This window comes from Onychomys torridus, chromosome 10, assembly GCF_903995425.1.
Source record: "Onychomys torridus chromosome 10, mOncTor1.1, whole genome shotgun sequence".
NCBI lineage: Eukaryota > Metazoa > Chordata > Mammalia > Rodentia > Cricetidae > Onychomys > Onychomys torridus.
In genome coordinates this window covers 80,943,941-81,065,836 of record NC_050452.1, presented here as the reverse complement: position 1 = coordinate 81,065,836, position 121,896 = coordinate 80,943,941, and the positions used below count along the sequence as shown (strand labels likewise).

Genomic DNA, 121,896 nt, shown 5'->3' with positions numbered 1-121,896 from the left:
GCTACAGTCTAGATGCCTTCCTTTTGCCAAAAACCATGGTGCTGCCATTAAAAAAAAAAAAATGAAAGCAATAGATTATACATGTGAGCTACAGAATTTTCCATATATGGCCACTTACAATTTCTCAATGATCTTAAGGCAAATTATACTCTTAGATTAATCACTATAAAAATATCCTACATAATCTATGTTCTTGATCCCAAGAACAAAGACTCTACAATCATGAGGGAAGATATTTGTAACACAATACATATTCTTCATCTAGCCTTGTATAATGGTGAAATTATTTAGGCCACTCCACGTAGTTAAAAGGGAAGTTTATTTTGTGGGGTAACTTACAATGAAGGGGTAGGTTTCAGGGTCTGGCAAAGGTGTAGTGCAGTCCGGCGGTGTTCTCTGGAGAACTCTGCTTGGTCTCCATCCAGCGTCCAGGGTCCCTGAACCAAGCGCGGCGCTCTCCTCTCCATCCTCCGTCTTCCGTTTCCTTCTCCACCCTGCCTTGTGGGCGTGACCATTACCGAAGCCTCAATGGGGGTTGGAACTTCCCGGCCAATGCTGGGATGGCTATCCACTACATCTCCCCCTTTTGTCTAAATAAGAAAGTTCTAACCTAATACAAGACTATACACAAAGAGATGGTTATCAAATATTGTCCAGGAGTAATGAGGGATAATGACTTAGATAAGTTGGAATTACAATAAGTGCAAACAATATCAAGCAAAAAACACATAGTAAAATCCAGGGAAGTCTAGAGCGTGGGTAGGTGGCATGTTACAAAGATCATTCCAAAAGGTTTCCTATCCTAAAGAACCTGAGTCTAATACATAATATATTCTATCTAAGATATTATATATGTATATATACTAAGTTGTAACTATAACTGCTAATCTCCAACCTCATCAAAGACCTGAGAAGGAATATAATAATACCTGAGAAATGGGAGAAGGATGCAAGCAACTTTCGGGAGTCTTGCAAGAGTAGAACAGAGACAGCTAGCAGCCTGGACAGTCACCTAATGTTTCTCAGCATCCTTGGTGCATTCAAATTGGCTACAGGCCTAGAGTATCTGACAGACCATTTTCAGAAGCAGGAATTCTGAAAGACCATCTTACCCTGTCTTGGCAAAGTGGTTGCTTTCCTTGTGTCCCGCTTGTCTCAAAGGAATAAAATACAGAGCTATAGAGGAAGATGTCCAATATCCTCCTCTGGGCTCGGCATGCACACCCATGGACAATGCACATATATCTACACATGAGAGAGGGGGGGGGAGAGGGACAGAGAGGGGGGAAGAGAGGGAGAGAGGGAGAGGGAGAGAATGGTCAGAAACAACAAAATACAATGCTCACAAGTTAAGCACAGCAGCCATTAGGAACTGAAAGAAAGTAAAGGAATCCTTCTTTCCTCAGAGGCTCCATAGGAGCCAGGCCTCCTAGCTAGATTTATTTCTTTGTGCTTCTGACCTCCCAGACTCACGCTAGGTATGTGTTTGAGCCAGTAAATATTTAGTAATTCACTACAGCAGCAAGAAAATTAATACAAAGACCACAAAACTAAAAATCAAGATATTACTACTACAAAAGACAATTTGATAATTTATTAAAAGGTAAACATACAATTGCTATATAATCAAGCAATTGCATGCCTAGGTACATTGCAAGAGAAAGAAAACATGGTGTTTACACAAAAGCAGTCACAGCACACAGCTGCTTACTCAGAATAACTCAGAACTAGTAACTATGTGAATTAATGGATTAAAGAAAAAACTAAAATTACAATATATGCATATGGTGGAATACTACAACATAGCAAAAAATTAAATTACTGATAAAATAACAAAGGATGGATCTCATTCTGCTGATGGGAGTTTGGACGAAAGTTTGCCTTCTGTATTACTTCATTTATATACATTAACAAGGCAGAGTTAATTCACTCTGATAGAAGTCAGATCAATGGTTGCATAGGAATGTAGAAATGTTGGTATAAAGAAACATAAGCTCTGATGGAAGAAATATTTCACATTTTGATTATGGTGGTAGATACTCAGGTGTGCAAGCATAAAAACAAAAATAGTTTATGAAATTGTCCTAGCTAGCTGAATGATGATTAGTGTAATATAGACCTTAAAATTGGTAATGATGCTAATATACACGAGACTATTAAATTCATGTGGATTTCAAATGCTCCCTCATCTGAAAAACAGTACTGAGAAACTGAATGCACACAATTTATTTGGAGCATTGCAAAACTTTAGAGATTGTTAAAAATAGATAAAACATGAAAATTGCTATTTTTGAGTATTTTGTTGAGGGAGATGGTGTTTCTTTAGGAAAGCCATATGTTTTAGACTACACCAGAAATAATCTATAAAGGTTAAAAAAATCAACAGTTTTCATAATTTGACTAGTGCCAATCAATTTTTCAACTAACTCCATTTAGCTGCCAAGTATTAAAGTATAAAAGATCCACTATTTTCTTACAGTTCAAAAAAACTTAAGTCCTGGGTGAACATACTTTTCCAATGAACATTTTAAAAATTGGGGTAGAATGTGGTTATTATTTTATTCTGTCAATTAAATTTCAAAGATAGTATATACTTTGAAAAGTATTTTTGCATACAAAATGCTGCCGGTTTCAAACACCCTGCATATATTTACATCCCAAATCAGTGTCGCTTTCATCATATGTTACCACAGTAGAATGTTTCTTCTGTAATGAATTCTAAAAAAGAGCAAAAGCAGGGAATTCTCGAGCAAGCAGGCTCTGACCAGCTGCTCAGCTCAGCCTAAGCTCATGGTTTTGATTGATTCAGGTACCTATAATTATCTAAAAAGCAATCGAGATAGAACCAATTTCAATCCAATTCCGGTCACCCCTCAAGGCTTCGTGCCTGTAGAGACTGGTTAAAATGAGGGCTCTGGAATGCTTAGCAACAGCTCCCCTCAGCACAGGGTTGAAGTACTAAAGAAAAACTGAGAAAAAAATCCAATTAAAAGGTCCAACCATGGACCTGCTTTACTTAGTTTCACTTCATAACAGAACTGCAGTTGACTGGAAGAGGAAGGAGCTCTGGGAACCTGTAACACATTTCCATACCACTTTCTTCCTCATTGCATTAAAATCAGAGTTCTGGAATGCTTTAGATTTGGGTGGAGGGCTGGTGGGGAGGTGCACATCTAATGGATAGACATCCAGATTCAGAAAATAGAGCATGTTCTATAAAAGAAGAATAGAGTGGTTTTTGTTTGTTGTTGTTTTCTTTAGATGGGAGGTTTGGGACCAGGAGAAGTGTTTAATAAATTCTTCTTTTTATTATGGAATAATACCTAAATTGCTATAAAAAAAAAAAAGCAACAGCACATGGTATTGCCACCAACTGTGTACCTTCTGCCCTGGGTATTTAGGAAGATGGAAAACAGCCTTTCTTGTTTTGAATGTGTAAATAAATATATGAGAACATCATTACTGTGCCGCACTTAACTTGTTTCTGACCAGATGCTCTTCCTTTGGGGGCCATCAAGAACATCCCATAGAATTTACAAACTTATTCTCTTTAATGGCAATAAGCCCCTTTCTCTTTCATACCCTCCCCCATTCCACTTGTTCTCCAGATCTAACTGTCCCTTTTCCAGCAAGTCCAAGATTAATTTAAAATCCATTAAAATTGCAAATTAACAAAGGATACAATTCATAAGTGTGGCTTTATAGTCTTGCTGGCTATAGCCAAGTCCATATATAATCGAGCAACTGAAAATAGCCATGCTTGAGGGTAGGGAAGACATGTTTTAAATATCTCCTTTGGGCAATGATAAAAAGAAAACATCTTGTTTGTTTCTCCTTAGATCATCCTGTTGTAACCCTCCGTACATCCTGACTGGGAACACAGTACCTAGGATGCTAATATAACTTGAAGCAGAAGAAAAAGAAGGACATTATGTCTCTTGAGTTTTCTTTAACTGTGCTTTTTCCTTTTCTTCTCATTTGTCTGACTCTGAGGCAGAGAATACTGATTATAAAAGATGCATTGGTGCACCCAACTTCAGTCCGTTTTATCCATCTGGGGAGAAAAAGTTTGACAGGCGTGCGTGGGTGTGGGTGTGTGTAGTGAGGATGTATAAGCAGGGATGCGGGCTTGAGAGAGTGAGAGCGAGAAAATGGACTGTGAAAATTTAAGTCCACCCCAAATCCTTATTAACAAGTCTGTTATTTATCTTAACTCATTTTGTAATCAGGGCACACAGGCACCATTTTCTTCCAGCCTTCTCGGATTAGAAAGGCAGAAGCAATAGATCTGAGAGCTATTGTCCAAACTGTTTCGCTAGACCTTGTCTTGGAATGTCTACCAGTAAAATCAATTTTATAGGTGTAATATCCAAAGCAAAGTATAGGAGCTCAAAATGAAGTTTGACAACAGGGGCAGCTATACCAAGCAAGCAAGTTTCATATTCAGTGCATTGCCTTTGGCCCAGATAACTTCATTAACTTTACCCTACTGGTTTTCCCCTAAATCCCCACTATTGGTTATATTTGGGGTTTCCTTGACTTATCTTTCATCTTTTAATTCTTTATTTTCTCTAACTCATCACTTCTTCCTTCTTCCATACCTGTTATCATATGTATATCAGCTACTGAAATTTCTCTCCTTTTTTTCCTTTTACATATATTGGGACTTATTTTCCACTATAAATGTGCACTTCTTCAATCCTTGTGATTGAGGAGTAATTTCTTTTCTTTTCTTTTTTTTTCACTTTTTTTTTTTTTTGAGACAGGGTTTCACTTTGTAGCCCTGGCTGTCCTGAAACTCACTTTGTAGACCAGGTTGGCCTTGAACTCACAGAGATCTGCTTGCCTCTGCCTCCCAAGGGCTGGGATTAAAGGCATGCACCACCACCACCTGGCTTAAGAAATTTAATTTCTTGCTTGAAGTAGCTAGTACCACCCGATCCTTTTCGTATTAATTTACTTCTCATATAGGGAAGGTACACAGAGCTAGCCCTTGAGGATGTTCATAGGCAAGGAAGCAGCAAGGTCAACCAATGACCCAAAGTAGTGATCTCCATAACCAGTATCCACAGATGATTTTTGTAAGGCTACTGGCACCCACACGATTTAGTTCTCACATATAATCATGATCGTAGATCTGCTCTCTGAAGAAAGAACTGAGACTAGGAGAAGGCTAGCCCAAACTAAGCTCATAGTCACACCATTGGTGAATGTAAAAATTAGGACAGAAACTGAGGTCCTCTAAGAGCTGTCAATTTTATTGATGTTTTTAACATTCGACTCTGGACACAGAGTGGGCCTTAAGTAAAAGCTCACCATACACATGGCTTGAACCAGAGACAATTTCCAACTAAGCAGACTTCATGTATGCATGGCTGCCACAGTAATCATTTTCAGATCACTGTTGAATAACAACACCAAGTGCTAGCCAGTTACTTTTTAGTTGAGTAACTCTACCTTGGAGTTCTCTTTTTCAGTTACTTAAAATAAACAGTATTGAAACAGTTAATAAACTGCAGTCTAGTCACTTCAAGGGAATGAGCTCAAATGGTAAATTTCTCAGTTTCCAGGTTGTTTTCAGCTGATATTGGCTAGTCTCCTCTAGACAAGAATTAAGTGATTTGCTTAAGAAAGAAAAATATTGAGAAATGTTTCCATGTTTTACAGAGCTTAAATCTGTTGGATGTTCACTGTCTTGTCTCAATAGTAACTAAACAGTGTGATGTGACAGATGTTGGAGAAACTTGGGTACTAATTATACATCTCCATTTTTTTTAACTTCTTCAACTAATGAATCTGCTGGTCTTAAAGAACTGGTTATTTTTCTTATTTTCCATGGAGGTATAAGGATAAGGAAGAATGCATATAGATGTATTTGTGTACCCCAGAGCTCAAGTGTTGGAAATTTAATTGAGTGTGTTGGGAGGAGAGACCAGGTGAAAGGTGAAAGGTCAAAGATCTGAAAACCTCTCCTGAGCTGAGAAACTCCAGACAGGGAGGTTAACTTGATTAATAACACAAGCAGGTTGTTAGAATCCAGGGAGCTTCTTATGAGACAATCAATGTGCCAATGCTGCTGGTATTCACCACTTTGGGATTACAGGAGAACTGAGTTACAGGTGCAATTGTCCATCCCAAAAGTCACTTCTTCTGCCCTATAAAAGCCCAGTCCCCCTGTGCCATACATGTCAGCAGAGAGACTGGAATCCTTAAGTTCTTCTGATTAAAAACAGTTCTGCTCATGTAGACGTAGGTCTCCACTTTCTTTTATTTCTATGTTACGTCTATCAATCCCAATCTAACAAAGGCAATCCAGTCTCTGCCCTATAAAGAGATTCATGCCATTATCCCAAGAGTGGGTTGGTAATCGTGAAATTGAGCCTGGTATGAAAGCAAGTTCATCCCCTATTGCTCATCTGCTTCCTTATTATTGAGCCTTCCATCATAGAATGACACAATAAAAAGGATCTCACCTGTTTCGAACACAAAGGTCCTTGAGCTCACAGATAAGAGCTAGGGAAGTTTGGGTAAAACACTCAGGGATGTGTGTTTGAGGTTGTCTCCTCAAAGGAAGAGATGGATAACGTGTTCTGTGCCCAAAAGGTTGGGAATGGAGTTGGCTAATAGCCTAAGTGACCCTTGTGCTATCTGTAGGGCCAGGCCATATCTGGCTCCCCCAGGCTCTCACAAGCAAGACCAGAGATGACTAATAGTCTAGGTGACCTCTGTGCTATATGTATGACTGACACCACACCAGATCCTCCCCTAGACCCTTAAGATAACAAAGGTAGCCTATCTATAGAGCCCATCTGCATGGAAGAAGTGGCATGTACTTTGAGAGGAGTTTCAGTGTAATTATGCCTCATTGTGCACACAGGAGTGTGTAATATCAGGAAACATTTTCCCAATTTGTACTGTACTTAAATATGCCTAAAATAAACCACCTGATGTCAGACTCTTAGCTTGAGCCAACACCTGCTACCGACTTGTGTTGAACTGAACATCCTTCTTGTCTCATGTTACTTGTTATTCTGATGGCCCTCATGTTTTCAGAGACACTCCCCACTCTGACTGACACACACACACACACACACACACACACACACACACACACATGTGCACACTCTCACTCACCAAATGCCAAAGCCTGGGTATTACACTTCCAGCCTCCAGAGCTATGGGTAATAAGATACTCATAGAAGTTTCTCAGTCTGTGGTATTGTTACAGCAACACACACGGCACAAAGATAACTGATACCAAGCCGAGGAGGTTAAAAATGAATCCACACTATCATTTTCCTTTGAGTAACCATTTTAGTGTATACTGTAAGGTTTATTCTATGGGGGGGGGGGATTCTGTGTTTATCAAATATTGTTTCTCCAGTAAATGAGTTTCATAAATCCAGTCTGTGCAGAACCTATTAACTTAGAATTGCTTTATTTGGCCTTGTCTTGCCTCTTCCTTCCTATGAAAGGCTTGAGCTCTGTTTCACCATGACATATTGGAGTTTGAATCTTCCCAGTCCACCCTTCCATGGCAGCATTACCACTCTTCCTGCATCTTTCATTTTTTTCCAGATTTCTTATTCTTTAAAATCATCTTTTTCCATTATTTTCTTAAATGCAACTATCAGAACATAAAATAATAGGTATGTCTGAACCATGATTTTCCACATGAGGATTTTGTGTTGAACTTTGCTTCATTCCGTTCCTCATGGTTACTAGAATTCCACCTGCCTCCTGTGGACTCATCACTGTCCTCAGAGAGGAGTCTATAGTTTCTGAACTGCAATTAATAGATCTCAGCCTATATGTTAAAGGTATATCTTGGATTATTTTCTTTGCAAATGCATAGGAGCATTATTTTATCTCTAAGGATCACTTTCAATTCTGTCCACTAATAAATCCATAAATTCATGATGTTTCCCACAGTTTACCCATATAGGCTCAGAACGTCTTTTTCCAGAAGAGCTTAGGATCAGTGGGAAACTTGGGAATTCCACTGTGAACACTTCCTGTTCCACAGAGTTTGTGAAGACAATAGTAAGACAAGTCTATGAGCTGAACTGATACTGAATTATTGAATACTTTATTAAAATGCAACAATTCACAGAAGAGAATTAAATATTGCATTGTTCTTTAAATTAACACATAAAAGTTCTGAATTGATATGATGTGAAAAATGAGTGAATTAAATCAACTCTGGAGAAGATACAGCAACTTGTAGGGATCCTTAGCCATTCACAGTGAGACCCCATAGGAAACTTCCCCTTCTTAACAAAGATGAAGAGTAAACAGTTTCCTCAGTGTGAATCAAAAATCCCTTTCAAATCTGTTCTTCCTCCAAAGCTACCAGGTTAAACTGTCTGGGTGCCATTGTCCCTTAATATTTACAACCAATTGGAAGCACAAAATCTTTTACTTACAATCAATGAGCATGGTAGAGAAAAGATAAGAACATATGGTTGATATATTGTGCATCCCAATAAACTTTTCTGGGGGTCAGAGACCAGAACAGCCACTATATTAAACATAGAGGTCAGGCAGTGGTAACATGTGCCATTAATACTAGCATTCAGGAGGCAGAGATCCACTTGGATCTCTGTGAGTTCAAGGCCATACTGGGAACAGATCCAGACACGGTGGTGCACACTTTTGATCCCAGCACTTGAGATCTCATGTCTTTGCTTGGGAAAGACACATTCCTTTAATCCCAGGCAGTAATATGGCAGGACACAGAAAGGTATATAAGGCGTGAGTATACAGGAAGTAGCCCTCTCTTTGGCTGAGGATTTCTAGCAGTAAGAACATGGCTGGCTTTTGTCTGCTTCCCTGATCTCTCAGTTTTTACCCCAATAGCTGGCTCTGTGGGGTTTATTTTTTATTAATAAGACCATTTAGTAATTTGTCTTACGAGAACATTTCAAAAGTTTTACTTGGTATGTTAAGAAAATATTAACAGAAAGAAATGTAGCTCTACAGAATGTGACCTATAAATGATTTTATGTTTTTAGAGCTTACATTACCTATTTCATCCAAATAGGTTCTTGTCAGCTTCTATCAGTTATTAGCATAAGATTTCTTACTTAGTTTTCTCCCTGGGACACCCTCAGGGTCAGTGCATTATAAAGTATATCTTGATTTGATCAGTGGAAGAAGAGTAGACATAAATACAGATAAATGCAAAGACATAGATAGTTCTGAAAGCTCAGGGATTTAAAAGGACTCCAACCAATTTAACTTTGCTTTGTTATAAAGTGCATAATTGTGTATTCATACCAGATCAGCTTGACACCTAGGAGGCAGGCTCCCAGGTACACCCGTAAGTGAATTACTGGATTAAGTAAGGTTAGTCTCTGAGACTATCAGTTAGGTGCTGTATCGATTAAGATAAATTAATGTGAGAAGATACATTTTAATTGTGGATGGAGCCACTTCCTGATGGAGATCCTGGACTATAAAAAACAGAGATGGCAAGGCGAGCACTGTCATGCATGAATTAATTCTTTGCTCTCTGCTCTTGGTTAGGGACAGAATGTGACCAGTTCTCTGAATCCCCCTCTGCTCTCACTTCTCTGCCAAAATGGACTGGAGCTCAAGTTCTGAGCCAATCAAACCCTTTCATCCCTAAGTTGCTTTCTTCAAAGAAACTAAGACATAAGATCAATAGTTATGACACTTATTGGTAGCATGGATGTATATAGCCAATGGCTGTCTATTGTAGACATTTCTTGGTTCATACTTGAGGCAGATGTTTGTTGAACCCTGTGGCCCATCCTCTCACTTCCCCATGGGACTTCACAGCAGCAGATGTTGTGAAAGCTGCAAGCCTCTTCACCCACTCAAGCCCCAAGTCTCCTCAAGCAAGCACTCCACAAGCTAAAGGCATCAGCAGCAAATGGCATGGAGTCCCAGAGTCTTGGTCCTTTGGAAAGGTGTTCCCAAGGTCATTCTGCAATCATCCCTCAGAGGATCCACACTAGGACTGAGTTTCATAACTCAACACCATCTCACTCCATACACCTTCCCTCCTTTCTCACCTCATCTTCCTCATTTTAGCCAAAGCACCATTTCTCATCACCACAAACAATACAAATAAAATAAAACAACCCACAGGCTTTGTGTCAGGTTCTGTCTTAAAGGGACCCAAGCTAGCACACTACCTGCTCTTCACATTCACCAGCACGCTTACTGAACAGTCCATTTCACTTCCATTTAAAAAGTGGCAAATTAAGGCAATAGCATTTAACAATGATAAGCATGACTGCTAATACCAAACAAAAACAACAAAAACAACAACAACTTTTGCTCGTTAAGAACAGCCTGGTGAAGAAGAGAGTGACAAACACGATATCAAGCTGTCACCAAAGCTGTGGGAATACAGACCTGGTGTGGTAGAATGGACAGATCTGAAGAAGAGGGACTTCATGTATGACAAGAAGTTACACACCATTAAGCTGGTCTTCACTTATAAGTAACTATATTCAAAAACGAAAAGTTTGTGAGTAAATTTAACACATGGTTCTCATGGCTTAAAGGCAGAGCAAGGTCATGGTAGGTATAACACCATCCTGCCTCCATGACTTTATTTTGGACTGATTAAGAAGAAAGCAGAGGAATTAAAGAAACACTTACTAAGGTATTGCCTTTATGGCTTAGACTGGCTTACAGGCCAGGGGATGTCCTTCTGTGGACTCATTCTGTCCTAACTGACGATGAACCCACCCCAGCACCCTGAGTGCGACACCTACCCTGGGATGCTGGTGGTGGTGGTGTGTGTGTGTGTGTGTGTGTGTGTGTGTGTGTGTGTGTTCTCCATACAGAGTTGGGGAAAGCAAGCTGTATACTCCCACCATGTTGGACAGCAATTGCTAAGCTCTGATGCAGTCTGAGTCAGCACAGCCTCCCCCAACTCCTGTTGTTTCTGCTTCTCTTGCCTGTGAGGACGTCAAGAACTTTCAGTCAGTGTGGCTTTTACTGTGACATGACGGTGTAGGACACTATTATGTACCTAATGGCACCCAAGAAAATCTTACTCTGGGTTCTCTTATTTGAATTAGACACTGTCTCACAAACAGGGAGTCCCAGAAGCGTGAGTCTCAAGGGCAATTCATAACCACTGAAAAAGAATCGAGATAAAACCCATGGTTCCCTGTCTGTTCGAGAAGAAGAGGGCATTCCACGCTGTTCTGCAGATCTCTAGTGAGTGAGTTTCAGTCACCCTTGGTAGTAGCCAGTGAGAGAACACACCCAATACAAGAAATTCATCCTCTATTTCTGGTTAGTAGTTAATGATGTCTATTTTCAATAGTAGTTAATATTATCTATTTTTGATAGTAGTTAATGTTATCTATTTTTCAATAGTAGTTAATATTATCTACTTTCTTTTTTCTTTTTTCTTTTTTTTTTTTTTTCCAACTTGAGGAACCAATGAGTTTATTTGGCTTACAGAGCATGGATGGGAGGTTACTTACAGGAATGTGGGTGACCCCAGAGCAGTCACACCATGAAAACATCTCATGCCAGCACGGATGATGATGTCCCCCATATCTGCAAAGATGGAACCCTCTCCTGCTTCAGTTAATCTTCTGCAGGCTACATATTCTACCATCTCCTGAGACCATGAGGCCATGTGCAATTAGGACAGTTACAATGGCCGAGAGGTGCAAAAGGGAAGAGCTGGAATCAGGGGGGCCAAGCGACCCTCCCCACCTCCTCCTTTCTTGACTGAATGTCACAGGCAACAGACTCGATCTTGAGGGTCTCTTACAGGTCGTCACAGCGTCTTTGATGATGGCCATGACGCTTGGACGACAGCACACTACTCAAGGCTATTCTCACCACTCAGAGGCCGGAGCTGGGCAAGGAGCCTGTAGTCTCCCCTGGAGCCTGTAGTCTCCCCCGGAGCCTGGCTTACTTCCTGCTGAGCTCTTTAGCCGGGCTGGTAGCCGCTTCCACCGCACTCCTGGTAGCTGCTCGAAGGCCGCCCTGCTCTAGGGCGTGAAGACCATGGATGGTGGTTCCAGCTGGTGTGAGCACATCTGTCCGAAGCTGGGCTGGGTGCTTTCCTTCCTGCTGCAGCACTTTGGCTGTCCCCAGCAGGGTCTGGGCAGCAATGCGGTGGGCGAGGCTACTGGGCATGCCCATCTTGATGGCACCTTCAGCTAGGGCCTCCAAGAATGTGCACACAAAGGCCACACCACTGCCACTGAGGCCAGTATGGATATCTACGTAGGACTCAGAAACCTCTATGCACTGCCCACAGGCCTCCAGCAAGTTCTGCAGGAGCTTAGCGTCGTCATTCCCAGCATTGTGGCCCCGTGCCATCACCATGACCCCCTCCTGGACTATGTAGGGTAGATTGGGAGAGACTCGCAATACTTGTGTGTTCGGGGACAGCAGCTCCTCCAGAGAGCTCAGAGAGATGCCAGCAACCACAGATACCACGATGTGCTCAGTGGTGACTACAGGGGCCACCTCTCCCAGAACCTCTGGCAGGACTTGAGGCTTGGTAGCAAAGATGTTAAGTGAACAGTTCTGCAGTACTTCCTGGTTGGAGTGAGTAGTCTGGCAACCCAGAGCCCTGAAGTAGCAGAGATTCTCATCTGTTGGTGCACTGGCCAGCACTTGCTTAGCTTCCACTTTGCCTGCTTGTATGAGGCCTTGGGTGATGGCCTCCGCCATGCGGCCTGCGCCCATGAAGCCCACACGCAGAGGTTCAGACCCTGCCGCCGGTATCGTGCTCCCGGCTGGCCTTCTCCAATATTATCTATTTTCAATAGTAGTTAATATTATCTATTTTTAATAGTAGTTAATATTATCTATTTTTAATAGTAGTTAATATCATCTATTTTCAATAGTAGTTAATATTATCTATTTTCAATCACTATTAAAAGATAAGTTGGTCCCCCTACTCCTCTCCCACTTCTCTTTTTCTGTTTGAATAACTGTGTGTTATGATAAATATAACTTTGATCATAGTAATAAGTAAACTACATAAGGCCTACATATCATATATTTATTTATCATTATGTTGTATACATTGAATATATATGTTTTTATTTGTCAGTGGAGCTATACTTCATTTTTAAAGTTAATTTAGAAATTGTTTTAGAATCTACATTACTATTGGGAAACCACTATCAATGTGATTAGAAAGCCAGGCATGATAGTAAACACTTATAGTCCTAGTACTCAAGAAACTGAGGCAGGAAGATACTAAGTCCCAGGCTAGCCTGGACTCTATAGGGACACTGTCTCTAAATCATACCAGAACAAAACCAAGTATGGTGTTGTCTGCCTGTAGTTTCAGTTACTCTGGAAGCTGATTCCTGGGATGGCCAGCAAGACAAGCTTGCTTTGTGACCTCTAGGCCAGTGAGAGACTCTGTCTCACAAAAACAAGGTAGATAGTTCCAGAAAAATGAAACCAGAGATATTCTCTGGCCTCCATGTACACACACACACACACACACACAAATTAGAAGTCAGTCTCTTTTTATGATGGGAAAAGATGCTTGGACAGTTCCCAGGCAGTTAAAGCCATGCATCTTTCTCAGAGTAAATATTCAGTGCTGATAGATCCTATTGTCCAAGGAGTTTTCATAAATCAAGAACAAAATCCCTAATGTTCAATCTATTTACCTAATGAAACTATTAAATATGCAAAAGACCTTTAGGCACTAAAAATTAACATTACTGTAACCATCCAGACTTACATAGTAAATCAACATTTCCCTAAACATTTGAAAATTGACTACGAATGTATTTAAATTATCTTAAAATTCAGTTTAAGTTTATAAAGTATTACATTATAATTTTCTAATGTGTTTGTGTCTAAATGCCTTAAATGGCTTACCAGTTAAAAATACTTGCTGCAGCCAGGCTGTGGTAGCTCATACTTTTAATCCCAGCACTTGAGGAGAAGCAGGTGGATCTCTGTGAGTTTGAGGCCAGCCTGATCTACAGAGTGAGTTGCATGACAGCCAGGGCTACACACATAAACCCTGTCTCAGAAAAATACATGTAAAAACATTTGCTGCTGTTGCAGGGAACTAAATCCAGTTGTTAGCACTCATTTCAAGTGGCCTGTAACTTCAGCTCCAATGGGATCCAATGTTTTCTTCTGGCCTCTTCAGGCATTCCCCCATACACACACAAATAAAAAGAAAATAAATCTAAAAGGAAAATTATTCTAAGTATATGAACAAAATAACAATTTATATTTATTATTGCAATTATAGAAAAATAAATTAACATTTCTGCATTTGTTATCCACAAGTGTATCTTTTTCCTCTGTCCTCTCTATTTTTACCCTGTTACATATTTTGTTTGTAAATATGAGTTACAGTGAGCCTAGCCTTCGTACCTTCCTGCCAGCAGCCTTAATAGGAGAAAATGAAATGTTCAGTGGAGAATTCTGAGTTGTCTGCCTTAAGAGTTCTGATTGGACTGCAGGACAAAGATACACTCAACTTCCTCTCCCTGGCATCAGTGATGTGCTGTCACTGCTGTGAACTGACCTGGAAGCTAGGTATGGTGATATTTTAATTGTACTGAAATGTGATTTTATTTGTATGTTAATAAATAAATAAAGTTGCCTGGGGGTCAGAGCTAATAGCAAGCCATAGCAGAAGCCAGGAGGTGGTGGCGCACACCTTTAATCCAGATCACATGACAGACAGATCTCTGTGTGTTCAAGGATACCGCCAGCATGGAGACACACGCCTTTAATCTCAATATCAACCATAGAGACCTGGAGGTCTGTACAGACAAGCAGTGATGAGGAGGTCATGTGGTTGGATTTACAACCAATGAGAAGGCAGAACAGAAAGCCAATAAAAAGACAGACACACAGGAAGTAGGTCTCTGGCGGAGGGGAAGGACAACAGCAGCAGCGGGAAGAGTAAAATGGCAGGTTTAAGTCTCAGCTCTTAGCTACTGCTCTGACCTCTGGGGCTTTTAACTCTGCACCTGGCTCTGTGTTTCTTATTTAATATGACTATTACATCTACAGCTAGGGACTTTAAATAAAATGATTCATTGTCTCACAATTTATGTGTGTTGAGAATCAGGGCGGAGCTTAGCTGCATTTGCAGTTTGCGTCCATTCTACACCAAGGTACCATTCACACAGGCGGTCAGCACAAGCAGGCCTAGGTGAGCTCGCAGGCTTGTTTTCAGTACAGACAGAACTGAGTTCCTCTGGACTACAGGTCTCTGTTCCTCAGCCAGGAACCAGCCTTGTCTCTCTGCCACAGGGCTTCTACAGGGGTGCTCACAGTAGGAGCCATGACAGCAAAGAAGCCAATGAACTCAGAGAGGTGCAGTGGAGCATGGAACCCACGACCTCTCCATCCCAAACTCTAGGGAAGTATGCCACTGTTCCCCACAGTCTTCACTGGGTGTTAAAGACTGGGTCCAGCCCTCAGTCAAGGGGAGGGAACACATGAGAATGGGGTACTCGGAAAGGAAGATTAGCCTACAGCAGTGGGAAATGTATTGACATCGTCTCGTCTCCATGCCTCATTATAATTAGTAGATCTAGAAGTCCCATCTCCTTAGAGATAAAGGATGAATTATATGGAATCAATAAGATGTAAAAAGGGGACAAATTGGAAGGGTGACATAGAGGGGGGTATTGGTCTGGAGAAGTTAGAAGGGGAAGATGGGAGTGCATTGTGTTAATTCATTCTCTATTCAATCTCATCAATTTGTCTCAATCAAACTTTCAAAGAGTGGATCTAAAAATACTGTTTAAAATATATTTGGCTAATCTGCCTCAGTATCCCCAGTTGGAATCTCTGTCTACTCCATTACCGTGTGTGACAACAGGTGCCTTCTAGAGGTGATCATCATTACTGGCTGCTGCTTTCCATACATGGCTACATTTTCAGAAACCATTTGTTTTATTCACTCTTATTTATACTATATATCTGCTCTACCAGAGAGAAATTAATATAGCTATAATTTATAAACAATATATGCTTACTAGGAACCACAAAACTTTTTTTGATTCTTAACCTCTTTAAAAGTATCACTATTTTTTTAATTAGCCCTGACATTGGGAAAATCAGTATGAAAGTTTCTCAAGAAACTAGAAATAGAATTGTCATATGCCTTTGCTATCCCACTATTGATATACTCCTGAATGAGTCAAAGTCAGCACATAAGGGGGATTCCTTCATAGCCATGCTTATTGCAGCAGTATCCACAATATCCAAATGCTGATATCAACCTAGATGCCCATCAATAGAAAATGATGAAATAGATGTGTGTGTGTGTTTGTGTGTGTGTGTGTGTGTGTGTGTGTGTGTGTGTGTTTTATTCAGCCATAAAGGAGAAAATATCACTGAAAAGTAAGTGGTTCATCATATTACACTAAATAAGCCAGATGTAGAAAGATAAATATTTTATCTTTCTCCCATTTTTCTCTCATATATTTTTCTCTCATACATGAAGGCTAGAGATAATTTGTAAAAAGATATGACAGGGACTAAAATTCTTGCTGGAGAGATGGCTCAGAGGTTGAGATATGACAGGGACTGAAGAGGTGGCTTAGTGTTTAAGAGGGAGGGGGCAGGGGGGAGGAGGAGGGGGAGGAGGGAGATGGGGAGGAGGGGGGGGAGGAGGAGGGGGAGGGGGGAGGGGGAGGGGGGAGGAGGAGGGGGGAAGGGAGATGGGGAGGAGGGGAAGGAGGGAGATAGGGAGGAGGAGGGGGAGGGGGAGCAGGGGGAGGAGGGGGAGGAGGGAGGGAAGAGGAGGGAAAAGAAGAGGAGGGGAGGAGGACAAAGAGGAGGAGGGGGAAGGGAGAAAAGGAGGAGGGGGTAGGAGGAGGAAGTCTGGCCTTCAGGGATGAAATACTGGTCTTGTTGTAGGAGAGAATACTAATAACTCCTAAATCCTCAAAGTTTGAGAATGGTATGGGATGACTTTTGTTTTTAGGGTCAACTTTCAAGCTAACATTTTAATCTAGTATTAACATTTGACATGACATTTTATCTTACTTTTTAAATGATGTTTTGCAATCCACAAACCACGCCTACCACATGAAATGCAGTCCAGCAAGTGAGCCTAACTGTTCCGAGTTCTCTAACGAGGAAACGAAAAGCTTCTCGACTTAAGTCTCAGTGACCCTGCTAACAAAATTGTAAAACTCACATCAGGTCAATGAACATTGTCAAACAATCTTTATGAGAACCTCTTGTTTCTCATAAAACTGCAAACTCCTGTTATTTTCTCTGTGTGAGCATCAGCTTCTTGGAGTCTAGTTATGCAGACACTCTGTCCCCTATGTCCTTGCCTACTTAGAACCATTTTGTTGTTGCTGTGTGCTTGCTTTGGGGTTTTGTTTATTTTTTTTTATTTTGCTTCCATATATCTTTAATTAGCTTTCAACTACATTCAAAGTAGTGGGTTTAACCATGGTATTGTCATACATGGTTTGTCCCTTCCCCTGGTCCTCTGTGACCTCAATGACCTCCCACCGGTCCCCTGAAACACACATTAGACTCCCTTCTGCTTCCATGCTGCACACATCCTGTTATCCCTTTTCCCCAACCCACTTTAAAATGGTCTGTTTTCATGGCCTATATCATGCATATGTGTAAATCTAGGACCTGCATTCTAGAGACTTTACAGATACAGACTTTATCGTTCTGTATCTCTCTCATCTTGCTTAGCATCATTTTCCTGCAAATCTTATCATTTCCTTTTTCTTTACAGCTGAAGAAAATTCCACTGTGTGTGTGCCACATTTCTTTTATTTATTTACTTAATTATTTGTTTGTTTGTTTGTTTATTGGTTTTTCGAGACAGGGTTTCTCTGTGTAGCTTTGCGAACTCACAGAGATCCATCTCCCTCTGCCTCCTGAGTGCTAGGATTAAAGGTGTGTGCTACCACCACCCAGCAATGCCACATTTCTTTATCCATTCATCTGTTGGTGGACATATAAGTTGATCCCACATCTTAGCTATTGTGAATAATGCAGCAATGGTGTGGATGCACTAGTATCCCTGTGGCAGCGCTTAAAGACCCTTGGATGTATGCCTAGGAGTGGTGTAGCTTCATCACGGAAGCTCTATTTTTAGTTTTTTGAGAAACATCCATAATGACAGCTGTACCATTTTACAGGTCGTTCCACTAACAGTGAACAAGACTGTTTAGAGAAAATGTCTTACTAAGTGTCCTGGCTGGCCTTGGACTCTATGGCAAACATTGTTGTATGATCACCCAATACTCACCTCTATTCTTGCTTCTTCATGTTAAGTTCTATATCAAATGAACTACAAAACCAGTGGTCCTCTAGGCAATGAGGTAGAAGTTGCTTAATCCACTTACAATTGAATTCTGATGTTAGAATGTTCTTCTAGAGCAGTGGTTCTCAACCTTTGTAATGCTGTCACCCTCTAATATAGTTCCTCATGTTGTGATGACTCCTGACCATAAAATGATTTTTATTGTTACATTGTAACTGTAATTTTGATATTGTTATGAATCATAATATAAGTACTTTTGGAAACAGAATTTTGTCAAAGGTGTTATGATCCACTGGTTGAGAAACACTGTCTTAGAATATTCTTCTAGAGGAATTCAAACCAAGACAATAACAGGAAGGTAGATTCTTGTAGCACTATATGAAGAAAGTCTTTCCTATGGTGAATTGGTACAAATGCAAGAGGAAGAGAGTACAGATTGTATCATCACTTAGATGGTTGGAGAGGCAAGGGGACAATGGTACCGACAATGGTATCTGATTGCTTTGCCACTGACACGAAAACAGAATAAAATCATGAAGTCAGCTCCAGGAAATTTTCAACTCAAAACTCAGTGTCATTGGTCTGTTATACCTGTGTTTAAAGACCCCCTCACCTTCCACAGCCAGAGGACAGCCAGCCAGCCTAAGTTAGTCAGGCTACAGATCATATTGTGAATGTAACAGTTGAAAAGGCTGAATATATAATATTGGGAATTCCCTATGCCAACATTGTGGTCCTGGTAGGGAAAGGAGTACACCTAGAATCTAGAATAAGAGTGACTAGGTGTGCTCACATAAAATCTTGAACTAATAATCTCCTGAAACTCCTTACCTAGCAGAACCAGCTCTGTCCTCCATGGTAGAAGATCATAACCTGGACCATGAAAAAGTCGCTCCATCCTCCATAGTAGAAGATTATGACCTGGACTATGAAAAAAATCACATCTGAAACAATTTGCTTACAAGATAACATCTGACCACTTCAACATCTGCACTCCACCCTGGCTCATGCCTTCTCTACAGGTGGTTTTAAAACTTTACCATGCATCTGTATCCCCTAAAGGATTTATCACATCACAGATAGACAGGTCCACACTCTGAGATCCTCTTCTAACAAGTCCCAGATGGTTGCACTGGTCCAAGGACAACACTTTCAGAACTCCAATGTAGAAAAGTGGTCAGGACAACTCTCAACCCAGCTCAGACTAAGGCAAATGTCACAGAACTTAAATAGCCATGATCAAGAATGGATCTGAGGTACAGATTAGTTAGGAGAGAGGCAGATGTTAAGTGGCTTGTTAATCTGTTGACCTGCAAACTTCAAACATTCTCCCATGCCTCACAACCCACATAGATGGGTCAGTCTCACCTGGCTGCTACAGCAGTTCTAGAAGCAGGGAGGTTATGGTGGGGGGTGGGGTTGCTATGTGAAGCAGAAATGCCTAAAAATGGTCATGGTAGAAAGAAAATTGATGATGGACTCAGAGGCTTCTGTTAAAATAGATTTGGAAGACATTACCAGAAAACCCACCAATTATGCCCCTCAGGAAATATCCAGATAAACTCCTTTTATTAAGGAAGGAGCCAGATTGGTGTGTGCAGGTATCTTCCCTTTATAAGTCAAAGACTACAACAGAAATATTCCTATAAGAGTCTGGATCCTTAGTGTCAGTAGAAAAGATGGGATTCAAAAATAAGAAATAGCTAGTCATAGCATTGGAAACACTTGGGAAGCACTTGGGCATGGGTAACAGCTGGAGCACCAAGCAGCCTTCACTCTTGGAAGTACATAGCCACTGCTGATCTAGAAGCTCCAAGAGGCAAACTAGGTGGGGAAGACCTATGGGTACCATACCACACACATAACCAGAAAAGACCAAAAATAAGTAGAAGGTTGATATCAGACGGCATGGCAAAAAGTCATGATTCTTCATCTGGGCTCCCTATCTGAGTCCATTCACATTGCTCAAAAGTGACATGGGGTGGGTCCGCAGGAAGCATCGTAAGTTTTCCAATAAAATGAAGCTGCAGCTGCTCTCTAACTGTATCGGCCAAAAGTGATGCTGCTGCCTTTGGATCATCATCAGTTGTACTTGCCGACTTACGTGCTTTCAGAGAAGTACCTGGAGCAGGTGTGCCTCGGATAACCACAGATGGAAAAAAGCCTGGAAATCGCAGAAGCTTCCGCTAGACAAAAACCACAGTAAATGAGGACTCAAAAAACTTTTAGGGAAGGTTTGAGAGACACAAGAGAGTAGGTAACCTAGGCCAGCAGAGGTGCTAGCTGTGGGTACAGAGCAATTAGGATGCATAGACGTAGTGGATAGCCATCCCAGCATTGGCCGGGAAGTTCCAACCCCCATTGAGGCTTCGGTAATGGTCACGCCCACAAGGCTGGGCAGAGGAGGAAGCTGAAGACTCAGGATCGGGAGGAGGTCTTGCTCTTGGTTCTGGGATGCTGGACGCAGGAGGTAGACGGAGCAGAGTTCTCCAGAGAACACCGGCAGACTGCGCCATACCTTTGCCAGACCCTACAACCTATTCCTTCATTTGTAAGTTACCCCACTAAATAAACCTCCCTTTTAACTACGTGGAGTAGCCTTAATAATTTCACCAATACATAACAGTGGGAAAAATGACCAGTTTCACTCACAAAAGCAACACTAGCTATAAGAACGGGGTCCATCCTTTGGACCATTCTACTAACTCACTCACATTAAATGGTTGGGGTTGGGTTTTTTTTTGTTTTGTTTTGTTTCTTGTGGGGGTAGTTAGTATTTTGTTTATCCAGCACTGTAACCAGAGCCACAAATTCCAAGAATACATAACAGAAAAGAGTAAACTCATCACAGGTCAAAAATGCATCTTAGTGGTGCCAAGAAGGGACTGTGGCAGATTGCCAATACTACAACCATAGCTTCTCAGCCTCAACCATCTGTTTGTGAGAGCCTGGCTTCCAATTGCAGAACCTTCTACTCTTTGCCTGATGATGTTCTCTGTCTACCAACCCTTCTCTGCTTCCATCTAGAGCAGATGAAGGAAGGAGCCCTTGAAAACAAATGCCTACAAGGTCAGTCCTCAACCAAAGACAAGTGGGTAGGAGATTATATATATATATATATATATATATATATATATATATATATATATATATATATATATATATATATATACATCTCCCTCTTCCTTGGGTGGGAGAATCCTGGTGATTAAGTTCCATTTCTTTTCATACCATAGAGAGCATGATAAAATATATTTGCCCCTTTTCATCCTTCCCTGTTTCCCTTCCTCCTCTCCCAAATACAAAAGGTAAACAGTTTTGTGTTTTCTACAAAGAAATGAATGTTAAGATATACACGTAAGAGAAGGGAGAATTAAACGTTTTCTTTGGACTCTGGCATAGTCCACCACCAACGATGGGCATCTGATGGAGATTAGAGCATGTTATGTGCCAGACAGGCACCAAGAATGGGTATAGGGTGACAGTCTCTAAGTCCTTCTCTCTCACATGAGATTTAAGAATTATCATGTAAAATCAGTGAGGGGTCAAGAGCCCTGCCGAAAGTAAGAGGCAATGTCACTGTTGGGTCTGCTGGGGGCTGACAATGATGTCAAGACTCAAGATGGGATCAGCTGTCTATGTGGAAGCTCATGGTAACCTGCCCATGCCAGGAGACTTGACCACACATTCCATCAGATGTAACTTCTGTAGGCTATTCTAGAAGGCTGGCTTGCAATTGAGGGTCAGAGAACATTGCCCAGATGTTCAGGAGAACTCCAAACCCCATGAAGATCAATTTCCACTTATCTCACCACTGTGGGAAGTCCCCCAGACAAGCCCCACGGTTGAATCCAGATGTCACTGTTTAAGTGAAAGAGAAGAAAAGTCATCCTCGTAGAAAGGAAACTGTAACTTGATGGCTGTATGAAATGGCATCGCTTTAAGTTCAAGCAGAAAAAGACCATTTTACCTGATAAGTATACTTTCTGGCACTGTGGAGTCCACACCATCCAGGAAAGGGACTTGGTGTGAATATCACTGTGCAGAAATTGAATATTTTCAAGAATAACTGAATTTACCCTTCTCTCACTTGTTAAGGGGAAATCACTTTTCGTGGTGTGGCTTGACCTCACCCACATGAGTAAGTACATGTTTACATTTACACTTTGCAGAGATATGAAGAAAGTGAAAGGCGAGTGGATTGGTTTGGCTTCACACAGGAAAGCTCTTTGGATGCTGTTGGTCCCACAGACCCAGGACTAGGACAGAAGCAGGCAGAACGTGGCTACAGGACTCCAGACTTCAAGAACAAAATAATGACCTTCCTTATCCCTTCTCTTCTCCAGGAAAATGTTTTCTCTGTTCCTAACTGCTCTTATATATGTGCTATGCCTTTAGACAATTCAGCTACTCAGAACCAAATCCTATTAGACGAAAGAATCTCACAGAAAGGAAAACCCCAGCTACTGTTAAGAAGTGTGTTCAGAAGTATTTAGTGTATTAAAATTATTGTTAAATTATGGAATGGGTCTCAACACAGAAATGGGAAAAAGGAATGCAACCTCAAGGTTACTAATTCACAGAATATGAGTTCCAAATCGATGTCACTATTAAACAAAACACTTCAAAGCATGGCTCTGTAGGGTATTCAGCAAAGTACTGTCTAGAGAAAGGTAATACCACATTCAAAATTTCCTTACAGGCTGTGGTGGTTTAAAAAAAATGGCACCCAAAGGCAGTGGCACTCTTCAGAGGTATGGCTTTTTTGAGTAGGTATGGCCTTGTTGAAGGCAGTGTGTCACTGTGGAGGTGGGCTTCAAGTCTCATATATGCTCAAGATATCGCCTGGTGACATAGACCACTTTCTGTTGCCTGTGCAAGATGTAGGACTCTCAGCTACTTTCCAGCACCATGTCTGCCTGCATGCTGTCGTGTCTCACCATGATGATAAGACATTGAACCTCTGAACTGTAAGTGAGCCAGCACAATTAAATGTTCTCCTTTATAAGAGTTGTAGGGGCTGAAGAGATGGCTCAGGGGTTAGGAGCACTGACTGCTCTTCCAAAGGACCTAGGTTCAATTCCCAGTACCTACATGGCAGCTCACAACTGTCAGTAACCCCTGTTCCAGAAGATCTGACACCTTCACACCAATGCACATAAAATAAAAATTAAATAAATTTAAAAAAAAATGAGTTGTCATGGTCACATTATCTCTTCACAGTAATAGAAACCATAACTAAGACAGAAGTTGGTACCAAGAACTAGGTTATTGCTGTGATAGGCCTGACTATGTTTTTGTTTGAAGAATATGAACCTTGGGATTGTAGGTTAGAAAAGCAGTTGAATGTTTTAAGTGCTGCTTAGCGGATCATCCTAGTAGGAGCATGGAAGACAATGGTGCTAAGAGTTATTTTAACTGTGGAGGGCTCACTCAAGAGGTTTCAGAGGAGAACTTTAGTATGTTGCTTAGAGATCATTCTTGTGAAATTTTGGCTACCTTTTGTGCTTGGATAAAGAGTCTTCCTGGGGGCTAAAGTGAAGAATTTTGGATTAATTCTCTTGGCAGAGGAAATCTCAAACAGCCTAGTATAGACTCCATTGTGTGGTTACTAGTGTTAACTCTAATGAAGATTATAATGAGGAGGGGCAAGCTGAGCAGAGTAAATTACAATATGTAAGTTTTGAGGAGAAAAGGAGCACCAGCAAGTGGAATGGAGCTAAGTCCTGAGTTCAAGGAGATAAACAGATTAAGAAATGGAATAAAGGCAGTGGTGACCTCAGGGCAAGATCCCACCCAGCTAAGTTTCAAAGGGAATTAAAGAAAAGCTTAGAGCCAGGTGTGGTGGTGCAGGCCTTTAATCCCAACACTAGGAAAGTAGAGGCTGGCAGATCTCTGCCTCTGAGGCCAGCCTGGTCTACAAAGCAAATTCCAGAACAGCCAAGCTTAGGCAGTGGAGGAAACATAGGAAACAGAAAGCTGGTAAAGACATAACAAATGAGGGGGGGGGGCATGGTCCAGTCTCAGAAAGCTGCAGAACTTAGCAGCTTCAGCCATGTGGTACTGGCTTTAGTATCAAGTATAGAAGAAAAAAAAAAACTAATGCAATTTGCCTCTGCATCTAATGAAAGCCACTGAAGCCAGACATGTGTCAGGAGTGTTCCTGGATGGAGGCTAGAGAAGCCATTGCATGAAGCTGTGAAGCTGAAGCCTGAATTGCCTTGGAGACCCCCAAGATGCTGGGGATGCCAGAGTCATGGGATACCTGTTGAGGAAAGTTGCTAACAGGTAAAATATAACCAGCCCAATAGAAAGAAGTGTGTTACAGTCAACACTGAAAGGAGTTGGAGACTAAAGAGCGTTTTGACATCACACGTGGAGATGCCGAGTCTGGAGTTTGCCCAGCTGGTTTTTGGTTTTGCTTTGATCCAGGATTTCCTCACTATGCTCCCTTCCCTATGTTTTGGAATGGTAATGTATATCCTATGCCATTATATGTTAGAAGTATGTGTTTTATTTTTCATTTTTGATTTTATAGGGTATTACAGTTAAGAGATTGCATGAATATCAGAAGAGACTTTGAACCTTGTACTTTTAAACATGGTTGAGACTGTAATAGATTATGGGGACTTTCGAAGTTGGACTGAATGCATTTCTGCATTATGATATAGCTACAAGCCTTTGGGGGTCAGGGAGTGGAATGTGGTGGTTTGAAAAAAAATGCCTCCCAAAGGCAGAGGCACTATTAGGAGGTTTGGCTTTGCTGTAGTAGGCATGGTTTTGTTGGAGGAAGTGTATCACTGTGAAGATGAGCTTGAGGTCTCGTACATGTTCAAGATACTGCCCAATGATATAGACCACTTTCTGTTGCCTGTGCAAGATTCAGGACTCTCAGCTGCTTCTCCAGTACCATGTCTGCCTGCATGCTGCCATGTCCCACCCTGATGATAATGGACTGAACCTCTGAACTGTAAGTGAGCCAACACAATAAAATGTTTTTCCTTTATAAGAGTTGCTGCGATCATGGTATCTCTTCACAGCAACAGAAATCCTAAGACACAGACTCAATTTGATCATTTGCATGGGAAAAGGCAAGGATAAAGATTAGACTTTCCATAGACTGGAAGTAGAGTAAATGCTGGGAGCAAAGGATCCGCAGCCTCACCAAACCTACTCACAGGAAGGAAGCAAACTAAAGGAATTAAAGCCAGCTTTGCTACCAGGTGGGTGTAGGTTTTAATCCTGGCTCTGCCATCTGCCACCTGTGTGGTCTTGAGAAAGTTATGCAACATTCTAAGAATTAGCTAAGTATTGCACAATGCAGCTGAGGCCATAAAGTTAGAGGAATACGAAGAAGCCCAATAAGCAGGGTGGTGGTGGTGTATACTGCCTGCACTTCAATCCCTATACTCCGGAGGCAAAAGCAGGAAGATCTCTGTGGGTTCAAGGTCATCCTGGTCTACAAAGCTAGTTCCAGAACAGCCAAGGCTACACAGAGAAACCCTGTCTCGAAGGGGAAAAAAAGAAAGAAAGAAAAGAAGCCCAATAATAATTCATGCTTTCACCTCATTCAAGTCACTGCGTACAGCGAGAGGTACAATCTTGGGTAAAGAGGAACACACACACACACACACACACACACACACACACACACACACACAGAGAGAGAGAGAGAGAGAGAGAGAGAGAGACAGAGAGAGAGAGACAGAGAGAGACAGAGAGAGACAGAGACAGAGACAGAGAGACAGAGAGAGAGAGAGAGAGAGAGAGAGAGAGAGAGAGAGAGAGAGTGAGAGAGAGAGAGAGAGAGAGACATAGCACAGGAGCAAGAATGAAACCAAATATTTCCCAGGAGACCTCTGCATTCAACCACACATATTCTAATGAATCAAGGTGAATGTTTACATGGTAAATCTGGTCAGAGCAGTCACATGTTCACATCACTATGATACCCACCAAGCCAACTCTGAGCTCCTTCAGGATCCTCTGGGGCTCACCTGAGATCACTTCCAGAGACTCCACCCACCCAACTGATAAGTCCAGACCCTTGGCCAGAGATTATAATTTAAGACAGTCTACTTCCTGTACACTAAAGAGGTTATTTTGGAGATAACTGAATTTTCTTCTGTTTCTCATCCTCATTATTAAATTTTCTTGTTTCTCTTCTCTTGCTCAATCAGAAAAAACAAAACAAAACAACAACAAAAAAAAACAACTAAAAATGATCAATTTTCAATAGACCTTGCGTTTCTACAGAGCTGACTGCTTTAAAACAGCAAGGAAAGCTTATTTTTAATATGTAAAACCGATGTTTATACTATAAACACCAGATCTGAGGAAGGGCCAGATAATCTTCTCTTCTCTACCTTCCTTCAAGCCCCCCAAATAAAAGTTACACAAAGGGCAGGGAAGAGAATAAAGCTGCATGCTGTGTGTTAGCATCCCACCACCGGAACCAAGTTGGTGAGGTTAAGAATGTCCAAGGAAGAGAGGTGGATTTGGGCTCCTGGTTCCAGATATTTTGGTCCAAAGTACTTGAACCCATCACTCTGGGCCTATGTTGGGTCAAGTACAAGACCAGAGGTGTTCTGGGACAGAGCTGCTCACATCACGGCAGCCAGGAAGCAAAGGTTAGAGGAGAGGCTAAAGTCTAGATGTAACCTCCCAGGGCGTGACCACAGACACCACCTCCTCTAAGTCCATTCCGCCTCTTGAGATTTCCAGCATCTCACGTGAGCACCACTGGCTGGGAACCAAGTCTTCAACATTTCTTGACTACAGCAACTCTTATAAAGGAAAACCTTTAATTGTGCTGGCCCACTTACAGTTCAGAGGTTCAGTCCCTTATAGTCATGGTAGGACATGGCAGCAGGCAGACAGACAGGAAGCTAAAGAAGTAGCTGAGAGTCCTACATCTTGCAGACAACAGGAAGTGGTCTGAGTGTTACACTTAACAAAGCTTGAGCAAGCCCACCCCCACAGAGACAAACTTGCTCCAACTAGGCAACACCTACTACAACAAAGCCACACCTCCTATAGCGCCTCTGCTTTGGGGGACCATTTTCTTTTAAAACATTACATTCCAGCTCCTAGATCCCAAAGGCTCATAGCCATTTTATAATGCAAAAATGCATTCAGTCTAACTTCAAAATTCTCCAAACTTTATCACAGTCTCAACAATGTTTAAAAGTACAAGGTTCAAAGTCTCTTCTGATATTCATGCAATTTCTTAACCGTAATCCCCTATAAAATCAAAATTAAAAAATATAAATCACATGCTTCTAACATATAATGGCACAGGATATACATTACCATTCCAAAACACAGGGAAGTATAGTTAGGAAATCCTGGACCAAAGCAAGACTAAAAACCATCTGGGCAAACTGCAAACCCTGCATCTACATGTCTAATCTCAAAATGCTCTTCAGATACCAACCCCTTTCAGCTTTATGAATTGCAACACCCTTCTTTCTCTTGGGTTCCACTCCCTGTTAGCAGCTTTCCTTGGCAGGTATCCCACAATGCTGGCATTTCCAACATCCTGGGGTCTCCAGGGCAATTCAACTTCACAGCTTCATTCAATGGTCTCTCTAGGCCTCCATTCAGGGACACCCCTGACACATGCCTGGCCTCAGCAGCTTTCCTTAGACACAGGGGAAATTTCCATAGCCCCTTTTTTCTCTCCTTAAGTCCAAAACGATGTGGTGGCTGAAGCTGCAGAGTTCTGCTGCTTTCTGGAACTGGAACATGGCCCTCTTACTCATTTACATCTTCACCACCTTTTTGTCTTTCACTGCCCAAGCTTGGGTGCCCTGAAAGCTGCTCTGTAGACCAGGCTGGCCTCAGAGTCAGAGATCTGTCAGCCTCTGCTTTCCCAGTGCTGGGATTAAAGGCATGCATCACCACACCTGGCTCTAATCTTTTCTTTAATTTCCTTTCACAAGTTGGAAACTTAGCTGGGTGGGATGTTGCCCTGAGGTCACCACTGCCTTTATTCCATTTCTTAATCTGTTTATCTCCTTGAATACAGGACTTAGCTCCATTCCACTTCCTGGTGCTCTTTTTCTCCTCAAAACTTATATTTTTGTAATTTACCCTGCTCAGCTTTCTCCTCTTCATTATAAATCTTCATTAGAGTTAATACTAGCAACCACACAACAGTCTACACTAGGCTGTTTGAGATTTCCTCTGCCAAGGGGATTAATCTGAAACCTTCACTTTAGCCTCAGGCAGACTCTTGGGACAAGGGCAAAAGGCAGCCACATTCTTCACCAAAATATCACATACTAAATCAACATACTAAAATTCTTCTCTGAAACCTCTTGAGTGAGCCCTCCACAGTTAAAATAACTCTCAGCACCACTGTCTTCCATGCTCCTACTAGGATGACCCATTAAACAGTGCTTAAAGCATTCCCCTGCTTTTCTAACCCAAAGTACCGAAGTCCATATTACTCCAAATAAAAACATGTTCAGGCCTATCACAGAAATACCCCAGCCCTTTCTACCAACTTTTGTATTAGTTAGGGTTTTCATTGCTGTGAAAAGACAACATGACCATGGCAACTCTTATATAGGAAAATACTAAATGTGCTGGTTCATTTACAGTTCAGAGGTTCAGTCCATTATCATCATGGTTGGAAAGGGCAGTGTGAAGGCAGACACGGTGCCGGAGAAGTAGCTACAGTCCTATATCTTGTAGGCAACAGAAAATGGTCTGTCTCACTGGGCAGTATCTTGAGCATACATGAGACCTGAAGCCCACCTTCATAGTGACACATTTCCTCCAACAAGGCCATACTTACTTCAACAAAGCCACACCTCCTGATAGTGCCTTTGGGGTCCATTTTCTTTCAACCACCACATACATACATACATACATACATACATACATACATACATACATACATACAACAAACATACATACATACATATTTGTGAAAATAATATATTATAAATACAATTGATTATTATTCTACCTCTTTCCACTCAAAGCCTCCATCCTTCCCTGGAACATCCATGGTTGGTATAACCATTGGCCTTTTTGGAATCTGGCATTTTCTGAATGGGGATAGATTCAGTTTGGCTTTGCTGAGATACATTTATGCTCCTAGTACAGTCATGTTCAATTTAGGCTTCATATATGCAAGGGTGCCTTCTCACAGCATCATATCTCAATATGCTGACATACTTGAGGCTGTGATCTGAAAACACAGTGCTGGAGTTTATAGTAGGAAATGAGCCTGTCCCTGTGGGATTTCATACTGTAGATCAGAGAACAGAGAAGAAAAAATAAAATATAAAATTGGTCAAGAAGCTAGTCTATGAGAAACTCTACAAAATCTCAGATACAAGGGAGAAAAATATAGCCAAACCTGCAAACAGGTGTCAATTATTCTCAGTAAGTAAATCTCTGTCAATGGAGTGTTCTACTTCCTCTATTAGAAATGATTCTTGGGTCAGTAAGATAGCTCCCAGGCAAAGGCAAGTAATTATGAAAGCCTAGTAATCTGAGTTCAGTAACTGGGCCCCACATAAAAAATCCAGATGCAGTGGCATGCAGCATCTGTAACCCCAGTCCTCCTACAGTGAGACTGGAGCAGAGGTGGAAGAACTGCCTAGCTAGATAGCCTGGGATGTGTAGTGTATCCCAGTGTAGCTATATAGCAAAAGCAAGGAAGACCCTTTCCAAGCCTCAAGAGAAGGCTAAGTGGTTAAGAGCATTGGCTGCTCTTCCAAAGGACTTGGCTTTGATTCCCAGCACCCATTTCGCAATTCACAGCCATTTCTAACTCCAGCACCAGCTGGATTTAATGTCCCCTTCTGGTCTCTGAAGGCACTTCGAGCACATGGTGCACGGACATACATGCAGGCAAAACATCCATACACATAAAATGAAGTACATTTTTAAAAAAATTAAAGACTCTGCCTCAATAAGGTGTTTGGCAAATAATGACTCTAAAAAGTTGACCTCAGATCACTACATAGTTACAGACACAAATAATAAATAAATAAAATGACCTTACATAATTCATAGGGTAATGAGGAAATGAAACCAAATGTTATGAGAAAATAAAAGGAATAAAAAAAATCAAGAAACCAAGCACTGGTTTTAAAACTAGGTTATTCATTTTCTAGATTTCATGATGTTTGTGATATCTTATGGTGATATTTTATTTGTGTTGAAATTATTTTATTGGTATGTTAATAAAGTTGCCTGGGGATCAGAGCTAAGAGCAAGCCATTAAGCAGAAGTCTGATAGTGGTAGCACACGCCCTTAATCCAGCAGGCAGAGTCTCTGTGTGTTCAAGGACACAGCCAAGCGTTGACCGGAACCTTTAATCTCAGCACCAACCATAGAGACCTGGAGGTCTGTACAGACAAGCAGTGATGAAGAAGTCATATAGTTGGGTTTAGAACCAGTGAGAAGGCAGAACAGAAAGGCAATAAAAAGACAGGACACAGGAAGAAAAAGGTCTCCCTCTCAGGGGAAGGACAACAGCAAGTGGTAAGATAAGGTGGTCTTAGCTCTTGGCTACTGTTCGATCTCTTAGCTTTTAACTCTTTATTTGGCTCTGTGTTTCTTATTTAATAAGACCACTTAGAATTTCATCTACACTATCTGTCAACTTTTTAAATCTTATATTTTTAATATCATTTTCCTAATAGAAATGCATTATTGTTTCTAATTTTTTATTCACTTCAAGTACTGTCCCAAAAAATATGTCCAAAACTCCAGGTGCCTCTCAAAAACTGGCTTCTCCCCAACCACAAATCTGAGATCTACTTAAATAATGTCTTGTGTGCCACTGAATTGTGAAGTACATTAGTAGATAATTAAATTTATTAATGCTGCAGTATTCTTCATACTTCCTTCCCACAATAGTTCTGAATTATCAATGAGACCATTGATGGGAAACACTTAGAAAAGAAATAAGTGCCATATCAGTGCAGACTGCCACCTTTATACCCTTTGAAATGCAGGCATTGGGAGTTCTGCATATTTGATATAGCTTTCTAGCAATATTTCACTAAGTGCATGGGCTTCCTGGGACTGTGTGGGTATAAAGATAATTTATATCCAAACTTGTCTTCAGGAAGCTCATTGTCTACATCATGAGAGTATTGTACTGAACATAAAGTAAGAGATCAATTCTACATTAGTAAGCTTCTATTTTTTATTACAATCCACATTTTAAAGTGAACTCACAATCACCCATATGCATACATATGTGCCTACAAGACACAGACTTAATAAAAGATAATTATTTCTACCTGGCATGTCCTCTTATAGTTCCCCTTTCTAGTCAATTTCACAAAATACTGGCCATACCATCTAACTCAAATTCTTAACTTCCCAATGGGTCAAGCCTATCATTTGAAAAGTACTGTTCTATACTTACCTGGCAGGGCAGATACCATGATCATGAAGGTGGTTTTCCCAGGGCGAGCCTTATCCATTGCACTCTGGATGTGCTGACCCCTGTGATTTCCCCAAATTCGGGAAACTCGACTGCATAATTTGTGGTAGTGCGGGACTGCGTTTGCACTCTCCCCTGTTTAAAAAAAAAGAAAGAAAGGAAGAAAGAAAAGTACTGCTCTATGGGAAGTTGGCTTACTGGGTGCGGATATTAAAAATCCATGAATATAGCCCGAAAGAAAATCTTCATTACCTACAGTAAAAATTTTAAACTCTACTGAGTGAAAGAACGTCCTTGAGATTCCATCAGGCTTCTGGTCCCAATTCTTCATACGCACTTTGTGGGAGAAAGTGTCAGCGGTTCTCTTATATGCACATGCACAGACGTGAGAACAGATACTTGCACTCATGTGCCTTCTCTCTCGGCGTCTATATGTTACATTAGATTGTTTTTGCACAGCAAACCGACTGCAGCGAAAGCTCCCTGCAGGGAGTCACAGGAGTCTGAGTGAAGGGGTCACTTCACTGGCTCTTCACCATCTCAAAATTGCATTGAGCCTCAAGAGCTTTCTGACAGGACTTGGCAAGCTTCATGCTATTGCCAAGATTGCTTATTCTGTTGGCAAAATTTTGATAAAAGAATTTGTCTCTTTATTCTAAAGTATTTATGTGTATAACCATATATATTTAATTTTTTATTCTTTAAGATCATAATAAAATTACATCGTTTCCCCTTTCTCTTTCCTCCTCACAAATCCTCCCATATATCCCTTCCTTGCCCCCTTTCAAATTCATGGCCCTTTTATCATGAATTGTTGTTACATACATATATGTATGTGTGTGTAGATGTGGCATGAATTCTAACTGGCCTTAATAATAAAAACCTGGAGTCAAATATCAGGATGAAAGCTGAAAGATCATAGAAGCCAGCCTCTAGAAAGACTTGTTACCTCTAGCAATCCTCAGACTGCAGAAGCTGAGCTCCTGTCTCTACCCTGCTTTATCACTTCCTTTCTCCACCCAGCCTTATCACTTCCTGTCTCCTCCTCCCAAGTGATAGGATTAAAGGTGTGTGCCACCACTGCCCGGTCTCTAGTAGCTAGCTCTGCACTCTGATCTTCAGGCAAGCTTTATTTGTGACAGCACAAACAAAATATCACCACATGTATATATTCCTAAATACATAAATTCAACCTACTCTGTTTGTATGATGTCACCTATATGTATTATGTTCTCAGGGCTGATCATCTGGTGTTGGATAACCAATTGGTGTGATCTTCCCTGGGGAAGACTCTCCCACTCTCAGCATTCCTTGGTTGTTTGTAGTTCTTTGTGTGGGGCTGAGGCTTCAGGAGGGATTTCCCTTTCCATAGCTACATGTCTATTGGTGTCATCCTTATTCAGGTCATGTTTAGGCCGCCATGGTGGTAAGACTTCATGAGTATAGTTTCTCTGACATTTCTAGGCAATATAATCTCATAAAAAACTGCCTGATCCTCTGGCTCCTACAAGCTTTCTACCCTCTCTTCCAGGGTGATTCCTAGGTCTCAGGTGAAGGGGTATGCTGTTGATGTATCCGTTGGGCTCCACATCTCTATATTTTGATTGGTTATAGTTTTCTGTAATGGTCTGTGTCTGTTTCAAAGAGAAGTTTCCTTGATAAGAGATGAGAATTACAACTATCAGTGGGTATAAGGACAAATAGTTGAGTGTAGTTAGTGATTAGGCTGGTTTAGTGAAGTGGTAGTTCTTAGTGTTCCTCTAAGATCCATGAGTTCCTAGCCCTGTGCATTTGGCTAGAATTCCTTTACTAGACACATATATTTAATTCTATAAAAGATATACACATGAATGTGTTTATATACTTCCCTAAACATTTTTTACAGTATTTATGCTTTAGTTGCTAAATGATAATAAGTAATTTTCTTAGAAATATGCCATATTGATGGAATGGTTCTACAAGCCTTCCTCCTCACCACAGAACTCAACTATATTTAAGATGCACATTGGGTCTGTATGCCTCAGAAAAAACGTGTTCCACAAGAATAGCAACAGTGAATGTGGGAAAGAATGCATTTTAAAATGCAGAAGTATTAATGTTCTATTCTAGGAGATGACCAAAAGGTTTATTCAATCCATTTCTCTTTACATCTGAAGGTGAAACACAATTGCCCATCATTGCTGCCTGGGGGGGGGGGGGCAGCTTCCAGCAGCACAGGGCTCAAAGAGAATCCACAGAGTTGGCAGGTACTAGGATTTTTTTATCTGAGGGGTTTAGGAAAAAAGACACATACTCTATATGATGGTTTCATTCTTTATTCTTCTGTGTTCTTCTGTATTCTTTTCCTACTGTATACTTTTTTTTTCTACAGCTTATATATTCCAACAAAGTTTTTCAAGCAATATAGGAATTACAATGTGGTTACATTCTATTTTTCAAGTGAATGATTATAATGAATATAGGTAAAAATATGTTTTTCATCTCCTGCTGTGGGATAATGCTTTTGTACACTTGCTTAATAAAACACTGATTGGCCAGTAGCCAGGCAGGAAGCATAGGCAGGGCGAGCAGACAAAGAGATGTCCTCTGGGAAGAGGAAGGGCAGAGGAGGAGTCAACAGCCAGACACAGAAGAAACAAGATGACAAGGCAGAACTGAGAAAAGATAACAAGCCACATAGCTAAACATAGATAAGAATTATGGGCTAATTTAAGTGTAAGAGCTTGTCAGTAATAAGCCTGAGCTAGTGGCCATGCAGTTATAATTAATATATGCTTCTGAGTGATTATTTTATAAGTGGCTGCAGGACCTCAGTGCCTGGTGAGACAGGAGAAAACATGCAACTACAATCTTCCTCACATGATTAAACATTTTACATGTTATATGCAAAAAACAAATTATCCCAAGAACCCATGTGCATTCATACCCAAGCAACTTGTTACAGATTAACTGTGTAGGCAATCATGATATTCTTTTTAGTAAGGACTTTTACTGGCAGGATGTATTTTACATTTACAAAGAAAGTGCCAATTTCTTTATTACTTATCTTGAAAGGTAATCTTATAAGGAATCTTAAAGGAATCATAAACCTAAAGTTTTATATATACAAAAGAATCAGTCAGCTCTACTTTAAACCTTTAGGATGCATACCCACTCATCAATAGTTTTTATACCAGGATATTGAGGGTAGAAATGGGTATAAGGAATTAATCATCACCTTTGCTTATCAACCAATCCTAGCAAGAAGGATATGTCAGCCAATGATATTGTTCTTCATTCTTGTTCCTGACCTTAACAAGTTCCTCATTCAACTATGTACCTTTCTAATAGTTTAGATTATCTTCCAGGGTTTTTTACCTCAAAGCTATTATCAAAACATCTGATCTAAACTGAAGTTATTATAAATCTTTCTTTCAGCTAATGATTTACTCCAAACCCTGTGAACCCATCTCTCAATATTAAGGTTAAAAGAATTTAAGCTAGCTGGGCTACTGAGACGCAATTATTTCTCTTAATCATTAACCAAAGCCACAGTCTATACAGCTGCTCAATAGAAACTCATGTGTTCTAGCTGTGTCACATTTCCTTGTTTTATTTTTAATCAAAACTCTATTTAAACTAACATTACTATCATCATTTAGACAGTACAGCTTAGGAAGAAATCATCATCATAATAGTCCACCTATGAAAATGCCCAGTAGAACGGGATGTTTCCATGAGATAAACACACTACATTACAGGCAGTGGGGATCTCCCCATACCCAAACACACCATGCCAGATACCAGAGAAAGATGGCAGCAGCAAACATGTGAAGACACAGCAGAAGCCAAAGACTTTCTGAGGTTTGGGGTCTTGGGTCCTTCCCTATCTGAGATTCACCCATCAGGGAGTTCCCTTGTGGTGGGCTAAAGCCTTGAACATCAATTGCCAACTGCTACTCCTCTGACATGACCACTGGCAGCTCATCTTCATATTTTACTCTGATCATATTTTGTCAGCAAATTTACTTCCTTTGGTCAGTTCAAAAATGAGATAAATCAGGCTGAAGTGAGTTCATGGCCCTGAAACTTTGGGATCCAAAAAATACCTCTAGTGTCAACCCCCTGGAGTCATTCATAGGGCACTGTGGTGAAGTTACTTGCTCTTAAATCCCTGACCCATCTATGCCACACTGGCATGCAACAAGCTATGAAGACATTTGGTGAGGCAGGCACTGCAGGGTGAATGCAAAAAGAAATGAGGCAAATTCAGATTTTAGACATCCGTGAACCAGATGTATGTGTCATTGGAAAGTTCCCGATGTTTTCTTTTAAATTAAATTATACTCTACATCTATTAGTTGGTTCAGCACAAGAATCCAAATATCCATGATTTCCTTGCTCTTCATATTAGATATAAAATTCAGTAATTGCAATTCTCAGTTCCAAAAATCTGTTTCTAAATCATCTGTAAGGATCATCTTTGCTTTGACCCATTCTTAGATCCCAATTTTTTATGCTCCATTCTTGCCAGTGTGATATTTTTGTGATATTTACATATGCCTAATGCTGTTTCCCCTAATAATGTCTTTACTTATTTTTCAAAGGAGAAACTCAAGATTGAACTTAGATGAATCTCATGTGAAATATTGTGGACAAGTGAAGTGAATCCCTTGCCCTCACACCATGAATGAGCCTTGCACAGCATTTTAATTTTTCTTTTACCTCCTTCATTAATCTGGAAGTTCTTGAATTCTGAAACTGTGTGATATTTACATTTTTGTCTTCAATGCCTCTTATAGTAATTGGTTCAGGGTTTTAATAGATTATTCAATTCATTGATCTCATCAATCAATATGACTGCCTTGATGTCTCTATTGTTCTTAGACCCCTATTTTATCCAAAGGTACTTTTCTCTTCCCTGTCTGACTTTCTCAAACTGTGTTCAACAGTCATTCATGAGGTTACATTGCACTTCTTCTGAAGTCTGTATTCTTTCCCTGAGAAATAGGCACAGTGACCCAGTCTGCCTCTGCCTTGCAGAGTGCATTAATGGTGGATGAGGCCATTCATCCTGAATGGGAATATGAGAATTACATTGGCTCATGTGAGTTGCCTTGGCTCCTTCTGACATCGGAGGTAAACTACTTAGAAAGCTTTTGTCACTGCTCTCAATTTTCTTTCTGATTGGCAGACTTCTCTAGTAGATCGTCTAACTACATCCAGATTGAAGGTAAAATCACGACAGCAACTTTCTGCCCTATCCAGTAGCCCAGTGACACATCAGTGTGTACTGGGGGCCTTATGGAGAGCCTGCTCCAAGGCCACCTCCAGGGTAATGCAAGATCCACAAAGGCAGTGAAGGCTGGACTTTTTCTATCTGAGAGTACTTAGAAATAAGTTTCTATCTACTGACTGGTAAAGAAGAAAACATACATGTTTTCTGATGTTAACTTTCTCTTTTATTTCATCTTAAGAATGGTCTCTGATACTTTCTATCTCTCCACATGGCTATGTTCTTTTTTTGTTTTGTTTTGTTTTTTGTTTTGTTTTGTTTTGTTTTTCAAGACAGGGTTTCTCTGTGTGCCTTTTCTGGAACTCACTTGGTAGCCTAGGCTGGCCTTGAACTCACAGAGATCTGCCTGGCTCTGGCTCCCGAGTGCTGGGATTAAAGGCGTGCGCCACTACCACCCAGCCATTGGTATGTTCTATACACACAGCTACATGTCTTTCTTTATATACATACAGCAATACATCTCTGTACACAGTTACATCTGTTTTCACATGTGTACACATCTGTCTCTTACATACATTTCTCTTCTGCATGTCTTTTCTATCCAGCTTTGTCTTCCTTGCCTCCACACGGTTACAAATCTCCACACAGCCACAGCTAAACATCTCATTTACACTGCTCTCTCACCATACAGCGCTTTACACAGTTCCTAGGCACAGCTCCTCTACATAGCAGGAGCTCTTACACACAGCTCTCTCTCACACTCATTCACTCACATACTTCTACATTATTCACTCACACTTTACACACTCATTCTTTCACCCACTCACTCCCTCCATTTCCTTCATGCTTCTTCATCTCGCACTCAGCACACACACACACACACACACACACACACACACACACACACATACACACACACACACACACACTTCACTCACATTCTGCAGCAGCTCTCACATACCTCTACATAGACATCTCTCTCCACACTGCTGCTGCTGCTGCTGCCTCACAGCCAAGCTCTGGACAATATTAAGTTACATTTTCAGGGCCCTATCAATTCTCGAAGCACAGGATAAGTCACATAGTTCCTCTTAGGCTAATAATGTCACATTGACCCATGCATGCAAGTTGTTGAGGGGTTCCAGACAGTAAACAATTGGCTGAACCTTGAGCGGCCAGGGTTTGTGCAGAAAGGGAGCTACTTATAAGAACCGTCTCGCTGTAAACAGCCGGGCCTTGATTTAGCAATAAACGATGCCTGGGAATTAGTCTTTGTGTGTTTTCTGCAGAGGCAGTTTAGTCTGTATTGAATTTTTTCTAAGTTCTTTCCAAAATGTGTAAAAGGCTGCCTTTGAGACTGAGAATACTGGTACTTGCCTGTGTCAGTAAAGAAGAATATTCTGGTATTATGTCTATCCATCAGAATTATACAGCTTAGACATAACCTGACCATCCACAACTGTAAGTATGACCGAAGATGTAAAACACATCACCAAGGGGCTGTGGAAAGCACCCCACAGCTGTTCTTATTAGGGTGTCACAGCAGTGGCACCTGAGAAAGTTAAAGATAGAAAACAATCAGTTGCCACAGCCAGTGACCCCACAGCTTTGCCAGTGGGGCGCCCCACCAGGGAGTTACACGTCTGATGGGTTGACTTGTCAAATATTATTTGTCACCTGCTGTATACTCCCATGGCCCTCGGCAAGTGAGAATCTGTCTAGAGGTTTAAAGTGTTAGTGGTCCCTAACTTAGCATTATTTCTCAGTTACTGGAGCCCACTGTAGGGGATTTCTCCCTCTTTGATAATGTCCGTACAGACGTCATTTTTCCAGGAAGTATCAGCCACTATCTTACTTGTTGTGACACTCATCCACAACTTCCTTTTGTCTTACTTGACATTCAAAGACAAACCCTGTTTAATATGTGGATCGAAACATATCAAAATATTAATGGCGAAATTAGATTCCTGAACAAAATGAGATTCCAAGAGAGATTTTTAATTTATTTATTTTATTTTTTAGTTCAGTGACAGAACATTACAGAAAAGAGCTCAGCAACCTTGGGCTATCTTGCTTAAGAAAAACAGAATTTATCAGTATTGTCTGTAGCCATGAAAGGAAAAATTAGTATTACCTAACAGAGTTCCAAAGACCATAGAGCCCAGGTGAGAACTTTTCCATAGAGTCACCCACAGCAATTCCATCTGCATTTGCTACAATCAGTCAGACCCCTCACTGGGCACAGTGGTACATACATGTTTTGTACCCATGCATGATACTGAAGCACCATCATTGAGAGCTTCTGACCAGCCTGGACTTTGTAGTGAAATCGTGTCTCACAAAAATCCTAAGGCTGAAAAAGCTTGATCCAAGTCCCAAAGCATCCCAAAGAATCAATCCTTCCAGGCAATTTTTTCCTACATTTAAGAAAAGACTAGCACTCAGGAGGTAGAGAATGGCAGACCTCTGTGAATTTGGGGACAGTGTGGTCTAAACAGCGAGTTCCAGACAGGAAGGCTAGACAGAGAAATCCTGTCTCGAAAACACAAAAAGAAAAGTAAAAAGAAAAGACTGATCCCCCAACTCCAGCAACTGGCAATGAGGTTCTATACAGCTGGGAAACTTAAAGAGCATTTCTAATGGAAGTTACTCTATACTAGAGCACTCTAGTTTTTTCCCAACCTTATCTTCCCTTTGGATTAGCTCTCAGACTTTTTCTTAAGCATGATGGCTCTTCTCAAACCCCAGCACTGGAAGGTGTATAACCACCCAGGAGATAAACCTCAGGGGGTGCTATGAAGCATTTCCAGGAAGATTTAACTGAGATAAGAAGGCTCACCCTGGATGTAGATGACACTATTTCAATGATTGTGGCCCCAAGCTGAATAGAAAGGAAGGAGAGTGGAGTACCAGCCCTTACCTCTCTTTCCCACTGGCTCAATTAGAACTTCAGCTGCCATAGCTGAAGTTGTCCAGTGTGCCACGCCATCCCCCCATGGCACTAGGCTGCACCTCCTAATTATAAAATAAATACGCCCCTGTGTTGTTCTAGCTAGCAATGAGAAAAGTGGCTAGTATACTACATATTGTTTGTCCGGAATTTTTTGATACCTTGGATCTCCTGTGAATGCTGGAGATACCTTCCCTGCAGACCGGATTCTCACACCCCCACCCCTTTCAGCAGCCCTCAAATGATCCCTGCTCCAGCCACAGAATATCAGGTGGTAAATAGTTCAATAGCCCTAACACTAAATACATATCTGAGAAGTTCATATTTGACAAATATTTCCAGATAGTAATCAAAATAAAATTTAATCATTGCGGTTAATTTTTAAAAAAGGAAGATGATAGGCAGAAATGGAAATAGACTGGGGTTCTAGCTCTTCATTAACTGCTGTGAATTGAAAGGAGGGGGAGGGAGAGAGGGAGAGAGGGAGGGAGGGAGGGAGGGAGGAAGGAAGGAAAAGTGACCTTTCAAAACAGCTAAGGAAAGTCAAATGGATTCCCTTACATTGGGTAATTGTAGAGTTGTAAAAATGGCACTTTCCTTTAGACCCATCTCCTCACTGACAGCCTCACCAGCGCTTCACGATTTCCAATGTTCCTCGGAGGTTTTTGTGTGTAGAGAAAAGCACTCAGGGATAAATACCACAAGCCTCCTTAGGTCTCTAGACTACCAGAAAGTCTACAGATGCCTTCTTTTTAATAATAATAATGCCAGATAAGTGCACTTTCACAACGATTATAGCATATTATCCTCACAGTAATATCCCCAGGGAAGATATTATCCTCATCACACATATGGAAACAGGCTCAAAGAGGTTAAACAGCTTGTGGGATGACAAGAGGAAAATAATGACCTCTGAGTACCCCTGCTGTCCCTTCCCCTCTGTGTCTGTCTGCAACACAGAAGCCGGAGCTGAGGTCTACCCTCCCTCAGCCATGTCCAAAGCAGCAGAGAAAATGAGGCAAAACAAGGCTAGCTTCGACTCCCCAAACTGTAATTAGCTCTACATCGTGATTTTTATACATTGGCTCAAATGCTCATGGTAGCATGAAAGCTGTTAAAATTATCATTATTTCCCATTTCAAAGCAATAATATGCAGAGACCCACACCCTCAGACACCATACCCTACAGAACTTCAATACTAGGGAGACCCCAGTCTCACAGCAAAGAAACCTTGTCTCCTTTTGCTCAGATTAATATGTCCTAGTGGGATCTGTGTGTGCCTTTAGACTGTGTGTTGTCTAGAGAACATGCCCAGTGCATTCTCTTTGTTTCACAGAAGAGGCCTCCAGAATAGCATGGATTTTAATTTGAAAACTAAATAAGCGCCCTTGAGAAAGGAGAGTGGTATGTTACCATAGCCTCCCTCATCAGCACAAACTTCATGAAACACAGAGTTCAGCGGTGGGGCTCAAGGTCAAAGACAGCGGAGCACACAAACTTGGTTAAGCCTTTTAAAAATTAAGAAGGAAAATGCGGTTTCTAAGTTGAACTAGTTGCAGAATGAACAGCATATTGTATGTGCTATGCTAGAGGTATGTTATGAATAACAAAAGCCCTGGAGCATTTACATATTTGTTTGCAGCCATCCCGGCAGTTGGATTTCACCATTCTACGCCTCTTTGCCAGAATCACTAAACACTGGTACATATGGCATCTGAAGTACCATATGCCATGGAAAATGTTAGCTGATGCCTATACTTCTATATTATATTTTTATTTCAGATTTTTGCAGTTTGAACAAAGAATAGTCGGAAAAAACAAAATATTGGACAAGCAGTAAACACTAAAGTAGAAAAAATGTCTTCAGAGAAAGCAAATAAAGGAAATGAATCTATCATGAGTTAACATGACTATATGGTAATGAGTCAGATATGAGAAGTAATTGTTTTGCATGAACAAATTTACATAGCCTTTCATTCCATTGTTTTGGGAGCTAGGAGCTACAGCGGGAAGATTGAAGGGTAGCATATTTTTCCTACCTTATTCTGTCTGACATTTCTTGCTAAAAATCAAATCTCCATTTGATTGAAGTTAATTAGCAAGAGGGCTACAGTTGGTACGTCTAAATTCAGGTTAAAACAGAAAATTTTAAATATCAGGAAATACTTTTCCAATATTTATTCAGGCATTTAACAGAGATTTTAGTACAACGTAGGTGGGTTCTTTTGGTTTTTTGTTGTTTTTGTTTTTGTTTTTGTTTTTTGTCTTTCTGTTTTTCAATACAGGAAGGTTCAAAAACAAAATCAGCATGGCTGAATAGTTTGCTTTATCAAAACAAGAAAACAAAAAACCCAGGCCAAACTTTTACCAATAAGAAAAATATCAAAATATCGGGATAGGGGTGGTATGTTACAGGAATATTTTAATCTCTGAAGGGAAAAAAAAACCTACATATTCACAACATTCCAAATGTAGTTTACTCCCTTTAATATTGCCAAAATTCAAACACAAACTGCCCAGCCTGTATGTGCATGATGACCTGGAATAATCATGTAACTCAAAATTGTGGAAGCTGACAAGGCATTAGAATAGTTGACTCAGTAATTGAATGCATGAATCTGATGGACTAGAAAACAATGGAGTGAGAAAAATACATTTACTTAAAGCATATGCTGCAACATTTCAGCGTTAAATAATTTAACAAAAGCAGTCGCTTTAAGCTACCTTGATATTATAATACTTTACATCCTTAGAAAACTTATTCATGCCAGGCACTGATGCCTTTAATTTCAGCACTAGGAAGGCAGAGGCAGGCAGATCTCTGAGTTTGAGGCCAGCCTGGCCTATGTAATGAGTTCCAAGACAGCCAGAGCTACACAGAGAAACCCTGTCTCAGGGGGGAAAAAAAATCATTCATATATTCATATTCTGTCTCATGGAAACAACTACACAAACAAGGTATTAGCGCTTTCCCATTTTACAGATAAGGAAGTCAGTTCAGAAAGGCTGTTCTCTTCTCCTTATGGCCTGGCCAGATACTTTAATTATGCTGCACTGTAGAAATAACCTCACTGCAGATGGACTGGAAAGAGGTTCATAGCAAGATGTATTTGCAGAGGAATCATTTTGTATGGCCTAAAATGGTATGTGAGATACAACCTTAAGCTTTTCCTAAAAGATTATTCATGGGAGTTACAGAGTTTTGATAAGCTTGGGGCTGTATTTTCTACACTTCAGTCATTTCAAAATCAAGAATCTCGAGCTGTCAAGTCTACACAAGAAACCAACTGTAGCATGTGCTAGTTGGCCTCTCTTTCAGAATGCTGAGCTACACAGCAAGGAAGAGATGCTTGCTTTTGAGAGCTGCCCTAACAAATAATCATACACTTTAGACTTCAAAGAATGGCATCTAGGCTTACACCACAGAATCAGCCAAAGCACATTTTCCAAATAAAGTCACTACATGGCTTCCATTTCTGGGAACTGGAATGTAGGCCTCTCTTTTCACAGTCACCCTGTTCAGCTCACATCAGTCCACCCTCTGCTGTCTAGCCGTTCTCATCTGTCACCCTTGGAACACCGTATTACCACCACCCAGGCAGCTCCCAAGTCTCAGTTCATTACCGAAGCAACTTCTAGGTGCAAATTTTAAGCAAATATCATCAGCTGAAAAAAAAAAAAAAAATTCAACTTTATTATGTGGGCCAGGTATAGGTTAGACTCTGGGTATGATCCATTCTGAGACAAAATTGTTCTCCATTTGTGGACACAAAAACTAAAAAAGCAAATGACTCTTCCAAATTTCCATGGTGAAATAGACTCAGGCATTAGCTATAGATAGGAGAGAGAGAAACTGAAGAGAATAAAGGTGTTGCCTTTTCCAAGCAAGTGTGAAAAACAGGGCCAGGAATTCCATTAGTCTGCTGTGCGTGCGTTTCTGTCTTCACCCCATGTCATCCGAGAGCCATGCATAGACTCTCTCACCTGTATTCCTCCACACTGGAGTCATTATTCCTTTTCTCTCCAAGGAACTGTGCTTACACTCTCTGGCCTGGGTGATTTTGAAGGCTCAAACTCATCCTCTCATTTTGGTCCTTATATTTTGGAGTTCAAACCATTGGTGTTCCTGATGACACAATATTACCAAAACTCCTGCGGGTCTCCTGCATATGTCACAGGGTGTGTGGCATTAGACAAGGAAATCCTTCACAGAGCTTTTCTGGATCACCATATCTCCATTCCAGATATCTAGATCATTGAGTTGATCTTTAAGTCACAAACCTAATTGCTTAAGTAAATTTTTTTTCCCAGTTATATCCTCAGGCTTTTTTTTTTTTTTTTCCAGAAAATACTTGCCCAACAGTGAATCTGCTCATCTTAGTACGCTTTGCAGTCTGGATAAGCCAGAGCCTCTCAAACCATCAAGTACTGAGATCTTCTTGGCTAACAGTTCCTTCCTTTAAATATGACTTCCTTACAGAGCAAGAATGAGAAAAGGAAGGGGGAAGGGGATCACACCTTCCATGCCTCCCTTGAGAATCTCTTCAGCTACAGATGCCATTTTATCACTTTCGGTTCTCCCCATTAGTGTAGAACATAATTCAGCCAAGTTTTCTGCTCCCATATAACAATTCCTCAAGTATATAAATCCCTTCAGTTTTCAACATAGTCCCCATTTACTCTGACTGCCATAAGGCAATAGGCTTTTTCTGTGGTGTATTTAAACGTCTTGTGGCCTCTACTAATTGCCTAATTGTTATATAAGTGAGCCAGAGATGGTCTCTCTATATTGGTCCCCAGGTTGTTTACTTTTCCACTAACTGAAACGCCTGCCAGCAGTGGACTCAAACATTCACATATCCAGTCATTTTTGTGTGTTGTGTGTGTGTGTGCTGAGGATCGAACCCAGGGCCTTGCGCTTGCTAGGTGAGCGCTCTACCACTGAGCTAAATCCCCAACCCATATCCAGTCATTTTAAAAAAGAATCCAAACAGGCAGACAGTTAGTTACTTTGAACCTGTCTTCTTTGCATAATCCTATGAAATTATGTACAGCACTGATAAGTTAATTGCTAGCTGAGGATAAGAGAAAGACCAAAATCATGAAGACTGTGAGCTGCTGTGGCAGCTTCCAGAACCCTTTGGCTGGAGAATCTCCCATGCTGGGAAGGGACATCTCAACACATGCATCTGTCTCCCTCACAAGTTCCCCCTCATGCTCTCCTTTTGAGGGAGTCCACATCACAACCTCTAGAGAGTGCCATGTTGTGAGGGACTTCCTGTATTATGCAACTCTGTCCTGATAAAGCCTGATAGTGTCTGTGTGTGCTCCTGCTATACCTTGGTTATACCTTTTCCTTGGTCAGCACCTAAATACGTTGAACCTCTCTAAGGATGGAGTAGCCATTCCCAGGTGTTTAGGTTATGTTACTGCAGTCCTCCACTTTCCAACACAATGAATTTATCCCTTTAACCACATCACGCAAATGAAAGTAGCACTGTGCAACTTCACCAGATTGTCCTGCTCAACTTAATGCTTTCGAGATCCATCCAGTTTCATCTATAAATCTCTAATAAATTCATTTTTCTTGGTAAACAGTAGTCCACTGTATTAGAGAATCAAATGTATCACCTGCTGATAATATTTCAGTTGCTATCAGCTTAGGCAATTATGAATACAGTTGTGAACATCAGCAAATACAATTTTGTGACTATGTTTCAGTTCTCCAAGGTAAATACCCAAGAGGTGGGACTGCTGGATTATAAAACATATGCTCTCAAAGAACACCAAACTATCTCAAAATAGCTGAGCTTCTTTACACACCATGATCATGAATGTGAGTCCCAGACCCCAGGCAGCTGCATCCACACTTGGAGTTTCCATAGCCTTTAAGCAATTCTAAGAATTCTGTAAATGAATTCACCATAAAGACTCCAGATGCTAAACATCACTTTCTGTGCTTGGTTACCATCCCCAACCTCATTGAGGAGTTTCTGTTCAAATTATTCACTCATGTGTTAACTGGACTCCTTTTTTATACTGTCTGGTTTGAGAATTCTATGTTTTCTTTATAAGTTTCACATTGTAGATGTAACCGTCTTGTTAAATAAGAAACACAGAGCCAAATACAGAGTTAGTAGCCAAGAGGTCAGAGCAATAGCTGAGAGCTGAAAACCTTACCCTTCACTGCTGTCTTTCCTCTTCACAAGAGGCCTACTTCCTGTGTCCTGTCTTTTTTATAGACTTTCTGTTCTGCCTTCTCATTGGTTGTAAACCCAACCGCATGACCTCCTCGTCACTGCCTGTCTGTACAGACCTCCAGGTCTTCTGTGGTTGGTATTGAGATTAAAGGTGTGTGTCGATGCTGGCTGTATCCTTGAACACACAGAGATCCGCCTAGCTCTGCCTCCCAAGTGCTGGGATTAAAGGCATGCATCACCACCACCCAGCTTCTGCTATAGCTTGCTCTGACCCCAAGGCAACTTTATTAACATACAAATAAAATCAATTTCAGTACAAATAAAATATCACCATATTACATATATAACTCTCCAGTGATTTCTTCTGGCATGAAGCCTTTTCATTGTAGAAACAGTGTCCTTCACAAAGGGAAACTGTAATCAGAGGAAAGTTCCAGTCCCTCCAGCAACTCCCAAATACCCAGCAGCTGCTTCCCAAATAATTGACTCAAAGGCTTAATATTACTTATAAATGCTCAGCTGGTAGCTCAGGCTTATTCCTAACTAATTCTTACACTTAAATTAACCCAGAAATCCTATCTATGTTTAGCCTTGTGGCTTGGTACATTTTCTCAGTATGGCATTCTGACTAGGCGGAAGTGACTAGGTGTCCTGCCAGGCACCGACGACCATACCCAACCATAGGGGCATGTTGGGAATTGCTATCAGGTGTTGAACAATTTTTTTACATATTAGCTATTTTCTTCTTTTGAGAACTCTATTCAGATGTGCATCTATGGATTAATTAAAGGTCAATTGACAACTTTGCCATGCTGAGTATTCTAATACATCTATTTAATCATATCTCTTTGTTATTTATATTTCTGTAAATTCCCTTTATCACTAGCATTATGTAGATCTCAGCAATGATATCAAGTATATTGATATTCATCATTTTATTAAAAATATGCAATTTTTAGCAAAACTATTAGTGTCAAGTTGTACATTGCCTTTATATAGAATGATTATTCTACATGTTTACTTTTTAAACTTGTGTTACTTGACTTTGCTTAATTTATAGTTCATATATATATATATATATATATATATATATATGTATGTATAAAATTTCAAACCTAGAACCCCCTTCATGAAAGGCAACTCTATAAATAAACACTATCCCCATTCCCCTGAGGTCTTAGTTGGGGTCTTTATTTGCTGTAATAAAACACCATGACCAAGGCCATTTATAGAAGTAAGGTTTATCTGGGGCTTCTGGTTCCAGAGATATAAAAGTGCATCACCATCAGTCACATCAATGAAGAGTGGCAGCAGACAGACATGGTGACTGGAGCCGGAAGCTGAGAGCTGTGAGTTCACATCTCAAACCACAAATAGGAGGCAGAGAACAAAGTGGAGTTGGCAAGAGGCTTTTGTAGCCTCCAAGCCTGCCCCTAGTGATGTACTGCCTCCAGCAAGGCCATCCCTCCTAAGCCTCCCTAAAGAGATCACCAATGGGGACCAAGTATTCAAATGCCCAGACCGTGGGGGATATCTCATTCAGACCACTATACCTAGGAATATTTTGTATTGGGAATTCTGTCATCTGCAAAGAAGGAGGGGTACTTCCTCCTTTCTCCCCTATATATGCTCATTATTGAAGTGGATAGGATTTCCAGGATGGGAATAAATGGTAACAGGAAGAGTAGAAAGTTTTTCTTTTTAAGTCACTGGGTAGGTTTCATTCCAGTGCTAGTGAGTACAGTATTAGCTACAGATTATGGAAGACCTGTATTAACTGGAACATCTCCTCTATTTCAAGTTCACTAGAATTTTTAGCCAAGAATGGATGTCCACTCTAAAAAGAGTGGAATTAAAATTTTATTTCACCCCATAATGGAAAGTCAACTCAAAGTTGGCTAAAGATTCAAATGTAAGATTTCAGAATGTAAAATTGCTATTTTAGAAAAAAAAAAAGTTTCTTAGCAAAGATCTCAACAACAACAAAAATGTTGGACATGTCCCCAAACGCACAGGAAGAAAAGCAAAAATAGACCAAGAATTACATCCAACTAAAAAGCTCATGCATAACAAAAGAAACAACAAAGCAAGGAAAGGTAACTATGAAATAGGGAATATAATTGTAAATTGTACATTTGATACAGGATTAATGTCCAAAATACACAAGGATCTCAAACAACTCAAGAGCATGAAAACAGCTCAACGAAAAATAGATGAAAGGTCTGAAGTGGCACACCTGAGAAGACAGCCAAATGTTCAAAGATACACAAAAATGCTATTATCCTGGAAATGGAGTCAATATTAAGATGAGATACCACCTCAAATTTTCTAGAGTGGATTTTTGTCAAGAAGAAAGAAGATGGTAGACAACGACAAGGGTGTGGAGTAAAAGCAACCCTTATGTAGTCTTGGTGAGAATATAAATAAGCAGAGGCAGTATGGAAAATAGATGGACAATATGGGGAAAATGGAGTTTTCTCAAAAAATGTAAATGGTGTTATCATATGATCCATCTATTCTTCTTCTGAGTATATATTCAACTAAAATGAAATCAGCGTGGAAGAAGTCTCTGCACTCTTATGTTCAAGGAAGCATTATTCATAACAGCAAGATATGGAACCAATTAAGAGTCCATCGATAGATAAATGGATAAAAACTGTTGAAGGATGCAATGTAGCTCAGTGGAACAGTACTTGTGTAGTATGTACAAGACTCTGGGTTCAATCCCCAGCGGCAAAATCAGACGGACAAGCAAAAAGAGTAAGATAAAGAAAAAAGGTAGATGCCATACACATGTACTCAGGCTCAAGGAGAAAAGCGCATCATTTACAACCATGTAGACAAACCTGAAGAACATTATGTTAAGATGTTAAGTGTAATAAACCAAATAGACAAAGAAAAACCCAGCCTGATCTCACTAAAACAAGAACAGTAAAACTAGAGCTCTAAGAGGTAGAGCAAAGAACAGTGGTTATCAGGACTAGATGAAGCTAAAGGGTGTTTTAAGTTTCAGTTATAGATCAGGACCAAGTTGTGAAATGGATCCAGCATGTTGACCATAGTCAGCACCTACATACTGTGTAGTAGAATTTTTTGTAGTTGAAAGTATGGGGCTGGAGGCTAGGGCATAGGGAAAGAAGTGGGTAGCGGGTAGGTTAATTAAAATTAAGGATGTATGAAAAAGCTCTTTGGAAACCCATTAGCTAGTAATTTGTTTTCAAAATACAACCTTAAAAGAAATAGTTTGGGCAGAATTGCCCTGCATGGGTTGACAATTACACTCCCAGAAAATATGGGTCATTACATGAACATATCAGTATAAGACATAGGAGACCTCCCTGTGGGTTGTTGGTCAGGGAGACCCAACAGGTCTTCAAAACAGTAAGCTGTGGCTATTGCCTTTGGTCACCCACCATAAATACATTGTAAGACCTTATTGCTGAAGATATCACACATTTTGGCTTCAGGGAATAAAGTGATCCATCTTAAACTAACTAAAGCAGCTTCCTCCCTCCAGGCTAGCTTTCATAGTTCTACAAAGTACTATGCAGCCTCCTGGGCATTAATTGTTTTGCCCACCACTGGACTCTGCATGCTGCAATACTGATATGCCAGAAAGAATGTGCCCAATGGTGTGATAGTGGCATAACTGCTAGAGAGTAATTAACTGCTATCTGATTAGATTTGAGATGTGCTCCACAGGAGGAACTATCATGCCTGACACTGTAATCCTAGTCAAAAGCCCATGGCTAGGAAGGTTATAGACCCATAGAACCTGCCATTGCTATTTAGTAAATGGTCATGCTCTCAGGGTGCTTCTAGGCCATTGTTACCCTGGTACCCAAACCACATAAAGACTCAACAAAGAAATAATTACAGGCCAATTTCCCTTATGAACATAGATGTAAAAATACTCAATAAAATACTTGAAAGCTTAACCCAAGAACACATAAAAAAAGATCATCCACCATGAACAAGTAGGCTTCACTCCAGAAATGCAGGGTTGGTTCAATACATAGAAATCAGTAAATATAATTCAACTTAAACAAACTGAAAGAAAAAACAAACAAAAAACAAAACAAAACAAAAAGTCCCAACATGATCATCTCATTAGATGCAGAATAGGCCTTTGACAAAATCCAACACCAATTCATGATAAAAGTCCTGGAGATATTAGGAACACAAGGAATATACCTAAACATAAAAAATCAACTTACAGAAAATGTTAATAGCCAACATTAAATTAAATACAGAAAACACAAATCAGTTCCACTAACTCAGGAATAAGACAAGCTTGCACACTCTGTCCATATCTATTTAATATAGTATTTGAAGTTTTAGCTAGAACAATAAGACAACTGAAAGAGATCAAGGGGATACAAATTGGAAAGGAGGAAGTCAAAGTATCATAATTTGCAGATGTTATGATATGATACATAAATGACCCAAAAATTCCACTAGTGAACTCCTACAGCTGATAAACATGAGGTAGCTGGATAAAAGGTTATCTCAAAAAAAAAAAATAGTAGCCCTCCTATACATAAATGACAAGTGGACTGAGAAAGAAATCAGGGAAACAACACTTTTGAAAAGAGTCTCAAATAATATAAAATACTTTGGGGGTAATTCTAATCAAGCAAATGAAAGACACATATGATCAAAACTTCAAGTCTTTTAAGAAAGAAATTGAAGAAGGTATCAGAAGATGAAAAGATCCCCCATGGTCATGGATCAGTAGGCTTAACATAGTAAAAGTGGTCATCCTACCCATCTACAAACTCAGTGCAATCCTCATCAAAATTTCAACACGATTCTTTATAGAACTTGAATGGATAGTTCTCAATTTAATTCAGAAAATTTTTTAAAAAAGGATAGCTAAAAAAATCCTCAACAATAAAAGAACTGCTGGAGGTACCATCATCCCTGATTTCAAGTTGCACTATAGAATTATAGTAATAAAAAATGCATGGTATTGGCATAAAAACAGACACATTGATCAATGGAATCAAATTGAAACCCCAGACATAAATCCACACACCTATGAACACCTTGTTTTTTATAAAGCCAAAAATACATACTGGAAGAAAGACAGCATCTTCAACAAATGGCGCTTGTCAAACTGTATGCCTGCATGTAGAAAAATGCAAATAGATCCATATCTATCACCCTGCACAAAACTCAAATCCAAGTGGATCAAAGACCTCAACATAAAACAAGATACACTGACTCTGACAGAAGAGAAAGTGGAGAATAGTCTTGAGCACATTGGCACAGGAGAACAGACCATTGATGATGCAGGCACTAAGACTGATAATTAATGGGACCTCATGAAAGGGAAAAACCTTCTGTAAGGCAAAGGACATCATCATTAGGACAAAATGGCAGCCCACAGAATGGGAAAAGATTTTCACGAACTCCACATCTAATAGAGGATTAATATCCAAAATACATAAGAAACTCAAGAAACTAGACATCAACAAGCCAAATAATCCAATTGAAAAATGGGGAACAGTTCTAAACAGAGAATTCTCAACAGAGGAATCTCAAATGGATGAGAAACACTTAAAGAAATATTCAATATCCTTAGCTATCAGGGAAATGCAAATAAAAACTACTTTGAGATTTCATCTTACATCTGTCAGAATGGCTAAGATCAGTAACTCAAGTGACAGCTCATGCTAGCAAGGATGGGAACACCCTTCCATTGCTAGTGTGCGTGCAAACTTGTATAGTCACTATGGAAAGAAATATGGCAGTTCCACAGAAAAATTTAAAATCAATGTACCTCAAAACACAGCTACACCACTCTTGGGCATATACCTAAAGGATGCTCTATCCTACCACAAGGACATTTGTTCAACCATGTTTATTATGACTTTATTCATAATAGCAGAAACTGTCACAACCCAGATGTTCCTCAACAGAAGAATGGATGAAGAAAATGTGGTACATTTACACAATGGAGTTTATGCAGCTGTTAAAAACAATGACATCAGGAGATTCAAAGGCAAATTGATTGAACTAGAAAAAAATCATCCTGAGTGATATAACCCAGACCCAAAAAAGCAAATATGGTATCTATTGACCTGTATGTTGGCATTAGCCATTAAGTAATGATAACCAAGTGTAGTTAGAATTTTCCTGCCTGGCCCAGTCAGGACATATCTCTCTTACCCGCCAGTCCCACAGTCGCTCAGACCCAACCAAGAAAGCACACAGAAACTTACATTTTTAGAAACTGTATGGCTGTGGCAGACTTCTTGTTATCTACTTCTTCTATCTTAAATTAACCCATTTCTGTTAGTCTATACTTTGCCACATGGCTCGTGGCTTACCAGTGTCTTTACATGTTGCTTCTCATGGCGGCGGCTGGCGGTGTCTTTCTCCAGCCTTCTACTTCCCAGAATTCTCTTCTCTCTTGTCCCGCCTATACTTCCTGCCAGGCCACTGGCCAATCAGAACTTTATTTACATAGAGCGATATCCACAGCACTTCCCCTTTTCTTTTCTTTTTTTTAGGAAGGTTTTAACTTTTACATAGTACAATTACATATAACAAAACAATTATCAAGCAAGAATTACAGTTACAATATTAAAGAAGATATCCTATCTATTTTATATTTATGACTCTAAGGTTTTATATCTAACTTATCTTTTATCATAATTGAGGAAATTATAACTATCTAGTCTTCAACCACATCAAAGACCTCAGAAGGATATAATATTACCTGAGAACCTGGGAGAAGGATGTAAGCTACTTTCAGGAGTCTTGCAGGGTAGACAGAGACAGCTGGCAGCCTGGACAGTCACCTAATGTTCCTTTGTAAAGTTGGGGCATTTGTCTTCAGACCACAGGGCTAGAGTCTCTTGGTCACTTCTCTCAGTGTTCTGTAGAATGTCTGGCAGTTTCCTCTGCGAAGCAGGAACCTGAAGGACGATTTTGTCAAGCAAAGTTCAGTGGTCACCTTTCTATGGGTCCTGCATGTCCAGTCGATCAAGCAATCCAGGCAAGAACAGTTTCTTGCCCAAATGGCTATCTTTGCCAAGGTGAAGATAAATTCCATATGAAGTGTCTTCAATGCCCATCCTCCTCTCTGAAGTAAATTGGTGCTGCCAGGAGCAGACATGTCTCACTGTCCAGAAAGTCTAAATTTTAAAAGTATTTTAAATGCCATATTCTGTAGGTCTTTGAAGTATTTGAAGATTACCTATCTGTCTGAAATATCTCTATGTATACCTAGAAGACTTAACTAACATGGCTACGAGTACGATTATCATAGATGACTAATTATTAATCTATTTTTAATTATCTATTTCAATTTAAAATGAGCTGTACAAACATAATACCTTAAACAAGAGTAGAAATATACACACAATATAACAAAATTAACTTTAAGTTTGTATCAATAGACTAAAGTCTGTACCAATGTAAAACATTTTAAACAAGTTGTTGCTCTTTAGAAGTAAGTTCCTTAAACTACCCTTTTATCCTATTATATCTATATCATATCCCCTTTTCTTCTTTAGAAAGAGATCGTGTTTATAATCAATCTACTTTAAAGAAAAATATTGGTTTTTCTCTGTCCCACACCAGAGGGCTCTTCTGATTTGGGACACAAGAATCTCTTAACCTTTTCTTTTAGCAATATGTCTGGGTTTAGAGAAGGAGTGAGCCAATTCCATCTCCAAAGCCAGCTTGATAATTTTGGGAATGTGGGCGTAGTTTCTCTTACTATTTCCTGCTGGAGGGGGGCGCTGCATCTTATGGGGACACAAAGAAAATTTTAGGATTATGGAGTAGTCCATTAGGGTGAACCTCTGAGCCAGTTGCCTTGAAACCGTTCTGGATGTTGGAGCATCTGGGCCATGGTGTCATTGGAGACCTTTCAGGTGGTCTTGGCTGATCAAACCTGATGTATCTTAATATGGAACAAATCCACAGCCTCTGGCTTTCTGTGGAAACAAAAGCAGAGACTCCTTTCCAAAGCAACATATCCTTATATCCAAATTTCAAAGTCAAGGTACCTTTAAAATTTACATATTTGTTTAACTCAACAGCTTTTATGATCAAATCTTTTTCTGTAGTTAAAAATCCCAAAGACAAGACAAACCAGATTCTCTGTGTAATATCCATCTTTGTAAGATTGAAACGCCATTGTGCCTGCTGGCTCCGCCCACCTCAGCTTCCCAACATGGCGGTGGTACAGTTTACCACCAGCTCTGGATCTGGATCCATGTGTACCATCAACTATCAGAAGCAGTTCTATCAAAGCAGTGCATAGCCTAGAAATCTTTTCTTTTAACTGGCAAAGGCTAAATTCACCATGCAGCAGAGCAAAGTGCTGCTTGTAGATTCCTCATTCCCGCTACACCCCAGGTCAGACGCACACGCCAGGAACCCGCCATAGTAGCTCAAACCGGCAGGCTGCCGCTAACTTGAGACAACTACGAAGCTGTTTTTAGCTCCGTCTTAGAATCTTTTTTCTCAGGTTTTAGGTGGAAATTCTTGCCAACACGTTGGACGCCATTTGTAGTTAGAATTTTCCTGCCTGGCCCAGTCAGGACAAATCTCTCTTACCCGCCAGTCCCACAGTCGCTCAGACCCAACCAAGAAAGCACACAGAAACTTACATTTTTAGAAACTGTATGGCTGTGGCAGGCTTCTTGTTATCTACTTCTTCTATCTTAAATTAACCCATTTCTGTTAGTCTATACTTTGCCACATGGCTCGTGGCTTACCAGTGTCTTTACATGTTGCTTCTCATGGCGGCGGCTGGTGGTGTCTCTCTCCAGTCTTCTACTTCCCAGAATTCTCTTCTCTCTTGTCCCGCCTATACTTCCTGCCTGGCCACTGGCCAATCAGAACTTTATTTACATAGATCGATATCCACAGCAACCAAGCTACAATCCATAGACCCAAAGAGGTTAGATAAAGAGGAGGGGTCGTGGGGAGATGCAAGGCTTTCCCTGAGAAGGGGAAATAGATTTCATGGTTGGACTAGGGGTGGGTGGAGATGAAAGCATGAAGAATCAGGTAGGTGGGGGTGGATGGGGTGGAGGGAGAGAGTGTAGTGCTGTGGATATCACTCTGTATAAATAAAGTGCTGTTTGGCTAGTGGCCAGGCAGGAAGTATAGGCGGGATAAGAGAGAAGAGAATTCTGGGAGGAGGAAGGCTGAGCCAGAGAGAGACACAGCCAGCCACCGCCATGACAATGAAGATATAAAGGTACAGGTAAGGGAAGCCACAAACCAAGTGGCAAAGTATAGATTAATAAAAATGGGTTAATTTAAGATAGAAGAACTAGATAACAAGAAGCCTGCCACAGCCATACAGTTTGTAAACAATATAAACGTCTGTGTGTTTACTTGGTTGGTTCTGAGTGTTTATGGGCCTGGCCGGTGAGAGAGATTTGTCCTGACTGTGGGCCAGGCAGGAAAACTCTAACTACAGTGTAGGATAAGACAGCTGGAATGGGGGGCATTTAGAGGTGTGTGGAAACTTCCTGGAATCTATGAGGGTGATCCTAGTGGGGATCTTAGTAATGGGGATATAGATCTCAACTGGCCCTCTCTTGTAGCCAGGCAAGGCTTCTAGTAGTGGCACTGTGTTGCATTCAGTTGAGTTATTGGCTGAAGGAATCCTGTGGACATCCCCAAACAACCCAAGCTGATGGTAGGACAGAGGATTGCTCTCTGCAAACTTACAGTGAGACCCCATTGCTGAGAACAACATCCACACAGCTCACTGAACATGGAGATGTTGAGATGGTGCCTGACTATTTATTCTAGTCCCTTGGGTACAGGAGTTACATTATGGCTGCCAAAAGAGAAACATGGACACCAACCCAGCCACAAAACCTTTGAGCAACAATCTGTCCTGCTTACAAGATATGCTAGGGCGATGGTGTCACAGAACTTGTGGGAGTGGTCAACCAATGACTGGTTTAACTTAAGGCCCATTCCCCCAAAGGGAGCCCATGCCCTACACTGCCTGGATAGCCAGGAACCAGAGACTGAATAACCCAGAGACCAAACAGGACTGATCTAAAAAAAAAAAAAGTCAATGAAATGATTCCTAATGATATTCTGCTATACTCATTGATTGGTAACTTGTCCAGTCATTACCAGAGAGGCTTTCTCTGGCCACAGATGGGAGCAGGTGCAGAGACCCACAGCCAGACATTATGCAGAGAGAGTCTAAATTGGAAGTCTCCATTGGATCCTTCCCCTACGAGCTTGGAGAATTCCATGGAAGAGGGCCCCTGGAAAGATCACAGAAGTCAGAGGGGATGGAGGACACCAGAAGCACATGGTCCCCTGAATCAACTAAGCAGGGTGCATACAGACTCACAGAGAGTGAAGCAGCAAGCACAGGGCCTGCATGCGTCTGCACCAGGCCTTCTAGGTATATATTGTGGCTGTTAGCTTAGAGTTTTTGTGGGACTCCTAACTGTGGAAGCAGGTTTGTCTGTCTCTCTGCCTGCTCTGGGACTCTTTTCTTCCTCTTAGGTTGCCTTGTCCAGCTTCAGTGTGAGGGCTTTTGGCTTGCCTTATTGTATCCTGTTTTGTCGTGTTTGGTTGTTGTTTCTTGGAAGTTGGCTGTTTTCTGAAGGAGAAACAAAGAGGAAGTGGATCTAGGGGATGGGGAGGTTGGAAGGAGCTCGGAGGAGTGAAAGAAACTGTGGTCTGGGTGTGTTACATAAGACAAGAACCTATTTTCAATTTTTTTTTTAAAAAAAGCTTGTTCTAAGTCTCAGATGATTCTTTGAATTCATACTTTTGAGCAGTGTTGAGCCTGTTAAGTTGTTGAGGATTCATGGACAAAGATTGGGTGTGTTTTTCATTGTGAAAGTGACATGAGCTTTTGGTGGGCCATGTTGGGATTGTATTATCTAGAGTGAAGTATTTGAGTGTCAAATTGACAAGGGGTAGTAGACTTGTGGCAGTTAGTCTTCATAGTCAACTTGACTATATTTGTTCCCATCTAGAGTGCTGTGCAAACCTTTGAATATGTAGGCCAGGGTGTTTCCAGAGAAGAATAAGTGATGGGGGAATACCACCTGCTGGGCTGGTGCCTGGATGAAATAAAAAGAGAAGAAAGAGAAAGCCAGTGGAGTCCTGGCGCTTTTACCATCTCTGCTTCCTGGTGCACCGTGAAGTGAACTGCACTGCTCTGAGGGAAGTTCTCATCATGAAGGACTGGACTGCCATGAAGTGGGAGCAAGATTAGCTTCTCCTAGAGTCTGTCCAGTCTCCTGCTCACAATCACAATAAAATTAACTAATAGCAGGCTCACTTTCCTGCCCTCTATAGAGAAAGGAGTATCTGAGACTCCACCTGTATTTGTATATTAGCATATTCCTCCTCTCCTGTCTGTAGCTTTCCATATTTATGATTTAAAGTGTGGTTATTATGGATTATTTTTCCCCTGATATTTCCTTTAGCTGTGAAATTTGTATCAGCTAGTGATACAGCCCCTAGTACCTATGATTATATTTTCATGTGACTATTTTTATATCTCTATATTAACTTACCTTCATCGTTACATTTGAATAACCATTTTATAGATGGCATCAATTTGATTTGTGGTGACATTTCCCCTTAACCCATTCTTTAGCATGTTTAGAGCAAAAAACACTTAATGCAATCATCAAGTTTGCACTTCCTCTTGGAGTTGTCATTTTTATTATTCTTTCTTCCACATATGTGGTTTTCACACTTCCGTTCTCCCTTTCCAACTTATTTGGGATTGTTCTACCATTTTAATGTGCTAAATCATACAATAAATTCTATTTAGTTTTTGAGACCCTGCCATGACCTTGTTATTGTTTATTAGTGTCTGTCTTTTTCATCATAGCCATTCTGGAATCGGTATCTCATGATTTTGACTTATCTTAATCACATTTCTGTACAGTTTTTTCTGGAAAGATGTCCCACACAGCATAGCAAAATTTGTAAGCTGAATTATTAATGGAATAATAGTTTTATTAATTTCATTATCAGGTTGATTATTGAAAGTGTTTAGGAAAACATTATCTTCTTAGATACTTATTATCCTGTCATTTCTTTATCATACTTACTACTTCTAATAATGACTTAATGACTTTTCCTAGATTTTTCTGTATGAAGATCATGTCTTCTGCACATAGATATTGGTGAGCATCTTTAAGTGTGAATGCCTTTTCTACTTCCTGCCTCAATGCTAGGGCTAGGATTTCCAGCCCAGTGCTGATTAGAAGTGGGGAAAGCAGACATCCTTACATTGTTCTTGGTCTCACCAAGAAGGCGTCCAGTTTCTTGTTATTAAGTATGATGTGGGTTCTTGTGGGTATCCTTTAAGGAAGACTTCCTCTACACCTAATTTGTGGATGTTTTAATCATTTTAAAATGTGTTAGTTTTGTCAAATGCTTCATATGCATATGTTAAAGTGATCATATCACTTATTTTTATTCTGTTGATATTTAATTGAATTTCACAAATTAAGCCAAACTTGGATCTCTGAGTAAAATTCCATGTGTTAATAATATAGATTTCCTTTTCTTAATGTGTTGTTTTAGATGACTGATGTCATTCATAAATATTTTCTTGGAGATTTTCTCACTTATGTTAATGAACAATATTAATCCAGAGTTCCTTTTCTTATGTCTTTGTTCTGATTATGGAATCAGGGTAAATGTGACCTCTGAAAATTAGTCTGGATTTGTTCCCTTGCTTTCTATTTTTTTCAAGAGTTTTTGAAGAATTATGAATATTAACTTCTGAATACTCAGTAAACCTTAATAGTTAAGACATTTCTTATGGGCTTTTCACTGTGGATAATTTCCTTTTTTAAAGTTTTTTATGGTTTAACAAGATATTTATAAAATGAATAAAAATTGTCAGCTATAAGGGGTGAAGAGCATGTAAAAACGGAAAGTGTATAGTGCAGGGGTTGGAGAATTTTGGTTTCTTAGTGAATACAGCACTGAGCTGGGCATATAGCTCATAAGCAAAGTATTAGCTTGGCATGCTCAAGATCCTGGGTTTGGTTGCCAGAAAATAAATAGTAAACAAATTAATAAATACATAACTGGATAGTTGTATCACCTGTGTGTGGACCATCTACGAGACAACTCTTTCAATAATTCCAGTGTTACAAATTTACCTAAGAATAAAGTGACCCTAGTCAAATGCCACCTAAACTTCTATAAAAAAAATAAAAAAAAAAAGCAAAGACCATATTTGCTGCTGATGCAATTCAATGCAAACTATTTTTTTTTTTTATTTACTGTTAATTCTGTGTATATGCATGTTGGGGTGTTTGTGTGTGGATATGTATGTGGTGCCTGCAGAGATCAGATGAGGGTGCTGGATCCACATGAGCCAGAGTTATAGACAGTTGTGAGCAGCTCAACATGGATGACAAAATTTCTAGGTACTTGTAGTATACCACTTTGAATTTTGATGTGTATATACACTGTAAAGGTTAAGTCAAGCAAGTTAGCTTATCTATCATCTCACATAACTATCATTTTGCATATCTTTTATTATTGACTCCCACAATGGACTGGGCCTTCCCACATCAATCATTGATAAGAGAAAATACCCCCCACAACAAGTTTATTCAGATTAATATCTGGCGTGGGGCCATGATTCAGTGGTTAAAAACATTTGCTGCACAATAGGTACTAGAGTTTGGAATCCCAGCCCCCCATATAACAAGCTGGGTGTCTGTCCCATTCTCTTAGTTTTCCTTATAATGCTGTGCTTAAAAAAAAAAAAAAAAAAACAAACCAACAACAACAAAAAAAAAAAACACCATGACCAAAAGCAACTTGCAGAAGGAAGGGTTGGTTTGGCTCACAAGTCCCAGTTCCAGTCTATCACTGAAGGAACTCAAGGCAGGAACCAAGAGTCAGGAACTGAAGCAGAGGCCATGGAGGAGTGCTGCTCACTGACTTGAGGATCATGGCTTCTGCCTGCATTTATATATGTTTCAGGACAGCCTGCCCAGGGGTGAGACCACCCACAGTGGACTGGGCCTCCCATATCAGCCATTAATCAGAAAATGCTCCCCACAGACTTACCTACAGACAATCTGATAGAAGCAGAGGTTCTCTCTTTCCAGATGACTCTACCTTGTGTCAAGCTGACAAGCAACCAAACAAAGGAGCAAAAACTCAGCCCATCCAGACAGGCCTAGAACTACAGCACTGGGGATCCAACAGTGTTTGGGCCTCTGTGAGTGCACAGGGGCACACACCAGCTCACAGAAGTGTTCATACCATACGTCAGTGCATACACATATACACAAATAAAGACTTTTAAATACATTTAAAATAAAAACTTACAAATACAGATTTTCTGTTGTATCTTGAGTTGGCTTTAGTAGCTCCTTGTGATCTTTTCAGTAGCCAAGTTTTTATTTCATTAAGTTTTCAATTTTTTATTCTCTTTATTTTCTTCTCTAACCGATTTTATTCCCTTCCCTCTTCTTGTGTTAGGTTATCCAGTGGTTGTTTGTCCCAGTCTTGTACATTTTTATTGACCTTTCACCTACTCCTTCTTGTAGACATTGTAGCATAAGGTGTGGTCTACAAAGTTTACACTGGAAAATCATGCATTGAAGTTACCAAAAAACAATAATAATACAATATTTTCAGTAAGTTTATGATTTTGTGGGAGTTGAGTTCCTAACTGTTCTGGCGTATATGTAGCCCATGGGCTAATCACCTACTGGAATATTGAAGTCTTCGTTACTGGATTTTCTATTTCTCCTTTCACTTTTCTACTTTTCTACATTATGTACTTTTTGTTATTCTCATATTAGGGGTATATGTGTGTGTGTGTGTGTGTGTTTATACACATAAATACATCTGTTTATAACTATTATAGCTTTCTTGAAGGACTGACCTATTTATTTTTAGAAAGTTCCTCCTTATGACTAATAACGTTTTTATCCTGAAAGCTGTTTTGCCTACTATTGAGCTATGGGTTTTCCTAGCTAGTGACTGATGCTCTTATGTCCTTTGACTTTCAATCTATCTGCATACCTGTATGCAAAGTGTTTTTGTTTTGTACAAGGAATGGTTGGGTCGTGCTTTCCTTAAAACCCCAGCTGAAGCCTCTCAGCCCTGATTTAATTGTTTAGTTCTCTCTCACGGGAAGGCTCTATTATTTGTACTTTATCCAGTGTGTAGGTCATACTTCCCATGTCTTTTGCATGCTTCACAGTCTTTCCTAGAAATTGTATATTTTTGATAATTTTGCATTAAAGTCATTCTGGGAACTTGTCCTTTCCCGAAGCTTGTTGCTACAATTTTCTTTTTGATGTATATGGCGGTTTGAAAAAAAAATGACTCCCCAAAGGGAGTGATACTGTTAGGAGGTGTGGCCTTATTGAAGGAAGTGTGTCACTGTGGGGGCTTTGAGGTTTCCTATGCTCAGGATGCTGCCCAGTGTCTCAGTTGATTTCCTGTTGCCTGCAAGATGTAGGACTCTCAGCTAATTCTCCAGCATGTTGCCATGCTCCCCTCAACCTATGATGATAATGGACTGAACCTCTGAAACTGTAAGTGAGCCAGCCCCAATTAAATATTTTCCTTATAAGAGTTGCCATGATTATGGTGTCTCTTCACAGCAGTAAAAATCCTAAGACAAATGGTGGATCATTTTACTGAAGCTTCTTCTCCATCCTTTGCCCCCCATCCTTCTTGAGCAAAGCAGTAAACCTCTGATGACTCTTTTCCAGAACCCACAGCTTTTCAGACTGTTACACAGGGAGCCTGAGATTCCGATGATGTTGAAGGTTCCTCTTCCAACCTTTCCTGGGCTCCTTCCAGCTGTTAGACACTACTAAGTTCTGGGCAGTCACTGTTTCTCAGCAGAGCCTGCATGTACAATCTCCTTCCAGGTGATTCTCATCTGTGTCATCTCTGTAAAAAACCTACCCTGAATTTAAAGATCATATGTATATGTGTATTTTACAGTACACCTTTGCTTACAGCCCTTTTGAAGATCACTTTGTAGTTGTGTGCTTATTTTATCGGTTGGTTTTGGCCATTTCTTGGGCTTTGTACTTATCAAGCCTTAACCCCAGGCAGCTGGGGATTGGATGAGGAAACACCAAGACCTGCACATTGTGTAAGGAAAGCCGTGGAGCTGAGATGTGGGGCAGTCAGTCTGGAGTGGTCTGTTTTACTGCTTCTGCCGACCTGGGAGCGGCTAGGAGCAGGATGGCCTTGGCTCAAGTACAGCAAACTGCACCTTTCCTAGGGAATCTACATTCCATCTGGTGTGTGTTGTTTGCCCTTAAAATCATTTCCACATCCTTCAAATGGTTGGTGTTTTGCAGGTGACTTTCATTCATTTTGGTGGAGTTCTCCACACTTGATGTTCAGAAGTCAATCTATCGCACTTAAACTTAACAGTATAGAGTACCTGCAGAAGGAACAAATTGAGTCCATTTTTGCTGTATACTTTCAAGTGCCAGTTTTTCAGTAGTTTCTCTCTATTCAACACTGCAAACCTTAGTGTTTCAAGTTTTCAGATCTAGCAGAATCAGAAACGCAATTTTGTCTGTGGTAAGATCTAGGGTTCCCATTCCAACCTCTCAAGCCACCTGTAATTTTTATCTAAGTTTACAATGAAGAGAATGTGTTTTTTCTACCACTGTGTTCTTCCACTCTGTTGTCTGTGGGTTAGTTGGATTCAGAAGAAGTTAGGAATGGGAAGTCAGGAAGAGGAAGTTACTACATTCTGGAATCCAAAGGAAGTCTCCAAAGGAAGTCCCAGAAGACTTGCCCCTTGCTCTGCAACTGGTTGGTTATGAGGTGATTGTCTTTTGCTGAAACCTGGCTGGTCTTAGGAAAAAAAGTCAGCAAGTGACTAATCCAACACAGTGAGGCTGGTCCTAACACAGGAAGCCACAAAATGATGAGAGCCCCTGCCTCACCCCCATGGCGGGTGCCCGAAGAGAGGAAAGCAACGAGGTGTGCCTTCCTTCCGATCTTCCAGATCTTGGCTTACAAGGCCTTCCAAGATTTCTTGAGAGCTGATAAGAGCCCTTCAGCCAAATGACTCAGAAATGATTCTTTAAACTTGAATTCAGGGAGGGAGGGGATTCAACAAAAATCAAAACTACTTGAATGCTTGGGGCTGGAAAGATACAATCAGTAAAGTGCTTGAAATGAAGGCCAGAACTGTGCTCCTGAGGGACATGGAATCACTTGGAGTCATACTTGTGAAGCATTATTTGTCCTCTGGGTATTTTTGTGAGGGATTATGCTGACTAGGCCCACTGACGTGGGAAGACCAGAACTAAAAGTGGGTGCCACCACTCCCTTGGCTTGGGTCCTGGGCTCTACAAAAAGGAGAAAGTAGGTAAGCACAAGCATTCATCTATCACTCTCTGCTTCCTGACCATGAATAGGATATGGTCAGAAGCCTTGACGTCCCTGCCCTGAGGGACTGTATCCTTGAATTTCGATCTGAAATAAACCCTTTCTCCCCAGGGTTGCTGTTGTCAGGATATTTTGTCATGGCAACATTAAAGAAACCAAGACGGAATCCTCAGCACCCACGTGAAAAACCCAGGTGTTGTGACAGGGGTCCTTTCATCCATTCCTGGGAGGCTGGAGACAGGAGGATCCTGTCCGGGGCTTGCTAGCCAGCCAGTCTAGCTGAGTGAGCAGTTGCAGGCTGAGAGAGAGAGCCCATCTCAAAAAACCAAAGAGTGAGGAGTGATTGAGGAAGACCTTCAACATCAGCTCCCGGCCTCCGCATGCAAGTACACACATGCATACACACAAGTGCACACACAAACCAAAACTTTAAAAATAAAAAATAAATAAAAATAAAAAAAGCACTTGAATGTTTCAATTCACAAAGCCTGTTAAGGTTTTTACCTCCATATCAGCAGAGTGGTGCAGGCCTAGAATCTGAGCATTTAGAGGCTGAAGATGAAGACGGAGAGTTCCTGGCTAGATTGGGCTATACAACAAAACCCTACCTCAGAAACAAACAAACAAAAATTACCTCCAGATAGAACTGTCCCTCAAAAGGAGTTTGTAAAAAGGGCTCTGTGGTGAGTACATCCTCCAGTGGGAGGAATAATCATTCTTGATTCAAACTTGGTATTACACTTGTTTATTCACACAATAAAATTATAAGCAATATTTATCCTGTCTTCCAAGTGGAAGCGGGAATACTTCTCTGGTGTACAGGTCCAGACTGTTCCTTTGGATCTTGGGTCAGCCTTCCTGTGGTCAACTTCGTCTGCACTGAGATGAGACTAGGATCTCACGTCTCTGGCGGAGGAGAGTCATCTCATGCGAGGGTCTGATGAGCTCTGTTGTTCGGGTCTGAGGCTTCATCTTTTATATCCCTTTCTGGCTAGGTTTCTAGTCTTATCCCTACTTCCACACATAGCTTATCGCTACTCCATTTGTGGTTTATTTATGTCATTCTATTGCTTATCACTCCTGACCATGGTTGTTCACCCTAGGTCTTACATGTTCCTTACAGGCTCTCAGAACATTTTATTCATAGGTAATAATACTACTGTGCAGGCCATTCTTCTGCCCTGAGAGCATTCTTCACCATCCTCCTCCCCAGAAGTCATGTCATCTAGACTCATCACCAGATTTCAGCATCTTGCTGGCTAGTTTCCCAATAGATTTGGCCAATAGTCTCTATTAACATTAAATGAGGCCATATGAAGACAGATACAGGAGGCTGCGTTCTAAATCCCACCTTTCTATACACTCACACACTGTCTCTCTGGAAGCAGTCACGGTCTCAGGAACGGCCTTCTCCTCCAAAGCTCTCATCCTATAAAACTTGGTAATCTATTCTTGCTTGTTGCTGACATTAACTCTTTCATCCTTCCATTTCTAAGGGTTCTCTTTGTAGCCCATCACCCTTGTCACAACCCTCATCACCCCTATTTTTTTTCCACTGTGAAGACTAGTTTTTTCCAAATTCCTTTGCTGGTGTCTATGGCTGTGCGACTCAGAGACTATCATGAAAACTTAAAGTAGTTCCTTGGCTGATGAAAAGAAACAGCCAGAGCTCTTTACCCCCATCCCTTTCTTTAATCTTAAAATAATAATGTGACATCGGGAGTTATAGTAGTTATATTGTGACCATGGGCCAACACACTCACAGTTGTTTAATAATGTTTTTATATAGCAAATAAGATACCCAATTAAATTTGAATTTCTGATAAATCCCTTATAAATTTGAAGCATTCATGTCTTACTTAGGGTTTCTATTGCTGTGACAAAACATCATTAACAAATAGCAAGTTGGGGAGCAAAGGGTTTATTTGGCTTGCACTTCCAGATCACAGTCCATCACTGTTGGAAATCGGAACCAGAACTCAAGCAGGGCTAGAACCTGGAAGCAGGAGCTGATACAGAAGCCATGGAGGGGAGCTGCTTACTGGCTTGCTCCCCCTAGCCCACTCAACCTGCTTTCTATAGAACCCAGGACCACCAGCCCAGAGATGGCACCACCCACCATGGGCTGGTCCCTCCCCCATTGATCACTAATAAAGAAAATGCCTTACAGCTGGATCGAATGGAGGCATCTCCTCAGCTGAGGCTCCTTCCTCTCTGATGACTCTAGCTTATATTAACACAAAACCAGCCAGTAAAACTGACCCCCTCAATGCTGGGCCTTCAACTGCCACTGAGGCTGCACCTTCACCAATGGCCTCTCCCGGCCTCTCCCAGTGCCAAGCCTCAGCTGCTCTCCATGACCCCTTCATGCCTTCAAAACCAATCCACCTGGGTGACTCTTACACATTACCAAGTCTGACTGCCAACAGGAGGTACAACCTTGGCCACCTCTGAACACAGCTTCTCTGTGCTGTCAGAAAACACATTCCAGAAAATTTCACCTCAATGATGCTGGTCTCTTCTTAATCACTGCTAATTCTTAGCTCTAGCTTAGCCGACCAGCATCAAATATCCCAGCAAAACAAAGTTTTGCTTTAATAGTTCTGGTCTCTTGTTAATCACAGATGATTCTTCAGCCCCAGCTAACCAGAACCACAGATTCTTAATTCAAAATAACAAATGACGCCAATGAGTCTTTAAACTTCCCTCTGAAACTTCACAGGCCAGGCCGCCATTGTCTGCACTGCCCTCAACGTTCTCATCTTCCAAGTTCCACAGAGCATCCCACAGAGCTCTTAACACTCAATGGCTTTTCTAGTCCAAAGTTTCAAAGTCCTTTCACAATCCTCCCTAAAATATGGTCTGGTCTGTCTCAGCAATATCTCACTACACTGGTACCAATCTCTGTCTTAGTTGGGGTTTCTATTGCTGTGATGAGACACCATGACCATTACACCTCCTATAAAGGAGAACATTTCATTGTGGTGGCTCACTCACTTACAGTTCAGAGGTCCAGTCCATTATCATCATGACGGGGATCATGGTGTTGTGCAGGCAGACATGGTGCTGGAGAAGTAGCTGAGAGTTCTACAACTTGCAGGCAACAGGAAATTAACTATCTCACTGGACATGGCTTGAGTATATATGAGACCCCAAAGCCTGCCTCCACAGTGACACTTCCTCCAACAAGACCACACCTACTTCAACAAGGCCACACCTCCTAATAGTGCCACACCTTTTGGGGGCCATTTTCTTTCAAAGCACCACAATTATTAGTATGTGCCAAATGTTTTATAGTGTATATTTTAAAAGCATAATTTCATAGATAATAATACACATGTATACTAGTTATATTGTGAACAAGAGCCAACATACTAAAAAATAAAATAAAAAGCTGTTTCATTGTACTTTATATTGAGTGCCACAAATTCTTTAAAAATAACCCTTAGTGGGGCTGGAGAGATGGCTCAGGGATTGAGAGCACTGGCTGCTCTTCCAGGGGTCCTGAGTTCAATTCCAATCAACCATACGGAGGCTCCCAACCATCTAAAGTGGGATCTAATACCCTCTTCTGACATAAAGGTGTACATGCAGACAGAGCACTCATACAAAACAAACAAATAAATAAACAAGTCTTTAAAAATATATCCCCTGGTTTTGTTATTAACTACATTAAATATATAAATATGTTTATAAAGTGTGTATGTCCAAAGGAAAACAATAGGCTGTCGACCTAGCAAACACCTGAGCCTAAGACAACCTTTGCACACAGCTACATTTAATTCTCCTTTTCCTCCCATAGTTCCCTGGTTTTGTACAGCCCTGTCTGCTGTGAAAGTCTAGGAACTGAAGCAAGGCCTTTGCTGCCCTGCAGGAGAGTGTGCAACGTTCCTCTGCCACCTTACAAAGCACTGGGCTGAGTGATACAAATTCAAAATTCAAAAGGCAGAGAAGTCCACCTTTTCAGACCAAGTCGGGTTTCTGCATAGACAAAGGTCCAAGACACAAACCGCAGTGAAAGATGCCTTGCAGTTAAGGGTAGCATGTGGGTCTCTGGGTATTTTCAGAGAAGCAACCTCAACCTCCAGATTTTCTAAGGACTTCCTCTGCCTTTCCTCCGACTCAGCCGCAGGCTGTGAGGCACACCCCTGCCCAAGCCTCCCTCCTGAGATTCTGCATATGCTTTCTTGCTAAACGACTCTTTCCCTGGTTATCTCCTCACGGGATGCATCTGCTGGGTGCCTAGCATCCTCAGCTCCGCTTTCATCTTTTCGTGTCTCAACACATTGTTTCCTCCAGTCCTGATGGCAGTGTGGAAGGGAGCCATCCCACCCGGCCGCGCTTTGGGATTGGCAGCGAATGAATGATTGGCAGCGGGCATCTCTGTCAGAGCTTTGGCATGCCGCAGAGTGGGAGCCCCGTGCTAATGAATGCCATCTACACCTACCAGATGTGCCACTGGGTGACATGCCAGGTCTTTTACATAATGCCATTCTGCCGGACACGAGACAGCTGGGGGTGGGGGTGTCTTTTAATGCCTTGGGGTAGGAATGGGTCTGTCTTCCCTTTCTTTCTTTCTTTCTTTCTTTCTTTCTTTCTTTCTTTCTTTCTTTCTTTCTTTTTTTTTAATTCAGACTACCCTTCATTGTCCATAAACCCCATCCGCTCCCATTGTGTTACTGTAAGACTATAAACCTGAGGATGTCTAAGAGACAGCTCTAAACTGGAGAAACTTGAGTTCACGGAATGTGTCCCCTGGCCTCCTGCACACCATCGCCTATCTTCTACTTTTTCGAGTTTGCTGTCGGCTGGCATCGCTAGAGATTTAGAAGTGTATAAAAGAAATTGAAAGCGCCTAGGAGATCTGAAATGAGAGGAGCGGAGAGGAAACGCCACACTTCCCACCCACCCCCAAGTTAAATGTGCACTGAGCTTCCCACGCTTCAGCGGCCCCTTCGGTTCTTCCCTCTGCCGCCACCACCCTTAGGAAACTAAAGACCATTTTCCCCAAGGAAGATACCTTGATACCTTGCCCAGTGTCTGTATCAAGTTCTGGATAAAGTGTGGAGGTGTCCAAAAGACACGTCTTTTGAGGGGAGGGGATGTTTCCTCGAGTAGGATGAACTATGTTGGGAAGCAAGGGAAACTGGAGATTTTAGAGCAACAGCGGGTCTGCGCGAGCCTGGGGGAGAAGGTCTCCACCCTAGAAGGAGAACCGCTGAGCTCACGGGATGCTAGATTGTCCGAAAAGCTTCTGCCACATCTACCCCAGGGGATGCCCGGAATCTGGGCTACCTGAGGAGGGCAGACCTCGGGTCCTCCCAGGAGCCATTCCTTCCTCGTACACGCCCTCCCACGATCGCTACCAGCTCTGAGGCTACAAGGTGCCGCCGCCACCCAGGCGCTGCTCCCACGCGCGGGCCGCTGCCCTTGGCCTCGGGTCCCGCAGGCAGGGCCGGTCCCTAGCACCCGCGCCCCGCCCGCCGCCGGGCTCCAGATGGCCGCTCCTTGCGCTCGGCTTGCGGGCCCCCAGACACCGCCCCGCAGCAGCCGGCAGTCGCTCCCTCCCAGCTGCTGCTGAAGAGCCCAGCCCAGCCCCGAGAGCCTAGGCTGGGATCCGGGCGCGACCACGGTGACGGAGCGCGGGACCTGAGAAGTCTGCTGGCCGGGACTGAGCGCCCCGCATTCCGCAGGTAAGAATCCCGGGTACGCACTGGGACGCGAGCCCGAGCCTGCCCCAGGCGACCACCCGCACTCTCCCTTGACCTTCCTCCTCCCGCACCCCCCAATCCTGCGAGTCGAGGGCGGGGCTCCGGCTGGACCACCCAGGGGACAGCCCAGAGCCGCTGCACAGCGGCCAGGAGAGGGCGCCCAGCATCCAGAACCCGCTCCGGAGTCAGACTGTGTCTAGGCGCCGCGCCCCGCGCAGCCGAAAGCTGCTTCGGCTGGAAGGACGCCCCCTTCCGCCCGAGAGTGGTAATGCCCACCACCTGGCGCGACATCCCACTTTTCCAGTTTCCTTCTCTTCTCGCTGCCCTTCACTCGCTTTCCATTCTCCTCCTCTCCTCTCTTTTCCTCCCCTCCCCTCCCCTCTCTTCTCCTCTCCTCCTCTCCTCTCCTCTCCTCCTCTCCCTATTCTAATTCCTCTCCTCCCCAACTCCTCCCCTGCTCCCCCCCCCCCCCCGCTGGTTCTCTTTCTGCTCTCACCTCCGCCCTTGCATTTCGGTAAATTTCCCCATTCACGAGTCCCTACAGTGGTTTAGGAAGATTTTGTCCGCCCTGGGAGGTGATGCACAGGGGGATGGGTTTCCTGCCCAGACTTGTTGCTCTGTACGGTGCCTCCAACCAGCCGGGAGTATGACAACCCGAGAAGTTGGTGTTGTCCTCTGGTGATGATGATAGAAATGGAGTGTGTGACTTGGGAGTGAGGGTTATAGCGGGGAGCCGCCGCGCGTCTTCACAATGCGGAGCTCCGGTGTCCGCTTGCTGGACAACAATACGTGAAGTTTAGTCTCCTAGAACTGAGCTCCTTCCTCCCAGCGCGCTCAGGACGTCCCACAGAGTCCTCCCTTTACGAAGACAACCCCAAGACCTAAAGTCGACCCCCCAGACCAATTCTCTCTGTATCTACCAAAGCTGGGGCTGGGGGTAGGGATGGAGAAAACACACTAACTAACGGCCGCGGTGCCTCTCCCCTGCGCGCCCATCTGACGTCCCCTCTAATCCCCAAGTGTCCCGGCGCGTGCCCACAGTGCCCTCGGGCCGCTGCGCCCCAGCCGCGAGGCTTTAGACCCCAGGGAGCAGGTTCCTTAAGCTCTCGGAATAAATCCCCTAGGAAACATTAATCACAACGACCAGCGAGTGCAAATTGGAGCCCGGGCAGTGTCTGCCTTTTAATCCTGCGCGTAGTTCTGAAAAGCAGCACAGGACAAGGGCTCTGTTGATCCCTTACACGAGTCCGTGCCATCTCTGACCTACTGGACGTGCTTTCCTGAAATTTCACGAAGCCTTGGCCAAGGTAAAGGCATGTGAGAGGGCAGAAAAGAAGCAGGGAGAGGAAAAAACGGGAAACTGGGGTGCACGTTCATCACTGTGGTATAACCTTAGTCAGGAGTCCAGAAATTGGACGGGACCGTCGGCACTGCGTTGGGGGTAGGGAAGCGGTTGGTTGGACGGAGGCGCTGAGTCGGAGCTGGAGTTGAAACCCAGCTCTTTCCCTTCCAGGCTTCGAACCCACGTGACCTCACCTAGGTACCGTCCCCTTGTTTGGGTCAGCTTGCAAGAATCAGGATTTGCCCCTCTGGGGCTTGTTGCTCGCTCTTGAGATTTCACTACCATGTCGTCCAATTAATCATATTTCACTTCTCCCATTTTATTCAAAACCGTCTTCCCGGTCCCTCATAATCGTAATTTGCGCCATTGCGTTTTATCTTTGATTAATTAGGAAGCTGAAAATGATAATGGAGGGTTGGACCAATAAATTAGAACAGACAGACCGACACCCGGAGTTGCTGTGTGGGTGGGCGCTACAGCAGGGGGGTGGTGGCCGCCAGGGAGAGAAATACACCCGCTAGAAATGTGCAGGCTAGGACCGCTCTGGGTCCCGAGTACTGCAAGACCCCTCCTGCAGTTTGAGGCTGCGCTTGGAGACCAGCGAGTGAGGGCGGGGCTTCCCCTTTCTTTCTGAGGCCCGGCTATGCTAACTGGAGCCCAGATCTAGTCTTCCCTGTTGAGCACATTTCTCTAACGTACAGCTAGGAAGTTCTCATTGGCTTTTGCATTCTTTCCTTCTCCCCTTACTGGGGGGGGGGGGGGGGAGAGAGAGAGAGAGAGAGAGAGAGAGAGAGAGAGAGAGAGAGAGAGAGAGAGAGAGAATTGAGAGTCAAAAAGAAAATCAGCCCCCGTGGCTCCCAGGCCCTAGAGGCAAGGCCCATTGCGTCCCTTTTCTCCTTCCGTGAAATCGCTCACGCCTCCAGACGGCTGAATGAGAGAGCACTTTGCCGCTCTTCAAGGCTTCACCCCAGCCTCTTTAGCTTTCAATTGAAAACCAATTAAAGGTTTCTATAAATCTGTTAGCTCCCCTTTTATCTGGGGACCCCTGATGCATGCGATATTGCCCTTTGGATGCCTCTTCCGTGTTTTGTTTTACAATTGTTGTATCAATATAATGCAGCCTTTCTTCTCCTGTCTCTATAGATACAGATACACAAGGAGAACCAGAGCTATTCAGGCTCATTTGTCCAGGAGCCTAGCAGCGCTCCCTTTCTCTGCGGCTGCTTTCCCTGCTTGGGGAGCAGCAGCAGTTATGGTAGAAGCAGATGGCTGCTGATTGGGGGAGCTTTGTGGCTCTAATGCTGAATACTTTATGGAAAAGGACTTTATCATGCTTGGGTGGGCAGAGGAACAAGGCGGTGAGATTTATGGCTAGGAAAAATAAATCTTTTTCCAAGTTGTGGCTCCTTCTCACCAGTGTCTCCTTTGCCCCCCGGGGTCAAACACTGAGGAACTAGTTTGATTTGATTCGATTCGCCCTTTCTGCCAGCAGCATTTTTTTTTAGTCAGGATCTGCGTGGAGAGCGCCCAGAGAGCCAGAAGTTTATGAAATACCCCCACGGTGCTGATGCTGCCTCAGCATTGTCTGACCACAGGGTGAAGAACAGAAGGACATGGTCTCAAATGCTGTTGGAGGCCATGCTTTCCTGAATGTCTTGCTGAGTGGGGCATCATTGGTGATTTTCCTAGTAATCAGTGGAGAAGAGAAAAGGGTGCTCCCCTTGCCAAAGCCAGAGGAGGACACTAAACGTGAAGGAGAGAGGAAAGAACAAATATGGAGAGAATTGTCTGCTTCCCACCCTGAAAGGGCTTGAGCTGGAAGATAGTCTGTGAAGGCAACAGTTTTAGACTGAAATTTAAATCCAGTTGTTGAGGGATACACACAGTGCAACCTTCTCCTAGAGGGCAAATTCACCTCCACATGCACCAGTATCATTCACCTTCTCTGAGGTTTTTTCCTCTCCTGAGTTTTACTTCCCTTGAATCAGATGTGTTCTGCATCTGCTGCTGGAGTGGGTGCCCTCCTCTTGCCTTTAGAACCTGTTCTAAAGCAGTGTCATCCTGTCCCTAAGGTCATTATGTCCCTAAGGCACAGTGTCACCCTGTGCCTCCCAAGGGAACACAGAGATAACATGCACAGCTCCTGGAAGCCTGGCACCAAGAGAGGCCAATTAACCTCGGTGTTGACTCTCTTTCTACTTCAGACATACTCCTGGTTTTCCTGACCTTTGAAATGCCATTTTCCATATATATATATATATTTCACATTTCATCCTGACCCCAGAAACTGAAAAGGCAGGGACAGCTTCCACAAATGCCACAGTTTTCTGCTACTAATTTCCTCCTACCTTTCTTAGGAACACTGCCACCCACATTCCAACATGTACCTCTGTATCTTCTTTCTCTCTAGAAAGGAGAAAACATGCAGTAATTGAGCCAAGACTGAAAAGTTCCCTGAGCACCTCTCAAGGGAGGCATCCAGATGCTTCAGACAACTAACTTGGGGCCTTTTCCTATGTGCTAGGCCAAACGTTCACCCACACTTAATTCTTATGCTGACACACTGACTACTTTTTAATCATTGTAGGTTTACCCTTTCTTCACAGGAAGCAGCAATGCAGAGAGACTGGTTAACCCAAGTGACAGCTGTGATCTGAACACAAGCCTGGTCTTGCAGTGTGGAAAGTTCAGAGGGGTTAAATGATTCGCTCAGGTATAACTAGCTACCTGAAGACCTAAAGCTCAAATTTAAGTGTTCAGTATCCCAAATAAACAGCTCTTAACTACTGTCTGTGTTATCCTTTAGAAGGAGGAGAAACTGGGGATCCACAAGTGTCTCTGAGTCCAGGGACTGGGCTGGAGATGTCAGATAGCTGAAGATTATAAACTTGGGACAGTATTCCTAGTTGTAGAGGGTGTGTACAGTAGGAGGAGGCCGTTGCTGGGCTAGTATAGGTAGGTATCAGGACTGGGGAGGGGAGAAGGAGAAGAAACAGGTGGGAGGGAGGGCAGAGAGTGTTTAGGGCGTGGCTTGCTGACCCTCCCTATGAACATGTGGCTGTGCTGTCCTTCCCAGGGCCCTGTGGATGCTGCTGGTCCTGTGGATGCTGCTATAGACCCAGCTGCTTGGTCTGTCTTGAGTTACCAGTAACACATTCCCATGTTTCCCATCCACTGACCGAGCCAGCTTACCTCTAACTATGCCACCCTGATTCCACCTGTATCTAACTGGCACCCCCGTTGAGTGGAACCTCCCAGGCCTGAAGCAAAGTTTCCCAATGGAAATGGAGGGTGGGGGAACCCTGTCTATTCCTTCTATCCTTCTTTCCTGGCCTCCTGCAAACCCGTGGAGACAGGTTGGGTGGGGAGGCAGACAATATCTCCTCAGCCTTCACTGAACCCCCTGGAAAGCAGGGGAATGTTACACTTTACTGCATTCCCAATGAGGAAATGAAGAAAGCCTTAGTAGCTGCGGGGCCCCGTTGGCATTGGGCATTTGCCCTACACTAGGCATTTCTGTGCTCTTGCTAAGTAGAAACTCGATCCTCATAGACAAGGCTCAAGCCCATGCCCGATGCTCTGAGTCGCTCCTCAGGTGGGACAGTGCACCTGCTCCTCGGTCGGTGCTCTAGGCTTCTGACTAAGGAGGATGTTCGTTCATGAAGGCGTTGAGACCTCCCCAGGATGTCAAAGACTGAAATGAAGCTAACCCTGCCTCATGGAAGTAATCCCTTACCATCTGCCCAGCAACTGGCTTTCCAAAGCTAGCTCGCCCTTGTTCCCTCACGAAGTCCTCACTGCAATCCCGAGGCAGCTCTTGCCAGCTAGTTCAATTGCAGGAAAACGGAAGCTGAGCTAGGTCACTGGCAGCCAGCTAGTGAGAGTGCTAAACCGTCTGCACTCGCAAAGGCTGGGCGACCGGCCAGGGCTAGGTCATGCATGGAGCAGGTGGAGAGCAATGCTGGCGAAGAAGTGAAGAAGGAAGAAGTATTACTGTCCGAGCAGGGTTCGCCCTGGAGACCCCGTTCTACAGCAATCGCCCAGCACCTAGCTTTGGCATTAATTGAGAGGAGGCTGTTGGGAGGTTAAGCAGTCTGGGAAATGTGACAGACCCTTAGAATTTGTCTGGGCCTCTGCCTTAAGGAGAGCACCCTGCACACTGGTTGGCCTGTTCCTGCTCCAAGTTCAAGGTTCCTGTCTCAACATGGTCCCTTCCACTCCCTGTGGGTGGTACCCTTTTCCCTTCCCAGGTGACATCATCGGCCATCAGATCTGCATTCTGGTGAATTAATGCAAATATTATGGATCCCTGGCTGCTTTCAAGCCTGGGAAATACTGTTGGGTGCTCCCTCCTTGAGGTCTGTGGTTTGGCCTTCTCTGGAAGATTCTTAGTTCTGTCACTATTACTGAGACATGGGCACCTGCAGAAAATTTCCAGACCTAGCAATGGTGCCCATACTTTGCCTTGCTCCCAAGCTCTGAGTTCAGATTCAGTGTTAAGGGGTCGTGGGATACAGCACCCAGTGAGTCTAGGGAGGAAATGTAATCTGCTGTAGTCACAATGCCTTGGCTTTCTTCACAGTGGAGAGAAACCCTATTTGTATGCAAACAATATGCTAGGACCTCAGATAGACCTAAGAACTTATGATGCTGAGGGGCATATGCTCACACACAGACACTACACAGTAAAATCATACTGAGAAAATATATCCTTACTATTTTGCCTCTCTCCAGGGCCAGTTGCTTTATCATATGACTTCCCTTGAACTGTGTTCTCAAAATAGTGTTACACGAAGACACGCAACAAGGAGCATTGAGTGAGTCCATTATAGACATGCGGCCAAGGAAAGTAAGAGAAAGTCATATTTTTATTGCTAATTTCAACAACTTTCACACTGTTGTAAATACACAGGCACACAGAGAAAGGGTTAATAAATTTTTTATTTTGAATGAAAGATGACAATTTAAATGTCAGGGAAACCAAGAACCAGCCTGAAGTAGAAAGAAAGTCAGCACTGAGATTGGTCAGCCTCTCTTGTTGCCAGGCTTTGCGGGAGAGGGGACTGTCCATGTAGGTCCCTACAAATTAGAAACATCTCTGTGTGTCTTTATTTATGGTCCTTGGGATGGGAGGCCTTAGGGACAGGGTGATGCTGCTTTAGAATGGGTTCTAAAGGCAAGAAAGGAATACGCTCCAGCAGCAGGCACAGCACATCTGAACGAGGAGGGCAGAAGATGGGGGATATGGGCATATCTTGGGGGTGAATTTGGCCTGTAGTTGAAAATTGCCATTTATGTATTCCTCGGTATTTGAATTTCAATTTCACTCTAAAAGGTTACAGTCATCTAGAGATAGATAGATAGATAGATAGATAGACAGATAAATAGATAGATAGATAGAACCATGAGTGAAGTGCATAGTTGTTTTGGCCTACATTGAATTTGAGGCCTAGGAAATCACAATATTACAGCCATTATAGTCAATTGTGTTTACTTAGGAATATTTCAAAAGATTTATGTGGTGATTTTAAATATGATTCATTTCTTAAAACATGAGTTGTTGTTAAAATATTATGGAGGCTCATTGATATACTGGTTATCCTATTACTAGTGACTCCCATGCCAGCTTGAGAAGTAGCTTTTCATCTAATACATTCAAAAGAACAAACATACATGTCAACCCCCACTGCTGAGTGTTTCCTCCACCTCATGAAGTACATTCCCTGCTGACTGTCACATCTATGAGGTTACTATTGCTTCTGACAAACTTTTCATCTTTGAGTTTTTAAGGATACTACTTCCCCAAGTATTCTCATTGAAAACCATATTTGCAGGTGATTTTTACATATTTTTAAAAATATGTTGAAAGTTATAGGCTTTCCACATCATACTTGAGAAAACATCCTCTACTGAAGTTAAATTTATGGAGTACCTGTTGTCCGTTTGCACTGAGATCATGGAAGATGGCTTGAACTCCGCCAGTTCAAATGGCAACAAAAGCAGAGGAGTGATTTAAATTAGACTTTAGGAGGACTTCTAAGACTCTTACAAATAATGTGAATCTCACTGTTGCTACTATTGGTATCATTCCCCATGCCCAAAGGTCTCAAAAAGTATATCACCATTAGCAAATTCCAACCTAGAAAGGCCCTCAGGCCATGTGTGTACTCTCCTTCCCCAAGAGAAGAAATGCTTTTCTGCTCACTCCCAGCAAACAATTCCTTGGAGGGTAAGTGCTTATCTGCTCAAAGGGTCAGCTGGAATTAGGCACCAGGGAATAAATCTGCCAGGGAAATGCACATAGTATGCCAGTCAATCCCCGCTCCCCCCACCCCCCAAGACAGGGTTTCTCTGTTACCACCCCAGCTTGGTGCCTCCTTTTTAAACTCTAGAGTTATAGTTTAAAATGAGGATGAGGCATGAAGTGGAGTTCAGGTGTTGAATGTCAGGGTAAGATCTTTCTCCCGACCGAGTAAAGAAATCTGTTATAGGGTCTCTCAGCTTGGTGGGTTCTCCAGATTTAAGCCAGCCTCATCAAAAGTCTCTCTCTTGACTGTTAGACATGCCAAGATTCCACCCTGCCTGGCATTGATGAGAAGTGCTGAGCAGTTCTCTGTAATCTGTTGCTCTTTCGTTCAGCTCACCTTTCATAGTGCTGTTGATGGCAGTGGTGTCAGAGTCTGGGAAGAGTTCAAGAATCTATAGACCTGACAGAAAACTAGCTGTCCCCTGAAAGATCTCTAGACATTCATCTAGGGAGTGGTAGAAAGGCTGGCATCATCCAAGGGTCAATATACTAGACTTGGTTCACACATCCTCCCCATTCAGGTGAGTGTGAAGCATTGATTTTTAGATTACTAGTGTATCATTTCAGAATGCTAGCCCTTCTGGAACTCATATTCAGAAGCCATTGGGCCAGCAAGCTACCACTCAGATCCAAAAAGGTATGGCAGAGCAGGACATGAATGACACATGCTTTAAAAGACTACCGGGCTTTCAGATCAACCCCAAAGAAAGTGCAACTGGAATTCAGAGGAAGGTAGATTGTAATCACAATGATACCAAGGGGAACAGCATTAAAGACTGCTGAAGAAAAAAAGAAAGTCTTCCTTCCTTCCTTCCTTCCTTCCTTCCTTCCTTCCTTCCTTCCTTCCCTCCTTCCTTCCTTCCTTTCTTTCTTTTCCTCTGAAGAGGCAGAGAGAGGAAAGAGTAGAGAATAGGAACTTCTTTCTGACAGGCTGTAGAATTATCCATCCCATGAGATGATTTCCCAGGACCAGACCAGGAAGCAATTTTTTAAAAAAATAACCACCCAGTGGTTATTAAAACTATAATACCCAAAGAGAGAGATAGACCTAAACTGAGCTTGCCATATACACTTGTAAAACACAAATTGTGTCCTAAATTTTGGTGAACCTTTATCCTCAGCAAGATATAAAACAAATAATGAGATTAGTATCTCACTCTGTTTCTAAACTCACCAGCTACCATTCTAAGAATAAAAGAGAGTAGTAGCCTGGTGTGGTGGCTCACACCTTTAATTCCAGCCCTGGGGAGGCAGAGGCAGATGGATATCTGAGTTCAAGGCCAGCCTGATCTACAGATTGAGTTCTAGGACAGCCAAGGTTATATAGAGAAACCATGAAAAAGAAACCTTGACTCACCCCCCCCCCCATCCCAGCTCCCCTCCAAAAGAATAAGAAAATGAATTGACCAGTCATCAATAGTTTTGGTATCTGAAAGATGTTCCTCCCAAACCAGCAGCACATTGCCCATGGTTTTTGCTTCTAAATACAAATCATCAGTCATATTTTTCCCTTAGAAGACTCCTCATTCCAAGAGATGAAGTAGGATAACATCATGATGCACCTGGAAATTCCTTCTCTCTCTCTCTCTCTCTCTCTCTCTCTCTCTCTCTCTCTCTCTCTCTCTCTCTGTGTGTGTGTGTGTGTGTGTGTGTGTGTCCTACTCTGACATCCTCTTCTGCAGACATCCCTGTAGGAACTTAACCAGCTTGGGAAGAGCTGCCACCTTCTGCTTCCTGGATATCCTCTCATGTCTGAGAACAATGTTCCCTTCATCTCTAAGAATAATTCTCTGTGCACTATGAATTGCCAAACTATTTTGGTCACCAAGACTGTGCTGGTAGATTGCTTTGGCAATAGGATTAGAGATAGAAACCAAGACCTAGACAGACACAGACAGACAAAACGAGGTGTTCTTGCTAATAGTGGCCAATCCGTATGTGACTTCTTCTCGGAGAAGCCATTGTTTTTCTCCTGTGATAGAACTTTACCCATTTGAGGCCCTGCTTCTTAAGCCCATGGGAGAAATTCACTGAGAACCAAATTCACTTCTTGTCCTTTCTTCACTCACTCTCTCGTGTAGGACAATAATCATCCATCAGCTTCTTTCACCTTCTCTTCCACAACAGCACTGCCAGAGTCTCCATGTGTGCTTGTTGCCACAGCTGTGAGAAACCTTGCCAAAGCAGAGCAGAGTGAGTGCTCTTGCTCATTACGAGTAGCACTTTAGTTGGAAATAAACCCCCAGGAAAGAACTCCAAGTACATTCATAAACCCAGTGTTCTATTTCATTGCATAAAACTATTGAGTGCAGTGTATCTTTATAGTACTGTCTGAGGCTGAATAAATGTCTCAACTCTTCATTTAGCATTGCTGAAATCCAGTAAGTGATTCCAAAGTAGTTTGTGTACTACCTTAGCCCATACATTGCTAGAAAAATAAAAGTAATGGTGGAGTTTATTAATGTTCTATTAATGATAGTCATTTTGACTATGTATATGACCAAATAAAATGATACCACTTAAAATCCTGGAAGCCTCTGGAGTGGGAATTTCAGCATAGCTGTTTGTTTGGATATGTCAGGCATTGAGTTGGTCTTCAAACAAAAGAGCAACTCAGATCCATCAAGTGTGAGGGATTTTAAAATTTAGACACTTTAACCTAAAAGCAAGAGGGAATTCACTTAGAGGATGGGGAAAAAAAAATGAGATGAAACATCTTTTGATCAGATTTTTGTTTGTTTGTTTGTTTGTTTGTTTTGTTTTCATCAGATTCTTTAAAAAAAATCTGGCCTTTGAGCTGGAGGGTAGCTAAGTGATAGAGAACTTGAGGAAGGTAGGCCTCTCTTCTTCCTGATGTACGGAATTCTAAGTTCCCTCTAGTTTTAGATTTGAAAACCAAGCTCATCAACTCCCACATAAAATGCCAGAGACAATTCTTTATTTCTCACCAGGTAGAAACAAGAATTCAGTATACCAGCAGAGACAAAAAGAGAAAGTAGACATATAACACTGGAGGAAAGAAAGTCAGACACAAGAAAAACCCCCTCCATTATGAGTTCATTTTCTAGAAGCCTTCTGAAGTGGAATGGGTATTTACAGGATGCACGAAGATTGTTAAAATGCATGGGCAGATGATGTTTTCTGGGAAAAACACACTTTGTGTTTTCTAAATGATAACCAAAGCAGACACAAAGCACTGTTATGTTCTACTCATTAATGGAGTTCCCCCGGCAGGAATCCCCTTAATGCTTGTGTTACCTGAATCAGGCCTTAGTTTCTACCCTACCACAGCCCTGTGAGAAGTGATTTTCTTACATTTTTGGTTGTAAGCCTCGCCTCATCTCTCCAGCCCTAGAACTGATTTTTCTTTCATGCCTTTCTATTGCTTACATTTGGGTCTTTCTGGTCTTTCATGGCTTTCCTTCTCTTAATTCACTTAAATATCTTGCCTATATTCTTTTACCCAGGGGATTATTTTCCATATTTGAGACAACTCTTTCAACATTTCTAATGCTCCAATCCTTTCTTTAAAACATCAGTATGAGAGAGAGAGAGAGAGAGAGAGAGAGAGAGAGAGAGAGAGAGACCAGGAGAAGAGAGAGGAGGGAAAGAAGAAGAAGGAGGAGAGGAGAAGGAAGAGGAGGATGCAGAGGGTTCAGAATGAGGAGAAATCAATGGAGTTGTAAGAAAATTGATGGCTAATTACAGCTGCAGAGTCTTACATGGAGATATTTGAAGACTGCCATTTCACTGAACTCCTTCCCCAGGATATTTTAAAGTGAACAGACTTACAGAGGAGAAAGGACATTTGGAGTTGAAGTAGAGCTGCTGCTCAAGAACTTTCTTTGGAATGTCAGTTGTTAGCTGGGAAGTCAAGTGAGAACTTTGACCTTTCTCCTGGTCTATGATGATTGGCACCCCTCCCTTCCTCCAGCCCCAGCTTAATTCTAGGCGGGGAATCTGCCTCATCAGGACTGGCAACCTTCTGGAGGAGGTGAGAAAAAAAAAAAAGACTCCAGAGATACTTCTAGGAAATTCCCTACTTTTCTCCAATGCCCATTCTTCCCTGGCTGGCAGGTACCTACAAGGAAAGACACTAGTGTGTTGGAGAGAGAGAGAGAGAGAGAGAGAGAGAGAGAGAGAGAGAGAGAGAGAATCTCAGAACTGCACTGTCCTCTACCAACCCTTCATATGCTCACCCTGAGAGGCAGAGACAGAGATTGTCTCCTTAAATCCTGGTCCTGCCTCTTGCTCTTCAGCGAGTGAGTAAACCGTACAATTGAATTTATAGCAAACCTGACCTATTGCCCAACTGAATGCACTGGGAGTGGGGGGTCGGAATTGAGGGATTGCCTCTGCCTCTCAAAGGCCTTTCTTCCCTTAGGAATGGAAAGGCTACCAGAGAGAAACAGCCCCCAGCGTCATTGTGTTGTGGCCCCTGCAGAATGAGTAAACTCTCCGTCTGTCAACGACCTCAAGTCATTAGCATCAGCTGCTTCTCGAAAGGACAAGCCAGCGCCTCTAAGTGGCTTAGCGCACCAACGAGGCTCCCGAGATAGCCTCACTCCTGTGACTCCATCCGCTCGTCCATCAGCGGTTGGATATGAAAAGCTCTTGAGAGACTGTCTCAGTAATAATTTTTATTTTACTTTGAACCATCCTCCCTTTACCCCAGGTCTTAGAATCCCAGTCGCCATTCCCATTATGGGTCCCCTTGGGGACCACACAGTACACGATACAGAGGGTGAAAAGCTTTAACACCTGAGTCCAATGAGTCAGGCTCTTCCCAGCAATGTTCTCGCAGCCCATACCCACTCAGGGACCCTTTTCCTGGGACCGGAAGACCACCGAAGTCCCTTTAGGAGGTCTGGCAGCATTCCAGATTTATCTTCTTACCCCATCCCTTAGGGCGGGAGAGGGCTAAGCCAAGTTCCCACGAAAGTGCATCCCTTGGTCCCCCGAATTTACAGGGGACTCCCTGCTAGGGAAGGAGAATGCCTTTTAAGTCGGCCCCGGTTGTCACTTCCTAGGTCACTAGCCTCACAGATTAGCTGCAGCTCAATAGCCAGAGAGTCCCTGGGGGCAAATCCGGCCCATTTCTTTGGGCTACAGCACTCAAACTCTGGGGACATATGCAAGTAGTCCACTCGCTGGCAACATAGCCAGCTCCTTGTCTTAGGTCCTCCTAGCAAAACGGAAAAGAACCGCTCTGCTCCTTCTGGTACCTTCCTTCCAGAGCCTGGAACTGATTTTGCCATCCCAGGAGTCCCAGAGGGTCCCAGGCGCAGGAGGAGGCGAGCCAGGCTGCTCTTGGGGAGGCTTTCCCACTCTGGGAAGGAGCTCAGGATCTGCCTGGCTCTGGAAGGCCGGAGAAGCCAGGCTTTCGGCGCCGGAGGGAGCTCCCAGACCAGCAAGAGTTAAAGGGAGGGGACGTGGGCTGTCACGCGTCATTGGGCAGATTATGTGCAGCAAACAAAAAGTGTGTGTCTGCGTGCCAGTCAGTCATTGCATCGGGTCCATCTGTACAACTCGCCTCCTCTCTCTCTCTCTCTCTCTCTCTCTCTCTCTCTCTCTCTCTCTCTCCTAATCTGTCTATCTGTATTTCTCTTCTCTCTTTGGACAGACCCTACAAGACAGACATCGACACCTCTTGACATGGAGATAACACTAATGTAATAGGCAGAAAAGAACACTGGGTTGCACCCTCTCGGTTCCAGGTGGCCTTATTTGGGCGACTCGGTCCTGACCTTATTTCTGGTAAGTCTATTTGCACTGACGTTGGGGCGGGGGATGGGAAAAGGACAGGTTGAGTGGAAAGAGTGGGGAAAAAATTGCCTCCTTTCTCCTCATTATCTAGAAGATAGGAGAGAAGCGATTGCCGAATGTTATCTCCACTGCCAATAAGATTATACAAAGGGAGGAGCGGGTGGGAGCACTTTGCGGGAGAAGCTAGGAACTGGGGAGCTTACGGCAGGCAGACAATGCCAGCCTGGAGTGGAGGGGACCATCCGGCAGCAGCGACAGCAGCCACCGGTTTTAGCGAGCCCACCCGGCTCTAAGGTTTCCCTGGAGGATCTGCGGAGTAACAGAACCCGGGCCTGGAGATAGGCGTCGGGCTGTGAAAGACTAGCTGGGTTCTGCCTATGGCTTATTGTGGCTGGCTTGCGTCGTGGCGGCCACCGTGGCAACACCGACCGCTATTAGCCGGGGCGTGGGACCTTTTCGCTGTATTGTTAGATAGAACTGCATTTTAATGACTGCGCCCCTGCTGTTGCCGAAGTGGTGGGCGATCTCCTATCACAATGCAACGCTTCCGTGAAAGATACTTTTAAAAAGCGAGGCAGAAATCAAGGTACAAAACATTGAAATGCAATCAACTGGGGAGAGAGAGTTGGATTCTGCTGAAAGGGAGCCAAGAGAACCTGTATTCTGCAATGTATTTGATCTGCAATTGGAGACCAAAAAGGGATGGGAGGCATCCAGGACAGAGCATAGCATCCAAACTTTCAATTTTGTGGCTACTTTCCTTACTCCCGCTGTCTGGAAGACATACTTGCCATTTGGGGCATACGGAAGAATGAGTAGAAAAGAGGCTGACTGGAGTTTCAGGCATTACCTTTTAATCACATTTGTAAGACTAAACTGGTTAGTAGATGCTGATAAAAATACACATCGCCAATATTGTTCTTTAATGAGCTGCTAGCTGTATAAGAAAAGAGTAAGACTGATGCCCTTTGCCACTTAAATTATATAAACAGAGAACTCACTGTCAATGACGAAATTACTAGGGAAAAATCAACTTAGAGGACTCATTAGTTCACTCAGAAAAAACTGGCACGGCCAGCTAGAAGCTAGTTTAAATATCTTAAATTATTGCTTCCTTTAAGTGCTAAGTTTTGTAGGGGGTGTCCAGTGGCTGAGGAAGGAAACCTTCCCTGTATGACAGCTTAATAGAGAGCCCTCCACTGGGGCATTACTTTCTAAATTGCTACGGATTAAACAGCTGGAGGGCCCACCGAGGACCATTCAAGCAGGGCTGCCCCCTCTTGCCTGAACAGGGTGATATCCAGGGATAGGAGAATTCACCAATCATTGCACACTGTATCGCAGACAGGGGATACTTCAGGCCTGCCCTATACCTGCTCGCTTCATGGGCCACAAGCGACTCAATCCACCCCCTTGTATAACAAGGTAACTGGGATTCAACCACATCCATAAATAAGCATGTCGGAAAAAAAATAATTACCTCTGCTTGCTGCTTTTAATTAAAGCCTCAGAGGGACGGTGTTGGATTATGGTAATGAGCAGACATGCGTCCCTTCTTGTAGGCTGCAGAGAAAGGTTAGCTGACACGGAATTAGTGGCCCTGACACTCCACTCGAAATCCATTCGCCATGCTCCGCTGTCCCCGCCTGCTAGCTAAGGCTGCTCCCCTCGTTAGAAGAAAAGAAGAAATTAGGCACTGGGTCCAGTACATAGGAAGACAGACTTTCCCCCAAGGGTTAGAAGTTTTTTGGGGGGGATTATATTCAGTCAGAAAAAAATCTACATATGCTGGTTTAAAAAAAAAAAAACACCTTCACCTCCAAAGCCCACTCTATGCACCCCAAAGCAACGTGGATATGATCTAGTGTTCACAAGCTCTTTATTTTCCTTTTCTCAAGCAGGAAGCATGCCCTCACGCTTCCCATTCCAGATATTTAAAAGGAAAGAATAATACTTCGAAGTTGGCATCTTTTAAACCTGCCAGATTGATCTGCTTTATTTTTAAAATAGTAGCTATGAAAGAAAAAAAAAAAAAAGCCGGCAAGTGCAAAGAAAACATGTCTAGTAGCAGGAACTCTCTGCCGAGGTTCATAGCAAAAAAGGCAGTAACAACTCACTTCTTGTCCTGTCTATCTGTCCCCAGTGATGGAGGATTCAGGCATCCAGAGGGGCATCTGGGATGGAGATGCCAAAGCTGTTCAACAATGCCTGACAGATATTTTTACCAGTGTGTATACAACCTGCGATGTCCCAGAGAATGCCATATTCGGTCCCTGTGTGCTGAGCCATACGTCCTTGTATGATAGCATCGCCTTCATAGCCCTCAAGTCCACGGACAAGAGAACAGTACCTTATATCTTTCGGGTAAGTCTTCAGCTGGTACAATGGAGGTGTCTGAGGGTGAGCATTCCTATTGGGAATAAGCAAGGAACCATCCCAAGGACAATGTGATAATTTGAGCAATCATAGTGAACACAGCAAAAATTAGAAAAGAAAAAGTAGACTCAAATTATCACTGATTTTTCTGAGAAAATTTAACTTGAAATACTAAGGACGCGTAAATCAGTGCCCTAGTTCTGGGTTTCAGCCAGATTAGGACTTCCTAAAATGCTAGGGAGACCTCTCTAGGTCTGGGACTATTTACATGGTAACTACTCCCCAGAAGTACTTTTACAAGTATTGAGTATGTTTGTTTTCTAACCTGGGAAGTCTTCTCATCTTCTGAACATTGCTTTCATAGTCAAGATTAGCTAGTGCTCAGAGTTTGTATTTAAATAAGAATGGTAATTGTTTGGGCAGCCAAGTATCCTTAAATCCACATCTGTGGTTGTAACAGGCCTCACATTTCCTTTTCCTTCCTTCCTTCCTTCTTTCTTTCTTTCTTTCTTTCTTTCTTTCTTTCTTTCTTCCTTCCTTCCTTCCTTCCTTTCTTTCTTTCTTTTAAAGAAAACCTGTTTGTTAATCCTCCAAGCCACGGTTAGGAAGATGGACATGAGTGCCATAGAATAATTTCTAAGATGCAAACCTGCCATTTACTTGTGAAACACACGAAGTTCCCTCTACTTCTGTGATAACTAAAAATGAAATTCTGAATAGGCTAACCCATAAAACTGACTTAATGTCGCAAGGGATCATTATCTTGCCCGTTGACTAAAAATACAGGGATGTGGTCTGACTCTGGTCAAGTTTTGCAAACTTGGTTTGGGATGTTTGGAGAGAACAAAAAACCAAACAGAAGGAAAAGCCCTGGTTTCTCTCCTTCACATGGACGCCCCTTCTTGTCTTTCTTAAACACTGTAGGTAGACACTTCGGCGGCAAATGGTTCCTCAGAAGGTCTCATGTGGCTGCGGCTGGTCCAATCAGCCAGAGATAAAGAAGAACAGAATCTCGAAGCTTACATTAAAAACGGACAGCTGTTCTACCGCTCTCTCCGCAGGATTGCCAAAGACGAGGAGTTACTAGTTTGGTACGGGAAAGAACTGACTGAGTTACTCTTGCTCTATTCCTCTAGATCCCACAAAATGAACGGTAGGTTGGCTTGCGACCTGCGTGTGGGTCTTTCGCCAGCTGGGAAGAGGCACGGGGAGCGGAGTAGCAGGGATTAACCCAGGCGCCGCACCTTGCTTCTCTTGGGCATCTCATAGGCTAGAGCAAGTTCCTGAGGTGTCTGTCCAGAATAGAGCTGGGACAGAAAGGGAAGGCAAAGATGGGGCTCACCTGGCTTGATAAATGTATTTCACCCAGTCGAGAAGGAAAGTTGTACGAAGTAGGATAGTATATTCTTTTCTAGGCACTCAGCCCAGAGAGATAAAGTGGATTTGTTATGGGGGATGATGGCTAAGTGGCCTGGGGGCAATGCTAACTAACCATGTGATGTGATGTGGTGTGTGTGTGTGTGTGTGTGTGTGTGTGTGTGTGTGTGTGTGTGTTGTTTGCTCACTAAGCAGGGTCGTCCCCTTACACATGCCTGGAATGCAGCCAACGTTTCCAGTTTGAGTTCCCCTACGTGGCGCATCTGCGATTCCGCTGCCCCAAGAGACTTCATAGCGCTGATGTGAATCCCCAAGACCAGCAAAGTGGCGGCGTGGGCGCCAAGGACCACGGCGGCGGCGGTGGCAAAGAGCAGCAGCAACAACAACAGCAACAGCAACAGCAACAGCAGCAGCAGCAACAGGAGGCGCCCTTGGTCCCGGGCCCCAAATTCTGCAAAGCCGGCCCCATACACCACTACCCGGCTCCGTCCCCGGAGGCTAGCAACCCACCGGCAGCCGCAGGTGCGGGCAGCGCCAAGCCGTCCACGGACTTCCACAACCTGGCTCGGGAACTCGAAAACTCCCGGGGAGGCAGCAGCTGTTCGGCGGCCCCGAGCGTCGGCGGGAGCCGTGCCGGCCACCAGGAGGCGGAGCTGAGTCCCGACGGCGTCGCCGCGGGCGGCTGCAAAGGGAAGAGGAGGTTCCCAGAGGAGACGGCCGCGGAGGGCGGCGGCGCGGGGCTGGCGGGGGGCCGTGCGCGCTTCTCGGAGCGGCCGCTGGCGACCTCCAAGGAGGAGCTGGTGTGCACGCCGCAGCAGTACCGCGCCGCGGGCAGCTACTTCGGCCTGGAGGAGAACGGCCGGCTCTTCGCGCCGCCCAGCCCGGAGACCGGAGAGGCAAAGCGCAGCGCCTTCGTGGAGGTGAAGAAGGCGGGCCGCGCGGCGGGCTTGCAGGAGGAGGCGGCGGCGGACGGTGCAGGAGGCACAGCGGAGGACCCCGACGCCGGAGGCGGTGGCTCGACCACGCCCGCGGCCGTGTCGCCGGGGGGCGCCGAGAAGCTGCTGGCCCCGCGGCCCGGAGGAGGTGCGCTGCCCGGCCGGCTGGAGGGCGGGAGCCCCGCGCGCGGGAGCGCCTTCACCTCTGTGTCGCAACTGGGCACCGGTGGCGGTGCCGGGACCGCGGGGACCGCGGGGGCCGCGGGGGGCGGTCAGGCGGCTGCCTCGGACGAGCGCAAGAGCGCCTTCTCGCAGCCGGCGCGCTCCTTCTCGCAGCTGTCCCCGCTGGTCCTGGGCCAGAAGCTGGGCGCACTGGAGCCGTGCCACCCGGGCGAGGGCGTGGGCCCCACCAGACTCTACCCGGCCGCCGCCGATCCGCTGGCCGTGAAGCTGCAGGGGGCCGCGGACCTGAATGGAGCCTGCGGGCCCCTGGCGAGCGCTGGCGGCGGCGGCCTGCCCAAGCAGAGCCCCTTCCTCTACGCCACCGCCTTCTGGCCCAAGAGCTCGGCCGCGGCGGCAGCGGCGGCGGCGGCGGCCGCGGGGCCCCTGCAGCTGCAGTTGCCCTCCGCGCTCACGCTGCTGCCGCCCTCCTTCACCTCGCTGTGTCTGCCCGCGCAGAACTGGTGCGCCAAGTGCAACGCCTCCTTCCGCATGACCTCCGACCTGGTGTACCACATGCGGTCTCATCACAAAAAGGAGTATGCCATGGAGCCCCTGGTGAAGCGGCGGCGGGAGGAGAAGCTGAAGTGCCCCATTTGCAACGAGTCCTTCAGGGAGCGTCACCACCTCTCCAGGCACATGACCTCGCATAACTGATGCGGAAAGGACCCCGGCTTTCCACGCGTGTGCGCGCACCGTCAAGTCACCGGCAGGAACAGACACGCGAGGACATCCACCACTTCCTAATGACCCCAAACACTGCAACCAAACACGTGCACCACACAGGTCCCTCCCCTGGACAGTCCAAATGTTTAACTTGGGGGACACACACACACACACACACACACACACACACACACTCGACAGGATGGTGGATTTTGGATTGGGTGGGTTGTTTGAGGGGTTTTCTTTTGAATGCACGGATTTTCACTTTCCCAAAAACAAAGGTACATTTAAAAAAAATGTCATATATTGCAACATATTGATGCATTTGTCATACGTTTCTACTTAAATTATTAAGCACTTATGGTTTAGATGTAATAATTATATGTAAGGACAAAATTTATTTTAGATATAAAGTAATGGAGGAAGGGAGAGATGCTTTCTGCATTTCCGGGTGACAGCTGTGTTCTTACAAAAATAAACAAAATGAATAAAAAGGGGTTCACCATTCAATTGAAGTTTCCAGGGGGAAGTGCATGTATCACGAAATGGTTATGGACTTCAGTGAAGAACGTCATCGATTATGTAAATATGTATTTCCTTTTAATACAAAGTGTAATTTTGTGCCAGTGAAATGGAGTCTGAATGGTTATGTGTTTCTTTTATCCCCAAAAGATTTATTAAACTTTATAGTTTATCCAGGTATGTTGGATGCTTTGACAATAAATAACTATTTTCTTCAAAGCAAATACTTGGAAAGTTTTTACAATTTTTTTGTAGATCAGCACACTTTGGGTAGTTCATGTATCTTCACTGATGCCTTGCAAAGAAGTGAAGAGGTAGGAGGTGAAGGACCACAAGCCCATGTCATTTTCCTTTATTTACTACAAGCCAGTTTTGAGACAAGAGTGCTGACTGTCACTGGAAAATTCTTTAGTGGAAAAGTGTTAGGCTGAATGATCAAGAACAAACCACGTAGACACAGTGCTTGCCACACAGCTAACCTAGCACGATGTTGTCAGCATCCCTTCCAGAAGGGAGATAATTAATTAACCTCCACATATGTGACCAATTTTTGGACAACATCTGGGAGAACCGATTTTTTTTTTTTTTTTTAACCACTAGGATCTAGAAATGATGCTTCCACCACGGAATAACCCACATTCTAGAACTTTCAGCTTTCTGTCATCCATTAAGGACTCCACAAAGAACTTAACTTGTCTAGTAATCAGGCTTTAAAGATCATGGTTTGATGGTAGTCAGTGTGCTAAAGGGCCCAATTTCAACAGCTGTTCTACTGGGAGTGATCTTGAGACTGAAATACTGAAGAACCAACGGGTTCTTTATGGAAAACCTCTCTATCCTCTGCAGCCACTGTCAACAATTCTGAGAGAACATCTGTGTGTGTGTCTGGGGTGGGCACTGAGCTTCTAGACTAGAAACCAAATGGCCAATGAGCCTTTTGGGGCAGCATCCTCACACCCCAGAGTCCCAGGAACAGACTTATTTCTCCAGAGGTTGAGTCACACACACACACACACACACACACCACCACCACCACCACCACCACCACCACCACCACCACACGCCCAAACACTTTCATAGTCTGTTGATTTCCCCCTTATGTCAGAGAGATGTCTGTGGTTAGATTTCTAGTGGGAACTTCACACAAGATCTCCAATAACTTTCCCTAAAGGATTTTGAAGCGTTCAATGTTTTAAGACCACCAAATAGCAAGTTGCATTTAGAGTAGGGAGCCTGTAAAGTGTAGGGGTAGGGCTATTAAATTTGTTAAGGGAGTGTGACCAAGTTTGGTGAAAAGGGGTGACTGGCTTCCTTGGATTCATTCAAATACTCTTTTGCTAAGATTTTTTTTTTCTTTGAGGCCTGCTTTCAGTTTCTCCACACAGCGGTTTGATGAGTTTACAGCGAAGCCTGCTCAAGAAGTAGTTAAAAAAGGATGGTCCATAAATACCAATTCTACCTCTGCTAATTTTGGCTGGTATTACCCCCGTATCATTATTCACATCATTCGGTGCACCTGATGTGAGCATATTTATGTCATCTGTAAAACCAGTGAAGCATGTTCTGGTGTCTTTAAATTACTTCTAGCACTTGAAGATGGGTTTTATTTTTTGTTTCCCAGGGAACCAAACAACTGAACCCAAAGAGAGATTTCTAGAAAAAGACCAAGCTCAGTTGTGAAGAAAATGGAAGAACAGAGGATGATATTTACCTAAATCAATAGAAAATGGTTCTTAGGAGATGCTTACTCACACAATCTGACATATTAAACTATCTATGCTTGAGAAACTACCGTATCACCGGAAAAAAATTTACTAAAAACAATCAAGTGCAGGACGTCTTGGGAACCAACTTTAAGAGGGGAAAATACTTGAATTTCGCTTTCCTGTTCTATCTGATCCTTCTGGGATCCTGACTTTAACCTAAACAGCTTTATTATCAGTGGAGATTCAGAATGGGTTGTCTGGAAAAGTTCAGCAAACACTGCTCCTGGAAAAGGACACACGCGGACACGGCAGTCCCTTCCTTATTCTCCTTGGTTTGGTCATTATCTTACTCCTACCATCTATCAAGCAGGAAGCCGCCCAAAGGCTGAGCTATTGCCTAGGCGATCCAGGTAGGCAGACACTTTAGTGCCGGGTGGGCTGTGCTGATTGCTCTGTGTACAGACCGATTTGGCGAGAGGTAGCAGAGGAGGATTCCCAAAGCTAGTTCTACCATTAGCCAAGGCAAACTCAGTAATGTTTTCTTTTAATGTGCACTGTCAAAATGCCCTGCAACCCTTTCCGGTATTCAAACCCCAGAAGAGAGTTTCTAGAATTCACAGTCTCTCCTAGCCGAGGTCATTGGCCAAAGCTGTTTTAATGCCTGCACACAGCTGCGGAGGAAATAAGGTCACAGGGCCTCAAGACAAGCTGGTTCCACAAATTCCATGCCAGGTGTCCCAAGCTTCCAGGCTTCGCAGGTGGCCTGAGGTTTGAGTGAGTGCCCTGCCTGAAAAGCAGGTCACAAAGCCAACCAGTAACTTTCCAGCGTTTGTTGTGTCCCAGTCATTGGAATAATGCCTGGAAATGATCCGACATCTGGGGTCTGAGAGTTCTTCGTTCGGCTCCTTCTCCAGGCATTTGCACATGGAGGAGCCCATATGTTAACAGGGTGTCTTTACCGGGTGCAACGGGCACCCACAGGCCTGCCCAACGTGTGTGGGGCGGGGGAAGACAGGAAGGGAGGCACGCTGGAATGTACATCGCAGAGAGCTTAAGTCCGAAACGAATCTTATCTGGGAAAGATCCCAACTCCTAGCAGCCTTGACTTTGCAGCCCTCATACACCTGGATCCTGGAGTGTACCAGCCTCTGTAGGGCGGCCAGGGACTAGCTGCAAACACACGTGTGTGGCTGTGGTCTGGTATGGAGTCCAAATTGCCTGATTGGTCGGTCCTGTGCGGGACCTCTGAACTGAGGCTTCCTGGTCGCGTTAAACTTGGCCCTGACAGCTTTCTTACCTCAATAGGTGCTTTGCCAGTGAATGTGACCTTCAGTGGGAAACTGTTGAACAAGCAAGGACTAGAAGCGTCCAGAAAAAGGGCGTGGAAGTGTCCTGTCTCACCCTGCCCTGTCCTGCCGCGAGTTGTTAGGTCCCCGGCTGTCCTTCTGTCCTACCCCACCCCCATCTTAGTCTGCTCTTTTCCGAGGACTGAGGGAACTGAGCAACCTACCTCACCTAGGCGGTGGGTGGAGGGAGTTCATCTCTCACAACCTTTCTACTTCTCAGTCTCCTAGGCCAGGCTCTCCTCTCAGCCCAATATAAGCTGTAGGTTTCATGGCTGGGGCCCGCCCTACGGATCTGGCATAGTACCATGCCCAGCGCCCAGCTGCGAAGCCAGCATCTGTCTGGGGGTTTTAGCTTTCCCCTCTTTTTTCCTAAGTAGCTCAAGCTCAGGTTCTGGAATTAATAGAGCTGATTCTATGGTGTCTCCTGCTTTTCAAGCCCTCATCTCCTCCTCACCCCCATGGCCAGTCTCTTAATATCCTAAGCTCTTGTGGAAGTTTTCCTTCTCAGTTTTATAAGGAAAGTCCCTTTGGAAGTTGTGCCCTCCAGGAAACTGGTGCAGGTACTTCACCTGAAGACTATACTGTAAATTACTCAGCCTGGGACTGGAAGAGAGGGACTATTCCTCCAGCACACACACCACACACACACACACACACACACACACACACACACACACACCCCACATACAACACAAACACACACTTGACATTGTCTTCCAAAGGTGACATTCAAGGGATGTAGAAAGTGGAGCCTGCCTAAGAGCTGATCAGTGAACCCTCCCTTCTTCAAAGGAGTCACTGAGTTGAAGAACCAGGTTGGTGGCCTGAGTGAACCTTTCTAACTCTTAGAAGGGCTCTTTTTAATATTAGGCTGTCCAGCTTGAAGTACTCTACTTGCTGTTGATTACTTAGTATCACCTCTTCCAAGTTGTGTGTTTACGAGAATATCTATGTAAGTTTGCACATATGGCAATCTATGTACAAACACGTGCATTCAGTATGCATACAAAGCTACACATAAATGTAATACATACTCAAGCACATAACAGGTAGGAATTATTTTTAAATATTTTTCCTGTATTGACTTGGTTTAATCTTTACAACCTACCCAAGAGGATGGCTACTAAAGAGTCCATTCCCTAGTGCCTCAGCATGGCTACCATGGCTGTCATTGAAAGAGAAAGGTGAATACATAATTGGACATAATATGGATAGTAAGCCAGTAGGCAAGCTCCAAAATTTGTGGCCTAGCTGTTTATGCTTCCTTCCTAGAAAATGTGAGTAATGCCACCTGTGGTCTTATCCCATAACAATGTCTTGAAAATTAAATACAGCTAGATATATAGAAGTTTGCAATCCTATTATATAATGGACATTACTGTTGGTGGGTGGGGTAGACTTTTATTCTCTTTTTATTCATCTTCCTTAGCTGGTTAACGTGCTCTAAGACTTTTTTGAGGAGTCTTTTGTGGCCTAAACTTTCTTTAATGGTCTTTGCTAATTTTAAACCATAGTGAAAGTGATCACTGCTTGATTTTGGAGGTGTATATGTACCACTCTTGGACTTCTCCTAGTGTCTCAAGCTTACAAGAGAGCCACTGGGGTTGGGGAGTCCTGAGACATAAAATCAAGCCAAGTCAAGGTACAGTCATGTGTAGTTTTAGTTGGCTTAGCAGTAATGACATTAAATAAGTATGGTGAACTTCCGGTACTTATAGATGATAAGCCACCATGATCACAAAGATAAAAAGGGCTGTAAGAAGAAACTGAGCTGTAATGTTTCCTGTCACAGACAGAGTGACCAGAAAGTAGAAAAGTAGATGGTTCTGATTCCTAGTTGATGTGTGACAGACAGCACCTTACTTGGGAAGCTCTGCTGTGCTCAGTACTTGAGGAAATGTTTCCTATTGCAGATGATGCCCCAAGAGCTGATTGATACTCATTCATCAGTAAAATATTATGCCAAGGGACCCCTGGCTGCAGTTTAAACTTTTCAATATTATTTTTATTATTAACATTTTCAGTATTTAAAGATGCATGCTGAGCTACAGGACTCTGCATTTATAAGTAATTCTGCTACTTTTAAAAATGGAGACTTTAAAAACATATCACATCTTCTCTTTCCCCAATTCTTTAGGTTTTTAGAGAACACATTCTTGGTTGAGAGAGTAAGATCTTTTGTAAAGTAAGAGACAATAGGCATACAAAATTTGTTAGAAAAAGAAAGTCATGAAATGAAAGTAACTAATTCTGTCAGTTCTTTGTTTCTTCACTTCTCTCCAAAATGCTCAGCCACCAACTCTAAATGCCTTCCCCACCCCCACCCCCTGAGTTTCAGAAGAGAAACTCACAAATCACTTCTATCCTTGGTGGAAGGCTCTATGTGGATTGTTTCCAGGGTTGAAATCTGGACCAGTGCCTTGGCGCTCCACCTCTCCTCTGAGGTCATCCCTGGGCAGCTGTTGCCCGTGTTACAAAACTGCAAACTGCTTGTGCAACTCAAGGTACCCTTTTCTGTTTCGTTTGGCTTTGTTCGTTTTCTAATGAAGTTTTAAATTGTTTTTTGAAAAAGTATCTGGTGACTTCTTTCCTCTCAGGTAAAGTGAACTAAGATCTGTTCTCCCCTCTGGCGAGATTTTTCACCTGTTCTTTAAGAAAGACAAATGTAGTCAAACAGCGACACCCAGCCCAGAAATCCATGGAAGCCACAGAAATGCCCAAGTCTTAGCCTGCTCCTTCTGTAGGCTCAAAAGAGGGTAGGAGAAAGAAAATAAAGGGTCTATGACTCCAGAGTCTGCCCTAGAAAGATTGAAGGTAGCATTCCGGTAGGGCAATTAATGTTTCCACTAAAATGCTTTCAAGGAGAGTGCGGGCTAACTACTGGCTTTAGAAAAGAGACTAGGCAGGGATAAATAATGAGTGTGTGAAAGCTTATCTCCAGGGAAGTTTAATCTGCTGGCTGAATTCCATCTCCAAAACCCCCACGTTCTATTGCTCACACCTTTAGGCCTTTTAAAATCTCCCATTGTCTGTTTCTTCCCCCCAGGCAAAGAGGTAGCATCCAAAATCTCCACCAGTGCAAATAATGGCCAAGATAAAATTTTCAATCTATACCAGATTTCAAAAATTTATGCCTGTTTTTTCATGCTTATTTTCTAATTTTGGAACATCTAAATAAAGAGGAAGCATTGGTATGTAGAGGTACCATTCCACCTAGGGTGATAATGCTTCCAAATCAGAGGTATTTGATTTTGAGGCTCTGGCTTATTAAGCCTCCAAACATGCCTAAACCTAAAACCAGGAAAGACATTTCAAAAACGCAGCTTTCAAAACTCAAATTCCACACCTAGTAAAGAACAGCAAGGTAAGCAAGTCTCATCAGGTTATATGATTGCCAGCAGCTCACATCTGAATTTCTTAAATCCTTTGAATATTCAAAATAGATTCACTTTTAACAACTCAGGCACAGAGGGTTGAGGCTTCATGCATCTATATAAATTTATATATATATATATATTGCCAACTTTCTTCTTCAGAAGACTGAGGGGTTCCTTTTGCATACATTGAAAGAGAAGCCACTTGTTTTATTACTGTTATTGTAGCTGTTTCGATACAGAGTTTCATGCATGATCCAGGCTGGCCTGGATCTCAAACTCCTCTTGCTTCATCCTCGAAACTGCTGAGATGGCAGGCATGGAGCATTCTGCTAGGTGGGAGGAGCAATCTACAGTTCAGGAGTGTATAGTTCCAGAGTGCCTGCCATCATAGCTTGCTATAGAAGCCTCCTTAAAGACACAGGATACTGCCAACTAGAAAATCGTTGAAGGTTGCAGATAGAGGGGAACTTTTGATATGATGCCACAGTCTCCCTGACTCCATAAGGAGAAGACAGAAAACAAAGACAATTTCCACAAGATTCTCATTCTTAAGATTCTCATCACCATTTGTATTATTTACCTTTATTTGTAGTGGGGGAGCATATGTGTGTGCTACACATGTGTGTGGAAGTCAGAGGAGTCAGAGCTCTGTTTCCACCATGTGGGCACTGAGGATCAGGCCAACAGCCCTGCTTGCAGGTGCCTTTACTCCCTGAACCATACCTCCAGCCCAAAGAATTTTCATTTTGAAAAATAAGGATTAGCAGCTACCCAAAGAAAGGAAAAACAAACAAACAAACAACAAACAAACAGAATCTAAAGTACTTTACCTTATAGGAAGAGATTACTCCTAAATCACTGTTAACTTAAAAATGCAGAGCCCACAGGAAAGATCAGAGGCCCTGCTGTGGAACAATCTTCCTGTGCATTGTGGAAATGTGTTGTTTTCATTGTTAATAAAAAGCTGATGGGCTAGAGAGATGGCTCAGAGGTTAAGAGCACTGACTGCTCTTCCAGAGGTCCTGAGTTCAATTCCCAGCAACCATAGGGTGACTCACAACCATGTGTAATAAAGTTCTGGTGCCCTCTTCTGGTTGGTCATACATGCTATCTACCTAGTAAATAAATAAATCTTTTTTTTTTTTTTTTTTTTAAAGCTGATTGGTCAATAGCTAGGCAGGATTTTTCGGGGCAGAGAGAATACTGGGAAAAAGAAGGGAAGAAGCAGCAGCATGGGAAGTTCACAGATGAGGTAAACAAGCCTTAGGGCAGCACATAGATGAACAGAAATGGGTTCATTTAAGTTGCAAGAGCTGGCTGGAGACAAGCCTAAGCTATGAGTCAATCATTTATAATTAATATTAAGTCTCTGTGTGGTCATGTGGGGAGTGGCCGCCTACAAGACCCAATAGAACTCTCACAGGAGCCTGACTCTTTCACTTCCAGCAGTTGACCACAGACCTTACGGAGTGGCTGGATCTGCCCTTAGCTAAAATTGGAGAAGAGGTTAGACCAGCCCTGCCAATACTAGAAAGGTCAGGGTTGCCACCTTAGAAAATGTCTACCCCTGAAATAGAGAATGCACACTGTATTATATTGTTATAAATAGCATTTTCTAAATCTCCAGTACTGTTCTGTCTGCATTTCAGATGATCACAGTTTGCTCTTTTATGCCCACTAAAAACTGTGCTAATTCTATAAACAAAACTGGTGAGAACGGGACTGAAGAGATGGCTCTATGATTAAGAGCACTGGCTGTTCTCCAGAGGACCTGGTTCAATTCCCGGTACCCACATGGCTACTCACAACCTTCTGTGACAAGGAATTTGACTCCCTCTTCTGGACATGGGCACCAAGTATGCACTAGTAATGCACACACATACATCCAAGCAAAACACCTATACAAATAAAATAATTTAAAAATATTTTTTAAAGTGTGAGGATGCAAGAAAGTTCCTATTTAATACCACTTTTATTTTATTTTTTGAGACAGGTTTCTCTGTGTAACCTTGACTGTCCTGGAACTCACTCTGTAGACCAGGCTGGCCTTGAACTCAGAGATTCTCCTGCCTCTGCCTCCCGAGTGCTGGGATTAAAGGTGTGCGCCACCACTGCCTGGCTTTGAGAGCACTTTAAAGTTAACCAGAGGAAACTGTTTAAATGTTCATGGATCAGTACCATATCAGTAGTTTCTGTTTTACTCTGTAGACATTAATGCACGGGGCTTTCTGAAATTGCTTCCAAACTTACTTGTACATATGCCCTTTTCAGGGTCAGACATGAAGCTCCCAGGAACTCTCCCAAGCCCAGGTTTTTTGAAAAGCTAAGAGCAGTAGCATAAAAAATCCCTTGAGCTATCAGTTTGTCCTTAGTTCCAGCCCAGCAGCCAACCACAGCAGTGTATCGGTCAGCAATTGCTTTCATAGGCACTGCTGCCACTATGTGATGGGGGAATGGCTCTAATCTCTGGGCTCCCAGCTGGTGCCAAGGCAGCGAGTCTCCACTTCCTGCTTGTCACTGCTCTAAAGACTGCTGCATACTCTTGACATTGAGGACAGTGTCTCAGGAGGCATAGTAGAAGATCCTAGTAGTACTAAGTAGCACACAGTGCAGAATGTACAATCATCCATCAGATCTGAAGCTGCCCATGGCTCCTGAGCACAGTATGGGTTCCTGCAACTCATCCTTTGTATAAACACAGCTGTGCCAATTCTGTTTTTCTAGACTTCTAGGTGTGTCAGGACACTCTAATGAAAGGGAAAGGCACAGACTATCAGTGGGCCATAAGTATAAACTCATCTTAAAGTTCCTACAGTTTTCCATAAACACACAGAATTTTGCTAAAAAAATCACCTCGTGTCTGAAGATCAAACGTCTAATCCTGTAGCAGGTTTTCTTGGACTCCCAGGCCCCAAATCATGACACAGAAACTTATTATTAATTATGAATGCTAAGCCTTAGGTTAGGCTTGTTTCTAGCTAGCTTTTTTTTTTTTTTAAATCTTAAATTAGCCTATTTCTATTAATCTACGTGTGGCCCAAGGTTTGTTTACCTCATCTAATTACTGTCCATCCTTCTCCTGCTTCCTCCATGTCTGTCTGTCTGGCCCATGGCTGGCTGGCTGGCTCCCATTTTCTCTCTGCCCACCAACCCAGCCTATTCCTCCTCTGCCTAGCTATTGGCTGTTCAGCTTTTTATTAAACCAACCAGGTGCCTTAGGCAGGCAAGGTAAAACAGCAATACATTTTTACATAGTTAAACAAATGTAGCATAAATAAAAGTAATACATCTTTACATATTTAAATAAATGTTCTATTCCACAGCACTTCCCCCTTTTGTCTAAATAAAAAGGAAAGATTTTAACTTTAACATAGTAAAACTATATACAATAAGAATAATTATCAAGTAAGAATTACATTTACAATATTGAGTCCATATATATTTGGAAAATTCAGAGAAAATACTCCATTATTTTAGCCTATCTTGGTCAATCCAAAGTTTTGTACCTAACTTACCTTCTATCATAACTAAGGGAAACTGTAACTATAACTTTCTAATCTTCAACTCCATTAAATACCCTAGAAGGATATGATATTACCTGCGTAATAAGGAAGTATAATGCAAGCCACTTCTAAAACTATAGAAGTGACAGAAACATCTGTCACCCAAGGTTCCTCTACACTGTTGGGGCATCCATCTTTGGCCTCCGGGCCTTGAATATCTGGCAGACTTTTCTATATAGCAGAAAATTTAAAGAACTTTCTCACCGTGTCTTGGCAAAGTTCAGCAGTCACTTTCCTTTGTGTCCTGTATGTCCAGTTTGTACAGTATACTGTCAGCAGTTGAAGTAAGGGCAATTTCTTACCCAAATGGCTAGCTTTGCCATATTGAAAGCAAACTCCATATGGAAGTCCTTAGATGCCCATCATCCTTTTATAATGTAGACTGGTGCTGCCAGGAGCAGATGTGTCTCATTTTCATGAAAAAGCCTTAGGTTATTAAACATCTTAAATGTCATATTCTGTAGGTCTCTGAAGCACTGGAAGATCCCCTATCTAAAACATATCTGTTTAACCTTGAAAACATACCTAATATGACTATAAGTTTGGTAATTATAGATGACTAACTGTTAACCTGTATTTATTAATTATACATTACATTTTTAAAAGATTTATTTGTTTATTATGTATACAGTGTATACAGTGTTCTATCTGCATGGATGCCTGCAGGCCAGAAGAGGGCACCAGATCTCATTATAGGTGGTTGGGAGCCACCATGTGGTTACTGGGAATTGAACTCAGGACCTCTAGAAGAGCAGCCAGTGCTCTTAACAGCTGAGCCATCTCTCCAACCCTACATTACATTTTTAAATGAGCTGCATAGTTTCAATACCCCAAACAAGAGTAGAAACATGCATAGTGTAACAAAGATAACTTTAAATTTGTATCAATATACCAAAATATATTCCAATGTAAAATATTTGAGGTTAATAGGTTTTTTTATCCTATTTTCTTATATCTCCCCCCCAAATGATGTCAAATTTCCATAACCCAACAAATGACCAAAAAACCATCCCCTACCTCTTGGGAATGTGGATGTTGTGTTCTCTAGACTGCTTCCTGTTGTCTGAGGACTATGGCATCTTTGGGGATGCTGAGAAAATTGAGATAATAGCCACATCCGGGGAAAACTAGTTGTAGCATCTGTTGTCCCATCTCAGAACTGTTCCCATGCAGAGGGACCAGTCTACACATAATTTGTCTTGTAGTTGGTTTTTTTTTTTTTTTTTTTTTTTTTTTTTTTTTTTTGGTTTGTTTCTTTATATCTGTAGATTTTTGATGAGGTCTCCCCTGATCAAACCTGATCTCTAACTAACCTTGAATGAATCCTGTGGAAACAAAAGCATAACTTCTCCCCCAACTCAAGACATTTTATGTCTTCCATTTTAAAGTTAAGACATCCCTAAAGTATCTAGGCTGGTTTAATTTAGCAGTCCCTTTTACATTCCAATGTCTCTCAGAAGCTGTTGTTCACTCATCAAAAAATTCAAAACCAACCCAACATCATACAGGATCCAGACTACCTGTGCATTTCCCATCTTTTTTTTTTTTTTTAAGATTTATTAATTTATTATGTATACAGTGTTCTGTCTGCATGTGTCCCTGCACACCAGAAGAGGGCACCAGATCTCATTACAGATGGTTGTGAGCCACTATGTGGTTGCTGGGAATTGAACTCAGGACCTTTGGAAGAGCAAGCAGTGCTCTTAACCTCTGAGCCATCTCTCCATCCCCGTATTTCCCATCTTTACGTGGATTTTTTCCTAGATACTACTTTATTTACTCTTTCATCAAAGACTATATTATTTATTTTTTCTATGACTGTCTATATCCATTTTCTTTTCTTTCTTAAACACCTACACACATTTTTAAACACACTATAACCTGTTTAGTGGTTTTATTTTATTTTATTTGTTCAGTCTGGACCTGCTTTGCTGTATTCCTGTAGCATTTTCTGACCATGTGAGACAAAACTTAAGCTTTCCCTGTGGCTTTGTGCTGGTAGCTGGTTCTACCCTGCTTGGGTCTGGGGTCTGTGAGAGCTGAGCTTTATACCTTGTGGGCCTGGCTGAGAGTTGTGTTTAATCCAGAGCTGTATTTAACTGTCCCAGCTCTAGGATGTTGGTGCCTACACCATGGCAGGGATTTATACTTAGCTTGTTGTTTCCATTTAATGTGCCAGATGCTCAAGTGCTCTCTGTATGACAGAAAAGTGCTTCTGTATGCTACAAGCATCAGGCTTCTAGGAAGCCATGTTGTTGTTGTTGTTCAGCTTCCTCAGGCCCTATGTAAAAATATGTGCACCATGTTGGGCACCAAATGTAGCAAGCTTTCTTGGACCACCAGCCCCAAAATCATAACATGGAGACTTATTATTAATTATGAATGCTCAGCCTTGGCTTAGGCTTATTTCTAGCTAGTCTTTTTTTTTTTTTTTAATCTTAAATTAACTCATTTCTATTAATCTATGTGTTGCTTGAGGCTTTTTTTAACCTCATCTACATATTGTTCATCCTTTCCTGCTTCTTCTGTGTCTATCTGTCTGGTCTCTGGCTGGCTGGCCCCTGGCTGGCTCCCCTTTTCTCACTTCCCACCAACCCTGCCTATCTCTCCTCTACCTAGCTATTGGCTATTCAGATTTTTATTAGACCAATCAGGTGGCTTAGGAAGGCAAGGTAAAACAGCAACACATCTTTACATAGCTAAACAAATGTCCTATTCCACAACATAACCCCATTTAGCTATGCCATTTCCTAGCTAGGGAATGAACTAACCTCTCTAAGCTCCTGGATTGTCACCTATAAAATAAGAAGGGTGAGATCGGAGCTCTCCAGATGATAGAGACTATCTTTAAATTTAATAACTGGGTTTTGCTATATATCTGGAGGTTCAGAAAGAAGATGGGAATGGCTAGGGACTGTTGAGATTTACATTTTAGTAAAGCTTCAAGATTATTCTCTTAGCACCTTTGGGAAATCTATCTAGATTCTCCATTGTGGTCTCCTATTAGAAGCTTTTGGAAAATTTAAAAAATGCCTATGACCAATGACATTTCAAGTCAATTTCTGAGACTATCTAGTGTCTGAGGTTGGGGCCTGTGTTCTAGTGGGCAGAAAAGGTCTGTTCTGCAGCAAAGAACCAATGGATTAGACCATTTCTAAAAGATTCTCTTAGATTTTCTTTCTAAAAATTGTCATTTAATTACATTTCTCCCATTTTTTTTCCTTCCTGCAGACTATCTCATACACCCCTCTTCATTTCCCTTCAAAATCATGCCCTCCTTTTTTGATAATTGTTAATTGCACGCATACATTTGTATGCACCTACACATATTTTCCTAAATATAACCTACTAAGCTTATACGATGTTATTTATACATTAACGATTTAAGGGCTGACCATTCGGCATTGGATAACCAATTGATGTGTTCTCCCTGGGGAGGACCACCTCTCTTGCTCTTAGCTTTACTCAGTTGTCTGTAGTTCTTTGAGGTTGGGGACTGTGGGCTCCTCCATTCCCATGCAGTTTGGCATGTCATTGGTATTCTCATTCAGTTCGTGTTTGGGTATTTACATTGGTGAGACTTTATGGGTATAGCTTCTGATATTACTAGGAGACACAATGTCACAGAAAACTCTGATCCTCTGGCTCTTACCATCTTTCTGCCCCCTCTTCTACAAGGTTCTTTGAGTCTATGTGTGGGAACGTTTTGTAGATGTGTTGGGACTGGGCTTCACAATTCTGCATATTGACTGGTTGTGGTTTTCTGCAGTGGTCTCTGTTCTAAAGCAGCATTTCCTTGATGAGGGTTGAAGACTATGATTATCTGTGGGAATCAGAGCAAATGTTTATAGAGTGTTGTTAGGGATTATGTTGGTTTAGTAAATTAGAAGTTTTACATTCTCCTCCAATAACCATGATTTCACTAGCATTGAATATTTAGCGAGGTAGGTTTCATATACTTTGAATTCAAATTTCTTATCTAGGTTTCTGGTTCTTTACTCTAATAGTTCAGCTTGTAACTGTGAACAGATTTGTATGTACAGATATACTGTTATCTATAGGAAGAATTGTTTGTCCCCAAATGCACACACTGGGGTCCTAACACCCAAAAACTTTGAGTATTGATTATATTTGGAAAGGCCATTACTGGGGTCACTAAGGTTAAATGAGGTTCCTGGCATAGTTCCTACTTCACATGATGGATGTCCTTATTAGGAAGAGGGATAACTACATGGAGAACACTGGCAGAGAGACTCCCACATGAAGAAACAGTGAGAAGTGGGCCGTGTATGGATCAAGCAGAGAGGTCTCAGAGAAAGAAGACCTGACAATACTTTGTTCTTGAGCTCATGATTCTGTTGGTCTGTAGAACAGTGAGAAAGAAGTTTCTGTTGCTTAAGTCACATCCTACAATTGATTTTAAGGAGGTCACTGTAAGCACACAGTGAAAAAGATTACCGGAACCACTGGCTTTATAATGATTGTTTCATTTGTTCACAAACAACATATTACTAATGACTCAGACAAGCCTAACTTCAAAAAGAATGAAAGAATGAGTGTAATAGGATTTTACCCCAAAGTGTTTATTAAAATGAGCCATGGAAATAAGAAATGCGTTTAACAATAATATAACCTGTTTCCAAGGCTAATGTATTAGACTAAGAAAAACAGAACAAAGAAAATATTCAGTGCTCTTTGATACAAATAATAACAGTTTTAATTTCACTTAATGAATCACTACCAAATATTTAATGTGATCCTTTAAGAGTTAATATAAATCCTAACTATGAGCATAGGTGGAACACTTTATTAATTTGGTTTTGCGTTGGCTATTTATGTCCTCATGTATTTACAAGTTCCTGCGTGTCTGTGAATATTTCTTTAATATTAACCTTTTAATCTTAATTTTGCAGTTGGTTCCACTAAAGGGGAAAAAAAACTCAAATAGGTATTTTCATTTGACCAGAACTGTAAAGAAAAAGATATATTGCCACCTAGTGGAAAAGAGGCTGAATCTTTGCATAATACCGGTTTTTACCAGGAAACGGGTAGCGGGGATGTTTGTGAATGACTTTTTACCATGCATATGTATGCATTGTAAATCCTGCCTATCTGCCACGCCACTGCGGACCTTGTCCTGTCTGTCATCACTGTTTTCATCAGCAGCTCTAGGCATCTGCTTCTGCTGGTTGCTGACTGACACATCTGAACACAGTTTTTCTTAAAGGCATCTAGCTGAAATACTAAGATAATTTATGGGGAAATATAAAACAATTGTCACTACAGAAAGCCATTAAGTAGTATGGTAACCAGCTGGGGTGAATATGGTTGACTTAGCTTGGGAAAAAAAATCACGTCTCTAGACTCATTTCTTCATCCCAAAAATGAGGAATCAACTTCATGATTTGTAAAAAGTTTTCAATTATGATCTTAGTACCTACTGACATTGCACAAGGTTTTCTTCTTCTTAGTATCAATTTTATTTATTTATTTATTTATTTATTTATTTATTTATTTATTTATACTTAAGTAACTGCCCAAGTTGTTTTTAGAAGTGGAACTCATGAACTCATAGGTATCTGCCTTGGAACGACATTTCAGAACAGAACTGAAGGAGCTTACTAATGGGAAGGAACTTCGTATCTATTTACTTGGTTGCCAGGTTCCCAGGAGGATTTTCTTTTCCGTAAGAGTAAGGTGACCTGGCTAATTTTATCTTGAGCAATTACGTTCCACTCAGCTGAGTTATCCTCACAGCTTCTCTCTGGATATAGCATCTTTATTGTTTCCTGTCCCCAACTTTAAGGAAGTGCTCTTAGCTGATTTACTGTTGCTGACCTTTAGCAAGTGTGGAGGAGGTTGTCAATTACTTGGTAATTCTGTAAGAGCCTTTCCTACCATAGATCAGGGAAGGGAAGGAGAGTTTAAAAATACTCCCCCTTAGATCCTTAGTTAACCATAGAACGTGGACGGCCTCTCATAGACTCTATGTCAGGTGATGTAAGTAAGGCAGGGAGCTTAAGCCATTAAATAGTTGGATTTTCTTCTGCATTAAGATGGAAGAGTCACTAATGGGGTCCTTTCAAACAGTGTGGGCCTCATATGAAAGTGTCAACTCTAGGAAATAAGGAAGTGACAAAACACTCCAGATAGGTAGATGGTATAATTAGTTAGCTTTAAAATAATTAGTTATGAATAACTGTCCGTAAATCATGCCCATGGGGGCCTGAACATAAAAAAAAAAATGTGGGAAGGATTAGTATCATACTATTTCTGGTAACTTCCTTTGATTCTTTCTTCTATGCCATCTCTAATACAATAAAAAATAGTAAGAAAAAGAATGCGAGAAAAATGATTGATTTTTTTCCGACTAAATTTACAAGTCTCACAAATCAGATACAAAGAACAAAAGAAATAAGATCTCATGTCTTTTAAAATGTATCCTCTTCAGTAATAAATGATTTGTAAGTGTATTTTTGTAGCTTTATTGTTTGTTTGATCCAACCAACAAACAGTAGAAAAAGTTAAATCCTAAATGGAGAACTGCAACCACCTGTCTCCCTAGAATGTATAACCCCTTCTCACCCACTGTCTTTTCTTTTCATATAAACAATTTTAGATTGACTTATTTTATTAGTGTACGTGTATGAGAATGTTGTCTGCATATATGTCTGTGCACCATGTGTGTGTCTGGCCCAAGAAGGGCAGAAGAGGGCTTTGGACCCCCTGGTACTGGAGTTATATAGATGGTTTTGAGCCATGATGTAGGTGCTGGGAATCAAACCTGGATCCTCTACAAAAGGAAGGGTTGCTCTTAACTGCTAAGCCAACTTTCCAGCTCCTGCTGAATGGTCTCTGTAAGTCATTCCGTAAACAGGTGCACCTCATTTCAGAGGTGAAAGTTTCAGTTTAAAATGTAAAGTGCCTCTCTTCTATCGGCTTTTAAAGTGGCCTCATATATATACATATACCCGAGTTTCTTACTCAGGCAGGTAGCTTCAGCAATAAAACATGGGAAAGGAATACTGCATGCCTGAGGCAAGAGTTGAATGTGACAGAGACAGATTAAAGGTCATGACACATGTCTTTAAGGACACTTTCTATAGTTTTTTTTTTTTTTTTTTAAACAACGTTTAGATTGATCTATGACTCAAATTCCAACATAATTTAATATGGCTGTTTTTAGTATAGAAACATCTGCCAACTCATTACTATTATTCTCTGTAAGATATCATTTCCCCTCCATTGAAATAAAGTAGTACCAGATAACAACAACAACAACAACAACAAAAAACTCATTTTGAGAAAACATCTTAAGAGTAGACCCCTCGATGAATATTTTAAAAGGTAACTCATTTTGACTGTTCCATTTATTGCTAGTATTAGTTGCTAATAAAATATTATTTGATAATAAAGAGTTTTATTATTGGAGTGCGTGTTGTTTTAATACACATTCCAGGAAAGCTGAGGTTAGAAAGTTAACGGTCTTATCATAATAAATGAGAAGAGATTTCTAAAGTCATACGTGTTAAATTCCAGGCATTTTCTGTGGCTCTTAACAGAAAAAAAGTCATAGTTAAATTGAAAGACTTTGGCAATGCTGCTATTCTCAGAATTTACAGAGTGTTAAGATAAGAAAAAGTCTGGGAAGCATATGCAAACTGACAATGGTCCTTTCTGCTAAAATATTGTTCTGCTTAGGTATAAAATGTTTTATTAGCCCTTGGTTCTATTGAATGCAATTATACATATGCATGATAATAAGCTTATTTATATTCAACAAAACATTCATTTGGCAAGCAGCCTAGAATATTCTAGTACTCTAAGAATCAAGCAAATGCCTCAGAGATTCAAAGTCTTTGTTGCCTTTTCAATATTGCAAAGCATAACAATTCTTTATCCTCTTGTTGCTACATTCTATAAAGTATATTAATTGACAAGTGACACAAGTTGCCCAGATGTGTTCTATGACTACTAATGTAGAGCATTCATTTGGGAATCACACCTGGTACTCTTAATAATACATGCATGCATGCATACACACACACACACATACATACACATACATATACACACACACACACACATACATACATACACATACATACACATACATACATACATATACATACATACATACACACATACATACACACATACATACATACATACACACATACATACATACGATTGAATGGATTTATTTGGCTTCCAGATAGTAAAAGAAAAGCCACTAGTCAAAGTGTGCGTTTGATTTCATTTTGTTTTTGCTGTTGTTTTCTCCTTGCGCATGGTGGCATACAGCTTAGGTCAGGGTTCAGAAGCACCAGTTAGGCAGCTAATGAAGTTGGCGGTTAAGACATCAGATCTCTGGTGAGCAAAGGAATGACCATTGGTGGCCCCTCCTTACACTTTGGTCTGTATTGGGAGGTGGAGCGGGAGAAGGATTGGGGTCAGAAGGACCTGGCGAAGGACCTGGTTGTTTTCTATGACTGAACTGTTGGCAAGCTGCCTTCTGAATCTGTTTACACCTTCCTCTGTTACCCGGATTAGCCGAAAACTCTACAGAGTTACAGTAAAGAGTGGAGATAAACCATTAAAAGCCAAGTCACATTGTGTACAAATATTGTTTTCATAATTCTTCCTTGGAGGTTTTGGTGAGCTTTCTGTTACCTATGGTTTCTCAACTTTAATGGCATAAATACTTTTTCCCCCCTCACTTATGAATGAAAGAGGCCTTTCCTGTCTTCTTTCTGTAAGTGGAACAGGATGTTGCTGGAAACCCTGAGAGGAGATGTTTAAGGAAGGATATACTATTCCTTTTTCTTTGAGAATGGTACATGGGAAGTTAAACAAGACCAAGTCCAGTTTGATTCTGAATCAGCTCTTGGACATCTCACAGTAGATTTCTTATCTTCTCTAAACATCTTGGGTAAAAAAATTCATTCCCCAAGACTGGCTTGGAGGTTTAGTACTCCCTAGCTCCCTTCCCTGGTGGTCTGGTGGAGCCCAGGAATGCTGGCCTTTAGGGCGCATGGCCAGACCTGTTTGCTCACTCCTGCTGGAGTGAGCAGCGTGGGAGGTCCTGATAAGCTGGCTACTTCAGGGTGCAAGATGCTTTCTGAACATTTGTAAACACTGGTGAGACAAGCTGTCAAATGGTCATCAAGAAGTTTCTAGTCTAAAAAAAAATACAAGTGTGCATGGTATTGGCATATTATCTTACAGAATCATTACAGAGATTCTCTAAAAATATTTTCCAGTATTTATGCAACTTTGGAAAGCAACCAGCTGAATCTTTAGCCTCTGTTGAATTGTCTGGGTACTAGAAGACTCTAAATCCGATTTTAATATGAAATGAGTAAAAAAATTTTTAATGGAGGAGAGGGTTGACTTTTGCCTTTGTTTAATTCATTTATTGTTTAAATAGTTCTCTGGTATATGAAAAGTTAACACCAGTAAGAGCAAGCTTCCACAACCTGTTGCTCACACTCTCTGTGTACAGGAAGCTGTAGAGGAGGTCTCAAATTAGGACAATTTCTCTGGTTTTGTAAAGATGACCTTGTGTGAGTTCAGCTTCTAAAGTTCCCTGTGCTTAGTCTAATTACTGGTTGGACAATATTCTCAGACGAGAAGAAACGAAGTGACTGTGTGTAGCACATGCTTGCACTCTTAACACCTGGAAGGCTGAATCAGAGTGGCAGGGGATTTGAGGCCAGCAAGGGGCACTTTTGTCTTAACAAAAACTAGGCAAGCAAGCAAGGAAGGAGAGAAGGAATGTTGAGGAAGGAGAAAGGGAGGGGACTATTTAGGGCATTCCTACACGCTCTTGGGTTCTTGTGTATTTCTGGAATAACAGAAAATCCCATTCTGAATATATTTTCTCTTCCCCCTTCAGTATCTCTTTCCCTACCTGCCTTTTATTTATTTTATTTTATTTCCTTTTCTTTTTTCTTTATTGGTGCAAGGCAAGTGCTCTACCACTGAGGAATATCCCTAGAGTCTAAATTTCCCTTTATTGGGCTGGGCCCATATAAATTTCCCTTTATATGGGCGGTACACACCTTCAGTTCCAGGCAGGCAGATCTATGAATTTATGGCCAGCCTGGTCTACTTAGTGAGCTCCAGGCCAGCCAACGTTGTATGCATAGTGAGATCACGTCTCAAAACCCCAAACAACCAACTAAACAAAGCCAAATAAACAAATTTCCCCTTTTACATCTTTTTACCTTTCCTTAAAAACAACAACAAAAAAGTCTATACTTTTAAAATAAAATCAAATACATTTAGTGGTGTGTCCTGAGATTTGTATCTTCAGTCTGGTGAGAATCTCTTCTGCTGTCAATGTTTCATCACACAACCAGAAGTCATGTTTTCAACATGTGCTGTTTAAATGGATTTACCTCATGATCCTGAACCAGGAAGCCATTGATACTGATTTATGGCCCTTGTTCACCTTGCTCAGCAGAGGATCTGGGTCATGGCAGAAGGTTAACTTTAGTTTAGCATTCAAGGGACCAGCATAAGTCGTCTGGACGGTTGTGGAAGAGCATGCCATAGACCAGTTCCATATGCAGAAGGGGAACACAATGAACTTTAGAACCAGAAATGTACATGCTGATGGGCCACCCTGGTCTGTTGCTCATGACTCTAAGCTGTATGCATCATGGGCTGACCAGACAGGCATTTTTGTTTCATAAACACCATGCTGCACAAACAAACCAAACCAAACAAGCAAATAACCCCCGCCTCCCCAGCATACACACACAGGCAACAACAAAAAACCATGAAAGTTTACCTTTATTTCAAACATATTAGTTCAAACCAGGAGAATTCACGAACTTCCTTTGAAATACTGATTTTAGAACTTAAGTGCAACTGAAATAAGTAAGTTTCTAAGTTTGTGTTTACTATTATCCTGAGTGACTTGTGTCTACAGAGTACAAAAAGGGGGCAGGTGATGAAGGTAAGAAAAACTCGCTTTTTCAAAATAAAGAGCCAACTTTGCCAGTGAAGAAAAAGCCCACTAGAGGTCACTTTTCAACTCATTTCTCCGAATAACTGAAAAATTGAGCCTTGATCCTTGCCCTTGTTGCAGCTCCCTTCATGTCCCTGAACAGCCAGTTAGAAGCTGTTACTTAAGAACCCACGACTGTTCCCTAGGTGGCACATGGTTATGCTTCAAGCATAATTTCTGTTGGAACATTTCTGATGATTGTTTTGGGTACCTCGTTCATTTCGTATTATTTCTGATTATTGAATGTCACTATCTGAACTCAGACAAGGTGTGCTTTTATTTCTTGAAGTTTTAATGAACTTTGCAATCTTGTATTGGCGTGAGTGAAGCCGTAAGTGCACAGTCTCCAAGACTGCAGCCTCCAGGTATCGTCTCTTGCTACAAACACCACACTTCCACAAAAGCAATTCAGTAGCACCGTGGGTGGACTTGACTGACAAGAAACCCATCCATTGTTCTTGATTTTTTCCCTCGTATTTATTAAACTAGACTTTGAACCACTTTGTAAAAAGTAAAGGCTCAGAACTGGGGGTTGATTTCAGCTCAGTGGGAGAACACTTGCCTAGATGTAGGCCCAAGGAATAATTCATTTTAACTCCCCCCCACCACACACACAAGATATAGTTCTCAGCTGTAAATTCCTAGCATATTTTATTTAACAAAAAGACATTTTAAAACCATTTTTTCTTAAACTTGAGCATCAGAACACCCACAAGCTGCTATTATGTTAATTTCACTACTTATGCACGGAGGGTATCATCATAAACAGTCTTGTACATTTACTAAAGGCCTCTGTCAGAAGTTAACAATATTCTGACTTCTCAAATGCCTACTATATCCTTCCTGCATTCACATATTTACCAATCTTCAAACATTTCTTAGTAATGTGAAAATTCAGTTTTGTGAAAACTCAGAAAAATAAGGACTTTTAAATTTAGCATTTTTCTATGACAGGGAAGCATTAACTTAAAAAAAATCAAATGCAGAAGTTTATTTTTGGCTTCTAAAACCGTGTCTGTCTCTTTACATCATTATTGTCACTTACCTATCCAAGTGCCATAGAACACCTCACACGTGGTTCTTGATTCTTGCTGCTTCCCTAAATTTGGTCTACTGTTACTGAGCCTCATCACAGCAGATCTGTGTAAATTCTAATCTCACAACTTCTTGTTCTAAAACAACCTCAGAGTTACCTAGATTCTTATATTTTTCTCCAATTTCACAGACACTCACTAATTTTCCCTGTGCACTCCATCAGAAAATGCAATTCACATCTCCTTATCCCTGTGCTTACCAGCCTAACTGGCCTACCCCATGGTGATCACCTTGCTGATAGGATAAACTTCTGTGACTCTCCTTCTCCCATTATTCTTTCCCCCCCTCCCCTCCCCTCCTCATCTTCCAGTTTCAATGACCAGTAGCTCACTACCAATTCTTTGTCATCTGGAATGTGAGTTCTCAGCTTAACATTCAATCAGAGAGAACAAACATCAGATCAATAAAGACTGTTTGATGATCACAAGAAAATAGAACAATAGGAAGTTTATCCAAATTAATTAATTTCAAAGTCAGCATCTTCTCATGTAGCTCAGGCTAACTAGCTTCAAGCTTGCTTTGTAGCTGAGGTGGACCTTGAATTCCCAGTCCTCCTGAGTACCAGGATGACAGGTGTGTGATGCCACGTAGTTTTTCTTTTCAAATCTACTTTTTCTGAAAACACTTAAGAAAATACCTAGCTTAATTCCTGTCAAGCAACAGAAAACAGAAACTGTATAGAAACCACATACTTTCAAGTGGGACAGTCAGCTTTGCAACTTTGTTAATTTGCCATGACTGACTGGCAGTGAAACGATTCTTACATAATTGATAAATTTCTTTTTCTCACACAGCAGCTCATTCAGGTTCCAGAACTGCACCAAGAACTAGTCTGTCTGAGTAGTACTGATCTCTGTTATGAGTGAAGAAGCAAACGGGTTTTTCTTGCATAGTTTGCAAGCATTCTCTGCTACAAAGTAGCATTGAGTGAAGGCTGTTTGCAGGTAAAGAACTATTCTTAGCTAGTGCTCACAGTCTGTTGCTGTGGACACAAGGAATCGGTGAGTCACAGGACATGTATGTGCAGCATTCTTTAATTATCACTAATTTTGCACACCTGGATATTCTGAATGTCAAGTTGTCAGGCTTGGGTCACAGGATATATAGCTGGGCTGGGAACGAGCAAGTGAAAAATAACTATCAGAGTATGTAATACAAGAAACATGACACTCAGAGTCTGTTCCTGGCATTAGGGGAGAATTCAGCCAAGCACTTATCTCTGAATTTTTCTGTACTACTACAAAGAAAATATGGTTGTTTATAAAATAAGATTGTAACTTTTTTCTTTTAAATAATTTATTTACTTGTCTTTTGTGTACTTTGGTGTTTTGCCCACATGTCTGTCTGCGTAAAGGTGCCGGATCCCCTAGAACCGGAGTCACAGACAGTTGTGAGCTCCCATGTGGGTGCTGGGAATTGAAGCCAAGTTCTCTGGAAGAGTAGCCAGTACTCTTAACCATTGAGCCATCTCTCCAGCCCCAAGTTCAACTTTTTTCAATTACATTTTGAGTTGATTATAGGTTTAAAAAAGCTGGAAAGAAACTTGATTTCTAGTGTTCTGGGGAAACTAGTCTGGGAAATTAGCATAATAAATTAGCATTATTCAGGAAGGTCGGGCTGGAAACCATAAATACAAGACCTGGAGGAGTAGAGGTAAGAACAGAGAATGGTGGTATAGGTTTGCAGTCAGCACTCTGGAGGCTATGGCAGGAGGATCCTGGGTTTGAAGCCAGCATGAGCTATCCAGAAGGGTTAAGGTAGCTGGAGCTATATGATGAGACCCTGTCCATCAGTCAATCAGAGAGACAGACAAACAACTAGGGATACAGCTCAGTGGTTAAATACTCACCTAGTGGGAGCAAGGCCCTGCCTGCATTTGATCCTCAGAGTAACAAAATCATGTTTAAGGAAAGACTGAGGCATGCTACTTTAATATTGTAGTAGGTTTGGTTGTGGAATATTATTTTAACCAGGCAAAGATATATTACATTTGTTTATGCTGCAGACTATCATTTTAACTGTGTGAAGGTATGCTACTCCTGTTTATGCTGCATTTGTTTCATTAGGTAAAGCGGTGCCTTGACTGCCTAAAGCACTTGGTTGGGCTCATAAAGAGCTGAACAGTCAATAGCTGGGCAGAAGAGGGACAAGCAGGGCTGGCAGACAGAGAATAAATAGGAGGAGAAATCTAGGAAAGAGAAGGAGAGAACTAGGAAGATGCCAGGGGCCCGAAGCCAGGCAGCCACCAGCCAGCAGACACAGTGAAAGGAAGATCTACAGAAGTAAGAAAAAGTAAAAAGCCCCGAGGCAAAATGTAGATAAATCAAAATAGGTTCATTTAAGTTAAAATAGCTAGCCAGAAACGAGCCTAAGCTAGGCTGAGCAGTCAAAACTAATAATAAGTTTCTGTGTCATGATTTGGGAGCTGGTTGCTGGCCTAAAAGAAAAAGCCTGGCACAGGGTTCCCTTTTTCATGTCGCTTGTGCACAGTTAGAACATTTTTCTTCCTAGTAATCTCCTTCAGTTTACTTCTTCCACAGACTTCTATTTGAGGGTTCATTCATTGAACTGATTCTATAGAAAATAAAGCAGTTCATCTTTGGAAGCTTGTGTTCTTTCCTGTTTTAGATATCTACATTTTTTTCTCTAGTAATATAAAAAAGCTGCACACAGTTCCGTAGTTAGTCATTTAAATATACTTAATATGGATTTAATTAGATTTCTTGGAATCTGAAAGTTACAGATAGATAACTTAGTCATTTGCAATTGAATAAAGTTAGGTTGAAAATGTAAATAGTGCCCCCCCCACACACACACACCCGGTGGTCCTTGGTAATGGAGATTCAATCCCTGACTTGAAACTCAAGTCCATGGTGGTTCTCTATAGTATACCACATCTGCCATTTCATGCTTTTTGTAATTGATAAATGACAGGCTTTTGTCACATTGACAGACTTTGAGGCTGCAGTAGGTAAGTACAAAGACACTAGGTTCATAGTATGGAGGTAGTGTAGATGCCCTGGACCTGTCTGACTGCATGACCTGGGGGGCCTTGTGAAAATCAAAACTGAAATATGCAGGCTTGAATATCTCAAATGTCATGATTTTAAGTCACTTAATATTGCACTAAGAGAAACTAAAAATTTCAATTTCAACTCATATTTTTACTATTTATCTTCACCCAAACAATGAGAATTTTAACTGTAAAATTTTAACTACACCACTCTCCTTTTTGCCTTATATGAGTTTTGTCCTTACCAGGGCAGTGAAAATATGCACAAGACTGAATCATAATTATAGAGAAGCAACTTTTTTTTTTAATACTATTTTTAGGTTCCTAACAATGAAGGAGTGGCCTTCAGCAGGAAGTAGCTCAACCTTATCCCCTCCCTTCTGCATTCAAAGTAAGTTTTGAGTACATGGTCTCTGGGACTTTCAACAAGACCCTTCTCATCCTTACTCTAAGTGCAGCCAAATGCCTGTCTGCAGCTGTTAAGTCTGATTTCCCATGAACTGTGTGCCCACAGAGGATCTGTTTCACAGATGGGGCAGTAAGGAACAGTGGCAGGCACTTGCATTGTACCTAGATCCTCTGTTGCTCACATGAGCCACTGTGCCATTAGATTTCATTTCCAAAGCAAAATTCCACGCCAAGTTAATAAGAATTTCCAGAGGGCACTAACAAAGTGTGAGAGTAAATGAGTCTGCACAGGTGCAGGTCCTGAAGCTGACTCCACTTCAGTTGCTGCTGCATCCATCAGTCCGGTACCCACAGGTACCCAGCTTCCTCTGCAGCAGGGCACATCTGCTCTACTGGTTCCACCTCCTCACTTTCCCCTCATCTTCTCAAGCAGATTTTGTACCAAATCTTTCCCCTCATGCCTGACAGTCGACTCTAGTCCCCAGCACTTACTAATCTAGACTGTTTTGACTGTATTTACCTTTGACATCATCATTCACCCGCTAAGTAATTTACCCCCCAAACAGTCATTTTAAAAATCAACTTCCTCATCTTTTCAAAGCAATTTATGATGCAAATTATTAACCATCAATGATTATTCAAAAATACAGCAACACTATTGTCTATTTTGATGTTTTCCCCAAATGTGTCTTAGAAATACAATCGCTATATAAAAATTTCCTTATAACTAAACTCATTTGGTTATAGATAACCAAGCCCTTTTGCATTTGAGATAACTGATCTAGAAAATATGAACAATTTCCTCACTTGTACATGATAACAAGGATTCAATTCCTGTCTTAGAAACCTAGTCCGTGGCTCTCTCTACTAAGCCTTTAAGGGTTGGGGATTTAGCTCAGTGGTAGAGCGCTTGCCTAGCAATCACAAGGCCCTGGGTTTGATCCTCAGCTCAAAAAAAAAAAAAAGCCTTTTTGAATATAGTAAATTTATTTTTTGAGACTGAGTCTCTTGCATCCTAGTGAGTTACTTGGCTTAAATGGTAGGAGAACAATTTCAGGAAGTTCTTGCTTCTTGATACTTGGTCAACTTTCCTTGGAGTTCTATGCTCTTTCTATCTTTCTATCTATCTATCTATCTATCTATCTATCTATCTATCTATCTATCTATCTATCTATCTACCTATCTATCTATCTTCTATCTATCATCTGTCTACCCACCATCTATCTATATATCTATTATCTATCTTTCTATAATCTATAATCTATCTGTTTATTATCTATCTATCTATATCTATCTAACATCGCTCTATCTGTTTATCTAACTATCATCTATCATCTTTTTGTTTGTGTATGGACATGTGGAGGTCAGAGGACAACTTTTGGGAAGTTGGTTCTCTCTCTTATTTATTGAATTTGATCTCCGATAATTTTAGATATTATGAAGTGCATTCTGCTTATTGTAACCCCCACTCTCTAATCTCCCCATCGCCTTCCCATGTCTATCAATCCCTTTCTATACAGTTCTCTTTAAAACTCTTTCTCCGCCCCACCATCACCAACTCTTATTTCCTTCTTCTCTTTGGTGTTCAGTCCCACTCTGTAGCCCAGGCTAATCTGGATTCAAGGCAATTGTCTTGTCTTTACCTCCCAGGTACTGGGATTGTAGGCATGGACCACTCTACCAGGTTTTTATTCTCCTTCTTCTCTATTATTGCTATTATGAATTATTATTATCAGATTCTCATGTAGCCCATGCTGGCCCTAAATTAGCTTATGTAATTAAGAGTGTCTTGAACTCCTGATCTTCCATTTCTCAATCACTGAGTTGACAATCATGGCCTACTATGCTCAGCAAATTTTCATGAAAAATAGTTCGTGTATTACTTTTCTCCTAAAATTTGAATTATGCATAGCTATTCTTGAAATTAGAATTGCTGCAAAATATTCTTGCTATTACAATATGCCCAACGAGTTTTAATCAATCAACATTTCTAACATGCATAATAGTTACTTGAATCCTAAATAGTCCTCACCTCATTTTTACTGTATTTATGGTTTATATTTCTTAGGAGTTATCTTCATGGAACACAATATGTATGTTTACATGGCCTAAAATATGTGACCTTCTGAGCCTATTGAAATCTTTTTGATAGTGTTCCTAAGTGAGCTTTATCAAGGTTCTCAACACATACTGCTTTCTTCGAACTGCATTCTGATGACTAATTTCTATTTTAAATTCAGATTCCTTTTCCTGCTAACTCTCCATGACTCTAGCTTGGAATACAGATGCTTGGAATACCTCTTCACACCCACACTTCCCGTCCCTGCGGTTTCACTTTCCACCCTTTTACTTTCACATGTGTTCAGTTTCTCTGCTCCCCAGCCCTCCTCTTCCTGTCTTCAGGCTGGTATGTCTGCCTGAGCGTCTTCAGGTCCTCAATGAGGGAGAACGCATATTTCTATCCTATACTTTATGACATTCTCTTGCTATTATCCACTTCTGCTTGGACTGCCTCCCACCCATTTTCCCCTCTGTGGATGCCGAGTTCTTTTCCCATGTATTTATTCTTTTTATCATCCCCCCAACAATAATTCCTTGTATTTGATATGGAAATTCTCGCCATTAGAATTCCTGATTAGAAATCTCCATTCCCCACTTGAACATTGCCAGGACTCACTTCTTCAACACTATACACCATTACATAGGACCCTGACTCATCACTGCCCAAATCTACACCAGAAGGGTGTTCCCTGCTTTGCTGAAAAGCAAATATTTTCTATGTAAGATGCTCATGATTTTATAGATGAAATAAATTATTTCCTCTCCTCTATTTTATATCTGAGGATATTGACAATGCCTTGCAAAGAATGTCTTGTGAAAATTATTCACAAGGAAAATATACAAACATGGACTAAAGCAAAAACTAGTAGCCCATAACCATTATCTTCAAATAGCCAGCAGACTATTAAATGAAATAGCAATTAAACGATTAAATTTATTGCCAGAGGGTGGTAATTTGACAAAAGCACTTTTATAGTTTCTAATGTGATACATATGACATACTGCCTAACTGTGCACTTTTCTCTCTATTTAGATTATAAGCTTTACCTGTGACTTAGAGACGTTGAATGGCAGGGGTATTTTCTCTCCCAGGTAGATTCTATCATGTATGCTCTCCAGATTCATCCTGATAGACATAGGATGTGAAGGAACTTACAAAGCTTCTACCTCACTGTTCTCAGTTAGGGGACTTCATTCCCTAGAAGACATTAGGCAAAATCTGGAGACAGTTTTAGCTGTCACAATGTGAATTGGCAGGCTACTTGGCCAGGAGCCACAGAGGCTGCTGGGTCTCCCACAATGCACAGCACAGGCCCCTACAACAAAGCATCCCTCCTTTCAAATGCCCACAGTGCTGCCGAGGGTTTTACCCGAGTCTACCAAGACTCCAGTCTGGTTTACAAAGCTAATCCCAATTAGTCCTGCTGCCTAATCCTATTTTGCATGTAAGAAGTCAAACATTACTTCATTCTTTCTTATCATGTCTCCTGTCAAATCTTTACCATTCTTCTCCTTTTACGTTGTTGGACATTTAGTGTAAGTTTGATAAAGGTCATATACTAGACATTTATGATTTTTAAAACATGATTCAATGTTAGAAGTATGTCACTATTAGAAATAGCCACAAATGGCTGAATAATGTTTCGAGCTATTAAATTCTTTCTATCCCTGTTTGGTGTCTTCCTCTGATTTCTATCCAAGGAGGTGGCTCAGTCTGAGTTAGAGTGACTGTATAGTGGGCAGAAATAGCATGCAGTACTTTATGGGGTTCAGTCAGAGGGTTTGTGGATGCACGTAAGAGGATACAGAGGAGTCTTAGTCATCCACAAGGTGTTTTAGAGACTCGAAGGCAGAAATACTTTTCATCTACTTAAAGACTGAAGGGATGACTACCAATTATGTAGGAAAGGTCAGGTAAGGGGCAGATCTATGCTTGGGAAGGTATCTAGGGGTTGTGAGGCTCCAGTAGCATTGCCAGGAGGAAGGCTTTAGAGAAGATTGATTGGTATATTCGTTGCAGACACAGAATACTAGAAGCAGAGGCCCCATGCATGGGAATGCTGTGGGAATACGTGGCTAAGAACCAAGTTCTCCAAAGTTACTCCAACTTTGCTGTAAATATGGATAGGGAGATGGAAATCCCAGAATAACTTTTTAAATATTTTGTGAGTCTGGCATTGAGTGTCTTACCCATGTGAGTTATAATTTCAAACCCACCAGAAGAAGGTGCTATTGCCCCTAAACACTGAAGGGGTTTTGAGAAAATCTGCTCTCGAAAACCAGTTACAACCTCATTCCACGCAATCTTTTGATTGTGTGAGCCTTTTCAACCTACCAAGCACGGCCTGTTAATGGATTCTGAAGAGATATTAGTAAGTTGTGGCATTTCAAATAAGAGTTCTAAAGAGAAAAAGGAAACAGAAACACCACACATGCTTAGCCGAAGCATTCATTGGTGAAACTGTGCCATACACGCCACGTAAAATATACTTAAGACAAAGTTGTTAAGAGATGTATTTCCAAGAGACTTTTGGACTTAACCATTTCATCTTGCCTCCTGCTCATCTCCCTCTCCTCACACAAAGGCCTTTACTCCACTGCATCACTTTGCCCTCTGCCCCTTTCTCTGTTAGACGTTCAGCTGCCATTGGTTGCTTCTGAAACATCTGTGTGTCAGTATTGCATCCGCCAGCCTCTTTGCCAGGCCAGGTGTTACTATAGTTTTCAGGGCTCACCGATAGGTGAATTCACTTTTCTCTCCCAGCAGCCTGCATAGCACCTTCCAGGACTATGAAAGCCAGCCAGTAGAGAAGGAGCTTGCAGGTGAGTACCAGCAGGTGAGTAACAACTCTGTGTTTTGTGACTGAATTATATAGTGTCCTCAGCCATGGGATCTCAACATCAAATTCTGGAGGGTATCCAGGAGGAATGGCAATAGCCTATAATGTTTTGGGGTCCATGTGACTCATTCGCCAACAACTCCGAAGAGACCACCCATTTCTGGTAGTGGGGTTTTTATTTGCTAAAGTGGGATATTTCGTGAGGGTATTGTCCCCTATTGTAAATATGTATATGTATGTATTTTGTGAACTCTCTATAGTAATGGGTTTATATAGGGCTTTTTCAAAAGACTTTTAATGAGTTATCCTCCACATATTGCCCCTCTCCTCTCCCATCTTTTATGCCTCTGACACTACAGGTCTATATCCACTGAAAGTGGTGACATTTTTGAAAATTGTCAACCCGTGTAAGTTTGTTCAGATGCTTTCAACCATTTCCCCTACTTTTCAGAATGGAATTCACAATTCCTGTCAACATCAGTGAGGTCAGGACATCCATGATGAGTATCCCCACCCTTTTGAAATACTGCTCTTGGAGAGGACCCAGTTTTGATTTAAAGAGCCCATGTTGGACATCTCACGTCCGAGTACAACCCCAACTCCAGTTCCAGCCTCTTCAGACACCAGTATTCAGGTGTATATTTGAACACACACACACACACACACACACACACACACACACACACACACACGCCAACATGGAAAAGTGAATATTCATACTGCCTAACTTTCATAGTATTAGGAAATGCTATGCAAGTTATCAGAAAAGAAAAATAACCGTTAATCTTATGAACTTATGAAACCTACAGGCTATAATGACTTTCCTGGCATGATATGTGGTGTAACAATTTAACTAATGTTGTTGTACTAACTGAACATTTTCTGATTGCAGCAAAGGCCTACCCCTTGAGATGGAACCCATACCTGGCACCGTTATTGAGTCCAATAGTGTGTAGCTAAATGTCTAGATAAGTTATGGGCCTACTATTATTATTCCTGCTAACTGGACACAGTATTAAGCAGACTCCTAATTACTTATTACCATATACATAGATTACTGCAGCCGTCAGACCTCATCAGAGGAGGTTCTTGTAGTAATGGTGATTGACACGGAGACCCACAACTGAATGTTGTTGGGTAAACAGGAGACTGCTGAGTGCTTATGTTTAAATGAAACATTTATATCATACCTCCCAACCCCTAGGCTCAATCAAGTATCATTACAGAAGAGGGGGAAGAAAGATGGTAAGAGCCAGAGGACAAAGATGACTAGGTGAAATAGTATTTTCTAGACAGAACAGGGCTGTTGCACATAGAAACTCACAGTGATTGTGACACATTGCACGAGACCATCTCAAAACCAAACCAGACAGAATCCCAGCATGGAGGGGGAGGTGGGCATGAAGTTCCACCCCATCCAAAGAGATATTGACAGTTGATAGCTGCTGAAAGAGGGAGAGTCAGTTTTCTTTAAGGGTGTGACCTCTGGAAGTTTGACAATGTTCCAGGGGATGGCCCTACAACCAAGAGCATTTGGGCAGCATAAATTGGGCTGGCTGAGTTATTAAAAAATAAGGGCATAGATGGGTAGAGAGGTGGATGTAGATCTGGGAGGGATTGAGCAAAGGAGATGGATATCATCAAAATATACTACATGAAGTACTCAAAGAATTAGTAAAATAAAAATATTTTAAAGTATTTTTTGAGCACCCCTGCAAGCCAGCAACATCCCTTCTTATCATAACCTACTGTTACTGTCCTGCTATGCATATTTTGCTTATTTAGAAAATACTGATTTATTTATGTTCATGTGTATGTGTGTGTGCACCTTCATGGGTTATGTTCAGATGCTCACAGAAAACAGAAGGTATTAGATCCCCCAGAGGTGGAGTTAGAGGTGGCTGATGTGGGTTCTGGGAACAAACCTGGATCCTCTGCAAGGACATTAAGCACCATTAACCACTGAGCCATCTCTCCAGCCCAAATTTTATTTTATTTTTAATGAGTCATTTATACCGTCCTCACCTTATGGGAAGAAAAATCCACAAATATAATTTTAATGCTGTTGCTGCTGTTTATTATCATATCAGTAGAACCCAGAATGATACCTGATACAAAGTGAAAACTAAAACAAAATTAGTCAACATGGTAGTTTTACCAGTACTGCAAGTTCACGTTTTAAAAACATTTGGATGGGTGGGATGGGTATTTTACTTGCAAGTGTGTTTGTGCATTCATTACTTGTATGCCTAGTAAATGTAGAGCCAGAAGAGGACATTGGGTCCCTGCAACCAGAGTGAGGGGCAGAGCCTCCATGTGGGTAATCCAGAAGAGCAGTCAGTATCCTTACCTGCTGAGCCATCTTTCCCACAATTCTGAACGATCGCAATGAACACTCACTGAGCATCAGAGACTATTAAATACTGAGTGGGACACATTGGAATACACTGCAACTAACCATGCCTGCAACTTAATTGTCCCCTGAGCAGGACTGACTACCACTAGAGGATTACCTTCTCAAATGAGAGAACTTGTCAAGGCAAACATGATAAAATATTGACAGGATTCCATCATACTGAATTAGAATATCTTTCCACGGAAGTGTCAAGGCCTGACTGAAATCTCACCCAGCAGTAGTCCTTAGTGACTCACTGTTGTTTCGAACTTAGATGCAGCAATCTGGCATCAGTAAATATTTACTCAGTTGAGTCATATGAAAGAGGAGTTTTACAATCGCTTATAATTACCGTCTTGATGCTGGTATTTTGGGATGGCTGCAGAGTTGCTAAAAATTAAGTTCAAATGAGACACGCAATCTCTGATT

The 121,896-nt window shown here is 42.0% G+C and overlaps 2 protein-coding genes and 1 non-coding gene across 4 annotated transcripts; 2 read left to right on the top strand and 1 right to left on the bottom strand.

Moving 5' to 3' along the window:
• Window positions 1-11,913: 11,913 nt before the first annotated feature.
• On the bottom strand, window positions 11,914-64,397 carry LOC118591923 (pyrroline-5-carboxylate reductase 3-like). The gene is made up of 4 exons (XM_036200358.1): window positions 64,328-64,397; window positions 31,660-31,812; window positions 20,361-20,442; window positions 11,914-12,754 (listed from the first exon to the last, which is right to left on the bottom strand). Exons 1-4 carry the CDS (start codon window positions 64,395-64,397, stop codon window positions 11,914-11,916), a joined length of 1,146 nt encoding a protein of 381 aa, XP_036056251.1.
• LOC118592651 lies at window positions 31,652-31,815 on the top strand. Its single transcript, XR_004946115.1, has one exon. It is a non-coding gene; the product is annotated as a U1 spliceosomal RNA (small nuclear RNA).
• Window positions 64,398-68,499: 4,102 nt separating the features above from the next.
• Prdm8 (PR/SET domain 8) lies at window positions 68,500-88,836 on the top strand. Of its 2 annotated transcripts, XM_036200198.1 has the most exons (6): window positions 68,500-69,118; window positions 81,170-81,415; window positions 82,409-82,542; window positions 84,695-84,915; window positions 85,852-86,080; window positions 86,500-88,836. In XM_036200198.1, exons 4-6 carry the CDS (start codon window positions 84,697-84,699, stop codon window positions 88,113-88,115), a joined length of 2,064 nt encoding a protein of 687 aa, XP_036056091.1. In that variant the 5' UTR covers window positions 68,500-69,118; window positions 81,170-81,415; window positions 82,409-82,542; window positions 84,695-84,696; the 3' UTR covers window positions 88,116-88,836. The 2 variants fall into 2 exon arrangements, with proteins under 2 accessions (XP_036056091.1, XP_036056094.1); XM_036200201.1 differs by lacking the exon at window positions 81,170-81,415.
• The last annotated feature ends 33,060 nt before the right edge of the window (window positions 88,837-121,896 follow it).

Coding starts and splice junctions, on each gene's coding strand:
- Prdm8 (XM_036200201.1), top strand. CDS start 84,697: ATGGAGGATTCAGGCATCCAGAGGGGCATCTGGGATGGAGATGCCAAA. Junction 84,916..85,851: donor CAGTACCTTATATCTTTCGG/GTAAGTCTTCAG, acceptor TAAACACTGTAG/GTAGACACTTCGGCGGCAAA. Junction 86,081..86,499: donor TAGATCCCACAAAATGAACG/GTAGGTTGGCTT, acceptor CTCACTAAGCAG/GGTCGTCCCCTTACACATGC.
- LOC118591923 (XM_036200358.1), bottom strand. CDS start 64,397: ATGAAGCCTCAGACCCGAACAACAGAGCTCATCAGACCCTCGCATGAG. Junction 31,813..64,327: donor GACTCTCCTCCGCCAGAGAC/GTGAGATCCTAG, acceptor TTTTTTAAACAG/GGGAGAGTGCAAACGCAGTC. Junction 20,443..31,659: donor CATGGTATCTGCCCTGCCAG/GTAAGTATAGAA, acceptor GTTTTTGTCTAG/CGGAAGCTTCTGCGATTTCC.